Genomic DNA, 144,179 nt, shown 5'->3' with positions numbered 1-144,179 from the left:
TGTTGATAATTCTCTCTGCTAAGCTAAACCTAACACTTATCTAGGAAAAGAACAAACAAAGTCCAAAATTAATAGAAGAAAGTAAATAACAAAGATTAAAGCAGAAATAAATGAAGTTGAGACTATAAAGAGAATAGAGATCAATGAAACTGAGAAGTGATTATTTGTAAAGATAAAATTAGCAAACATTTATTTAGTTAGATTCACCAAGAAAAAGAGAGTACTGATATACAGTTAGAAACAAAAAAAAATAATAATTATAACTGATACCTTAGAAATAGAAACACGGAAACCACTATGAACAATTATATGCTAACAAATTGAACAAACTGAAAGAAATGGGAAAATTTCTGGAAACATACAACCTACCAGGATGAAATTATGGAGAAATGCAAAATCTGAACAGACCACTTACTAGCAAGTAGATTGAGTCTGTAATCAGAAGAAAGCTCCTAACAAACAAAAGTCCAAGACCAGATGCCTTCACTGGTGAATTCTATCAACGATTCAAAGAAGAACTAATGACAATCTTCCTCAAACTCCTCCAAGAAGCAGGAGAGGCAGGAGTTTTTAAAACTCATTTTACAAAGCCAGCCTTACCCTGATACCAAATTCAGACAAGGATATCATAAGAAAAGAAAATTACAGGCCAATATCCCTGATGAACACAGATGCAAAACTCTCAAAGAAGTATTAGCAAACCAAATCAACTTATTAAAAGGACCATACATCATGATCAAGTGGGATTTTTTTCAAAGGATGCAAGGATACTCAACAGCTACAAATCAGTCAATGTGATATACTGCATTAACAAATTGAAGGATGAAAATCATACGATCCCCTCAATACCTGCAGAAAAGGCATCTAACAAAATTGAACATGTCTGATAAAAATTCTTAACAAATGGATATAGAGGGAACATACCTCAAGCACACAGCTAACACCATACTCAATAGTGAAAAGTTGAAATCTTCTCCTCTAACATCAATAATAAGAAAGAGATGCCCTTCCCTCCACTTTTATTCAACATAATATTGGAATTAGGAAAAAAAAAGAAAAATAAAGAAAGAAAAGAAATCCAAATTGCAGAGGAAGAAGTAGTATCACTATTTGTAGATAATATAACATTATATATAGAAAACTCTAAAGACTGCATGAGAAAACTGTTAGAATAAGTCAATTCAGTCAAGTTGCAGGATACTAAAAATCAATACTCAAAAATATGTTGCATTTTTATACACTAATAATGAACTATTGGGAAGAGAGATTACAAAAACAATGCCATTTATATTTCCATCAAAAAGAATAAAATACTTATGAATAAATCTTATCGTGCTCCCTGATTTTCAACTACATTACAAAGTTATAGTAATATAAACAATATGGAATTAGCATACAAACAGACACATAGATCAATGGAACAGAACAGAGTGCCCAGAATTAACCCCCTGCATATATGGTCAATTAATTTATGATCTGTTCGATAAATGGTGCTGGGAAAATTGGAAAGTCACATGCAAAAGAATGAAACTGGACCACTATCTTGTACCATACATAAAATAACATTAAAAATAACTCAAAATTACACAAAAAATGAACCCAAAACAGCTTAAAGACTTGAAAGTAACACCTGAAACCATAAAAATACTAGAATAAATGTAAATGGTAACCTGCTTAGCAAAGATCTTGGTAATGACTCTTTGACACTGACACCAAAAGCAAAAGCAACCAGAGCGCAATTAAATAAGTGGAACCACATTAAACCAAAATCTTCTGAACAACAAAGGAAACCAACAGAATGAAAATGCAACCTACTGCATTGGAGAAGATATTTTTAAATCATGTTTCTGATAGGGAGCTAATACTCAAATTCCATAAAGAACTCATACAACTCATAGCAAAAATACAAATAATCAAATAAAAAAGTCAGAAGATCTCAATAGACATTCTTGCAAAGAGATAGATGTCCAATAGGTACATAAAAGGATGCTCTGCATTACTAATCATCATGGAAATGCAAATCAAAAACACAGTGATAAATCACCTGACACCAGTCAGAATGGCAATTTTCAAAAAGACTAAAGATAATAAGTATTGATAAGGATGTGGCGAAAAGGGAGCCCTTGTGCACTGTTGGTCGGAATGTAAGTTGATGCAACCACCATGGGAAACAATGCAGTTTTCTCAAAAAATTGAAAAAAGAACTACTATGTGATCCAGCAATTCCACTTCTGGGCATGTTCATTGTAGCATTGTTTACAATAGTGAAGGCATGGAAACAATCTGGGTGTACACTGATGGATGAATGGACAAAGAAACTGGTACACAAACACACACACACACACACACACACACACACACACACACAGTGAATACTACTCAGACACCAAAGATTGCAATCTTACCTCGAGCAACAACAAGGGTGTACCTTGAGGGCATTATGCTAAGTAAAATCAGTGAGGCAGAGCTAGACAAATACCATGTCATTGCTCTTGTATGTGGAATCTAAATATATATAAATTTAACATATATGCTCTAAATATACATACAATCAAGCTCATGATACAGACAACAGATCATTTTTTGCCACAGGACAAGATGAGAGGTAGGGGAACTGTCTGATTTTTCTTTTTAACTTAAATGAAATGAATTAAAAAATACTTTTATTTTCAACCTTTCCTAGGAATCTGAGACTGTAAACAAAGTTAAGACATCCGTAGATTCCCAAGCAACTAGTGAGCGAATGCAGAGAACAACTTCAAATGTGGTCATGGAAGTCTCCAGTAAGGAGACAGAGTCACAGGCATGTGGGCCCAGGGCAGTCAGGCAGCCTCACGGAGCTTTGGGGTTGTGAGGACAAGGGTCACCATGGTGGCTGAGGGGGTGTCGAAGGCAGAAGATGGCCAAAGAAAGGTGTCTTGAAAAGTCCCTTCAGTACAGTCAGAAGTCAGAAAGAAATAAATGAAAGAAGGAAAAACTAGTCCGGCATTGGCAAATGCCTCTCCTATCTGTACTGTACCAAATCATCAGCAACATTTCTGAGCTGCTAAAAAATTACAGAGACAGCAATAGAGTGTTGGCTTTCCTCTTGGAAAATGAAAAATCCAAAGTGAGAGAAGCACAGGTTATCCCTTCCCAGATGAGAAAATAATGTTACTGCCTCCCATGTCAGCTGTGTGTGTTGGGGGAAGAACTTACTTCACAGTAGACAGAATAAACTTCTCAGACCCAAGGGCACAATGAGGCCCTCTGGAGGAAACCCCAGCAGTGATGGTACCACCAGGGATTTACTTGTCAAGGTTTTGTGGGGTGCTCTTCAGGAAGCTGGCCTTCCAGGACAAGGAGAATCACCCCCGATAGAGAAGCAAATACCTACTATCCTGAAGAGAGACTTGGATTCGATGTTTCATCTTCTAGTTCAGGTGAAGTTAGGTATACTGAGGATGTCTGAGAACTATATCTGACTGGGGAGCCCAGGTGGCTCAGTTGGTTAAATGTCTTGGTCAGGTCACGATCTCAAGGTTGTGGGATCAAGCCCCGTATCGGGCTCCATGCTGGGCATGGTGGCTGCTTAGGATTCTCTCTTTCACTCTACCTCTGCACGCCCTCTGTGCATGCACTCTTTCTAACAAACAAACAAATAACAACAAAATGTATCTTCCCACCTCAGTGTGAAGGAAGGTCTTATCAATCTACGTAAGGATGCACCACTGGGTGACTTAGAGACAGATCATTTGGCAGAGGAATCTTTTAAATTGGATAAAAATAGATTGCCAGATCTGCTAGGACATATCTACTTCTTGAAAATATAGGACAGATGTTTGTCAGTGGAACAAGAACCAATTTTTTTTTTTTTAAGATTTTATTTACTAGAGAGAGAATGGGGGGAAGAGAGAGAGAGAGAGAGAGAGAGAGAACGAGCCAGGGAGAGGGGCAGAGGGAGAGGGAGAAGCAAACTCCACTGAGCAGGGAGCCCGATGTGGGGCTTGATCCCAGGACCCTGAGATCATGACCTGAGCCGAAGGCAGACACTTAACTAACGGAGCCACCTGGGTGACTGAACAAGGACCAAATTAATCACCAGAGCTAATCCTCACAGGAAGGATTACTAAACCAGGTCATGTTAAAGTCTAACTCTGAACAAACTAAAACTAACCCCAGAGAAGCATAATAAAAGGAAGAAAAGATAACAGAGAAAGGAAATGAAGTTTATATCAAGGCATTAAAGGAGCAAAAGTGAATAAAAATAAAAAAAAACAAATGGTATTTCCAAAAAAAAAAAAAAAAGAAAGAAAAATTGAATGCATGTGTCAGTTCAAGTATTGCTAACAAGTTCAATCTGACAGTGGAATTCATCTCACTCTTCTGAGGCAAAATAAAATTAACAAGCAATCTAAAAAAGAAGAAAGAAACATTGAGTCTGGGATGAGTGACAATGAATCAAGTATTTTGGGAAGTGATTCTGATGACTTCCACTGGCCCTAAAAACACAGACAAGGCAGCCTGGGTGGCCCAACGGTTTAGCACCGCCTTCAGCCCAGGGCCTGATCCTGGAGACCCGGGATCGAGTCCCGTGTCGGGCTCCCTGCATGGAGCCTGCTTCTCCCTCTGCCTGTGTCTCTGCCTCTCTCTCTCTCTCTCTCTCTCTCTCATGAATAAATAAATAAAATCTAAAAAAAAAAAAATCAAAATCTCACACAGCCAATCACACAGGAGCCCAATGGCCAAGCCTTGATCTAAATGAGCATGAAAATGTATCCATTAAAAAAGACTGACTATGGGATATTAGGAGTGACCAGTGGAGCCCTGAACAGTGGCATTTATCAGAAGCTCTCTATCGGATCCTAACGGAATCCTACAGATGACCTATAACCCTGTAAAAAAATAGGCTCCGAGTTCTCTGTGATGTCAGAGTTGAAGGCAAAAATACATAAATCAGAAACAGATACACACAGATTAAAAAGAAATTTAAGTAGGAGAAATTCAAATACTAACTGGTAAATCAGTATTATCTGATGACACTTATCCCTAACGTCCATTCTGCAGGATCCCAATAAATCCCTAGAAACCTTCCCATGGAGATCACCGCACCATTCTGTGCCAAAAGCGTCAGAAATTACTTCAGTATGTCTTATCCAAGATAAGCACTTGCTGCTTTGTTTGGAAAATCCCACAATCTACATACAACCCAATGATTGGATTTTAGCAAATCACTTTAGCTACTTCACTTCCTCCAGTTTATGAAATGTGTTTTTTTGTTTTGTTTTGTTTTTGTTTTTGTTTTTGTTTTTGTTTTGAAATGTGGCATTTAGACTCTCTGAGCCACACACGTATTGAGAAGTTGTTGGGTTGTCCAGGACACGGTCTCATCTCAGTATCCTAGAGAACTGCCTTTATAAAAACAAACAGAGATGGGATATCCCAAACCAAAAAACCCCTACCACCCCACCACCAGACACTCACCAGTTACCTCATCTTTATCTTGAAGCTATCACCCTTGTCACCTTGTCTTCTCTTACTGAAAATCAGAATTTTTTTTTTCCTCTAAAAAAGAAAAAAAGGAAGCCCAGCAGTGTCTTTGCCTAAGAATAGGTCCACCGCCAGCATGAACTATAAGGAAGACGCACCAGCATTGGAACATAGAAAAGGGGATTCTTTTGTAGATTTATATTTCTTGAATTCTATTTTCAAAAAGAAAAAAAAAAAGACTCTAAACAGAGTTCTAAAAAAAAAAAAAAGTACAATGAAGCTTTTTTGTTGGATGCCATTGAAATTCATCCCGCCCACTTCTCATTTCTCAAAGAGATTCTGTGAGAGAGCACAGGTGGGTCATGCTATTGCCATAGGATATTCTCTTGACCAAATTCAACAGCTCATGAACATTACTTCAAAACTATTCTTAAAATTTGATGTTTCATTTTACACCTTTTATAGATTTAGGCTATTTTTCTTTTGAGTAATAAATGCCTTAAACTCTAATCGTTTACATTTCTTGTAATGCTCCAAATCCTTAATTTTAATTGAAACGTATCTTATATGACTGTTTTTAGGAAGTGATAATGATTATTAAAATGAAGATATTTTGATGAGAAGCCTTGGAATCTTTTTTTGTTTTTCCTTAAGTGAGGGAACTAAAGTGAATGATTTGTGATGATAGATTGAAAATCTTTTGAAACTGTACTGTCATGCGAGGGCAAAATGAATTATTGATTTTCATTGTGTGGTATACTCTTTGTGGGCCCCTCATCTCTGTGTGTGAGATTATCCGGGGTGCCATAAGGAAATGCCATGGACTGGGCGGCTTAAACAAGAAAACCCCATTTCTCATGGTTCAGGAGGCTGGGCGTCTAAGACCAGGGAAGACTCTGGTAGGTTGGGTTTCTGGTGAGAGGCCTTTTCCATTTGGCCGTGACCCTGCTCTGGCTTCATGAGGCAATTCCTTGCTGTGTGCTCTCACAGGGCAAGCAGGACACACTCAGAATCTCTTCCCATAAGGACTCTAATCCTATTGGATCAGGGCCCCCCTTTGACCTCATTCAGCCTTAATGACTTCCTTACACCAAATACCACCACACTTGAAGCTAGGCCTTCAGTAAATGCAGTTGTGGAGGTTGGGGAGTGCCGGGGACAGCTCTTCACTCCTTAACAGAGATCCTGGTCAGAGAACTTAGCTGGGCCTTGGGAACTGGAGTACAACCACCTCTGTACCCTAAGATCTAAGTGTCTGTCATTCAAACTGATCCCTCAGCGAAAATTATGAATTCCTGAACCAAGGGTTTTCAAGATACTGCCCTTAGTTAGTAAAAAAAAAAAAATCCAGTATGAAATATTTGAAGGCCCAAGGCCTTCCAGATTTGCTTTATATAAAGTTTTTGATCAAGTAACAAGAGGGTTTCTATTCAATTTAGAAAATTTATAGCCTGCATTTGTGCGTATCTTTTTAAACTTTTAAGCAATTGTAGTCTATCCATTTGTAAAGGGTGATGCAGTTCTGTATGGGATTAAAAACAAACCAAAAAGGGAAAAAAAGAAAAAAAAAAAAAAAGACTCACAACAGAGATCATGCCCCATGGAGAAGTTTGCACCACCTGCCTGTGGAAACTTCCATTGTCGTCTGTTTCTGGACTCTGGTGGCCCAGCTGCACTTCTGAGGCCGCCCACCTTCATCCTGCTTCTTCCTCTGGCTCATTTGGACTTAAACTCCTTCCTCGGACTTGTCACAGGCATTTTCTGGTGTCGTTAGTTCTATGATATATAAATACAGACTCATCTGGAGACTCAAATAATGCATTGTATCCATATGAAAAAGAAACACTTGAAGAGCCTTCTCTCATTCTTCTCCATAGAAGCATGGATAGGTTGGAAGGCCTACCTTTTTTTTTTTTTTTCTTTTTCCTTCTTTTTTAACAACTGGGCATCTTTGAGACCTATGGTGACTCTGAGATTCGGAGATGGGGAGAAGAGAGCTCAATGCAGTCCCATTGCCACCTCCACTCATTACAAAGACGGCTGGCACAACCCACCCATGGGAACAACCCCTAGGATTACTTGTTTGCTCTCAATCTTCAACGTTTAGTGTGGTGCCTGGCCCATATTAAATATTCTATAAGTGTTGAGTAGATAAATAGATGAATGACATTAACCAAACAAAATACCCAGTGGATCCATTTTAGCAAACTGCTTGAAAGATCAAATCAATTATAATTCTAAGCCAAGTAAACCTCCTGTTTGTTTTATTAATAACACTAAGCCAAGGGAGCCTTTAAAAAAATATATAGCAAGCATTATTTTCTGTATTCTTTAGAATAGTACAGATTTTAAATCCTTGAGATTAAGGATTACTCATTACTTTTGCCTCCTCTTCACCTAAATCCCTGCTGATGATGTTGTGAGGTGATCTTAAGAATCTTTTTTTGTTTGTTTGTTTGTTTTTCTGTTTTGTTTTTGTTTTGTTTTGTTTTGTTTTGATCTTAAGAATCTTAAGAGTAATCTTAAGAAGCCAAAAATTTAAATACCAACTTTATTTAATGCAATATTTGTGTGTATTAATTATATTCCTATTAATAGAAAATTTCGCTAATAGAAATGCTTCTAAATAAACTGGGTAAAAATTTCATGTGCTCTTCTTACTAAACAAATAGACAAGACCCCACAAACTTTTGTTAGTATTATACATAGGACTTTTGCTGCACTTATGCCTGCAACTTTGGTTGCAGTCTTTATAAAGTGCATCTAAGAATGAGAATTTCTTATTAAAAAAAAAGAAAGAAGAAAAAGAAAGAAGAAAGAAAGAAAGAAAGAAAAGAAAGAAAGAAAGAAAGAAAGAAAGAAAGAAAGAAAGAAAGAAAGAAAGAAAGAAGAAAGTCTGCACAAGGATGAGATTTCATTGTCTCACATATGCTAATCTATCTCTAGAAAATTGTATAGTTTTTTTATTTTATTTATTTTTTCTCAAGTGTGCTTTTTCATTTAGCTTAATGGCTCTTATCTTTTTTAATATAACTTTTTAAATTGAGATATAATTGACATATAATGTCGCATTTAGTTTTACAACATAATGATTCGATGCTCATAAATATTATAAAATGATTGCCATGATACATTTACTTAACATTCATCACCGCTCCCAGGTTCAAACTATTTCTTTTTTACAATGAGAACTTTTAAGATTTAATCCATTGGCAACTTTCAAACTTACGGTCAGTGTTGTTAACCACAGTCCACGTGCTATAGGTGACACCTCTGCGATTTGGTTATCTTCTAACTAGAAGTTTGTATTTTTTTGACCACCTTAAGGCCTTCTAAAGCATTTGCACGTTCCTTTTTCATTCTTGGAGCTATTTTTTTTTTTTTTACACCGAGATCATAAATATGCATATGTGTGTGGGTGTGTGTTTACACAGAACAACAAAGAGAGAGAAAGGTAGAGAGAAGAGCGAGGAAGAGAAGAGTTTTCATATCTTTATATGGTTCCTGCTGTTCAACAACATGATATGGTGTTTCTAAGAAAATACCTAGAGTTCTCTGTCTTTCCTTTTTTTTTCTTTTTTTTTTTTGTGTGTGTGTGTGTGTGTTTGTCTTTCTTATTATAGCTGCTGCACACTGTGCCCTCCTATGGGCTCACTCTGCTTTCCCTATTGACTGGGACAGTGCATTCAGCTATGTGCTTATTAATCTCTATTATAGACAATCTGGCAATAACCTTATTTTCATGGCCATGCTCTCATTTGCACTTCTGTAAGATAAATCCTTGTACTTTTACAAACACTGCTTTCTGGTCATGACACCCCATGAACACCTCCCTCCCAGAGTGATTCCGATATGGATTCCAAGTGGATTTGGCCTCTCCATCAGCACAGTTGCCAATGTGGCCAGCCTGGCTTGTAAATATGCCAGGCTCGACTGTGCACATGGCATGCATAGGAAGAGACACTTTGCATTATTTAGTGGAAATTCACGTATCTTCTTCAATAAATATCATTATCCTATTGATAATTTTGGCTCATTTGCTATTAGCTTGCTTTTCTCTTCCATTGGTTTCTGGAAGAACTTTTTTTACATCTGATTTTCTTTCCACCTGGTTTTGACTTCGTAGTCCCTCCTTATGCTCACATATCAGGCAGGACATCCAAGAAGAAAAAAACTGGGCTCTAAGGCTGGCATTTCCAGTTCTTCAGCTCAGACACTTCCCAGTTGTGTAACTGGGTAATGGGAATACACACACACAACACATGTATACTGTGCACACATACCAGTCATCTCTTTTTTAAAACATAAATTCAATTAGCCAACATACTGTACATCATTAGTTTTGGATGTAGTTTTCAATAATTCATCACCCACATATAACACCCAGTGCTCATCATATCACTTGCCCTCCTCAATGCCTATCACCCAGTTACCCCATCCCCCCACCCACCTCCCCTCCAGCAACCCTCAGTGTGTTTCCCAGAGTTAAGAGTCTCTAGGGATCCCTGGGTGGCACAGCGGTTTGGCGCCTGCCTTTGGCCCAGGGCGCGATCCTGGAGACCCGGGATCGAATCCCACGTCGGGCTCCCGGTGCATGGAGCCTGCTTCTCCCTCTGCCTATGTCTCTGCCTCTCTCTCTCTCTCTGTGTGTGACTATCATAAATAAATAAAAATTTATAAAAAAAAAAAAGAGTCTCTCATGGTTTGTCTTCCTCTCTGATTTCTTCCCATTCAGTTCTCCCTCCCTTCCTTTATGATTCTTTTTGCTATTTCTTATATTCCACATATGAGTGAAACCATATGATAATTGTCTTTCTCCTACTGACTTATTTCACTCAGCATAACACCCTCCAGTTCCATCGTGTCGATGCAAACAGTAGGTATTCATCCTTTCTGATGGCTGACTAATATTCCATAATATTTAAAGACCACATCTTCTTTATCCACTCATCTGTAGAAGGACATTGTGGCTCCTTCCACAGTTTGACTATTGTGGACATTGCTGCTATGAACACTGGGGTACAGGTGTTTCACTATATCTGTACCTTTGGGGTAAGTACCTAGTTGTGCAATTGCTGGGTTGTACAGTAGTTCCATTTTTAATTTCTTGAAGAACCTCCATACTCTATTCCAGAGTGACTGTACCAGTTTGCATTCCCACCTGCTGTATAAGAGGGTTCCCCTTTCTCTGCATCCTTGCCAACACTTGTTGTTTCCTGTCCTGTTAATTTTAGCCATTCTCACTGGTATAAAGTGGAGTCTCATTGTGGTTTTGATTTGTAGTTCCCTGATGGCAAGTGATGTAGAGCATTTTTCATGTGCCTATTGGCCACTTGTATGTCTGTGATCTCTTAATACAAAATGAATCTCAAGAAACAAATGATCAAAAATGCCTGTGCAAATGCTAGTCAAAGCACCCATACCTCAAGAAACAAGGGAGAGGGAGTTGGTCAGGTTTTGCTTGGTTGAATTTTTGCCTGAGCATTTGATTTTAGACATAACTGGTGTGTACTTTATTAGGAATTTACAAGGTGGTTGGGGGGGGAAGAACACCCTGATATGTATTAATTATAGAAAACAATACAAAACAACTTAACTGCTAATGTGTGGGTTTGAGAATCAAAGGATAGTAATGATAGATTTAATAATATTGAAATCATGAAAAGTTGTAAAATGAATGAAATCACTTATGGAAGGACATTTTGAAACCAACTGGAGTTAATAAAACTTATAAAGAATATGTAAAATTATCTAAAGAATATTATAAAGAATTTGTAAAATTATGTTATCAGTTGATATTACAGATTAAATATAATAGAATTCTCAAAAACCACAGAAACAAACGCCTGAGTCAGAGCCCAGGTGGGACATTCCACACTTAGTCACAGACAAACTGATCTTAAGTGATATTCAAAATTCAAAGACAGATTTGATAAGAATATTTCATAATTTTTGAAAACATAACACATTATACAGAAATCACTGGTAAGAAAAAAATAATTTTCCTTGTACTGCTGTTACAACTGCTTTGAGTCAGAATCTGAAAGTCCTATCATTTCCATTTTAAATAATTTCAAAGAAGGCCAGGAAGCAGAGTGGAAGTAGACTCTCTCTCTATGCTGAGCGATACAAATAGCAAATGGAAAAAGTGATGTTGAAGAACTCTCTCATGCCCATTTATAAAAATCTCACACTGGCATTTTGCAGGTGGGTAGCATTGTATCTCTGATATAGAACTCAGAGGAGGAGGGAAAAAGGAAAAAAGAAAAAAACAGAAAGTCTTCAAAAAAAGAGTCCTGAATATTAAGGGAATCGTTGTATTTGATAAAAAGAAAGAATGATAAAATATTTTAAGATATTCAAGGAACAGAATGGATTAAAGTAACACAGAAATATTTTAAGTTGAAAGAGTTAATAAAAGAAAATGATGAGTCTCTGGATAAAGAAGTAATAGCTCAGGTATTAAAAATGGTTTTACAACAAAGCCTTTTAAAAATTTCAAACTTTCATGTGAGCTTTGCTGTATAAATGCTTCCCTGAATGGCTTCTGTCCGTCCCTGTGGTTGAAAGACATTTTCTACTGTAGGCTGAGCATCATTTGTCTGAACAATGTCCCCTCTTTAGTTACAGCCATTTATCTTGTGAAAGTAAATATTTCTGCCATCTTTGATTTACACACACACTCACATGCACAATTCAACCTATTACCACTCTTAGCATTAATTATCAAAGCATTGCCCGGCATCACTTTTACAAGATTATGTGGGTACAAGCATAATAGGAAGCTCTGACCAAGGAGTTTATAATGGAGTGCCTGCTCTCTGTGGCCTGGGACAGCGTCCCAACCTGAGCATTACGAGTGAAATTAGACAAATGCACAAATAAAGTGAGTTATCTGTTCATGCCTGATTTCCTCTTGTTTCTCACAAAAGACAAACAAATCTGCATCACGTGAGTGCCAGAAACTCCAGATCCGTGAAGGGCAATGACAGGAGTTCCTAAAGTCATATATCCCGAAGCCCAGAAGTGGGACCTCTCAGGGATGATGAACTTAGGAGCCAAGTCCTCATTCCCCTGTTCTTCCATCTGATCTGGGGGTGCCTTCCTCTTTGTTATATTATATAGCAATGCTAAGTATTTCTTATTGGATCACACTGAAAGGTACATAATGTCGGGGGGGGGGTGTGTGAGTTTTTTTTTTTTTTTTCCTGCCATACGTAAAGCTGAGTTTAATCATTTGCTTAGGATGTCAACAGCAGCGTAGGGAATAGATTGTGTAATTTAGCTTCCTAGAACCGTACCGTTTTATAACTCATTTCTTGTTTCTACTTTCTTGTGTTGAATCGTTCTATTCTTCATCCTTAACACTCTCCTCATTTCTTTATCTTTATGGAGCACATACACACATATTCCAAAGTGCTTTGAAGCTTAAAAATACAAACAATAAACTTACTTGGCTGTACACCAGCAGCATTATGTTATCTCTTTCCTTCCTTTTAAAAATAAATGTATTTCTTGAAGAGCAAATTTATATAAAGTCTCCAATGACTCACCACTAATTCACTCAATAAGCCAACGTGATCTGGCTCTGCTATTGCCATCCCACCGACATGCTCCCTCCTCAGAATAAAAGTGTGCCAAATGGAAACCTATTTTGTTGATTTCATTCATTCTATCTGCCATATTTAGAGCTATTAGACACTCCCTTCTTAATACTCTTTCCTCTGTTGGCTTTCGCTCACAATTATCTTTCATTTATTTCTCCAACAATCTTTCTGGCAATCCACTTGTGAAATCATCTTTCCTTTCCTTTCCTAAATGTCTCTAGAAATAGATTATCCCCATTTCAATCCCTAGTGCTCAATTATCTTCATTGTATAGATTTTTATTGGTACCCATAGTGCTTATGGTCATGTGTGTTGTAATGATTTATTCATCTGCACATCGGTGTCGACTCTCTTCTAAAGTCAAGCTCCATGTATCCAAGGGCTATGTAATCAATTGTCCTATGGGTACTTCCACCTTATAACTTATTTTTATATCCTGCTTACGTAAATTTGCATTATTTCGTGAGAAAGATGCCTTGGAGATTTTCCCAAGCATTGATTTAGTCTTTCAAAATAGGTTTTGAAATATATTTTGAAATAAAATATTATGTTATGTTATATTTTATGTAGCATTGACCATGTGATAGTCAATATGTCAGTTCCTAGTGATGCAATGATTTCACTACAGACTCTTCGGAATTCTGCTCTCAGCATCTTGTAGTTTAATGAGTGGATGCTGGTAGCTATTGCCAAGGTCTATCACAGAAGCAGAACTGCTATAGACACAGACATGTGGATATACCTGAAGTGTTTAAATAAGCATATATGAAAATGTATACTTGTATATGTATAGTGGTTCTGCTTCTCTGAGAAATATGCATTATATATGCATGTATGTGTGTAAGCATCATATGTGAATGTGTGTATATACACATTATATATATTTATATGTACATATATACATTATACATATGGAGATACGTTAAAGATATTTGGTCTTGTACAATTTTGGGAGCCAGTTAAGCAGGGTCTCTAAGGCCATTGTCTTCATAGCTGGTGCTGGAGCATGAAACCCATAGGGCAGGTGATTGGGATGGAAGATGGACATAAAGATAAAAAGCAGGGGAAAGAAAGAACTAGCTGGGACTCTTACACTTGAACTGGATTCCAGGAGGATCAACCAAAACTCATGTAAGTTCTTGTGTCCTCTGACATTCGTGTTCTGTCTCCTGAGGACCTTCATTCTGTAATTAAACACATATGATCATCCCAGGGGGAGAAGCTGAAAAAGGAGGCAGGGGGATATGGAGCTTTTGCAGGCCTGGCTCTGACTCACATTGAGATGACAGATCAGTACTGTGTGTGTGAACAAAGCAATATAGGTGCTGTTTTAGTTACACTCTTCAAATGTGGATCAAAAATCTCTGTGTGGCTCATGATAACCAGAAAAATAAAGAGAAAAGAATTGTGTAAACACCACTAATAGAGCTAACACCACTATACCGGTCATTAATTGAAATGCAGTATGATAAGGGCTGTGTTACAAATAAGTGTAAGGGAGCTAGATTTAAGATGTTAGCTAATGCTTTCAGAAGGAAGGATAATAAACATTTTTTCAAAAGCATGAAAAAAAAAACTGTGCAATATTCCATCACGCCTGAGTTTGTAAACTAATATCCTATCATTGAAAGTTTAAATGCATTTCTTGTCAGGTAAGTAAAGAACTCTATTGGTTCCAGGTCTTTCACCATGTTTAAAAAAACAAGCATGAAAACTTTACCTTCTGAGATGTATATAAATATATATATTTATATTAATCATTATTAATTATATTATCATATAATTATTACATTATTTATATTATATCATATTACATAACATATAATATAATAGATATATTAAATACATATATTAAATGTATGTTTAAATACATACATTAAATATTTAATTATATTAAATATTTATATGAAATATATTTACATTTATATTTATATTTAATCTGCATATATATTTATATATATTTTTATCTGCCAAAAATTGCGCCTACTGCATTTTCTTGAAATGTTGTGCACCTGTTTTTAATTACAAACATAACCCATTTCATGCACTCTGTGAAATATTGACTGCTTTTTTAAATCAGTGAAGGAAGACAAGGCTCGGGAAAGTATACAATATTATAATAAAACGTTATACATGGTTGTATTTAAGTTTTGGGGGAAAATAGGTGAAATGTTTCTAGGCACAGTATGAAGAGTTACTTTAAAGCTCTGCTAGTGACTATCACAACCTCTGAGATGTTTCTTGTTACTCTTGAGGGCCACTTCTGGTTTCTTGCTTGTATTGGCTTTCTTTCTTACTTTTGTTTTTTTTAGTTGTTTTTATTGCTGCTTATGATTCTTCATTAATTTACTTGCTTTATTTGTTTCTTCTTGCAACAAACACTTATTAATAATTACTGACAGCTCGATATATGTCAAATCCTGTGTTACTAATAAATGAAAAATGATGACATTATTAGCATCAAATATATTCACATGAACATGTGATCTCAATTAAAATTTACATTAACACAATAAGTTATTCTCAAATTCAATTCACTTGGAGAATTTATTTAACTGAGATAATCAATTATGAAGTTAGAAGTTGAATAGGGGTCTGTTCAATTCCAAAGCACACTGCACCAACTAGCCCGTGCTCTAGAGGCTTGTAAATTAAGAATTCCATTTTTAAGTACTCAGTAGATTCAGTTACAACATTCAAAGAAAGAGTTATCAACTGGCTTTATTCTTTTTTTTTATACTTGTATTTTTCTATTTTATTTTCGGTATGGTTAACATACAGTGCTACATTAGTTTCAGGTGTACAATATGTGATTCAACAATTCTGTACATTACTCAGTGCCGACTGGCTTTATTCTAGGGGAAGGACCTCTAGCTTAGCCTTAATGGATTAACATTTATTAGGAGAATGAAGTTAAAAAGACGAATTCCAGAAGAAAGAGAGTAGTATAAAAACACAAAGTCATCAAAACAAAACACCTCATTTGAAGATCTGTGAACAACTTAGTATGCTGAAGAACATTATTAATACAGGAATATGGGAATAGTTAGGGACGTGGACATAGGAAATACATGTCCTCCAGTCTCTGTATTAATCAGGTCAGGCTTGCAAACAAAATACCAGAGGCTGAACAGCTTAAACAGAAGATTGGTATTTTCTCATAGTTCTGGAGGCTGGGAACCGAAGACCAGGGTTTTCTCTGAGGTCTCTCCTATTGTTTTTTGGGTCACCACCATGTCACTGTGCACAGAGCAGGAGAGAGAACAAGCTCTTGGCACTTTCTTTCTTTCTTTCTTTCTTTCTTTCTTTCTTTCTTTCTTTCTTTCTTTCTTTCTTCTTTCTTTCTTTCTTTCTTTCTTTCTTTCTTTCTTTCTTTCTTTTGAGAGACACAGAGAGAGAGAGAGAGAGAGAGAGAGAGAGAGGCAGAGACACAGGCAGAGGGAGAAGCAGGCTCCATGCAGGAACCTGACGTGGGACTCAATCCCAGGACCCCAGGATCATACCCTGAGCCAAAGCGGAGCTAAACTGCTGAGCCACCTGGGCTGCCCAGCACCTCTTCTTATAAGGATGCTAATCCTATTAAATCAAAGTTTCACCCTTATGACCTCTTTAACCTTAATTACTTCCTTATAGCACCTATTTCCAAATGCAGTCACATGGAGATTAGGTTTGAACACATGAATTTGGGGGGACACATTTCAATCCATAGCATTCCACCCCTGCTCACCCCAAATCATGTCCTTCTCACATTCAAAGTACTTTCATTCCATCCCGAACATCTTAACCCATTCCAGCATCAACTCTAAAGCCCAAAGTCTCATCGAAATGCTATGTAAATCAGATATAGGTGAGACTCATGACGCCAAGTGCACAAGTGACACCCCAATGACAGCGTGGGCTGAGTTTTCGACAAAGAAATGGAGAAAAAAAGAGCAGACATATTTTTGAGGTCTGAAGGGAGTAGAATTCACAAGATTTAGGGGCCAGCTGGATCTGAAGAATCAGAAGAAATGGAAGTCCACTAGGTCATCCAGGTTTCCAGCTTAGATGACTTACTACAGGGAGTAACCATTAATCACACACAATGTGAGAAGAAGAATCGTGGGGAAATAATGGATTTGGTAGAAGGCACATGCAACTGTTGCTTTCACTTTTTCCTATAAATCTCCAAATCTAATGCATAGCTAATAGAGTACATCAATTTACTCCCTGTATTTTATCAGCCCTTTCTGACCCATACTTTCTAGCTGCGAGAATCTCCATCCATATGAGTTCATGACAAACTATGGTCTGAGTCATTGAGAAAATAAATGGCACTATATTGTAAGATCTTGTCTAGGAGTTGAAATCTGGGAATTACTCTATTATCCTCGGTCAGAAATATGCAAGATGAGTTTCTAAAACTTCTTTCATAAGGTAATCCTTAGTTTCCATGTTTGGGACTGGGCTTCAACGCTGGCTCCTGACCTCAAAATAGATGTCCCTAGGCTAATGAGCAGGGCTAGTAGGTGACCTATACCTTCTTTGGGCAGGGGGGTTCACATTTTTCCCTCCCCTCTAGAATACAGGCTGGGTATTCTGTTTTAACCCAGATGTCAATCTCCATTGACCCTCTCAAACACCCGCAGACAGACACACAGATATACACACAGACATATGTGGGTTCTTCTACCAAGACCAGCTCGGCTCAGAACCACCGCCATCCTAGACTCCTGTAAATCCTCCCCCTAGACAGACCCCTTGGCTGAATATATCACCACAACCAACACAGGTTGGTTTCTTTTTTCCTGATTTGACACCATTACCTAAACTGCACTCCTAGGGGACAGCTTTTATTGTTCAATGAGTGCCTGCCATTGACTTTCCTCTAATTTTCTCCCTAAGCCCAACTTAGTCAAGGCAAGTTACACTGATAAATGTTATGGTAAACATTCACTTTAAATAAATCTTTGTTTCTGAGATGTGAGTGTTCTAAGTTTAGAGCTTATTGGTATATTTGTACTTTGCTATCTTGTTAGCCATAAGAAAATTTTGATTCTAGTGAAAAATGTCAAGTGAGTAGATTATATATGAAAAGAAATCTCCATACAGATGATTTCAAATGTTATATGAATAATAAATAATAAATGGTCAAGTATTTTGTTTTTCCTCAGGTTTTTTTTTTTTTGCACCAAGACACCAAGTATTTTATCTAGTTTATTCTGATTTCAGCTTAAATGGTAGTGAATAAACAACTCATAATTGATAGTCTATTACAGATCACCTGGAAAATAAATATATTGAGTTAAATATTTAAAAATAAATACTAGGATATGTACCATTTAGTCCATACGTGGCTCAGCGTTCCACTTGCATTCTGAGTCCTGGTACCCCTGACAGATTTTGTGATGGCAGTAAAACATAAAGCATTAATAAGGGTGATTATCTCATTTGGAAGCATTGGTTTAAAGCAATTAAAATTTTAATAGTTTGTTCTGCTCTTTTGGACTCAGGAATGTATAAAATAGGAATATTAATGAACAAAGATATACCCTCTAGAAAAATTTCCTTTCGAGTCCCAGAATAATAACAGCATTATCAGTGATAGGTACTTTCAGGTTTCGGAATAGGGCTATAATGGGATGTAATTTTATTAAACATTTTTGTTATTTGGTTAAATATTTTGCCTAACAATTTTTATGTGCACCATTTTATTGTCTAATTAGAATGAAAGTGTTTAATTATTGCCATAAAATGTTAGTTCAAAACAAAGTAAGACGGTTATATTAGTAAAAAAAAAAAAAAAAAAAAAAAAGAGGAAAAAAATTAGAAGTTAAAGGCAAAGGCTATACTAATCGTAAAGTAATGATAAATACACTAAATATAGAAACTGGACTTTTATTCATTTTTTTTCTTCTGAAGAACTTTAGAGTCATAGCAAATATGTTTATAAACATATTAGCTTTTAAAATATATTGTTCATAAGCAGCTTACTAGGGCTGTTTCTGTCTGAACGTGTCTTTCCAGGGAAAGTAAACACAAGAGAAAAATTGATGAGCAAGAGAGCTATCATGAAGGAATATTTTTAAGTTTAGCATATTGATCTTTTGTTTGATTCATGATATTCATTATATCCAGGAATACAGAGCAGAGGGCTAGGGAACAGCAGACTCGATGTTTTTCCTGCCTACCACGCATCCTCTGGGCACCGGCACTCACATGCGCCTTTGAGAAGCACCCCTGGAGCTTTCTGCTCGGCCCAGGTCTGATGCCTCATCTGGGCCTGGCTCTCCCCTCCCTGGGGGAAGGATTGGCTGATGGGAATCACTTCAAGATCTAAAGCTTAGCAAAGTGAAAATATTGCACCTTCAAAAACAGTACCCAGAAAATTTGCTTCTGACAAGAGTTCCCCTAAAAGGCTTCCTGGTGGGATTTCCCTGGTTCCTGTTCTCTGTAAGCCTGGATTGGATTTTTATCCACTGTCCATGTCCTTCCAATAAAGCGTTCCCTTACATCAGGCCCAGTTGGATCCTGTTGCATGTAATCCAATAATCGTAAATGCTGCCAAGGAGTACACGGAGTCATTCCATCTGAAATGCTTGAGAATAGATACTGGTTTCCGGAAATGACTGAAGTGGGGTTAACATATGTGCCTCCGCTATAAAACAGGGAAGCATGGGATCCCTGGGTGGCGCAGTGGTTTAGCGCCTGCCTTTGGCCCAGGGCGCGATCCTGGAGACCCGGGATCGAATCCCACGTCAGGCTCCCGGTGCATGGAGCCTGCTTCTCCCTCTGCCTGTGTCTCTGCCTCTCTCTCTCTCTCTCTCTCTCTGTGACTATCATAAATAAATAAAAATTAAAAAAAAATAAAAATAAAAAAATAAAACAGGGAAGCAGACACACAATGAGAAAAGGAACTTCAGGGGAACTAGAATTTGTGCCTATTAGAACCCAAAGTCTGCTCTCTGCTCAAATCTTTCTACACGTGTCACCCTGGATCAATCATGTTACTACATTCCTTACTTTCCCCAGTAGAGTAGCAAAGGGGGGGGCCTTTCCTATGAACATTGTCTTCACAGCGCCTTGTGGTTTGGGCACGTGATTTTTGTCTATAAAGGTTTTTAAAATGACCAAAATTGTAAGAAAACTGAGGTGGTTGTTTGACATCCTCTTATCTGTTTAATGTCCGAACCCCACACCTTATGAACCTTGTTGAGCAAAACAACCCATCAGACCACAATCAACTATAGATTCTGAAAAGGACTGAGATAAGCTTTTAGCAACTTTTTTTATGAACAAGAACAGAGAATGGGAGCCAAGTTCCACCCAATCCCATGTACTCATTGTGGACTATTACTCAGGATGGTGGGCTGCAAAGAGTCAAGAAGCACAAAGGAATGTTCTGTCCAGGCAGAGCTGGTGCAGGAAAAGGGGCACCTCAGGAGAACACAGGGTATGGAAAGGACGGCAGGCGGGTGTGCAGCACATGTTCATCCCAGCATTTGATGTGGTGGTAGGTCCGGTGGTGGCCGCTGGAGTCCCCATTGGATTCTCTGTGTGACCTGGGCCACTGAAGCACTTCATTGGCCCCAAGGCTAACTCTCTGGCCCTCTTGGCATAGTTCTCAAGAGTAAAGGTTTTCAAGGTTCCCTAGATCAGCAGCATCAGCATCACCTGTGATGTTTCAAACTTTGAGAAAACAGTCATAGAAGCACTTGTAAACTGCAAAGAACAATGATGTACCCATTAAACAATTACTGTGAATTCTCCCTCCAGTCTCCAGAAACCCCTCTTCTGCTTTTTCTATGGTTGACTACCTTGGGTATCTCGTACACATGGGATCATAATATTTATTCTTTGTGACTGACTTCTTTATTTAGCTCAGCCTAAAGTCTTCCAGATTTATCCATGTTGTAGCATGTGTTTTCCTTGCTTTCCTTCAAAGCTGAGTAGTATTTCATTGTTCGTGTCTACCATATTTTGTTTATCGACCTGCCCATCACTGTGCATAGGTGGATGCCTTCCATCTTCGGTTACTGTGAATGATGCTGTTATGTGTACAAATAGCTCTTCATGCCCCTGATTTCAATCCTTTTAGCCTAGAAACAGAATTACTGGATTATATTGTAATACTCTTTTTAATTTTTGGAGGAAGTACCCTAATGTTTTCCATAGCTGCTATGTCATTTTGCGTTCCCCGTAACAATGAACAGGAGTTACAATTTCTCCACATTCTTGCCAAAACTTTTTATTTATTTATTTATTTTTATTTATTTATTTATTTATTTATTGTAGCAATCCTAATAAGTGTAAGGTACTAAGTATCTCACTGTGGTTTTGATTTACATTTCCCTAATGATTAGTGATATGAAGCATATTTCCATGCACTTGTTTGCCATGGAATATAATTTTCCATGTTTCACATTCAGCCTGACTGTATGCCTAGATCTAATGTGAGTGTCTTGTGGACAGAACGTGGTTGGATCCTGTTATTTTGTTGTTGTTGTTGTTTTTTGTTTGTTTTGTTTTATTCATTCTCCCAATCTCTCTCTTTTGATTGAGAAGTTAAATGCATTATATTTAAAGTAATTACTGAGAGGGAAAGAAATTTACTATTACCATTTTGATTTCTATTTTCTGTGTATCTTTTAACATTTTAACCCATCATTTCCTTCCTTACTGTCTTCCATTGCATTTAGTTATTTTTTTTGTAGTAATATGGTTTGATTCCTATATTATTTTCTTTTATGTATATTATATATTTTATTTGTGGCTACCCTGCAGCTAACATAAAACATTCTAATGTTATAACGTTTTATTTTAAATATAAAATAAATTAACTTCAAATGCATACAGAAATGCATTAAACACGACTACTCTTTAATATTTCCACCCCTCCACTTAATGTTATTGATGATACAAATTATATCTCTACACATTGTATATTCATAAACATAGATTTATAGTTTATATTTTTGTCTTTTAAATCCCACAAAATAATAAAATAGTGGAGTTTCATATCAAAATTATAATAATACAGGTTTTTATGTTTGCCCATATATTTACCTTCAGTAGAGAATTTCATATTTCTGTATGGCTTTGATTTACTGTGTAGTGACCTTTAGTATCAACAGGAGAGACTCCCACTAGTATTTCTTATAGGGCAAGTCTATCGGTAATGAACTGCTCTGCTTTGTTCATTCGGGAAGGTCTTCATTTCTCTTTCACTTTTGAGCAACACTTTTGTTGGATATAGAATTCTCAGTTAATATATATTTTTAGATTTTATCATTTTGAATATATCTCTCATTACCTTCTGGCTGCCAAGGTTTAGCTGAAAAATTACTTATACTCTTATTGAAGATCCCTCATATGTGATGAGTAAGTAGCTTTTGCTGCTTCTTTGAAGATCTCTTTTTGTCTTAGGCTTTCAACAGTTTGGTTGTAATGTGTCTTAGCATATGTCTTTTTGGATTTATCCTATGGGGCTCATTAAGCTTCCTGTATTTGTAGATGCACATTGTGATGGTTAATTTTATGTGGAAACTTGACTGGTCCATAGTTTTTCCAGATATTTATCAAGCATCATTTTGGATGTTTCTATGAGGAATACTTTGGATGAGGTTAACATTTAAATCCTCTAGTGAGTAAAACAAACTATCTTCCCTAATGTGGAGTTGAAGTCCTGACTTGAGCAAAAAGAATCACTGTCTTCCAAGTAAGAGTATTTCTCATGATTGAATGCCTTTGAGCTGGGGCATTGACTTTTATCTCCCTTGGACTTGAATTGATCTCAGCCAATAACCTGCAAGTGAATTTTGTTCTCTTCCCTTTGTAATCAGAGACTAAGATTTCACAGCCCCACACTGCTGACTGTAAGACTGAGGATACAACAGAGAGGCTGTGGGGCAAAGACAAGTAAGAATGGCATGAAGTCTTCCTAACATCTTCAAGTTGCCCTTTTCCTAGATAACACATTCATTTGGTTGTTGTAAACCTCTGAATATTTTCCAGAGTTCTACAAATAGAAAATTTGTACAAATCAAATTATAATAATACAGGTCAGTTCTGATAATTTCTGTTTGTTTGTTTGTGTGTTTGTTGATGTTTCTGATGCAGGGCAGGCACTTGGAGCTGCACACCCTGTCATTTTGATGATGCCATTTCTTGATCACTTTTTATAGTGATAGTTTGTGCTTATATATGAACGTGCCCTAACACTGGAATCTCTCTTACATTTGCATGTTTTCCAATAGGGCTTAATTTAAATGCCTGTGCTTTGCCTTACTCTGTCAAATGTATGAGAAATTACCACCAAATGTATGTGACAAATCAAATGAATTAACACAATCTACTAAAATAACAATCCATCACCTCAGAGTCAGGTGAGCTCAGAGGATAAGAAATAAAGTCTTTTGTTTCTCTTTTACTTAATCTGTATACCTATATTCAAGAACAAGGTCACTAACACTTAGGTCAGTCATGACTGACCACTCTAGTGACAAAAGGCACCCAACGGTAGGGTTATTCTTCCCTCATTCATCGTTATCACTTCTAGCATCATTTAGTGTCAATTTCTTTGACTATGACTAAGGAGTATTTTATTTCAAATAATTAAAGTAATATACATTTAAGCAGAGATAAATGTTAGAAATTATGTGGAAACTGGGTGTTTAACATTTAAGGTCAATGTTCAGTGATTAACCTGAATCTGTGCCCATGGCAAAGCTAAGCATTTAGATCTTTAAAGCATTTGTCCTGGTCTTTGTTTTAAAATCCTTTGCACTTTCTGAAATGACTTTTCTTTTTCTTCCAATTGCTATGACTTTTTATAATGTAAATGAAGAGAGTTTCAGCCAAGTACTCACAGAAGTAACTAAGTTTGACAGGAATCAAAATCACTGGAGTTGGCCTATATAAGGAAAAGAGAAACAAAAACAAACACTGAATCAAGAACACAGGTAGAAAAGCTGGCTAATAAACAGATGAATGGTATTATGCCAACAGGGAAATTACAAAGTAGTAATTGCAAGAGCCTACAGAGAAAATTAATATGACAGGTGATAATATTGTGTCCTTTGGGATGAAAAGTGAGACAATTAGAGTGGAAAGACTTGAAACAGCTAAAGAAAGAGATTTATTTAAGGAGATACTCAGATATTGAAATATTTTTCCAAAGAGTGTTCATGTATTTTATCCAATATCGAGGATTTCTAAACTGGAAATGGACATGGATTTTGGAGATTATCTCCAGCAATCAATATAGATCACATATGAAGAAAGTGACCCAAGGGTGAAGCTGATTAGTGGAAGAATTAAACTCACAGAGTTGACCTATAGTAGTTTCAGCAGTGCTTTCAAGTATATTTTGGCTTAAATGGGGAGCTACATTCAAAGGCTTTAGATCTACCTTATAATAGCACACCTTTTGTTAAATGCAGAAATATTCAAGGTCATAAAAATTCAATCAGGAATAGCATTCTTAAAAAAAAAAAAGAATAACATTCTGTGATATTCTTATGAATGTCTTATATTTTATTTATTCTCCAAACATACGTTACCTGTTTCACTTACTCGTTTTATACAGTAGAGGCCTTAAATAACATCCCCACAACACAAAGTAGCACTCTTTATGATGCTACTTACCCATCACTCTTTAAATATAATGTTGCCCTAAAGAAGGAAGCACTTACATAGCAGCAGAATTGGACAGCTTAAGCTACAGGCACAGTCCTGTCTTCCCAAGAATAATACCAACAAAATCCTACAAAGAACACACCAGAAAAAAAGTGAACCATAAGTAACAAGCTAATGGAGAAGAGGATTCCATATTTTCAAAATGAAATTAGCTAAAAGAGGAAATTATCTCTGTAAATGTAGAAAGCAGTACTTGGAAAAATAATGATAATATTTTAAGGTAACATTTCTTTCAACTAAAGATAAAACTACATCAAGAAGAACTCCTATAAATGAGATGAGTAGAATCACTAAAAGGATTTACTTTAAAGGTCAATATTCAATTAATGTAATTGCTAAGATACTGACACGGGGCCTGATTTATGGGTATTTGTAGGACTAAAATGCCCTGTTTTTAGAAACCAAAGCAGTTTTCATAGTTTACGTCATATGCTACAATCTCATATATCCAGAATGATTTGGACTGAGAGTGCCTGTGTGATCTAGAAAGGCCAGGCTCCCTTGTGCAATGTATAATGAATTGTACCCAATGCCATGGAGCACTTCTAGCTAAAGCCCAGCGGGGATTATACACTAGGCATGACACTAATAAACAACCCATCAGTCCTCTAATGTGGATTTTACATTCTACCCAAGAATGACTAGGTTTAAGTAAATGCTGACCGAATTGAATGTTGAAAGGTAATACAATTAACAGATCCATAGTGGGAGATGGATGGTTGGAACTAGAAAAAACAGCGATTTTGAGTCTACTGAACATCTAGTGAATCTATAAAAGCATAAAAATAAAAAAATTCTTATTTTTCCAAAACTGATGCTTATTGGCTATGATCCCCAGGTTCTTAGAGTGGTCCAAGGCTCTCCCAATTTCTCAGTGTAACTATATGTTATGGTATTCTCAAGAACAGATTCGAGTCACAGCACTAGGGGGTAGTGCTTTTATTGGCAGTTGGATGACCAGACTATCTGGAACCAACTTTATTTTCATCAGTTCCTTAAAATGCACACACAAATATCCATTGCGCACACACACACACACACACACACACACACACACACACATAAAATATCTCCTCTTTGGATTACAGATGTCAGATCTGGATGATCATGAGCATGTTGTAGAGCTAGAGAAAGGATCTAGGAAGTCTACTTGTAGCCTCGAGACAGGGGAAAATATACCTTTGTTCACATGAAAATTCAGCGTGGCTGGTGACAATAGTAGTCTCCTCAGTAATTGTGAACCAAAGTTCCTATAGCAAGGCTTTTAAAACATATCTACTTGTGAAACAATTTATTCAGGCGACTTGGCAGTCTAATACTTAAAGCAGATAAAATAGAGCTGTTTCAATTAGACATGCTGTACGTCCCAGAACTCTATTCGTTCACTAGCTGACAGTTTGTAAACAATGGGCCTCTAATAATAACAATGTTGTGATTATCCTCAATTCCCTGGAGCCCGGGATTGTGTCAGACAATGGGAAAAATTGTGGGACTATAGATCCTGCATATTTTGTTCATTAGATTTCACTGCCATTCGACGGTGCATCATTAGATAAGCAACAACCTCTCTGATCCTTGCTTTTGGGAAAGTGAATGGATCAAGAACTAATCACTAGCTACATTTTATTTTCCAGTTCTATTTTTATTGGGAAAAGAATCTGACTAATTTAGACAAATTTGGTTTTTAGCCGCTGTCAAGTGAGGAAGTCTACTATAGTGTTTATAAAAATACAGCTTCTTGTCCATTCACCAGTAATTATTGCACTTAGTATGTGCAAATCATCCTGTTCTAGTCCTCATTGCTAAGGATATGGGAAGGTAATTAGGATGCAGCCCTTTTTTAATCTTCAAGGACCTTGCAATAAAGGAGTGAGAAGTATAAATAATAGATAAAACAAGCAAAATCAAACACACACTAAAATATGGGTACAAGCAAAATGCTTTTACAACAGAAAAACAATCCTAATAGACGTTAGTAGCATTGGCTTGGCCGCCAGTGGAAGCGAGGATGAAACTATACATCTGAAACCTCCATAAACTTAATTGCCTTATCTGTGAAATGGGCGAATGATTTCCTACGTCATCTCCCTAACTGTGAAAATCCTCCATGCTTGGTCCACAGCAGGTGCAAACATGGAGGAAGAGAAGAAAATTTAGGATTTGGGGATGTTTATTGTGAAATGTAACAACAAATCCATATGGAACTATCCAGAAGACATTCTTGCATATTCTAAGATAACCATTTTCAAAACTTTATGCCGTCCCTGTTTTTTATTCTGGTTTGTGTTCCCATAGCCCATTCTGTCTCCACTCCTGCCTGAGATACTGAGTGTGGTGAAGGGGGGAGGGGGGTTGGCAAAATCATGCATGTCTAGATATACAGAAATTCCGATTCTAACTGATTTCACTCACTACTCTGTGAGTTTCTTATCTGTATCTTGTTGATTCTTTCTGCTCATGCATATTTAATTAATACCCTTTTTCTGCCAAATTCCTATTATCTCTCCCCAGACTCTTTAGTTTTTCTTGCTCTGCTGGCATTCTCTCTTGCGTATACAGATTTTCACAAATATTATCAGTTTAATTTAGCGTGCAATTACTGAATATCTATATACTAGACACTGTGAATGAATCTGAGGACACAAAGATAAAATAAGATATAACTTTGGGCATTAAAAAATCTACTGAGCACACTTTTGATATTTGTGAGCTATTTCCTCACTTTTCCTACCAAAAATTCTATACCAATTTTTTCTTCCTCTTGCTAACTGATTTCCACAAATGTACCTTTAATGACATCTCAGTACATGTTAGGTGGATGGAGCCTCCTTCTTTGGGCTTTGTTGCTAGGAACTGACTGTGACATCAATATGTGCCCTAAAACTGGAGGGAAGGCTGACCAGTGCCTGATGGAGGGGTCCTGGTCACTTTGCAGATACAGAAGGATTAATCAGTAACACAAGGTGCTACCATCTGTGCCTTCGTGGATTTGCTTGATACCCTTGGAGGCCCTCCTTCCACAGCCCCAAGAGCACAGCAGGCCCTAGCAATGCTGAGAACAGCAAAAGGCAAAAGGAATGGGTGGAAAGCAGAAAGAAGTTCACCACCATGAGAGCATCGTGGTGCTGAGGCCTGCAAGCAAGCTGGAACACGAAGAATTCAGAGCTTGAGGATGGAGAATGTGGTGACCAAGGCACAGCCAGGGTGTGAGGACAGCCACCTCCCAGGCACAGCAGAGAGTCAAAGGTGAATCAGATTCATCCCTCAGGCTGACACCTCCTTGCCTATTCCCTCCCCCAGTCCCACATTCTGGATTCTACTTGCATTTAATAAAGTAGGGTTTTTTCCTCTCTCATATCTAATGCTTTTTAGAGGTTTGGGGATCTTAGAAGCTACTTCTAAATATTGTAAAGATTGAGGTTAACAGACTAACGGTGCTTAAATCAAAGTATCAAGATAATTGCCCCTTGAAAATTGAGAAACTGAGTTTGGGAATATCTAATTCAGGATTAAGTACTAAAAAGAACTTCTTTTAATCATTGCAGAGGCATAAATAAAATAAAGCATGACTCACCCAAAGCTTTGAATGATTAAATCTGTAGAAAATGAGTGCGCTTACATATCTTCCATCAATTACGCTGCAGATATAAATGTGTGCTGAATCCGATTCCCACTTAAGTCCCAGACAAATCCTTGCTTCTCGACAGCTCCCTCAAAGGCCATCAGTCAGAAAAGACCATTTCCTCCTCCTTCTAATCCTGGGAATGTTTGTCCAATTATTGTATCTCATGTGGAAGAGAGATTAAGTCTTAAAAGTCAGACAGTGTTAATCAAATTCTGGCTGCAACACTTCCTAGTTTTGTGGGCATGAGGAAATGGTTTCCTTAGACCTCAAGTCCTCTTCATCAGAAAAATGGGAATAATAAGGACTCATGTATTATCCAGTCTCATATTCAGGAATGTCAGCTGGGGGGACACATAGGACAGGTCTGCCTGAGGGTCCCTGTGTCTATCCATCCACTCACTCATGCAAGTTGAGCACTGGAGCTGCTGGCATGGGGTGGAAATGTGTCCAGATTTTAATCTTCTGATTGGCAGTGCTCCTGCCTTATGAGCTGTTAGATATTTTAAATACCACCCTCGCCTCTTGGAATTATTAAATGGACTACTGTTTCCACAGTACTGAGCACACCGTGTGGTACATTGGAAGGTAGTTTTTGTCGTTAGTAACAAAATATGATTTGTAATCTATGATGAGTGTCTAAGTCTACCCACTTCTGTTTTTGTTCGGTTTTAAGATAGAGAGAGAGATATAGGGAGAGAGCAGGAAGGGGCAGAGGTAGAAGAAGAGAATCTTTCAAGGAGTCTCCACACTCAGCACAGAGCTACACATGGGGCTCCATCTCACGACCCTGAGATCTGACCCGAGCCAAAATCAAGAGTCAGATGCCTAACTGAGCCATGTAGGTGGCCCTATCGACTTCTGTTTTATTATGACTTCTTTTCTTTTATTTTTTAAAGATAGATAGATTTATTTATTCATTCATTCATTCATTCATTCATTCATTCATAAAAGACACAGAGAGAAAGACAGAGAGAGACATAGGCAGAGGGAGAAGCAGGCTCCTTGTGGGACTCCAACCCAGGACCTTGAGATCATGATGCTGAGTCACCCAGGTGTCCCTATTATGACTGCTTTTAGAGGCATATTATGTTTAATCATCTCAGTGACAGTATTTTGCACAAAGAAGGTAGACAATAAGTATGAACTTAAAAAAAGAAAAATTATCTAATTATCGAGTATCTGGATATTGCAGTTCTATAGATAAATCACATTTTCAATCAACTGTTTTCTTCAAATATGTGACTTTCCCACAACAATGGCCTCATTATCTATAGGGGGTGGGGAATTATATGGTGTCATACATGATAGAATCCTTGTAGAAACCAGTGGTAAAATCATAGCTGTCTTGACTCTGCCATTAAAAATGATATGATTGTTCATTTTGGGTTAAGGACTGTGAAATAAAGACATTTAAAAAAGTGACAGCAACACTGTTTTATCCTGAGATGGGTCTTGGATTTGAGTCGGGTTGGTAACATCAAAATACATCCATGTAGGCTTAACCTTGTAGAAACTCATGATTGCCACACAGCCAGATGTAATATTTCTACTGTAGATCAATGGCCACAAACCAGAGGCTGAAATATCAACTGTAGTGTCAACATATCATATACAAAACACTATATAATTAGCAAGCAGTTTGGATAATTACTTTCCATGACTGAAATATACTGTCTAGCAAATCAATATGGGGAACCAACAATCAGTAGCTGAAGAAACATGAGCAGCATTATGATAGAGAACATAGGGGATCAGTTTTAGCGACTCCAACAATCACAATGGCTACCAATGTGAAGTCAAAGATGTCACTGCAGTGTTTTCTTCTGAACCTCTTTCAGCCAACGATGCATTAAATCCTTCCCATCATGAGTGGCTGGATTCCAGAACACAGCATAAAAGAGAAATATTGCTTGCACTTTATGGAAGTTATCATTACCACCTTTACCTGAATCATCCCTTGAACCCAATGCTGAATCTAAAGGATCTCTACTCCTTCTGTCTCCCAGACCCAACACTGGCATGGCTCTCCTCTTTGTTATAGCTTTAATCGGGACTCTGCAAATGTTCCTTCCCCATAGCCTCCCACCTGTCATTCCATGGGTAAAGCCTGAGGGTTTCCCCATGTGTGTGTGGGGAAGGGCCCACCCTCACACTCAGCATCCTTGTATTGATCTGTGTCTGAGCCTGATAACCAGAAGTCCTCACTTTTTCATTGCTTCCTTCCAAGCTTCCCCACCTAGAGCCAGGACTGATCCTATATTTTACTGAAAATTTTCATGCCAGAATTATACCCATCATCCTGGTAAGCACAATTATTACAATTAGTCTATGGTAAGACAATTTTGGTTACAAAATTTTTTCTTTTTTTTAAGATTTTACTTATTTAAGAAAGAAAGAACATAGATGGAGAGTAAGAGGGAGAAGCAGACTTTTTTGCTGAGCAGAGAGCCTGATGCGGGGCTTGATCCCAGGATTCTGAGATCATGGCCAGAGCCAAAGGCAGACGCTTAACCAACTGAGCCACTCAAATGCCTACTTTTGTCTTTTGATGTTGTTATTTGTATTGTATCTTAAGCAGAAATTAAATGTCAAAGTTCTTATTTATGATAAAAAAATTTCCTTTTATAAACATACTTTTCCTGTCATTTAAAACATTAAAAAAAAAAGATTTTATTTATTTATCCATGAGAGACACATAGAGAGAGAGGCAGAGGGAGAAGCAAGTTATCTGCAGGGAGCTTGATCGGACTTGATCCCAGGACCCCAGAATCACAACCTGAATCAAAAGCAGACATTCAACCACTGAGCCATCCAGGTGCCCCCATTTAAAGCATTTTAAAACTGCTTTATTTTATTTTTAAGATTTTATTTATTTATTCATGAGATACACAGAGAGACAGAGAGAGAGAGGTAGAGACACAGACAGAGGGAGAAGTAGGCTCCATGCAGGGAGCCAGATGTGGGACTCGATCCCATGACCAGGATCACACTCTGAGCCAAAGGCAGATGCTCAACCGCTGAGCCCCCCAGGTGTCCCTAAAACTGCTTTATTTCACAAACTAAAGATGGTAACTTCAGTGTAACAGAGACTATGCATAGGTCCCCAACATGCATAGTAAATGTTTAATCAGAACACTAACACAGGGGCACCTAGGTGGCTCAGTGGGGTAAGCACCTGCCTTAGGCTCAGGTCATGATCTCAGGGTCCTGGAAGGGAGTCCCTCATTGGGCTCCTTGCTCAATGGGGAGTCTGCTTCTTCCTCTGCCTCTCCTTCTACACATGCTTTCTCTCTTTCTTACTTGCTCACTCTTTCTTTCAAATAAATAAATAAAATCTTTAAAAAAACATTAATTTTTAAAACATATGTGTGAGGTGATTATTATGACATCAAAAATTCACACCTTATTAAGTTAATATTTTCCATTATCTTCTATTTCATTTTCTTTGTTATCCATCAATTGATTTTTAAATTGAATAATCTATGATTTTAAATAGATTTTGCTGTATTATCATTTATTAAATAACATTTTTTTAAAATTACTACTTCAGGATGCCTGGGTGGCTCAACAGTTAAGCATCTGCCTTCGTTCGGTTCAGGTCGTGATCCCGGGGTCCTGGGATCGAGTCCCTAATCATGCTCTCTGCGGGGAGCCTTTCTCCCTCTGTCTGTGTCTCTGCCTCTCTCTGTGTCTCTCATGGATAAATAAATAAATAAAATATTTAAAAAAATTTAAAAATGCTGCTTGCATATCTACTTGAAACACAATCTCATAGTTGTTTAAGACTCTTTCTTTCTTTCATTCTTTCTTTCTTTCTTTCTTTCTTTCTTTTTTTTTTTTTTTTGGATAAATATACATGTCACAGATGTTGTAATAAGAGTGTGTCAGTGCTAACTAGACTTACCACAGCTGGCACATTTCTTAAGTCATTTTTGCTGCCCACATTTTTCTTGCTACATGAAACCTACTTTTTGAAAACTGCTGATTGCCATAATCTACTAAACTATTCTGACATCCACCTGTATCCATTTCCTGCTTACCAGCCAAACTCTAGGATTTCTGGTTTTCATTACTCATGAGTGTTGATTCCTCCTTAATATTCTCTTCATGATTCTCTCCAAATATTGAAATAAAAAATTTTGTCCCAAAGAAAATATTCTTGACACCCACATGTTATTAACCACCCCCCTAAAAAAATCTAAGAAGAGATCAGCTTCAACCTAGTGTTTAAATCTGTCTAAGCTCTTCATTTAAATCACTAAAGTTATGAAGGCAAATGCTTGCATTTGAGCTAAAAAATCAGCCATGGATGCCATCATGTGACATACATTTTGCTTAGGGTTTACGAAAAGCATTTCAGGCTCTATAAAGTCAGAATAAGATAATGCAAGGAAGGACCTGTAGAAGCTCAAAGTCTCTCTGTCTCACTTAAGACAATTAAAGAAAGAATTTGACCAGAATTCTTTTTTTTTTTTTTTGACCAGAATTCTGATCCAGCCAGGGTGTTTCGTCTTTATCAAAAGTGACACTTATACCACTGAAATCTAAAGGATGAATTAGTATTGTAGAATTTCATCATCAAAAAAAAAAAAAAAAGAAAAGAAAAAGAATTTCATCAAAAGGGATATTTAATATCATGCAAATTAAATATGAGACCAGCCAATTGTATCTTTTTTGAAGAAAACTGTTTCACATTTTTCTAACAGCTGTTCAAAGTTATACTGCTATTGGGTTTGTGTGCATGTGTGTGTGTATATGTATATGTGTGGTGTGGTGTATAATGATTTTCCACTCTAAGGAAATGAAACATGAAATATACACATGAAATAAACACACGTAGACAGTAAGATTTTGGACAAAGACATTAAACTCACCATAGCAATTTCCAGTCAAAGACTGCCACGGGGAAGAAATAGAAATTTGTGCCAAGTCTGGATGAGCCTAACTGTTTTGTTTTACACAGGGGGATGGAGAGAGGAAGATTGAGAAGCAGCATTTCTAGGATCTTTATTTTGTTTGGAGATATCCAGTATTTCCATAGGCTTCTACACTCCCTCATGTTTAGCCTTTACTTTGGCTCAAGCTATTTTTTGTATTATGTATCTTTTTTTGTATTTGTATCTTTTTTTTTTTTAAGTGCAGTTTCAGTACAAGATGACCACAGATCTATAAAGGTTATAAAGTGGGTTCAACATGCTTTCACATCTGCTGTGATACTCTTCAAAATAGAATATGAGCATAAACCAGGGCAAGAAAGCTTTGATGTGGCTTGTGTATGTGTGTGTGCGCCTGTGTGTGTGTTTCTGATTCTAAGTTTCCAATTCTTTTCAAGAGAGAAGAGGCTTCTTCTAGTGTAAACTTCCCACAAAAAGAAAATGATCACCAAACACAGCTTTGAGTTAAAACTAAAAGTGGATCAGGCATTCTCCGCCATCTTCATTGTCCGCCCCCATCGCTCATGACCACATACTGTCCACACTGCTCTTTCCTGGTAGACAAGGAGGTCAAGAAATGGTCACTGCATGAACCAACCCTGTTGATGCTCCTTTGATGGTTATTACTTAGATAAATTTGTAAACTTGTCTCCGTTGAATAATTAACAAGACTTTATCACAATATTCACAAAATCCATCATAAATTTCCCTTCAAAGTAAACAAAAGAGAAATTTCAGTTTAATAGCACATCACTTGACAGAAACTTGAAAGACCAGTGATAGTATTTTCACAAATCTAGTTACATAAACCTTCACAAGAAAAGTTCCTCCGGGCCATGGAGATACTGTTTAAAATGCCTGCCTGGTGTTTGCCTCAGAAAGAAAGTAGATGCTTTTACTAAATATTTTTCTGTTCTACTCTTCTTCTGTCTTCTTGTAGGTCTCTGGTTATCAATATTTTCTCTCAATATTTGTCATTTCCTGCCTTATTGTTTAAACCACATTGTCTGGATATTAGGGGCATGTCTCTCAGGATAGCATTTTCATCATGACAGTCTAGTGTCTGCTACCTTGAGCCTAGTGATTAAAATTACGTTTTTCCCCTAGGAAATTACTTCTTCACACATTACTTTCCCCCAATAACATGTGTGCAAGATTCCATTATTTCATATATTAGAACATATTTACACAAATCATCATTGTTCTAGATTGTTTTGAAAAAAAAAAGACATCTATTTTAGAACAGATTTTTATCTAAATTCAAAGAAGCTACATTGTCCTAGAGTCCTTTCAATATTTCAAAATAAGAATGGGGAACTAGTTCTTGAAAAAGAATAGATGGTAATGGAAACAATTAAAAAGAAAATTAGGCCTATTTTTGTTGTAAACATAATTCTGAAAAATAAAAACTATTGAATAAAAATAAATTTGATAAATACATTTAAATTTCAACATTGAATAACTGCAATTAAGAGGTAGAAAAAAAAGGAAAAATACAGTAATGCCAGTTTTTTATTAACTTTGCCTTTAGAAAAGTTAATGAACATGTTTTTTTTTTTCTTGACTAGGAAATAGCTTTATTATTTCTTTGATAAAAAAATAATAAATAGGGGATCCCTGAGTGGCTCAGCGGTTGAGCTTCTGCCTTCAGCTCAGGGTGTGATCCCAGAGTCCCAGGATCGAGTCCCACATGGGGCACCCTACATGGAGCCTGCTTCTCCCTCTGCCTGTCTCTCTCTCTCTCTTTCATGAATAAATAAATAAAATCTTTTAAAAAAATAAAATAAAATAATAAATATCTATAAAATACCACAAAATGATCTATACAGTCACCTGTAAGCATAAAACCAGATGTTTTGGTAAGTTTCTTTCTGTGTCTGTCTCTTTCTGTTTCTACACACAGACACAGGCACACATACATGCACACACACACACACACACACACTGGCATATAATTTTAAATAGGCCCATACATGCAGCTTATATATGTAGAAATACACATCCACTACCTTGGATGTATTTGCATATAAAAATATATACACCTATGAGATACATTTCAGGACTTGCAAAGAATTCCATAGATTGGATATATGCTAATTCCTGAAATAGAAATCAATGAAATGACATTGAAATTGCTTAAAAATTTTATACATTCAAATTATTGAACAACTTCACATATGCATCTTTGTGAAGTTACCTAAGTACCCTTTTAATTAAATTCAAAGAAATAAAATGTCTTGAGCAAAATAATATGCGCTTAATATTTTGATATAAACTACTGTTTTCTTTTGAAACCCATACAGATATAGGCACTGATTTTTAACAAAGGAGAAAGTCAATTCAACGCAGAGAAATGATACTTTTCAATAAGCAATGCTAGGACAATTGAGAGTCCATATACAAAAACTCAGCCTAGACAGAGTCACATCTTACACAAAAAAGTAACTCAAACTGGATTATAGATCTGAATGTAAAATGCAAAACTATAAAACTTCTAGGAGAAATTGTCACCTTGGATTCACTTATGAGACTTAGATAAAATGTCAGAAGCATGATTCATGAAAGGAAAAACAGACAAGTTGGACTTTTTTTAATATTAAAAAAAAAGAAAAAGAAAACTTCTAGGTGAAAGGGACTCTTAAGAGAATGGAGATGGTCTACAGACTAAGAGAAAATGCTTGCAAAATACCTATCTGATGAAAAGGTTATATCTAAAATATTCACAATGAAGAACATTTTAGACTCAAAAATTTAAAAATACGACAACAAATAATTTAAAAGAGGCAAAAATCTAAACACATATCTCACCAAATAAAATCTGCAGGTGGCAAATAAGCATTTGGAAGATGATCAACACTATTTGTTGTGAAGGAAATGCAGATTAAAGCAATGGGTTACTATTATACCCACTAGAGTGGCTGAAATCCAGTTGACAATAGAGTTGTTGATGCAGGCTGCAGAGCAATAGAAATTTCCACTCAACACTGCTATTCATGCAAAGTCTGCTCAAGGATCTGCACACAAATGCTTATAGTTCTAATATAATTGGAAGCAACCAGGATATCCTTCAGTAGGTGAATGGATAAACCAACTATGATGCATCAAAAGAAAAAGTAGTAAATGGTAAAAGGGATTGAGGCTATCAAAACAGGCAAAATCATGGCTGAATCTTAAACACATAAAGCTAAATCAAAGAAGCTATCTGAAAAAACCATATGATGTCATTTATATGACATTCTGGAAAAGGTAAAATAGTAAAAAGATCAATGATTGCCATGGGTTTGCAAAGGTGAATAGGTGAAGCTGGGTATACTGATGTCCTTCAAAAGAGCAAGATGTGGAAAGGCTAAAAAGGGTCACTTTACAATAGAAAAGTCTGACACTGTCTCAGCCCACTGACCAAGGTCGACATCAACAGTAATAAGCCATGTTGGTGGCATGTACCATTGATATGATATGATGTGAAGGCTACTTTCCTTCTGTGGTCTTCCTCCCCCAAACACCTGCCTAATCACTTTTCCATAATGAGAAAAGTGGAATATAAACCCCAGTTGAGGGCCATTCTGCAAAATACCTGAACAACACTGCTCAAAAATGTCAAAATCATCAATAACAGGGACAGTCTGAAGACCGGCCCCAGTCTGGAGGTGCTTCTAGACATGGAGACTAAATATTGAAGAGGCATTTGGATGAGCCCATCAGGTGAACATTGAGGAAATCTAAAATGCCGGAGACTTCTTAACAATAATACATTAAAATTGGTTCATTATCTGTTACAAATGACCATGCAAACATAAGGTCTTAATAACAAGGAAAACTGAGAGTGCCTGAGTGGCTCAGTTGTTCAAGCATCCAACTCTTGATTTTGGCTCAGGTCATAAATCGAGCTCTGTATGGGGCTCTGCACTGAGCACCAAGCCTATTGAAGAATCTCTCTCTCCCTTTGCCCCTCCTGTCCCCTCTCCCTAAAACAAACATATAAATAAAAAATAACAATAAGGAAACCTGGGTGTAGGCTCTATGGAAACACTCTGCACTATCTTTAAAATTGCTCTGTAAATCTAAAATTAATCTAAAATAAAAAGTATATTAAATTATGAAAAGCAAGGGGATGATGAATACGGGATTTAGGACAATGACGTTTTCAGATAGGATAGTACTGGGATAGGACAACACTTCATTATGAAAACATCAGTTCTTGTTATGGTGGTTTCATGGATGGGTAAAATATGAAAAGTAGTCATATCAAAATATAATTTAAAATAAATTATGGCGCACCTGTATAACTAAATACTATGTAATCTTCAAAAATGTTTTTTTTTGCAAAATATATCCCTTTGCATTCTAGGAGGTTGACAACCCAATAATCTAGTTGGGTGTGTGTGTATGTGTGTGTGTTACTGTGACCTTTGAATTCTCCATGCCTGGTGCTGGGTTTAGCATTGAAGACAATACGGAGAAAAAGATGCATTGATCATGTGCTGTATTTTGTTCTGAGGAAGCAAATGGTTTTCACAAGCCACCTTCCTCAAATAATATAAAACGGAAGTACACAGTGATATGACAATTTAAACAATTTTGAAACCACACTTGAGCTTTTCAAATAATACTTCCTTGAGGAGGTGTCATTTGACTAGAGGTATAAAAGCAAAACAGGATTTAAGTGTTGAATAAAAGGAAGACAATTTTCAGCTGTAGAAATGACAGGTCTATGGAGGAAAACAATATGGACTGTTTGAAAAATGGAAAGAAGGAAGGAAGGAAGGAAGGAAGGAGGGAAAGGGAGGAGAAAAGGAGAAGAAGGAGGGAGGGAAGAAGGAAGGAGAAGGGGGAAGAAAAGGGAAAATGTGGATGGAACACAGAATAAGTTGGAAAGTGGTAAATCGTGAAGCTGACAAGAAAAAAAAAAAGAGTTGCCATTCCTGTCTTGTAGGACACGTTATCGGATTTTTCTTTTTCCTGTTACTGATGGGAAAGCAGTGAAAGATTTTAAAAATAATAAAATAGGATCAAACTTGAACTTATAAGTGATAACTCAGGCCAAAGTGTGGAGAAAGGGTGTGAAGGACAAGAAAGAATGTGGAGATCCCGTGAAGAGGCCTAACTGAAAAAACAAATCCCTTCCTTCTGCTTTAAGCAGAGAAAAGATTTGGGGATAGCTTACAGATATTTGGGATGGACATGGGATCAGGACGTATGATCCTGTAGGGCTCTAGCATGATGCTCTGCAAGTTCTGTGTGCTGAAAGATACCCAGATATACTTCTGGAGAAAAAATGTGTATGTATATAAATATGTAGACTCCTGTACATCAGTAAGGAGCCCATGCTTTTAATAAAACACAATTAAATAATTCCTAGAAAACAGAGTATGAAAAACACAGAAAGCACAAGTTTAAAGTCTTCACTATTAGATTCACAGACATAAATTGTATTTCAGCAAATATAATAAAAAATATAGCACACAGGAACAAGAAAAAATTCAAAACTTATACACATGTTTTATTGGTGCTGTGCATATAAATGATTAATGTAGAGAATCATTTCTTCTAAGTTTTCACCAGCATAATCTAACAAAAAGTTTTGAAGAAAGTAGTGGTCACCGTATCAAACACACATCTTGGCACACATCTTGGAGGAACGCCATGCGCATCAATATTTAAGGCTTCAAGGTAATGAATCATCTTGCTTCTCACTTTTTAATATTATTACTTTAGGTTGGCTGATGACACTGCTCCTCTCTAGGAGTAAGATACATAGGAAAGGTGCTGTGCTCTCATTTAATAAAGATGATAGTAGAGAAATCAGTGTCTCACTGAGACCTATTGGGATGCAAGAAGAGATTTTAAAGCAATTTGGGCAAATGCGAAATATTTATGTATTGAGTTGATCAGCACTAGAGGCAAGGGATGCTGGTTTTCAAAGTGCACCTCGAATCCTCTATGGGTTGCCAATGTGAACAACTTCATCTGTAAAGTCATAGTCCAGTGGAAGAACTTGATTTCAAATCCACAGAACATGGCACATACCAGCTCAGCTGGACATCTGGTTCTCCTGTCCCCCATTGTTGTCTCTGACAATGGCAAGTCCATCTGTCCTCCTGGGGCAGAAGTGATCCCATGACAGGGCTTGGCCTTCACATCTTTTACTTTTGAAAGGAAATCTCACTCTGGTTTGCATCTCGTTGTCAGAGCCCAGCTCACAACCGTGTATCCCAGCTGCAAATCTTCGGAAAACCTAGTTCCTGAGTTTCCCTACATGGGAGAAGGATTTATATAGCGAAGAAACTAGAAATAGGGGGATGGTTTTCAAAGGGTACCATGTAATCAAAAGTGGGGAATGGATCCTTACTGCAGAAGCTACAGAAGGAATCCAGGGAGGTGAGGTTGAAATGGAGAGAGGCAACAAGAATACACAACGACCGGAGGAATATGGGTAACTAAACAGAGTCAGCAGGGGTGAGAGGTCAGGGAACCGCTGAGGACAATGCCATGCTCCTGGTTTGTCCACCTGCATGTGTGATGGTGCCAGCCGGAGGGAACTGAGGAAGAAGGGAAGGGTTAGTGCTCTTTCTCTTCTGGGTCTTATCAGCATATGCTGAGGATTGTGGAGAGGGCTGGCTTCAACTGGAGCAGAATAATCAGTGAGGAAGACTATGCTCTAGTTAAAAATCTGGCTCTAAGTTTTACATTGGCGTTGGACTGGTCACACTTTTTGTTGTTGTTAGTTTTATTGCCTATAGGTTTTTGCCTTCTCAGTAAATCCTCCAGAATGTCCTTCAGGACACAAGTTAGTTTTGCTCACTGCTTTATCACCCAGTTCATTGTAGACTCTCAACCAATTCATATTTTAATAAATTATTTTTCTGGGCAGCCCAAGTGGGTCAGCAGTTTAGCGCCACCTTCAGTCCAGGTCATGACCCTGGAGACCCAGGATCGAGTCCCACGTTGGGCTCCCTGCGTGGAGCCTGCCTCTCCCACTGCCTGTGTCTCTGCCTCTCTCTCTCTCTCTCTCTCTGTGTCTCTCATGAATAAATAAATAAAATCTTAAAAAATTAAATTATTTTTCTACCTACATCCTGCAACAAATTCCAGACTATATTTAAACTCAAAGTCTTCAAAAACTTCTCTTGAATCTATGTTTCAGTGCATACAAAGAATAGATATCTTATTAATCTAAATCATGCCCAGTGAAAAAAGTGGTTTCTTGCCACAATAGATTAGACTAGTAGTTCCTAGAAACCAAAAATAAAATAGGTATTTAGCTTTGATTCAATTTCATCAATACAGAAAGCCAGTTTAGGGGTTGACATTCATCCCCGTCGACAGAATGGAGAGCAGATGGGGGACGAGAGGACATAGTAGGTGAGCTTGAGTGCATTGATGCTTTTTCTTCCATTTGGCAACATCAGCCATGCAAATTAAACATAGGTTTATTTATATGGTATGGAGATATATATTCAAAGTACAGTTTCCAATCAAGTGATTTTCTTTAATGTAGATATCTATGCATTTTACTCTCACCTTTACTTTACATTTAATTCGATTTTCTCTTAGGCCTGACCAGATCACCATTTGCACATTAATCAAAAGAGGAACAGATTACCCTGATTGTTTTAGTTGCAGGGCTGCCAGACAAGACGTTTGTCCAAATCTTTTCTCTGATTTATTAAATTGCCTTAAAAAAAAAAAAAAGACAAAGCCTTGTGTATTATAGAGAGTAGGTCTTAAACTAGGGGCAAATATCATTTGAATGTAAAATCTACTGAAGTCTCTAGAAGGAGCTTTTACCCAATCAAAGGAAGAGAAACCCTGGCTTCTCATAAAAAAATAAATAATAAAATAATAATAAAATAAAATAAAATAAAATAAAATAAAATAAAATAAAATAAATAAATAAAAAAGGGAAAGGAAAATCATTTGCAGGAAGTAGTGAAGCTTTGCCCACTTCTCCATAGTGGCTGGCTCACACTCTCTACCAAGTTTTTCTTCCTTCAACAGAGCTTACATTATAGCTTCTAGAGGAAGCAAAGAAAAAGTAAGCATGAAAACTCCTGTTTGGTCCTTCCCCAAATAGTGAAAATCAGAGTGCAATTTGTTGCTGTATTTTATTCTAAGCTCATTTACCTCTCTTCCCTTCTCTTAGTAACTCTCAAACCTTGATTTGCTGCTGCTTTCCTGAGTGGTGAGAGGAAACAACAGGCCTCTTTGCCTCCCAGGCTCCAATGCCAGCTCTAAAAATAAACCTGCCTTAATTAAATTGCAAATGTAATCATCAGGGTCTGATTCAATAAAAATGACATGTGTTGGCATTCTGTAAAGTCCTTCTGAACCTGTATGAGGGCCCAAGAAGCATCCCTTGCCAACCCGTCCGTTGGGTCTGGGGAACAAAGGCAAACAGGTGGGTGTGTGCAGGACAGGTGCAGGCCTCCCTGAATTTAGAGTCTTCCTTTTTACAACTGAGGGGGAATACATATGCAGTCCAGCACCAGGTCTGTTTGCAGTGCTTCCAAAAAAAAAAAAAAAAATTACTTGTAACTTCTAGAGAAAACTTTGCAAATGCCAGTGATCCCTGAGAGCCCACCCCAGCCATTCCAAGGCGTCTCCCAACCGCCGAGGCTCTGGCTGCAGCCCTGAGTGGTCATGCTCACAGCATAATGCGTAGTGAAACAGGTTGTTGATGGAAGTTAGTAATAAAAACACCAGCGAGCCCTTGCCTGAGGCTCTCAACAAATAAAACTCCTGAAAGAGGCAATAAGAGATCAGGGTGGCGAATGTTCATTTTGCGTCCCTGCGAGTTGCGACGGGTGATGTCTCATCCTGCAATTTGGTTAAGCACGTCCTGTCCTCACATATTTTAAAAGTGAAAACGTACTTGTTGTAAGAGTCTCTTGACTTGCATCTAGACTGCGAAGCCCATCAGCTTACGGGAGAATTGGAATAGTGAAGCCAGGCTCCCTGCAATAGTAAAACCAGGCAGTAGAAGGAATCGAAATGACACTTCACTATTTTAAATGGAAATAAAGCAGATACTGGTTGTGTCACCACACAAAATGTGCACAATGAGACCCATCTGGCCTTCCAGTTGGGATATTAAAAGAGGAAGGAGGTGACCATCTTTGCTGCACATACATATCATGGAAAATCATGAGTGGGCCTGAAACAGAAATTCTAAGAGCTTGCAGGAAAGGTTTTTTTTTTTTTTTTTTTTTTTTTAATAAAGATGAAGATCTATTTATGATCTAGCATAGTTGAGTTTTTACATTGTCAAACTCAAAAAGCTATAAAAAATGCACGAGGATCCACGTATGCTTAAGCACATTGCTAAATAAAATGGACATCGCGGTGGAGCAGAATTTATATTTGGTTCACGCACTCCCTAATTTCTCTGCTGTGTGCTGGTCTTGTCTGATCCATGTTCGGGTCTGGGTCAGTGCCAATGGAAGCACACAAGAAGGCAGAGGAAAGAGTAAAACAGGAATCAGATCCAGGCTGCAAGTCAGAGATTTCTAAAAAACCCAGGAGTTTATTATAAAGGGGCTGGGAGAGGAGAGGCTCTTCAAGTATGTGATTGCTCTCTTTGAGCTCAGGAAGGTAGAAAGTGATTGAGGTGCTTTGGGGTGAATCCAATGGGCAGACCAAAGAAGAGAGTTGTGAAGAGGTTCACTCTTTTATTCATTTTCAAGAAATAATCATGGACTATTGATAATTTTGCCCGGCATGTTTCCAGACTCTGGGGATACAAAAGTAAACAACAACAACAAAAAAGAAAAAAAAAAAAAGAAAAAAAATCCTATCATCATGGAACTGACATAACAATGGGGAGAACAAAACATAAGTGAAACCCATGGTCTGCCAGACGGAGCACAGTGGGGCCCCCCTAGCCCAAGGGTGGCGGAGTGAGGTGGGTAACCACTTCTGATCTCCAGCTTCCACACAAGGCTGTCCCACCCACCATCACCCCAACCCCTGCCCTGCTATAAATGCCTCTTCTGTACCAACGTGAAAGCTGGACCAGCTAATTCTGAAAAACTTAGAGAATGTTGTTAATAGATCTTGATGTAGACACTGCCTATTGGAGCATGAAGAATTATACCTGCGGTATCCTCAGTATCTAATGTCACTTTTAGTTAAATATGCTCTAATTTCTCTGGGTGTCAACTTTCCCCCTCAGTTTACCTATCATTAATCATTCTACACATACTTCTACCTACCCATTTCTTTTGCATTTCCCTGATTTGCCATTCCTACCCTGTTGCATTATCTTTGAGTATTTACTTGTTTCACTCTAGCCTTTTGCACCGTTTATAGTTGCTACTTTTATTATTTTAGAGAGAAATGGGGCAGAAGGAGAGAAAGAATCTCAGGCAGGCTCCACACCCAGCACAGAGCCTAACACGGCACTTGATCTCATGACCCGAGATCATGACCTGAGCTGAAATCAAGAGTCAGACGTTTAACAGACTGAGCCACCCAGGGGCCCCTAGTTGGTACTTTTAAACTTGTCCTAGGAGTGTGTCTTTTGTAGGAGAATGCAGCCTCTTTTTTTCCTATCACCTTGGTCCATGTTTTTTTACGTGTGTTTCTTTTGCTTTGTGGTTTCACGTTTCCTGATATATAAACCTTGTATATGTATTTTGTGTGAGTCTCTGTGTGTGTAATACTGGATGGAAGTTTATTTTCTAATCATCAACATTAGATTTAGAGAGTATCTCTAGACTCCATTATCCTGTAGTAAAATAAATAAACAACAACAAAAAGAAGGTGACATTCACCAGTGTTACTGTTGGGCCAACCTCCTTTGGCTCAACTTTTGGATAGTTTACATACCCTGGGACGTTAGACAGTATTTATAAGAATTTAATTCCTGTATTTGTTTGGTATTGGTCCACATGTAAGAGAAGTCATCTAAATTACGTGTGAATTACCAACAGGAATTCCGTGTCCCTGCAGAATCCTGGGATGGGAAAGGTTGGAAAGAAGCCTACGTGGTACTGTTTTGGTAAGAGAGGGAGTGACTCAAGAGGCTGGAGGACTGGTGGAGATCTTAACTGTGCATATTTCCTCTAATTTTATTAAGGGTGGAATAAAGCAAATGTGATCAAATAGTACTTCAGCTTAATACACTTATATTTTCAGTGTTATTCCTTTTGTTTTAGAATTTTTTTCAAAATCCCATACTGGATGTGATTATTTATTCATTCATTTCTGTTTAGTCATTTTTGCCAGATGGAGGGTTGCTTCTCATGAACAGATTGAGACATTGCCCGCACTTTCTCACTGCCTTACTCCTGCCGTCAGTATGCTCTCACTTGGAAGGCTGGTAACTATAATTTCACATGGTTCCTTCCTCATCTAGGCAACCCGAAGGGAGAAAAGAAATGTGGGTCATCCCAGCAGAACAGCTTCATCTCTGTCATCTTTCTTGTCTGTGCATAAAATGACTGTTCTAGTGGCTAAAATCTTTCTGTTTTGTTTTGTTTTTATTTAATTCAGCATTTCCTTTGCTCGGTACCCATGGAAAGAGTATAGTGTGGCGATGTCTAGTCTTCACTAATATGTTGACTCGTACTCTAACAACAACAACAACAACAACAACAACAACAACAAAGAATCCTATTCTGCCTAGAACAGATTATTGCATGTAGAAGAGAAATAGCTCTTCTACATCCGGGCTGTAAAATCTTCATGGTTTTCTGAGAAGCACCAACAATTTCCCAGGTGGCTACTTTTAATTGTTAGAGATTGTAATTACTAAAGCAATTTGTAATTTTTTTTCCCCTTAGTATCTTACATAACTCTTAAGCTCCTCAAATTCTAGGATCTTGGGGCTCTTGGGTGGCTCAATCAGTTAGGTGTCCTACTCTTGATTTGAGCTCAGGTCATGATCTCAGGGTCATGAGATCTAGTCCCAAGTTGGACTCCATGTTGGGCTGAGCATGGAGCCTACTTAAGATTCTATCTCTCTGTCTCCCTCTGCCACCCCACCCCCCATCACTTGTGCACATGTGCTCTCTCTCTGTCTAAAACAAAAATATCAGGGTCTTATCTCGATTCCAGTAAGCAATGTCTTTCCAGCCACTGGACAAAGAGAATCTGCAAGTAAAAGCTCAGTATTCTTCTGAAAGTTCTAAATACATTATTTTCACACTTAAGTGAGCAAGAATTATTAGCCATTACTTTCATTTTTATTCCATCAGCCTGGCCCAGATGCCTCTCTCAGAATTCTTTCCCTTTTCTTGCCCACGAATGGTACTGTTGTCCAGTTTGGAGATTACAGTTATATCTGGGATCTCCGATAGAAGAGGAAGTGAAAGCCTATAGGCCTCTGCTTAAGCTGCCATCATAACTAGAATGGATTGTTAAGTGGGGTGTTGGGTAGTTTATTTTAGGAGCCCGTACTGGTTAAAAAGTAACAGATTCTGCAGGGAAAAGAAAATTTCATTAAAAAAAAAGAATAATATTGGTAGAATGCAACAATGCTGCTGGATACATAGGTTATATTGATTTTTAGCAAATAATCATTCAATTTTGTTAGTGTTGTATAACCCACATAGAGACATGCAAACTAAAAATAATGTTGCTAATTCTATGACTAATAGCTACTAGTAAGAAAAAAATTGAGAATTGTTAAGAAGTATGCTTTGGAGTTCTATCCTTGGCTTATACTGGAAAGATATATTTATTTTCACTTGCATACAACTGAAATTGCAAAAAAAAAAATGGATGAGATTACTATCTGAGAATGAATCTGTAATGATGGATAGTTTAGGATTTTAAATTAGAGAAACAGTTGAAGAAAAGAGCAATATCCTTAAAAATATTTTTAATAACAATAAACACAAATCATTACATTTGGCTTCTGGGGAAAAAACTTACAGTAAATGAAGAAAATATCATTCACTCATTAATCTCAGAAAACAATTTTCTTCTCTGATCTGTCAGATACTGCATGAGATGCTGAGAAAACATATGTTATGTTTATGCCTTGAAGGATTTCACAATTAGTGAAAGAGATGGATTTATATTTAATACAAGACCTTAGAGTGGAAAATATGATACATTTCTGCAGAGTGAGTCAGAAGGGAAGAGAAAGGAGGGAACACCTGTGTCAGGAAGGGGGTGGTCGGAGAAGGAGTCCCTTTTGGAGCATAGTTGTTTTGACTGGATTGCCTCCTAACATCCCTACTAGGCTTGTTATTTATGAATCTACTGATGGAAATAAGGAATGAGTAACATTGATGAGACTGCCTGTATTGATAATTCAATAATTATTAAGGATAGTTACCACTATTGATAATAGGTGAGCACTGAATGGATGTTTTCGATTTACAATCCCATCTATGATCGACATTTTGAAATCTAGTTTACACCGGTATCCTAACTCATTTATTCTTGTGTTCCCCTGGAGAGCAACGTCCCACTCTATTTCCAAACTTGCAGCACTTCTCGTCAGTCTCAGAAAATGGATGTTCTTTCTATTTATTTGAGATAACCAAGGCCATCAGAAGAAAACACTACACAGTTTCACCACCTCGTCCACCCACTTAGCAGCGTGGGAGGCAGGGCTTTCCATCTCCGAGGCCACAAAGCTAAGCTCTCTAGATTCCTTTTGGACCCAATTGTCCCACTTACTTTTCAGAAGCACCCCCCCCACACACACACACACACACTCAGCTACATTGCCCTAGGACTTCTAACTTTTTCTCTCCTGGAATAATACACATTTCTCTTTCTAGTAGAGTATTTTTAACACATGGACATGTTGTTTAAAAAAAATAAAACTCTTCAATCCCAGATACTATCCTATTTTTGTCTACCTTTTTGTTTTTGTTTGTTTTTTTTTTTTTTTTTAAAGTTTTTTTTTTTTTTAATTTTTTTTTATTTATTTATGATAGGCACACAGTGAGAGAGAGAGAGGCAGAGACACAGGCAGAGGGAGAAGCAGGCTCCATGCACCGGGAGCCCGATGTGGGATTTGATCCCGGGTCTCCAGGATCGCGCCCTGGGCCAAAGGCAGGCGCCAAACTGCTGCGCCACCCAGGGATCCCTGTCTACCTTTTTGAAGAAGAATTCCTCAAATTATTTTTTTTAATTCCTCAAATTAATTGCTTGTTCTCTATTTCCAAATTCTCTCCTCTTATTTTATCTTCAATTCATACCAGTCACACTTTTATCTCTTCATTTCATTGCAAATGCCCAGGTCGCTGATAATTGATAACTGATAGTCTTGCTGCTACCTTTATTTGAGCTTACTTAATGGATTTGGAGCCTTTGGAACAGGTGGTTATTTCATTTTCTTCAAATGGAAACCCCAGTCTCTGGGTTTCCTCCCATCCTACCTCTCTGGTCATTGGCTACTCTTTTTCAATCATCTTTCAGCTCCCTTCTGTTCTCCTACCTTTGAATATTCTTGGTCCTTGGAAACACCTGAAGGCGGTATCTAAAGCCACTAGACTTTATGAGCACCAAGGTGGTGAGTGTATTCTTCTATTCCTTTCTCTTTTTTTATTTTTTAATTTTTTTAAAGATTTTATTTATTTATTCATGAGAGACAGAGAGAGAGAGAGAGAGAGAGAGAGAGAGAGAGACAAGCAGAGGGAGAAGCAGGCTCCATGCAGGGAGGCTTATGCGGAACTCAATCCTGGGACTCCAGGACACAAGGATTTGTGTCCACACGCCCTGGGCACAAGGCAGGCACCAAACCACCCAGGAATCCCCTCTATTCCTTTCTCTATTCCAAACTCTGGATTCATACATCCAACTATAAACTTGACATCTCTACTTAGTTGTCTCCAAATGTTCTAGAGATGTGGTGAATCTCTATTACTATTTCCTTTAAAGTACTATTTAATTATCCAGTTCTAGTCTAGATTCTATTAAAGGAGACTGACAATGGTAATGATGATAATGGTGATGATCATGGTGGCAGTCCTCATTATGTTGTTGATGGTGATAATGATGATACTTTTTTTTCCATTTAAATACATATACTCATCCTGAGGAGAACAATATTATTATCATTTTTCAAATGAATAAATTGAATCAGAGCAGCTAAGTAACTTCAAGATCATACACCTAGTAAGGTACAGGAAAGACTGTGAACTGAAATCTGTGATTTTACAGTTATTTTGAAATTACTCTCACTAAATGACTGATTACTATTTATTTACCAATTACAACTTTATCTTCCTTCTGTTTACCCTTCCAAAGGAAAGGTTTACTAGATACTCAGTCATTAAATTGCTCTGTCTTCCTGACAGTATCATTCTGGAGTAAGTCCTCACTTTCTTAGATTCCCCTCTAATCCAAACTTAAATCCTGTAATGCGTTCTTGCTAACACCCTCCTATATTTATACTCCATTGTCTCCCATAATACTCACTGCAACAAATACTATTATCTGTTCTTCAACTGCAGGTGTGTTTCTTTGGCTAGAGGACATTGACATCTGGGAATGCTATGGCATTGCAAAGTAGGGGATGGACATCCTTTCCATTTTTTTAAATCCCACACCTTGGTTTCAAAGTCTTATCCCAATACCTTGGCACAATATCATGGGCTCACTATTCTTCACACTCCTCTTGAGCCTACCCAAATAGCAAATATTGATTTGTTGTAGACACTGAAATGGAATTGAGGGTGTGGCTGCCACCAAACCGTTCACATAGTTCAAAATATATAATATTCTTCTTGTTAGATTTTTGTTATTGTGTCAATATGCCAGGGTTATTTGTTTCTGAAATTGTAATAATCTTACACTTTACTGATGGACTTTAATCTAATTATTATGGCTCTGGTATTTTAAGAAATTATTGCGTTCAACAAAGCAAAAGACAGAGCCTTGTAGCACTCTTGAGAGGCTACTTCTACCCCATAGATTCTCATTTTATGTGAGAGAATACAAAGTAACTTGGTCAAACAGTTCATTAAGTCCATGTAAGCCCATAACTTGAAAATGCTTTTGAGGAAGAGATTGATTTCATCTGTCTGAAAATGTCTTAACTATATTAAGTACTTTGGATTTCATATGAAATTAAATATATATGTATACATATTTCTTCTGATATATATATATATATATTTGGTATGAAGTTTGATATATATATATTTGGTATGAAATTAAATATATATACATACATATTTCTTCTGATATATGTATATATATATCAGAAGAAATTGAAGCACTCAAATGGAAACAGTGAATAATTAGGATAATGTCAAATCAGGACTTAAGAAGAATGCCAAGAAACATCAGGAGATAGAGATCATAGAACTTAAAGAGAATGCAAGTTCTCAGAAGCCAACATTTACTTTTAGCCCATCCATTCCTATACCAGGCACCCAAGGGAAATATAAGAACTGGGGCAGAGCCAAGAAAGGACACACTCTTTAATATGAGTTAGGATATTTGCCTTAAGCTCCAGAAGACTCTCTCACTCAATTATGCTGGATTAAGTGGAGAAATGCTTCCCATAACCATCTCTCCTTGCATAGACTAAGATATCCTGAAGATTTCTTTCATCTTTCTTCTTAAATTGAAACCATTTTGTAGGTAAAAATGAGGCCAAGGAAAAGAAGAGCAAATAAGAACAGAATGTAGAGAGCTCTTTTGTATCAGTTGCAGAAACAGGGAATTTGAATGATGTCTTCAGTTAATTTGAGGGGATAGATTCTCCTTACTATCATGTCTGCTAACCACAGCCTTGGGCCTGAGTAGGAAAAACAGAGATTGGAAGCTGACTTCCCATAGGTAGCAGTCAGAAGAAAAAAAGAATATGAATTTTTAGAATTGAGTTGGAATTGTAAATATCTGAAACTATCAGCTAGGAATTGTTAATTAAAATTTGGGCATTAACCAAGCTGGATAAAGAAAGCTTTCTCACATGGTTATAGAGCCCTCAGGTAGACCGAATTCCAAATCTGTGAAGGATCTAAGGAGATGAGACGTGTATGCTCGAAATTTCCAAGTAAGCCAGTCGTAGTCTTCTGGCTGACACCGAAAAAGATGAACAGACGTCCAGCAAGATTCTTTCATCCACTATTTTGCTCTTCGTGTCCATTGCTGCTGTTAATATGTTGCTGACCTCTTTCATAGTTGGCTCTAAAGAATAAATAAAAAAAAAAAATTGGGCATTAAAAAAGTTTTCCATAAACCCTGGTATGCCAGTATACCCAGTTACCCTGGTCCCTCCGTAGAGCTGGTGGGTGATGAACTTGCATGTACCCAGCACAGCACTTGGCATATAGTTTGCTATGTCAAAATAAATAAATAAATAAATAAATAAATAAATAAATAAATAAATGGTAAAAGAAATTCCATTTTAACTAGATAACATAGAGGATATTAGTAAAGATAAGCTGAGTCTTGCAACAAACTCCCAATTATCAAGAACAAAATACAATTATACTTTTCATTACAGACATATATTTATTTAGGTTGGTCAGGAGGCTCAGTTCCCCTGCAGTTATTCAGGGACTGAGCCTGAGAGACATTTTACCACCTTTATTTAACCAAATATGGCCACTGATGGATGTAGAGAAGAAAGAAGTTACGGGGAAGGCACACCTGCCTTTAACTGTCTGAGCTTCCTAACTGATGTTTGACATATATACTCTGATTCTATTGTTGAGTTCTAGTCACAGTCCCATCAAGTTGCAAGGGAGGCTGGGAAACGTGGTTCATCTGTGTCCCAGGAAGAGCAAATGAGCCTGCTAAGTGTCTAGCCAGTCTTTGCTGTGGAGCATATGTTCTAGAAACCTTACAAAAGTTTTCCTTGCACAGTATTTGCAGAGCTGCATCCTGACCTGTGCTTGCTAGACCCTTTGTAATACCAGCCGTAATGATGGTGATCTACTGACACCATCATAATTAACCCCTCTCAATTATTTCTTAACTTTAGATACTTGTGCTGGCCCAAGAGCCAGATTTTCTTTTGATCGAGTATTTAGAAGTCTAGTATTTAGAATCCTAACTTATCAATTTAATAATTATGTGCACCAGCCAGTATTCTAGGCCGTGAAGACATAGCATTGAAGGAAGTAGAAAATAATCTTTGCCCTCATGGAACTTTCATTCTTATTTTGATTCATGCTCTCATAGATGAGACACTAATATGTTTATGAGGAAATGTAAAGAGGAAAGTAGAGGAAAAATAAGGTCCCATATAAAAGTACATAAATATAATCTGATATACCACTTGAATTTGCCATTGGAAAAGGGGAAAATTTGATCCTTCTCTAAGTGGACAGATTTTTTTTTTCAGATCTTCTTCAAGTTGATGTGCAGTATACCAAGGGCACCACGACTAAGTGATCAAGGTGAGGGGTGCCTTCATCTTCAGCACAGGAAGCAACATCTATCTTGTTCATCATCTGTGTGGTAAACACTCTTTCCAGAAAGTCCTCGGGTATGAGCCCTAAGCACTTGTATAGATGGCCACAAAATTGGCTCTAATATTCAGTAGCCAATAAAGAGGGAAACAAAAGAAAAGAAAACAAAAAATACAAGGAAAAGTAGTTTTTGAAAAATAATCATTTCTAGACAAGTCTTACAATTCTTCAGAGCCATACCGGAAACGAATGTTCGTGCAGCATTCTCCAATAATTAAAACGTCTCATTCCTATACAAAAGCCGTGTGTTTACACCCTTCCCAGGCCTTACATCTGTTACTCTATTTAGTTTTCACACAATCTTATGAAATACCAAAATTATACCCAATATATGTATGAAGGAGTGGAGACTGAGATGAAATAATTTACCCAAGATTTTACAGTTATGAAAAGGGAGATCAGATTTGAATCTAAGTCTTATTGAGTCTGTACATGTAAGCACTCTACAAACAGTCCCTCTCCACATTCATTCAAAATAATTCTAAAACTAGGGGAAAAAAAAAAAAAAAAGAATGTCAGTACCTTTGGCCTTCACACATAGATGTCTCCTGATCGGTGTTTGCTGTACTGGTCTTGGTGGCATACTGAAACCCTAACAACTTCCATCATCCTAACTCTCTGGTTCATGTTCCAGAATGTCAGTCCCCTCTGCCCCGGTACGGGGAGGGATCCTCAGGTGACTGGAGGTAATTAATACCGTGGAATTAAACCATTTTACGGCCCTATCTAAATGCATCCTGCAGCAATTTTGACGAGACAGGCAAATAATCTATGCCTCAGTCTCAATTTCTGCACATTGGGAAAAATAGTACCTGATTTGTGGGATTGTTGTTTGGACACAAGGAAGTAATCAATATAAAACCCTAAGAAATACTCTTAGCATATTATAAATATATCAAAATCATGAGATATTGTGGAGAGGTTTTTAGTCTCAACCATTTATAAGAAACTTACAGTGAATGAATAATCACTCAGGGTTACAGCATCTACAAACCTGTTCTCATTTCTTCTTTATCTTTTCCTGTGTTTACCTCGCTTACTGGTGTGCGGGAATATGTGTGTCACATGCTCCTGAATAAAGGGTCCAATGAGAAATCTAAGAGGAAAATACGCTCATCTCAAGGAGATGCAGGTGTAGTGACTGAACAAGAGGGAAATGTTGCTGCTCCCTGCTCCCCGCAGCCCACAGCCCAGCACACACCCGTGATCCTCACTCAAAACTCACAACCGACAGGCCCTGCTTCAGCCCATGCAGCCTTTGAGCATGAGCTTCATAATTAATGTGTATATAACAAAAGAGCCCCTTGTTTACAGTAATATTTTTATTCAATTCATCTTCCCAATCTAAAAAAGTATTTAATTCCCCTTAATGATATTAGCCTCCCCAGTCTTTATTGCAACATAGGACGTAATTACCCTGCTTTAACTTAATTTATAGACCTCATTAACACCCTTGCCTTTCTACCATGATTACAAATCTCCTAGGAATCGAGAACTCTCTGAACAGTGGGAGAATTATTGTGATTTATGGTGCACCCAGGCAGTCCCGAGCACAGACTGATTTATTGTTGTGGATTCCCACTGGGGCGAGCAGAATTTGGGGGGGGATGTAGGGCTTCTGGGGAAGTGAGCTTACCCCCCCCCAACTCAGAGTCACGGGTTAACACAGGGACTGTCGCTTACTGCACAGAAGCATGAAGGAATCTCAGGAGAACAAAACCTCTAGCAATAACCAGCTTGAGAATGTCACTTCTGCCACTGGGAAAGTAATTGTATCCCTTTATTGGAAATGAGAAGCTAGGGCAAGTCTTAAATATTCCAGCTGCTATTCATTTTCCCCCCTCCACGGGGACATTTTTCACCCATGGCCTGAACAATCCAGCAGTTATGAAGAACAGGATTGCATTAGTAGCTTCCATTCTTTTTCTGACACAAGATCACGTCTCCACATTTTCCCAGGAATAATGCTTATTTGCTATATGATTCTTAGCTAGAAGATCAAAAGTACTGGCATCACAATTGCCCTTAAGGTCCAGGAAAGGGAACTGTGAATTCCAGAGCTCACGTAATCGTTAATGGTGAATGCTTACAGCTGTCACACAGTGCATGGTATTATATTGTCATCTCATTTTCACAAGAGGTTGACAGTGTGAACTTGGATGGTGATGAAAGGAGACGGAAGATTTTCTTTCTTTTTCTTTTTTATTTTTTTAAGCAAAATTAGAGTTAACTTCTGCCCAAACCAGGACAGTCTCTAGAAGGAGAGTGACACGTTGGAGTTCTTTTGATTCTTTGAAAAGAATCATGGCATCTGGTTGTAGAACACACACTACTGTCCTGCTCAGCTCCCGTGAAAGAAACCAGGTTATTTTACCAAAAAATCTACCCGAAGACTTAGAGGAAGCAAGTCATAAGTCGCGTCGTATTTTTTCCCTAAATTCATTTTGATCTGCTTTAGTACCACTGTTGGGGTGGGGGAAACCTCAATTTAATATATGAATCATTACTGACATTTATAAATTAAGAAAAAGAATTTGAGACACTTAATTGTTTAATGACTTTTTATTAGTCTTCAGATGCCCAAAGCTCAGAAAGAGGAAGAAAGGAAAGATTCTTGTTCTTGTTACCCCTTCTTTTTATACCAAGGCAAAGTAGTCATGACTCATTCTGAGCAAAGAGTTAATGGAGTATGTGCTAATTGAGAATGAATCTTGCACCCACCAGGGCTGGAGGCTTGCTCCTGACACTCCTAGAAGCTTTGTACCTTGTTTCCAAAGCTCTTTACAAATCATCATAAAAGAGAAATGATCTCAGAAGCACTTAAAGCTTTTTCTACACCCACTTTTCCAATAAATATCAAACACATCTTTCATTTTGATCACAGAAATGCAAATTTTCTGACAGGCAAACTAGAGCATGACTAAGTCCAAATGGAGTACAGTACATTTATTCAAGTGGAGAGAATAATGCAATGAAACATAATGCAATTCACTCAGCTTCAACTTCAAAACCATGCGTGCTTTACATTATCGGCTTATTGTTCAGTTGTGTTTTTTTTTTCCACATATTGTTTTGGAATGATTAAACCAGTGAGAAAGAAAAATACTGTTCATACACTGCAGGTAACTTAAGGTGCCTGTTTCTCCTTAACTGAATTTTTATATTTTTTTTCTATAATTTTCATTCATATGAAAGTTAGGTCTGATAATAGTAAAATAATTTCAGACTAATCAGAGCTATAAGTGCTAATTTTATTAGGCTGGATCTCGTAATAGGTACAGAGATGGAAATGTGTGGTCTAGCCTCTCCTCAGTGTGCAGGGTACTGGTTGCTAGGCAGCCTCCTGTTTGTGGAGGAAAGAAAGAATTTCTTTATCTGCAGACGTCTTCGACAATGCCTCTTCCTTGGTATTTCCATCAAATTTATGCAGTGGGAGAGGACTTACTGAGCTGCAGTGACTTTGTGTGCAGGGTATCTCCGCACTGTTTGTGAGGGCCGCATTGCCAAACGAGGGTCAAAGTGCAAACACAAGTGGGCATTACTGAAACAGATGTCTGTTACCTGGAGAAGCCCGCCTGATAATATCTAAGAGGCTTAAAAGCCGCATTATGACTATTTTAATTGAATTTTATGTTATCAAAGCAATATACGTACAATGGCTTAAAAAGTTGAATAGCAAACCAGATGGATTATAACTGAAGGGCTCTCTGCTGCACTACTTCCCTCTCTTACATCTTCCTGTCTGAAAGCAACCGCTTTTAGGTGTTTATTCTCCATGATTATGAATGCTATGAATCGATTGCTGTCATTGGATTCATTCACTTTCGATGCCGCCTACTGACTCCTGGTTGGGATAGATGAGGATTTAGTTCTCTTATGTTGACAACACTTTTGTCTGCCTCCCCCATTCTCCTATCATAATTCCAGTAAAACTGGGGGTTAAAGAAGTGTTCATTGTTTATATTATTAAAAAATAGCATTGCATCATGACGGGATAGCATTTACCTTTTTTTTTTTTCCAATCTGTCCTGAAGTTAAATATTCCTCACTTGTTTGTTTAGTTTTATTTGCTTAGAATTATTTGTCCATATTGTAGCATCTTCTAGCAACTTCTATTATCCTCTCAGTGCAGTTTTCCAAAAAGTAAAAAAAAAAAAAAATTGGAAACCGTGAATGCCAAACTTTCCCTGGAGTTGTTACTTGTTACCTCTGGAGCCTTTTTTTCTGCATTTTTTAGGGAAGCTCCCAGGCCCCTACCTTGGAATTCCCTTCACGCCATCCTGGATCACATATCTTATTTCTTGTATGTCAAGTTTTCTTCTTTCCTGGTTTATGCTGCTGTTGGGTGGAGTATAACCTCCAGTAGTTTCAAGTTAAAAAGACTGTCCGAGGACAGAGGTAGGGTCAAGACAACCCCCATCCTGTCTCAAGAATTAACTGCTCCAAACTGGACTGCATGTCCTCGATGTCTGGTGCATACGTGTCTCCTTAGGCTGCCTTTTCACGATCTTCCTGGACATTCCCTTTGCATATTTCCTGTGTTAAGACTCTTGTTTTCTGTGTAAGCAGGTTTTTCCCTGGTTACATTCCCTCATCCGTGGGAAAACATCTCAAGTACCATTCCAGAAAAGGAAGCAAGGTGGGAAATTTTTTGAGAACTTAAGTATCAGAAAATGTCCTTATGTTGGGTCACACACACCTGAGTCCGGCTGGGGATCTAAGCTAGAAATCATTTTCTGTATTTTCTAAATTTGAAGGCACTGCTCCATTGCTTCCAGCCTCCAAGGTTCTGTTATGTGTCTGAGGCATTCTGTTCCCTGAGCCTTTTGTTTGATATTCCTTCTCCCTGGAACTTATATCATCTTTTTAACTTCAGTGTTCTGAAAAAATGCCATGCAATATTAATATGTTTCTATTTTCTCAGATGTTTTACTAGTCCTTGGCCATCTCAAAACTCATGATTTAGCAGATTAATGTGGGATATGGGCAGCCTCGTTTGTTTAACTCTCTAGATAAATGTGAAGAGAAGCAAGGTTCAGAAATATTAGGTCTTGAACAAAGGGTGAAGTAGTAGAACAAAGACCTTTGACTCCCTTGATACTCTCTATAAACTCTATGCCCCCTTTTCTTTTCTCTGCCTTCTACTAGGTATACAGACACCATGTTGTCTCATTTTTGTTTCCTTCTTCCTTATACTAAGCTATGCCTCGAGAATGATATGATTTTTCCCCATAGTTTTCAGAATTTCAGATCCCTTTATTTTAATAGGAACCAACAAGACATCATCAATTAAGCACCTATAGATCTGTTCAAAGAGATAAAGTAACATGAAAGTTCGCTCAGTAAAGTAGGGGTAAAGGCAAAGCACATACTTGGCCTCATCTTATTTCAACATCTTCTTTTCTTACCATCTTTCTTTAAATATATATATATATATATATATTTGCTTAGAATTCTTTTTCTAGAAAGTAAATATATATATATTTACTTTCTAGAAAACTGTAAATGTATATGCAATGTGTTCAAATCACAGGATGAAAAACATCATGACATGTTTATCAAGTCCATGAATGACATATATTTTATAATGTTAGTTTGTATATTCAGTACTATAATCTAGATAGAAGTCATGTTAGAAGAGTTTGCTCAGATCAATGGGATTAGGTTTAATGTGGGTAACAGGATCCTCCACCATTAGTTTGTCTAACATCTACTTTTGTATCAGCTTCAGGGGGTGCTTCCTTATAATTCTGCCACAAATATCTACTAGACATATAGTTGAAATATTTGAAGCATTGCTGAAACACCATCCTCTCTCAGCTTAAGTCTATATATTGCTTAGCTTTAGAGTATTTTTTGTGGCTTTTAATCTCCGAATCATGATCTTTCATGCACTCAAGTCAATTCTTATTCTGGTGGGAAAGTTGCCTTAGTAATAATTTACATTCTGTAGGCAACGGTGGAGGAGGTGCTTCTGCTAAAAGGAATAACATTTGTTATCACTCTTAACTGTTTTGCAAGAAAAAGAACTTGGTATAAAAATAAGTCGATCCATTACTAAAAGAGTAATGCTTGGAAATATGCCTTAGACAATAAATCACCTGTTGGAGACAGAGGAAAACAAAACAAAACTCTGTACACGTTGGTGTGTGACCATTCTGCTGCTCATCCTGGAGCCTTGTGTGCAGAGGCAGAGAGATAGATGCTTAGCCTCTGAAACACCTTTCTAAAAATACTTACACAAGAATCCTCTTCTCAGCCTCTTCTAAAATGAAATCAAGATCAAGAAGTTATATCATGATGTTGAGCTTTATAAAATGAAATCAGAAGCAATTATATCAACTGAGACCATAGATGTGAGGATGGGCTTCAAGTGAAATGTAAAGCATGTGCAATTTAAGAAAGGATTATTCCTTTTTTAGAACCTGATACTTCAAAACCAAAGGAGAAGAAAAATCCGTTTACTTGATGCTACATCTATACATTTCTTATAAGATGCCCGTAAAATAAATGCTAAAGTTGCATTTTGTATATAATCTTAAGTAAGGATAAGAAAATGTCGATGCTTTAATTTTAAATGTAGTGATAAGAATTCCAAAAAAATACCCTTTCTTTGAGATTTTTTTTTAAGAATATTTTTTTTAATTTATTTTTTTATTGGTGTTCAATTTACTATCATACAGAATAACACCCAGTGCCCGTCACCCATTCACTCCCACCCCCCGCCCTCCTCCCCTTCCACCACCCCTAGTTCGTTTCCCAGAGTTAGCAGTCTTTACGTTCTGTCTCCCTTTCTGATATTTCCCACACATTTCTTCTCCCTTCCCTTATTTTCCCTTTCACTATTATTTATATTCCCCAAATGAATGAGAACATATAATGTTTGTCCTTCTCCGACTGACTTACTTCACTCAGCATAATACCCTCCAGTTCCATCCACGTTGAAGCAAATGGTGGGTATTTGTCATTTCTAATAGCTGAGTAATATTCCATTGTATACATAAACCACATCTTCTTTATCCATTCATCTTTCGTTGGACACCGAGGCTCCTTCCACAGTTTGGCTATCGTGGCCATTGCTGCTAGAAACATCGGGGTGCAGGTGTCCCGGCGTTTCATTGCATTTGTATCTTTGGGGTAAATCCCCAACAGTGCAATTGCTGGGTCGTAGGGCAGGTATATTTTTAACTGTTTGAGGAACCTCCACACAGTTTTCCAGAGTGGCTGCACCAGTTCACATTCCCACCAACAGTGTAAGAGGGTTCCCTTTTCTCCGCATCCTCTCCAACATTTGTTGTTTCCTGCCTTGTTAATTTTCCCCATTCTCACTGGTGTGAGGTGGTATCTCATTGTAGTTTTGATTTGTATTTCCCTGATGGCAAGTGATGCAGAGCATTTTCTCATATGCATGTTGGCCATGTCTATGTCTTCCTCTGTGAGATTTCCGTTCATGTCCTTTGCCCATTTCATGATTGGATTGTTTGTTTCTTTGGTGTTGAGTTTAATAAGTTCTTTATAGATCTTGGAAACTATCCCTTTATCTGATATGTCATTTGCAAATATCTTCTCCCATTCTGTAGGTTGTCTTTTAGTTTTGTTGACTGTATCCTTTGCTGTGCAAAAGCTTCTTATCTTGATGAAGTCCCAATAGTTCATTTTTGCTTTTGTTTCTTTTGCCTTCGTGGATGTATCTTGCAAGAAGTTACTATGGCCGAGTTCAAAAAGGGTGTTGCCTGTGTTCTTCTCTAGGATTTTGATGGAATCTTGTCTCACATTTAGATCTTTCATCCATTTTGAGTTTATCTTTGTGTATGGTGAAAGAGAGTGGTCTAGTTTCATTCTTCTGCATGTGGATGTCCAATTTTCCCAGCACCATTTATTGAAGAGACTGTCTTTCTTCCAATGGATAGTCTTTCCTCCTTTATCGAATATTAGTTGCTCATAAAGTTCAGGGTCCACTTCTGGATTCTCTATTCTGTTCCATTGATCTATGTGTCTGTTTTTGTGCCAGTACCACACTGTCTTGATGACCACAGCTTTGTAGTACAACCTGAAATCTGGCATTGTGATGCCCCCAGATATGGTTTTCTTTTTTAAAATTCCCCTGGCTATTCGGGGTCTTTTCTGATTCCACACAAATCTTAAAATAATTTGTTCTAACTCTCTGAAGAAAGTCCATGGTATTTTGATAGGGATTGCATTAAACGTGTATATTGCCCTGGGTAACATTGACATTTTCACAATATTAATTCTGCCAATCCATGAGCATGGAATATTTTTCCATCTCTTTGTGTCTTCCTCAATTTCTTTCAGAAGTGTTCTATAGTTTTGAGGGTATAGATCCTTTACATCTTTGGTGAGGTTTATTCCTAGGTATCTTATGCTTTTGGGTGCAATTGTAAATGGGATTGACTCCTTAATTTCTCTTTCTTCAGTCTCATTGTTAGTGTATAGAAATGCCACTGACTTCTGGGCATTGATTTTGTATCCTGCCATGCTACCGAATTGCTGTATGAGTTCTAGCAATCTTGGGGTGGAGACTTTTGGGTTTTCTATGTAGAGTATCATGTCATCGGCGAAGAGGGAGAGTTTGACTTCTTCTTTGCCAATTTGAATGCCTTTAATGTCTTTTTGTTGTCTGATTGCTGAGGCTAGGACTTCCAGTACTATGTTGAATAGCAGTGGTGAGAGTGGACATCCCTGTCTTGTTCCTGATCTTAGGGGAAAGGCTCCCAGTGCTTCCCCATTGAGAATGATATTTGCTGTGGGCTTTTCGTAGATGGCTTTTAAGATGTCGAGGAATGTTCCCTCTATCCCTACACTCTGAAGAGTTTTGATCAGGAATGGATGCTGTATTTTGTCAAATGCTTTCTCTGCATCCAATGAGAGGATCATATGGCTCTTGGTTTTTCTCTTGCTGATATGATGAATCACATTGATTGTTTTACGGGTGTTGAACCAGCCTTGTGTCCCAGGGATAAATCCTACTTGGTCATGGTGAATAATTTTCTTAATGTACTGTTGGATCCTATTGGCCAGTATCTTGTTGAGAATTTTTGCATCCATGTTCATCAGGGATATTGGTCTGTAATTCTCCTTTTTGGCGGGGTCTTTGTCTGGCTTTGGAATTAAGGTGATGCTGGCTTCATAGAACGAATTTGGAAGTACTCCATCTCTTTCTATCTTTCCAAACAGCTTTAGGAGAATAGGTATGATTTCTTCTTTAAACGTTTGATAAAATTCTCCTGGGAAGCCATCTGGCCCTGGACTCTTTTGTCTTGGGAGGTTTTTGATGACTGCTTCAATTTCCTCCCTGGTTATTGGCCTGTTCAGGTTTTCTATTTCTTCCTGTTCCAGTTTTGGTAGTTTGTGGCTTTCCAGGAATGCGTCCATTTCTTCTAGATTGCTTAATTTATTGGCGTATAGCTGTTCATAATATGTTTTTAAAATCGTTTGTATTTCCTTGGTGTTGGTAGTGATCTCTCCTTTCTCATTCATGATTTTATTAATTTGAGTCTTCTCTCTCTTCTTTTTAATAAGGCTGGCTAAGGATTTATCTATCTTATTAATTCTTTCAAAGAACCAACTCCTGGTTCTGTTGATCTGTTCCACAGTTCTTCTGGTCTCGATTTCGTTGAGTTCTGCTCGAATCTTTATTAACTCCCTTCTTCTCTTGCGTGTAGGATCTATTTGCTGTTTTTTCTCTAGCTCCTTTATGTGTAAGGTTAGCTTTTGTATTTGAGTTCTTTCCAGTTTTTGAATGGATGCTTGTATTGCGATGTATTTCCCCCTTAGGACTGCTTTTGCTGCATCCCAAAGATTTTGAACGGTTGTATCTTCATTCTCATTAGTTTCCATGAATCTTTTTAATTCTTCCTTAATTTCCTGGTTGACCCTTTTATCTTTTAGCAGGATGGTCCTTAACCTCCATGTGTTTGAGGTCCTTCCAAACTTCTTGTTGTGATTTAGTTCTAATTTCAAGGCATTATGGTCCGAGAATATGCAGGGGACAATCCCAATCTTTTGGTATCGGTTCAGACCCGATTTGTGACCCAATATGTGGTCTATTCTGGAGAAAGTTCCATGTGCGCTTGAGAAGAATGTGTATTCAGTTGAGTTTGGATGTAAAGTTCTGTAGATATCTGTGAAATCCATCTGGTCCAGTGTATCATTTAAAGCTCTCGTTTCTTTGGAGATGTGCTTAGAAGACCTATCGAGTATAGAAAGAGCTAGATTGAAGTCACCAAGTATAAGTGTATTATTATCTAAGTATTTCTTCACTTTGGTTAATAATTGATTTATATATTTGGCAGCTCCCACATTTGGAGCATATATATTGAGGATTGTTAAGTCCTCTTGTTGAATAGATCCTTTAAGTATGATATAGTGTCCCTCTTCATCTCTCACTACAGTCTTTGGGGTAAATTTTAGTTTATCTGATATAAGGATGGCTACCCCTGCTTTCTTTTGAGGACCATTCGAATGGTAAATGGTTCTCCAACCTTTTATTTTCAGGCTGTAGGTGTCCTTCTGTCTAAAATGAGTCTCTTGTAGACAGCAAATAGATGGGTCCTGCTTTTTTATCCAGTCTGAAACCCTGCGCCTTTTGATGGGGTCATTAAGCCCGTTCACATTCAGAGTTACTATTGAGAGATATGAGTTTAGTGTCATCATGATATCTATTCAGTCTTTGTTTTTGTGGACTGTTCCACTGAACTTCTTCTTAAAGGGGAATTTTAAGAGGCCCCCTTAAAATTTCTTGCAGAGCTGGTTTGGAGGTCACATATTCTTTCAGTTGCTGCCTGTCTTGGAAGCTCTTTATCTCTCCTTCCATTTTGAATGAGAGCCTTGCTGGATAAAGTATTCTTGGTTGCATGTTCTTCTCATTTAGGACCCTGAATATATCCTGCCAGCCCTTTCTGGCCTGCCAGGTCTCTGTGGAGAGGTCTGCTGTTACCCTAATACTCCTCCCCATAAAAGTCAGGGATTTCTTGTCTCTTGCTGCTTTAAGGATCTTCTCCTTATCTTTGAAATTTGCAAGCTTCACAATTAAATGTCGAGGTGTTGAACGGTTTTTATTGATTTTAGGGGGGGATCTCTCTATTTCCTGGATCTGAATGCCTGTTTCCCTTCCCAGATTAGGAAAGTTTTCAGCTAGAATTTGTTCAAATACATATTCTGGCCCTCTGTCCCTTTCGGTGCCCTTGGGAACCCCAATTAAACGTAGGTTTTTCTTCCTCAGGCTGTCGTTTATTTCCCTTAATCTATCTTCATGGTCTTTTAATTGTTTGTCTCTTTTTTCCTCAGTTTCCCTCTTTGCTATCAACTTGTCTTCTATGTCACTCACTCGTTCTTCCACCTCGTTAACCCTCGTCGTTAGGACTTCTAGTTTGGATTGCATCTCATTCAATTGATTTTTAATGTCTGCCTGATTAGCTCTAAATTCTGCAGTCATGAAGTCTCTTGAGTCCTTTATGCTTTTTTCTAGAGCCACCAGTAGCTGTATAATAGTGCTTCTGAATTGGCTTTCTGACATTGAATTGTAATCCAGATTTTGTAACTCTGTGGGAGAGAGGACTGTTTCTGATTCTTTCTTTTGAGGTGAGGTTTTCCTTCTAGTCATTTTGCTCAGTGCAGAGTGGCCAAAAGCAAATTGTATTGGGAAAAGAGAAAAAGAGAGGAGAGAAAGAAGGAAAGAAAAGAGAAAGAGAAAAAAAAAGGGAAGAAAAGAAAAAAAAACGAGAAAAAAGAAAAAAAAAAGAAGAAAAAGAGAACGAAAAAGAAAGGAGAAAAAAAGGGGGTGGGGGAAGGAAACAAATCAAAAAGCAAAGCAAAACAAAAACAAAAACAAACAAACAAAAAAAAGAACCACAGGGGAGTATCTTCTGATTCTGTGTTCTTTAAGTCCCTTGGCTTCTCCTGGAGGTTGTCCGTCTAGCTGGTGTTCTGGGGAAGGGGCCTGCTGTGCTGATTTTCAGGTGTTCGCAGTTGGGGGAGCTGCTGTGCCCCTGCCTGGTGCAGGGCTCAGTGGGGGTTGTTTACCCCGTGAGGCCGCAGGAGGAACAGCCCCAGTGGCGGGGCAGCTCTGGGAACCTGGATTCAGCCCCCGCAGGAACTACTCCGTCTGCAGGGCCTGGAGGCTCCGGGGCGGGGCCGCTGATGTGCTCAGCTGGGGCAGGAGCGTCCTCGCTGTCCTGGGCCCTCCCGGCCTCTGCCTGTCCCGGGGGAGGCCGGATCCTGGGCTGTGTCCCGGCGCCCTGTGCTCCGGAGCCTGCGCTGGTGGATTCGCGCTCCCGGGCCGCGCAGCCCCCTCCGCGGAGCCGCCGCCCAAGTCCCTCCGAGCTGCTCCTGGAACCGCGCAGCCCCCTCCGCACGGAGCCTCTTCCTCTGCCCGAGCCCCTCCGAGCTGCTCCCGGGGCTGCGCAGCCCCCTCCGCGGAGCCGCCGCCCAAGTCCCTCCGAGCTGCTCCTGGAACCGCGCAGCCCCCTCCGCACGGAGCCTCTTCCTCTGCCCGAGCCCCTCCGAGCTGCTCCCGGGGCCGCGCAGCCCCCTCCGCGGAGCCGCCGCCCGAGCCCCTCCGAGCTGCTCCTGGAACCGCGCAGCCCCCTCCGCACGGAGCCTCTTCCTCTGCCCGAGCCCCTCCGAGCTGCTCCCGGGGCCGCGCAGCCCCCTCCGCGGAGCCGCCGCCCGAGCCCCTTCAGCTGCTCCGGGTCCCGCCGGGTCCCGCCGTGCGCGCTGCAGCCCTTGGGGAGCTCGGCGCACTCTCCGGGGCGCGCAGTTGCTGTTACTGTCCCCGGGAGCCCGAGGGCATCCCCGCCCTCCTGGGTCCTGCTCCACCTCCCCGCGAGCCCCTTTCTCCCGGGAAGGTCGGTGCAGCTCCTGCGTCTCCGGGACGGGGCTCTCCTGTCCTGGGGACCCTCGCCCCGGCCTCAGCCCGGCTCCTCGCGGGCCCCTCCCCCTTGGAGGCCTTTGTTCCTTTATTTCTTTTTCCCCGTCTTCCTACCTTGATAGAAGCGCGAACTCTTCTCACTGGAGCATTCCAGCTGGTCTCTCTTTAAATCTCAGGCCGAATTCATAGATTTTCAGGATAATTTGAAGGTTTTCTAGGTAGTTTGGTGGAGACAGGTGATTTGGGGACCCTGCTCTTCCGCCATCTTGCTCCTCCCCCCCTTTTTTTAAGAATATTCTTGATCCAACTTTGTCTCTACTGCAGTATGAACTGAATTTTGTTTGGATATCATGATGACATTCTGGGACTTATGGAATAATTTTCTATTTTCATTTCTCTTTTTTTTAATTTTTTTTTTTTATTTATGATAGTCACAGAGAGAGAGAGAGAGAGAGAGAGAGAGAGAGGCAGAGACACAGGCAGAGGGAGAAGCAGGCTCCATGCACCGGGAGCCCGACGTGGGATTCGATCCCGGGTCTCCAGGATCACGCCCTGGGCCAAAGGCAGGCGCCAAACCGCTGCGCCACCCAGGGATCCCTCATTTCTTTTTTTTATTAGAGTTCTCAAACAGTCATTTGTCATTTGAATTGCTCTTTCCTCCTCTCTTTCAGCCAATCAGAATTTACCTAGAACACTCCGACTTATACTGAGTTCTGGTTCTTTCTTTCTTTTTTTTTTTTTTAGATTTTATTTATTTATTCATGAGAGACAGACACAGAGAGGCAGAGACAGAGACAGAGACAGAGGGAGAAGCAGGATCCCTGTGGGGAGCCTGATGTGAGACACGATCCCAGTCTGGGATCATGCCCTGAGCCAAAGGCAGACGCTCAACCACTGAGCCACTCAGGTGCCCCCTGAGTTCTGGTTCTAATATAAATACCAGTGAAAACTTACAGAAGTCACAGATCTCCAGAAGATAGGAAGTCGTGTCTTCCTCTTTATAATGATTTGTCTGCATCAGTGGTTGTCAATCCTACCGGCATGTTAGAATCACTTGAGAAGCTTAAAATCAGGGTTTTTTAAATCCAATTCTTACTAATCCTTCTCCCTCCATTCCGCCTCATGTAGATCTTGCATGGAGCCCCCAAAATAGTCATTTGTTAGAATTATTAAAATATTCCACTATTTTGAAAAGAATTTAACTGCACATAAATCCCCTGGGGAATCTTATAAAATCAGACTCTCTTAGCCAGCCTGGGGAAGGGGCTGACATTTTGTATTTCTAACCAGTTCCCAAAAAATACTTGTGCTGCAGTTCCCTAGTGTCACTCTAATTAGGATCTAAATGCTCTTTAAAACTACTTTAAAAGAAAAAAAAAAAAGATAGAGGATAGGAAGGAAGGAAGGAAGGAAGGAAGGAAGGAAGGAAGGAAGGAAAGAAGGAAGGAAGGGAGGGAGGAAGAAAGGGAGGAAGACAGAGACAAAGAGAAAGAAAGAGAAAGGAAACCTATCTCATATAAATAATACATTTTTATGGATTATAAAGTACCACCCGACACACAGTTTAAATAATGAGAAATTATTTAATATTGTTTTTGATAAAAATCCACTAGAAAGCTTGAAATTATATATAAAATATTTAATTCTACTGTAATAAAGCTTCCCAAATCCCTAAAATTTAGCATAATGTTTGCCTATTATTATGGTTAAGTTCATATGTAAACTTGTGGGGTATTTTGGATGAGATTAACATTTAAATCAATAAATGCTGAGTAAAGTAGATTGCCTTTTTAACGTGGGTGAGCTCCATTCAATCAGTTCAGGTCTAAATAGGACAAGAAGACCAGCGGCCATAATTATGTGAGCCAATGTCTTATAATCTCTCAATCTCTCTGTCTCTCTGTCTCTGTCTCTTTCTATATTTGGTTCTGTTTCTCTGGAGAACTTTTTTTTTTTTTAATATTTTCTTTCTTTATTTGACAGAGAGACAGAGAGAGTGAGAAAGAGAGAGAACACAAGCCAGAGGAGAGGCAGAGGGAGAAGCAGTCTCCCAACTGAGCAGGGACCCCACATAGGACTCTCTTAGAACCCTGGGATCATGACCTGAGCCAAAGGCAGATGCTCAACCAACTGAGCCACCCATGTGCCCCTGTTTCTCTGGATAACTTTTACTGTTATAGATTTTGGTACCAAACTAGGGTGTAAGAAGTCAAGATCTCCTAATGTGAAGGGTAAATTTTAGTTTTAAAAGGTCCTTACAGAAGCCAGAAAAAGAAGCATAACGCCTTGGGGGTTTCTTTGCAAGGAGGCACCACATGACCCGTTTGAGTGTATTACTCCAACTCATTGACCAAGGGACCCAAAAAACTGTTAGGTTTCAGTGTGGCCAGAACAAGATAAGGCATCAAATCCAGGCTGCTGTGCAAGTGCTCTCTCACATGGGCCGTATGACACAGAATTATCCAAAGGTGCTTGAAGTGACAGAGGGGATGCTGTTTGGAGGCTTTGTCCCCTGCAGGTGTATCATGGTACAGTCCCAGAGGATTTTGGAGCAAAGACCTGCCATTCTCCACAAATGACTGCCCTACTTCTGAGACAGTTTGGGCTCTGCTCTTGCGCCTCCATAGAGACTAAATGCTTAGCCATGGGCCTCCAAATTAGATCATCCAAGCTGTCCACGGGCTGGAAGTTATCTGACTCAAAAAAATCACAAATTGTGGGATGCCTGGGTGGCTCCACGGTTTAGCATCTGTCTTTGGCCCGGGGTGTGATCCTGGAGTCCTGGGATCGAGTTCCACATCGGGCTCCCTGCATGGAGTCTGCTTCTCCCTCTGCTTGTGTCTCTGCCTCTCTCCCTCTCTCTGTGTGTCTCTCATGAATAAATAAATACAATCTTTTTTAAAAAAAATCACAAATTTGGGTGTGTACAGCAGCATTCCACCATCAAATACAAGTAGGATATATGATATCAGGTATGGGCAGACCCTGAAGGCACAAATAAGTCATGTGAAGAAACGACCCAATGGCCCTTAGTCCCTATTCCTGCTACACTACCTTGTTTCCTAGCCTGCACCCATGGTCTCATGGGGAGTTCCCTGTGATCAGTTGACAGGGGAAAAGAAGACTTCAAAATCTGGTTTATAAACAGTTCCCAATTTGCAGACATCACCCAAAGGTGAAGAGCAGCACACCGTAGCTGTTGTCTGGGATGCCCTTGAAAGACACGGTGAAGAGAAATCTTCCCAGTGGGCAGGACTTTAAGCGCTCCACCTGATTTCCATTTTGCTCCAAGGGAAAAGTGGACAGATATGAATTGATATTCTGATTCATGGACTATAGCCAATGGTTTGGCTGGTTGGCCTGGGAAACATCCATGGAAAGAACGTGATTGGAAAATTAGTGACAAAGAAGTCTGAGAAAGAGGTGTATGAGCTGATCTCCCTGTACAGGCAAAAACTGTGAAGATATTTAGATTCTATGTCAGTGCTAATGAAGGGATAACTGTAGCAAAGGAGGATGTTAATACTCAAGTGTGTAGGATGACCCATTCTTTGAACATCAGTCAGCCTTTTTTCCCAGCCACTCGTCATTACCTAATGGGTTCATGAACAAAATGGCCACAGCGGCAGGGGTGGAGGTGACCACTCATAGTCCCAGCAGTGTAGACTTCCACTCACCAAGCCTGGTCAGACTGCTGCCAAGGGCCCAATCTTCCAGCAATAGAGAACAACGCTGACTCCCCAAGATGGCACGATTCCCCAGGGTAATCAGCCAGCTTCCTGGTGGCAGGTTGATTAGACTGGACCGTTTCCATCATAGAATGGGTGGCATTTTGTTCGTGTGAATTTACCTTTCCCGAGCATAAGGCTTCTGCAAAAACTACCATCTGTGGACTTACAGAATGCCTTATCTGCCATCATGATACTCCATGCAGCATTGTTTCTGATCAGGAAACTAACTTCATGGAAATGAGTTGCAGCTCTAGGCCTCTGCTCCTGGAATTCACTGGTTTTATCATTTTTCCCACTCTCCTGAAGTAGCTGGCTTACCAGAGCAGGGAAGTGACCTTTTGAAGACGTTATTTATAATCCCAGCTAGTGGAAATACCTAGCAGAGATGGGGCAAGTTTCTCCAGGAAACTGTGATCTGAAATCAGGATCTGATATATGGTATTGTTCTCCAATCACCAGGATTCATGGGTCCAGGACAGGAAAATTGGAAATGGAGTCGTACCACTCTCTGGTACTCCTGGTGACCCACTTGCAAAATTTTTGCTTCCTATCCCCATTAACTTTTTTTTTTTTTTAAGATTTTATTTATTTATTCATAAAAGACAGAGAGAGAGGGAGAGAGGCAGAGACACAGGCAGAGGGAGAAGCAGGCTCCATGCAGGGAGCCTGAACGTGGGATCCAATCCCGGGTCTCCAGGATCAGGCCCTGGGCTGAAGGCTGTACTAAACCGCTGAGCCCCCAAGGCTGCCCCCTATCTCCATTAGCTTATACTCTGTTGGCCTAGAGTTCTTAATTCCATGGAGACAGGAGACACGATAATGATTCAAATGAACTGGAAGTTAAGACTTCCCTCTAACCACTTTGGACTCTTGATGCTTGTGAATCAACAGGCCCGGAAGGCTGTGCTGTGCTGTTGTCCTGTGCTGACTGCAATGATGGACCCTGACTACCAAATGGAATTGGTCTGCTGTTCCACAGTGGAGCTAAGGAAGAGCTTGTCTAGAAGACAGAAGATCCTGTAGGATGTCTCTTAGTATTGCCATGACCTGTGATTAAGGTCAATGGAAAACTATAACAACCCAATCCAGAAAGGATTACCAATGACCCGAACCTTCATTCAAAGGGTAAGCATAACCAGAGGAGATGCTTGTTGAAGGTAATGAAATACAGAATGAATGGAGATGATAGTTTTAAATACTAGCTACAACCACATGACCAATTACAAGAGTGAAGACTGTAGTTGTCATGAATATCACTTCTTTATTTGGTTATAACTTGTATGTGTGTGTGTGTGCATTTGTGTGTTAAGCAAGTATCTTTGTTTCTTCCTTCTTTATCCCTTTATCATGTAACATAAGATATTTGGACTTTGTATCAGAGCATTTAATTATTGTGTGATTTACATCCCAGTATTTTAGTTAACAGGATACAAAGGAGCGGGGCAAACTTCAAGCAAGGACATTGCATCCTCTTCTGGGGAAAGGGTTGGTGCATTTTCAGGTGTACACAGGTAGTTGTATCATGTTAGGTGAAAGTATGACTTTATTGTTGCCTTTATTTAGAGATTAAGCATTAAGGAGATGTGTATGGTGCCGAGGTGACAGAGTATACATTTGTGATGGTTAATTTTACGCACCAACTTGGGGGGGGGCTGTTTTTGGATAATATTAGCATTTAAATTGGTAGAATTTGAGTAAGCTGATTATTCCCCATCAAGTATGTGCGAATCATCTAACCAACTGAAGGTCTGAACAGAATAAAAAGACTGATGTCCCCAAGCAAGAGGCAGTTCTCCAGCAGACTGTCTTCAGACATCATCTGTTCCAGAGTCTCTCCTGGGTCTCTAGTCTGCTGGTCCACACTGCAGATTTGAATTTGTTCATCTCCATAGTCACTCAAGCCAATTTATTATAAATAATGTCTCTCTCTCCTCTCTGTACACACATACACACACACACACACACACACGTGCACGCACGCTCTATAGGTTTGTTTTTCTGGAAAACCCTAATACAACTATTTATATCCATAGGAAGTAGCAGTCTTTGTTAAGTCCCTTCCTTCACAGCTACTCCCCATGGGTCTTACGTACAGTACAGACCACCAGGAGTTCAGTCTCCCGTATTAGCTGGCTCACACATCCAAAACTGGAAGCACATCTCCTCCCTTATGTGCTCACCTTCCAGCCCTCCCATAGCCATAAGCTGTAACCACTCTTCGTGTGTCTTTTAATTCATTTTCCAAATCTCAGCCAGAATGGAATTTCCAGATTATTAGTGTTCTTGTCAAAACACGTAGACGGCATATGGTTTTCCTCAAGCTCAGTTCTGAGCATGGCTCATGAGATTCAATGAGATGGGACCTCCTGCACCTGTGGCCACTCCTCTAACCACATTCATAGGCATGGAACCACTTGCTGCTGATATAGTCAGTGTCCAGCAGCCCTTCAATGATGGCTCTCCTTTGGGGGTGTACTGATCAGGGTTCTCGTGAGAAACCATATCAAGGGAACATATGTAGATATTAAAAAGGCATTTATTATGACGGATTGACTCACGTTATTATGGATGCTGAGAAGTCCCACAGTCTTCCCTCTCTAAGCTCAATAATTCAGTAATTACTAAATCTTAATAATTCAATTATTGATTCAATAAATTCAATTAATCAACAGTTCCTCTCCCAATTTGAAGGCTGAGAATCAGGGGATCCAATGATGTAAGCCCCAGGGCAAGTGCCTGTCCAAAGGCCCAAGAACGAGGAACAACAGTGTCAGTGCAGGAGAAGATGGATGCTCTGGCTCACGCAGAGAACAGAGTTGACCTTCCTCTGCTCTTTTGTTCTATTCAGGCCCTGGATGGATTCGATGTTGCTCACCTGCATTGGTGAGGGAGACCTTCCTTACCCAGTCTATTGATTAAAATGCTAATATGCCTGGAAACACTCTCACAGACATCCTTGGTAATAATGTTACACTGGCCATCTGGCCAAACCTTAGCCCAGTCAAGCTGACACATAAAATTAACCATCACAGAGGGAATGTGGCAGTCCTCGATTTTACTCACACCTCGTTTCCTGAACATTTCTCAAAGCTCCTTCCACTATGCCTAAACATGTGCCTTCTTAGCACACCCTGGCAAAGAATGTCCTTCATTTAACTTTAAACTTCATAGTCCATAGTCCCTGGCATTTAGGCAGTGTTAACAAAGTTGTGTTTATTGAATAAGAGAATTTGATGTTTTCCTCTATGAGTAGCAAAAGAAAAAGTCTACCGCAGTCAAATGGATGCTTCTTTTTTCTCCAAATATTGAGCATGAGATGTTCAGATGACATAAAGAAAACATTAGGACTCCTGGGTGGCTCAGTCAGTGAAGCATCTGGCTTTAGCTTAGGTCATGATCCTGGGGTCCTGGGACCCAGTCCTGTGTCAGGCTCCAACTCACTGCTACTTCCTATGGGCGGCTCCCTCCTCCTGCTCCTGCTTCTCCTTCTCCAACTGTCCCTCCCTTGCTTTTGCTTTTTCTCTCATTCTCTCTCAAATCAATAAACAAAACCTTTTTTTTCTTTAAAAAAAAAAAAGGAAACATTCAGTTTGGGATTCAGAAAACAGATATTTATAGTATGTTAAAGAAGTCCTTAAGTCTTGGGTGTTTTTTTTGTTTTTTTTTGTTTTTTTTGTTTTACTTCTGTTAATATGAGAAACTTTCAAATGTAATTCTTCCCTTCCTGTTCTACTAGGTTGACATGCTAAGGAAAATGGCCTGAGTTTTGTGTCTGATTTTTGTTCTTTTATTTTTTTTTTTCTTCGTGCCAAGGAGATTTAGGACACATAAATCATTAATGCGTGTTTTTATATATCCTGGTGGTCAGTGATGAGAGAGTTTAAGGTAACATAAATCCATTTTGTGGGTGTTTATGGGAGATACTTTCAGAGTATAGAATTCAGTAGGAGTCCTATGGACGACCTTCAAACGAGAGCATGGTTTGAGCCTGGGCATCCAGAAACGAACAGAATTCCTTTTTACTGCCGACTTTTAGGAGAGGGCATCATCTAAAGCTGTAACTCTTCCATTTCACTTTTACAAGACTTGTTATTTTCCTAGTTAGAGAAGGAACAAAAAAAAAAAAAGTGCCATCTGCCGTCACTGACATCAAGCACAGAACTAAGTACTACAGTAAACATTTTAAGATAATTTTGTTCAGAAATAGAATTAAAACTTTAGCTTCATCTATTTTAAAAAATGCTGAATTCCTATGTAAACAAAACTGATAGAAATCTGCTATTACTTGACATAGTAGTCTAATTGTTCATCATATCCAATGATAAGATATTCCTCCTTTAGGTCCATGAGCTACCGTACTACTTGAAGGTAGAAAAGTATATTTCCTTTAAAATGTATAAAATGAGACTTTTCACTTATTTGATTGCTTATCATTGCTCTGTATAGTATGTTCACTGGCTCTTAATGTAGCAATCCCAAGACATATACTCAAATAGTCATGATAATATGAAACATCTAAAAAGGAAAAAAAAAACCCACAACTATACCATTGTGATAATTCCAGAAAAGTAATTCCATTCTGTAGAAAGGAGGTGATAAGCTTAATGCCTTAAAATATCTCTATTTTGTTTCAATATGATCACCTAAAAATGTCCTGACAGCAATACATAATTCTAGTGTCATTAAAAATTGAACCATACTTTTTACACTTTAATAGGAAATCAATACAAATCCACCTTTTACATGACAAATATATCTGTGTGGTAATAATGCCAATAGTTCCTATGTGAAATCTCTCTCTCTCCCTCCCTCCCCATTCTTTGTTGCCTTATTGAACTAAAGAAACTCTAATAAAAAGTGAGATGGTGTGATTGATTAGCCTAAAGAATACTGTTTGGCATGTCAAACAGCTCAAGTCACGAGCACGCGTATTTGTTTATGGTGACTATTTGCTCAAAAACTGTCCTATGTGCCACTCTAGAAATTAGGTATATCTATGTGCATATCATTTTCTTAAGTAGTCACAGAAGTTGGCCTTCTAGTGTGACCTAATTTTTATACTAATCTCAATTCAGATCTTCTGTGGAAAAAAATGTAACAGTCATCCCATCTTCATGAGGGTCATACAGCTGCTAAAAAGAAACCAGCAAGCAAGTATAAACTAGCTCTTAAAAAATGCAATGATTTTATTATTGATTATTATTTTCCATTATTTTGGGTAAAACATGGCTATGTTTCCTTTCTATTGGTGTAAGTGGTGTGAATTTCTGATGTCTCTTAAAATCTGTTGTTATAAGTTGCTTGAGACAAGCAAAAAAAAAAAGATGAATAAACAAAAGAAAGAAAGAAAGAAAGAAAGAAAGAAAGAAAGAAAGAAAGAAAGAAAAAGAAGCAACCACCGAGCAGTGAAGTTGTTAGGGTGTTGGGGTGGCCTCTGAGTTAGATGACCCGGGCTCCAGTCTCAGTTCTGTTCTTTGTAGCTGTTGGGCAACACGTGAACCTGCCCTGATCCACAGACATCGGAGCTGTCAAGTGAGGATCTTGCCTCTCCCCTCACTTTGTGTCTGTGAAATGGAGATTCAATAAAAAGCACTTAGAACATCTCTAGCTCACAATATGTGCTCAATAACGGTTATCCATAAATGTCAACATTAATATTATTAGTGTTTTACTTGCTTTGTCTGGTTGGATATTGTGCTTTTTATTGCTCTCATGGAAGGAATTGTCCTTTTTCAATTTCTTGGAAGAAGGTCGTACAATGTTGGAACAATCTGTTCCTTAAAAGTTGGTGAAACTCAGTTATGGAACATTTGGTGTTTTCTTTATGGAGTGATTTGTAGTTATTGATACAGCTTGGGTAATGGTTATATGACTTCTAGGATGTTATGTTTTTCTGGAAATCTTCCTGCTTTGTCAAAGTTGTCAACTCTGTGGACATATGTTTTCTTATTAAAGTGTTAATATCTGATAGACCTATGTGATTTCCCATTTTGCATTCACCATACTAGTTACTATTGGCCACGTTTTTTTCTTCCTCCTCCTGCTTCCCCGCCACCCCTTCCTCTTTCTTCAGTTCCTCTTCTTCCTCTTCCCTCTCCTCCCCCACTCCCTCCTCTCCTTCTCTTCTTGTCCTTTCTCTCCCTCCTCCTGTTCATCCTCCTTTTCCTCCTACTTCTCTTTTTCTTCTTCATCTCTTCCTTCATTTCCATCAACCTTGGTAGAGGCTCCTCTACTCTACAAACCTTTGTTTTCTTAATTTCCCTTGTTCCCATGATGAGTTTTCTATTTAGATAATTAATAACCTCTATTTTCTCCTTCAATTGGCTATTTTGAGGTATAATCTTATTTTTTAACCTTAAATTTATGCTTAGCACATGAACATCCCCTCATCCTTTTTCTTTATATAGTATCTCATGCTGCTGCCCCCGTTTATGCATGACTTAGCTGGGCTCCACAAGCATTGGTGTATTGGACTGTGATGATTTTTTAGTTATAATTTTGTTTTTACATCCTCATTGTAATTTCTCCTTTTGTCTATGCCTTATTTAAAAGCGTGGTTTTCTCCTTTGCTATACAGAGATTTTCCATTTATTCTTTCTTTAATAAAATTCTAATTTGATTATATTATGAAATCATTAATATAAAATCCTTGAGGTGTTTGTGTGTGTGTGTGTGTGTGTGTGTGTGTGTGTTTTGGTGCCACTTGGCATATTGCCTAGTAAGAAGTTAAATTTTGTTAATGTCACGTGGGGCAGGGTTCCATCTCCATTCTTTTTTTTTAAATTTTTATTTATTTATGATAGTCACACAGAGAGAGAGAGAGAGGGAGAGGCAGAGACACAGGCAGAGGGAGAAGCAGGCTCCATGCACCGGGAGCCTGACGTGGGACTCGATCCCGGGTCTCCAGGATCGCGCCCTGGGCCAAAGGCAGGCGCTAAACTGCTGAGCCACCCAGGGATACCCCCATCTCCATTCTAATAAATCAAGACTTTTTAATTTTGTTAGATAAAGTATCTCTTTCCTAACTAAAGTTTAGTTACCTTGAACTTTCAATAATTTAAAGATATGTTGAAAGCTTCCAATTCGATAGTAGATTTTTCAGTTCCATTTGCCACTTACACATTGCTTTATATTTACAATATTGCATTTTTTAGATTCTTAATGCCTTTATCCCATAATAATGTCTTTATCTTCAGTCTTTCTTTATCTACAATTAATGCAGTATATATCTGATATTAATAAACACATGAGGTTTTCTGTTTTTTTTTTTTGTGATTACACACACACAGACACTGTTTTTTTAAGCTTTCATATAGCTTTTTAAAATGTCTTATTGAAGTATAACAGATATATAATCGGATCTAAAACTTAATATTTTTTTTTTTTTACAAACTGAACACACTCATTAAACACCATCAATCATAAAAACAAATGAACAGAACAATACCGGCATCCCAGATGTTCATTCTTTGTCCCATTTTAATTACTACCCAAACTCCAAGTTACTTTATTTTAGCCAGCAATTGAAATGTATATAAATTGAATCACAAAATGTATAGTCTTCTGAACCTGATTTATTTAACTCAGTGCCGGCTTTGTGTGTTCCTCAGTACTATTGTATTTGTTCACCTTTTATGGATGGATAGTATTTCATTTTGTGAAAATACCTGAATTTATTTACCTATTCTAAGGAAATGAGAATTTTTGCAGCTCCTATTCTGGAGCTATTTAACATGGTATCGCTATGACTATTTCTGTACATAGCATTTGGTGATCCATGTCCTCATGATTCATGGATATCACTTAAAAATATTATCTAGCTACATTTTTCCTGTATCTTATCCAAAAATCTGCTTTTAACTTCAAGTTTAGACTGTTTATATTTTCACTCAATATAAAGAAAAAAGAAAATTATATATTTATTGTCATTTTTTGCCTTTTTAAAATCAATTTAATTTTGTTTTCTTATTACATCTCTTCCCTCAATAGATTTGGAAGTAATTTACACCATTTCTCATTTCTGTTGTTCTAGTGGAAAATTTTGAAATTTTGTGTTTACTTAAAATATTTTAAGTCCTCACCCCTTACATGTTGACCAGTATTAATTTTGTTATTTTAATTCTACCCTAAATGTTATCATTCCAAATATTACTTCATATACAGTATCTGTTTAAAATTACCATTTTTTTTACCCATCTTGAAGGATCATTTTCTTCTTCCTTAAGTTCAAGCTCTAAATTTGTAAAAAAAAAAAAAAAAAAAAAATTTACTTGTATTATTCTGAGTATATTTTTATTCCACTTTATCTCTTGAGAAGTTGATTTGCTAGCTATGCAATTCCAAGTTCACAGCTATTACCTACCTGTCTCTTGAAGGTGTCACTCAACCACCCCTAGCTTCTAGTATTGCTGTTGTGAATCTGTTACTCATCCAATGACATTTCTTTGTAAGCGATCCATGATTTTTGTCTGCTTTAACTAACTTTGCTTTTTCTTTGATATTGTTTATAGTTTCTCTAAAATATGTCCTTTTTTTAAAAATATGTCCTTAAGATAATCTTCCTTCCTCCTCTTTTTTGTCTTATAGTGTACATTGTATTTGTGAATTTGTATTTTTAAATCATCTCTAGAACAGTCTTATTCATCTAATCAATTATTGCCTGAACTCCTTTCTCTTACTTTCCCTCTTTCTCCGACACTCCTACTTAGATATCAATTTGACTTCATTTATTTTACATCTGAACTTCTATCTATGTTGTATGTCTGTCCTTTCTTTTTTTTTTTTTTAAATTACATTCTAGATCACTTCCTTACCTATATCTGCCAATCCATTATTTTCCTCATGACTTCTGTATCAAATGTAAATTTTAGTTTGGGGTTTTGTAAATTTACATCTTCTATGTTTTGATTGTTTTTAGTTATACCTATTTTATATTCTGTATCTGGTAACTATGTTATTTATGTTGATTCTCATGGTAGTTTCTTCTTCTGTGTGTTTGGGACTTTTTTTTTTTCTATCATACTTGGTTGAAATTAGTTTTGGAAATCCAGACCTACAAATTGTGGCTGTTTTCTTCCAGAAGAATTTGTATTTGCTTCTATCTGGAATCAGAGACTTTTATCAAATTAGGACCACTTTAGCCAACTTTCAGAATTTCTAATTTATTCTAAAAATACCAAGTTCTCTCCCAGCTTGCTGCTGACCCAAAGCTTAATCTCTTGTTTAGAAGTTTCATATTGACATTTGCTTTTAGTTTTAATTCAGATAATTTTTATGGGATTTCTCCTACTTTGTGTAAGCCTATAAATAAAATCAAATGTGCATTACATGAAGCAGCTAGCTGTTTTCCAGGATGAAGGGACTTCTGAGTATATTGATACCTTGTTTTCTATATTTGAAATGGAAGATGCCAGTTTAGTGCTTTGGAGTGCAATATAATTTTTATTAAGTGTTTCACTGTGTCATAGGATGATATCATAAGGATTTTTTTTTTACTAAAGATTCTAATTTTAAAAAGATCGTATGCATAAGTATACTATTAAACTAAAGCAAGCATTATTCTTTTTGGAGGAAATGAAAAAATAATTACATAAGAATAGGTATAAATTCTCCTAATGTGTAATTCTTATATGATGCATAAATAAAAGTAGTATTCATTGTCCCTGTTGCAAAGACAGGTGCTGACCCAGCCTTATATGTGTTCTCACACATTTCCTTGTCCTATTTTGTTGCGTAGGACCATGTGACACATTAACACCAATGGGTTATGAAAGAAAGTAACACATACTCTGTTCAGGAAAACACATGAGAGAGCTGAATAGAAACCTACCGTTATTTTTTCTTCTCCCTCAGTGACAATACACACCTTGGGCTGACCTTCTGCAGCCAAAATGTTAAAGAAGCTTAGATTGCTGAGTCACCTCACTAAGCAGCAAATTTTCACCTCAGTGGGATTAGATATTGAGATCTGAGACTTTTATAATTTGAGGGCAACATAATACATCCATACAACAAAGAAAGAAAAAAACAATGAAGGGAGGAAGAAAAGAAGGAAGTTAAGGCTTAGAGAGGAATGTTATTCTTTCTCAGACATATGTTCGTGGAAATAGAGAAAAAACAAATTTAAAGCAAAGTTAATTAAAGCAGACCACATGAAATGATACATCACCTACTGAGATATGTCAACTTGATGAGCAACAAATGTATAACAATAGAAGCAAAAAGTCATTGGACAACATCTTCAAGAGGCAATGAGCTAATGGCTGTGAGATACTGATATAGCAAAACCTAGCCTCACCTGAGCAGTATGGTAATGCATGCAGTGAGGAATTCCCGATAGACTTTCTCATTCTTTACAGAAGAGATTATGGAAACTTTTTTTTTTTTTTTTGAAATTTGTTATGTTCACAACCAAGTTCTTCATCCTCCCTCCCTATGCCCCTCTGCATGCATCCAGTGCAGTAAACCTTATGCAGGAGTCCCTGTGGCCAGTGGGCTGCTAGTCATCCATGGGGCCCAAGGCAAGCTACTTCAGCACTCCTATCGTGGGCTTTGTCTTCTGGCATTGGCAGTAAGACGAGAATGTGCGGCTGAAAATGGTGATTATATAAGGCACACATCAGAGTGTCCAGCATGAAATATTTTTAGAAGAAAATGACAATCGGTATTACCCAGATGTTAGTTGTTTCCACGCACACACTTTATATTTGTCCTGGAATAGATTTTCTTTGAAGAATAAATGCATTTCACCTTCACCAGTAAAATGTGAAGCTCTCACTGAAGAGAAGATGGGAGGGTTAACAGCAGGATGAAAACACTTCACAGGGAAAGTCCTGATGAAACTGCTTTCACCATGGTTCCTCTTCCACCGGGACTTGAAAGCAAGGCCACCCCTCTCCTTGGAGGTGTTGAATGTCCCTCAGCTCAGGTACCTCTTTATTGAGTCTTCTCACTAGGGCTCTCCCTCTCTCTCTTGCCAGGTTTTTCCATCTGATATTCCTACATTCTGAGTTCAGTATATAAAAAATCAGCAAACAAAAACAAGAACAGAAACTTTCCAGATTTCTAGTTTGAGCTCCAAAATGTAGAAACATGGATGTGTCACCCCTGCGCTTTCATATAACAAAACACCAAAAAAAAAAAAAAAAAAAAAGGTGAAAAATATTTTTTTCCTAACTTCTACAGAGAACTTAGGTCACAGAACAAATCATCCTGAATCTGTAGAGACAGGCTAATCCAGGGAACCACAGACGAACTCTGCTTACTTAGAACCATAAACTTAAGGAAACCCTTATATCATCTATTACTGAAGGCTTAGTGTAGACTATCGTGAGTGAGAAACTTCTGGGTGATAGAGTCATTAACAGCTCCCCATGATTTATTGGATTTTGACTCTAGAAACTTCAGGTGGGTCATGCAGTGAAGGTTATGCAGAGCCTAGATTCTCTCATGGCTCTGGCAAGATGAAGCAACTGGTAACCAATGAGAAATTTTTTAGAATGTTTCCTTTGGCAAAGGCCTAGTCTGGATGGGAGAAACTTCTATATGAGCCTTACTAATCTGAAAGAAGGATATTTCACCATTTTGTCCCGTGTAGCTTTCTTACATCATGTAAGTGTTGGGGCAGAAGAAGAAGGGAAGCAGAAAAAAAAAAACATATAAAAATCACAGTGCAGAGCATAGGTCCACTTAAGGACTCAGATTTAAAAAGATGATAAAATGCTTCATTCCCCTAAATGTTATCATTATACCCTCAGACACAGGTGTAACAGTAGATTACTGTTGAAAGAACCACACAAGAAAGACTCTAAAATATGCAGCAGCATTCTTAGGGAAGTCCTAAGATAGTGCCACAGGGACATTGGAGGAATTAAAACATCTGGCACCTGCAGACATAGAAAATATTGGACAGAACCCTAGCAGAGCCAGGTTATACAGATCTCACACCAAAGAATCTCTGCCTCTATTTTTCTAGACTGTTTCTATTACTGATACTTCATGTCTATCTGTCAACAAAAAAATTGCAAGGCATATTAAAAGACGGAAAAAAAAAAAAAACACCACACAGTATGAAGGAACAAAGCAAGCATCTAAATCAGATTCAGGCATGATACAATTTTTGGAATAAAAAGTCATGTAATATCAAATAATTATGTTTAATATCGTAAAGGCTCTATTGGGAAAAGTAGATGATATGAAAGAAGAAAGGGAAAATGTTAAGAGAGGGAAAAGGGAAACTCTAGTAAAGAGTTAAAAATGCTAGAAAAAAAAAAAAGCTGTACCATAAGTAAAGGGAAAATGTTAAGAGGGGAAAAAAAAGAAATTCTAGTAAAGAGCTAAAAAGAAATGCGAGGGGAAAAAAAAAAAAAAAGGAAAGCTGTACCATAAGTAAAGAATAACTCAAATGAGCTCATCAGATACTGGAAACACAAAGGGAAGTGTTGGTGAGCTTGATGGTAGGCAATAGAAACTTCTCTAAATGAAATACAGAAAGGAAAAGAGTGAAAATGCAAGAACAGAATGTCTGAGAAATTTTAGAAAATTGTCAATGTTTATGTGTATTTAAAATACCAGAAGCAGGAGAAAAGGGGAACAGGGCAGAGGAAATATTTGAAATAATAATAGCTGAGAAAAGTCTAAAATTAATTTTGGTTATAAAACCAGTTATAAGACTCCCAGAGGACACCTAGCAGAATAAACACCAAAAAGATTTCTATTTAGGTATATTATATTCAAACTACAGAAAGTTAAGGACAAAGAAAAATTATTGAAAGAAATCACATGAAAAAAGTATCTTGCCTATGCAAAAATGATGTAAATTACATGGCTTTTTATTAGAAATCATGCAAGCAAAAATAAAATAGAATAAAATATTTAAAAAAGCAAGTCAAAACCCCCAAAAATACCAGCACAAAATTTTCTATCAGCAAAATAATATCCATCAAAAGTGAAGAGGGAAGCCTGGGTGGTGTAATCAGTTAAATGGCCAACTCTTGATTTTGGCTCAGGTCATGATCTCAGGGTCATGAGATCAAGCCCCACGTCAGACTCTGTGCTGAGTGTGGAACCTATTTAAGATTTTCCCCTTCTCTCTTCCGCTGCACTCCTGCCAACTCCAGTGCACAATCTCTCTCTCTCTCTCTCAAATAAGTAAATAATTTTAAAAAAATTGCAATAAAAAACTGAAGAAATTATTGCCAGGTGACCTGGAGTACTAATAATATTGAAATAGTTTCTTCAGGGAGAAGGAAAACAATATTGTTCATAAATTTAGATCTTCAAAAAGAGAGAAAAAGAGAAAGAATAAATAAAGGTATTTTAATTTTTTTTCTTATTCTTAACTCACACAAGGAACATAAGATTATCTGTTAGGCTTATATTGATTAAAGAACTTAAATTAATAACTGATAATTCTCCAGATAGGAAAGTAACAGTCATATATGATAAATTTTACCAAAGTTTTTAGGAAGACATGATGCCAATTATCTGTAATCTCTTCCAGAAAATAAAAGCAGAGGAAATATTTCTTAATTAATTCTAACAGGACAATATGACTCTATACTAAAACTAGGCAGAGGCATTATAAAATGGAAGCACCACAGACAAATGTATCTCATGAACTGAGATGCGAACATCCCAAACAAAATTTGTCAAATCAAATCCAAAAATATGAAAAAGTACTATACACTAAGAAAAGGGAGATTTATAACACACAAGCAGAAATAGGTATAAAATTAAAAATAGATGTAATTATTCACATCAATCATCTATATTGATTCTAAGATATATATGGAAAGGCAGAAATGCAAAAAGGAACACAGTACAGATGTAAAGGTGAAGAAGAGGAAGGAGGAGAAGGAGGAGGAGGAGGAAGAGGAAGAAAAGGAGGAGGAAGAAAAGAGGGAGGAGAAAGGAGAAGGAGAAGAAGGAGCAGAAGGAAGAAGAGAAGGAGGAGAAGGTGAAGGAGAGGGAGGAGAAGGGTTGGGGAAGGGGAGGGAGGGGTAAGAGATGGAGAGGGAAGAAGAGGGGAGCAATGAGGGAGGGAAGGAGAATGGAGGGAGGGGTGAAGAAAATTGTGAAAGTAACTGGAAGGTTCAATGATTATGCATTGTTGTATTGGCAAAAGAATAAAAACATAAGAGACCCATTATATAATCAGCTGATTTTTGACAAAAGAATAAGGGGAATTCAATGAGAAAGAATGCTCTTTTTAACAAATGTTTCTGTGAAGCAAGTAGAAAACCACTTGCCAAAAAATGAACCTTAACACAGACCCTCTTTAAACCTCTCATAAATTGTTAACTCCAAGTAGACCACAGACCTAAATGTGGAACACAATCTCTAAAAGTTTTAGGGAAAAAACAAAAAAAAAACAAAAACAAAACAAAAAACAAACAAAAAACAAACACAGGAGAAAAATCTAGGTGACCTTGAATCGGGCAATGCCTTTTTAAGATATACACAAGAAAGAAATTTAAAAAAAATTGATCATTTGGACTTCATTAAAATTAAAAATATTTGTTCTACAAAAGATGCTGTTAAGAGAATGAAAAAAAGAAAACAAAAAGCTATTTTGTCTGGGAGAAAATAATTGCAGAATAAGGTATTGCTATAGGACATATATCCAAAACATATTAACTGGAAACATTCTTAAAATTCAGTAATAAGAAACCAAAGCCCAATTAAAAAATGAAATAGGCCAACCAGTACCTCACCAAAAACAATATACAGAGAAAATATGCATATGGAAACAAGCCATTAGGAAATTGCAAATTAAAATAACAATGAGACACCTCCAAACATCTATTAGAATATCTAAAATCAATACTCAGCGTGATGGTTAATTTTTGTGCTGACTTGAGTAGGTCATGGGGCCCAGTTGTTTGGCCAAACTGGAGGCCAGAAGATTCCATTAAGGTATTTTTAGATGTGATTAACATTTAAATCAGTAGACATCAAGTAAAGCAGATTAGTCTCCAAGAATTGGATTTGCCTCATCCAATCAGTTCAAGGCCTTAGGAGCAAAGACTGCAGTTTCCTGAAGATGGAATTTAGCCTGAAGACTGCCGTACAGAAACCCTGCCTCAATTTCTGGCCTGCTAGGCCTGCCCTGCAAATCTGACTCAAGATGACAACAGTGACTCTTGCTTGTAATTGCAGCCTGCCTGCTTGCCCTATGGATTTCAGCCCCCACAATTATGTGAGAAAACTCCTTAAAATAAGTCCTCTCACTCATACATCTTATATATAAAAATTATATATATATATGTGTGTATGTAGATAGATAGTTAATGGAAAATATATACATGTAAAACATCGGTTAATGTATATATACATTTTTTTTTCTATATTTTATTGGTTCTCTTTCTCTGGAGAACTGTGACTGATACTCTTGGCTGAACCGATGGATAACAAGGTCACGAGGTAACAGGAACTCTCATTTATTTTTGGTGGGGATTCAAAAATGCTTCAACTACTTTGGAAGACAACATGGCAGTTTCTGAAAGACCTAATGTAGTCTTACCCCGTGATCCAGGAATTATACTCACAAGTGTTTACCAAACTGATTTGAAAACATATGTCTTCACAGAAACCTCTACCCAAATGTGTGGAGCAGCTTTATGGATAATTACTGGAAACTGACACTCAAATGTCCTTTAATAGATGAATAGTGAGCCAACTGTGGTTCATCTGGACATAGACCCTTCCTCCGTAGTAAGAATCGTGCCATCAAAAGATATAAATGATTTTAAATGTGGATGGCTAAATGAAAGAAGTCTTTCTGAGAAGATTATATACTGTATGATTACATGTTCAAGTCAAAACTACAGCAACAGAAGGAGATTCACATCTGTCAGGGCAGCTTGTGGATCTCCGCTGACCTGCTCCCAGTTCAACTGGTGAGAGTATAAAAATCAACCATTTAAAGCCTCTGGAAATAATCCTAAAGACAAGCAGCAAACGAAGAAATACCAATCCTAAAAAACCTATGCTATGTCAGCAAATGAAGTGAGAGTCTGGTATTGGAGTGAAGCCACGCTCTTGGTCTTGAGGCGCTGGCCGACCAAGCAGGGACGTCCCTCCGGATGGCTGCGGCAAGAGCAGAGAGCTCCCAGGACCCTCAGGTTTCTTCTTCATGGAGGACCCACAACTTCTGTGTTTCCAATCCTGCTCACGGCAACCTGTTCTTGAGGGGAGGTCCCAGGTAAGTGTCGTCATCAAGAAATGAGAATCTCTTTTGCCCACCTCCTACTTGTGCGAAAAAGTCTCCATATTGAAGTGGGGTAGAGATGGGAGTGGATGGCAAAGCAGATAGCTTGCTTTTCCTTCCCAAAGAAATGAACTTTATTTGCAAATCTATGCAAACACATCCAAACCTAAGAGTAATCTCGAGAATAGTGGAGGTCGGAGTGCAAGGCAACTGGGGGAAGTTCCTGATTTTAGTGAAGATACAGTCTGGATTCTAGACTATGGTCTGAGGGAGACAACTGGGTAGAGCAGCTGGGAGAAGCCCTTTCAGGTGTCAGAAGGAACGTGAAGATTAGACCTCAGAAATAATTGCTATATAGAAGCCACAGTTTGATTAGATTAGTTTGTGGGACAATGTAGGTCCCAGGGCATTGGAAGAAATCAGCCAAAAATATTGGCAGATGGGTGTAGTGAGGGAAAGAGAGAGAGAGCCCCACCAATAGCACTGCCCTGCCAGGAAAACTGTTGGCAAACCCAATGCCGGGCCTCCCTGAGGAGCAATATCAGGGGTTTAACACAAGGATTGAGGCAGGAGGGCAAGGGGAACGGGGCAGGAATTAGGATTGGGAGATAGACCCCATTAAAATAATCCAGCCAGTTAGTAGAAAATAAACAAACCAATAGCAATCACAATCTCCTGGGATGAGGAGGGAACCGGGAACCAGAGTTGATACAATATGTTATCAAAAATGCCCAGTTTCTTAAAAAATAATAATAAAATAAAAATCAATAAAATAAAAGTCTCAAAATAGCCTTCATAGATGTGTTCACAGAACTAAAGGAATGCAAAGCACGATTATATAAATGAAGTGTGAAGACACCATTGTATTGAAGAGTGGAGGACAACCATAAAGAGACGGATTATGAAAAGAAACCAAATGGAAAATCTGGATGTAGGATAAATTTAAAAAGTCCGGTAAATCTCTGGAACTTATTTCATCTTTCAAAGCTGAGACTCTTCACCCGTTAAACAACCCTTTTCCGCATACCCCTGGCCCCTGGCCACCACCATTTGCCTGTCACTATGTTTTTGATAGTCTGAAAACTCACATAAGTGGAATCATACAGTATTTGGTTTTATTTTTTTTTGGGGGGGGAGGGTTTTTTTTTCACTGAGCATATCAGAATTCTTTTCCTCATTAGCACTTGATATTATGCCATCGTACACAAGCACCACATTTTGCTTACCTTTCGTACATTGATAGACACAGGGTTGCTTCCAGGTTTCAGTGATTGTCAATCCTGCTGCTATGAACATAGATATGCAAATACCTCTTTGAGAACCTGTTTTCAGTTCTTTTGGGGTATATACCCAGCAGTGGAATTAATGGATCTTGTGGAAATTTGATTTTTTTAAATTTTTCAAAGAACTGCCTGTTGTTTTCCTAGGCAAGGGTATCATTTTATTATTTATTTGTTTGTTTGTTTGTTTGTTTATGTTTGTTTATTTATTTATTTATTTATTTATCTATCATTTTAAATTCCCAACAGTGGTGAATGGTGCCAATGTCTCCACATTTTTGCCAACACTTGTAATTTCTTGTTTTGTTTTTTTGTTTTTCTTGGTTGTCTGCTTTCATAGTACCCATTTCAATGTGTCTGAGGTGGAGTCTCATTGCAGTTTTGGTTTGCATTTTCCTAATGATTAGTGATGTTGAGCATCTTTTCATGTAATTGCTGGGGATTTGTGTATTTTCTTCTTCAGTTCTGCTTCGGATTGTTTAATGTTAGTGCACAGAAATGCAAATGATTGGTGCGTATTATCTTTGCATCTTGCTACTTTGCTAAATATGTTTATTAGTCCTAATAATGTGTGAGTGTGTACATGTGTGGGTGTGGGTGTGGAATCCTTAGGGTTTTCTAAGTACAGGTCATATCATCTGTGAATAGAGTTGATTTTATTTTAAAGCTTTTATATTTTGTTACTATTTATTATTATTATTTTTTAAATATTTTATCTATTTATTCATGAGAGACACAGAGAGGGGGCAGAGACACAGGCAGAGAAGAAGCAGGCCCCATGCAGGAAGCCAATGTGGGACTCATCCCAGGATCCCAGGATCGCACCCTGAGCCAAACAAGGGCAGATGCTCAACCGCTGAGCCACCCAGGCATCCCAAAATATAGAGATAAGTTCACTTTTAAAATTTCCAAAATTATTCTCTAGATTTTTGTTTGTTTTTCAATTCTCATGGACCCTGTTTTGATGAGAATGTAGCCATAGAGTCATTATCTAAAAGACAACTCTGATCACCCCTTTCCTTTCTTATAAACCTCTAATGCCACCCACTGACTAGAGATTCAGTTTCAAACTCCTGCCAGTTTGGATCATTTCCTCCAACTTCTTTCCCTAGATTCACCTCTAGACTCTCAAATCGTGTGTCTGAGGTCACCATCAGCCCGTATTTCTTACTTCTTCTGCCCCCATTTCACATTCTATGACACTGTTATACTTTTCACAGACATCACCTTTTCCTGGTACTTGTTTTGTTTATTTGTTTTGTTCGTTTTGTTTTGTTTTACTGGGGAAACTATACGTTGTCCTTCAAGATGCAGTTAGAAGGCAATCTAATCAGTAAACATTTCTAACTAACCAGAGAGAATCAGTGGCTTTTTTTATCTGAATTTACATAGCAGGGTGTGCGGACCAGTAAAAGAACAGCACTTAAGTTTTAATCTAAGTGTCCCTTATTTTCTGAAAGAAGAAAAGAAAAAAATAAGGTTTAAGATGAAGAAACTGAGTGAGGAAAATTTGCCTGTTTTTAATAAAGGTGCATTCTGGAATTTTTATTTATATTTCGAATTACTCAGCCACATTATTTTATTTCCTACCAAATTATATAGGCTCACATTAATGTAACATTCATTCAACGAATAGATGATGCTTTACAGGTAATTTTCTGGAGCTCAATTTACAAAGAGTGTCTTAGAAATGAACATTATTATTAGAAAATATTTAATAATACAATAGTTCATAATAAAATATTCCATTTATTGAGTATACTTATTAAAAGCCACTCTGATGCTTTGTGTATACTTAAATTGCAGAGCCACATTTTCAAATTGTCCTCATTAACCCCACATTTTAAATGCAAACTTGAGAATGAGACAACTAAATAATCTGCCATTCATGCTGATTTTTTGTCAGCCTCTGGAACCTGAAGTCTTTACCAATGGGTGCTACTTAAAATTCGATGAACTGAAATCCTTGGTGCATGTGTTTTGCTGCAACATTCTTTATAAAAATAACTTTTAAAAATAATAAGACATGTTGGGAAGCCAGGGTGGCTCAGTGGGTTAGCTCCGCCTTCAGCCCAGGGTGTGACCCCGGGGTCCCAGGATCGAGTCCCACGTTGGGCTCCCTGCATGGAGCCTGCTTCTCCCTCTGCCTGCATCTCTGCTTCTCTCTCTCTGTGTCTCTCATGAATAAATAAATAAAATCTTAAAAAAATAATAAAACATAAAAATAATAAGACATGAATAATCCTTATCCTATAATTACCTTTAAAATACTTAGAGGTGGTAAAAAAAAAAAAAAAAGTTGCTAGAGTTCAAAGGAAGAAAGGTACAAACTAGAACCTTCCTGGCACCTTCAGGATGTTGACCTTGGGAAACTTCTCTCCCATTCGCCTTCACTTGTGTGGTCAGCTTACTATTGCCCCCTGCTAATGGCATTCTCCAGAAATCAGAGTATATGTCCATTGGTAGACCTGGGAACACATTGTCCAAGCTTAGATATCTCATGGAGGAAACACATGCTTTCTTTTCTTTTTTCTTTTCTTTGTTTCTTTTCTTTCTTTTCTTTTCTTTTCTTTTCTTTTCTTTTCTTTTCTTTTCTTTTCTTTTTTTCTTTTCTTCTTTTTTTTTTTTTTTTTTTTTTTAATTTAAGACTGAGCCTCCTGGGTGCCCTACAAACTTATAGTTTCTAACTTGTTTTCATTCATATGATGAGGGTCTATTTTCCAAAGCCCTCAGTGAGTTTGCTCCTCGTCCCGCTGACTATCCTCCACCACTAAATGGTGCATTTGTGGTTTCTTTTACATGTGCTTTTCCCAGCTCACCACCTGCCACCCTTTTAATCCTTCATTTTATCTTTCTTCCTCTAATCACATTAACCCAAACCTAAATATCATTGAACCCACTTGTGATTGGAAATAAATTTTAAGAGAAAGAGAGAGAGAAAAAAAAAAGAAAACTATTATAGTCGGATCTGCTTAAACATGTTATGTTTTTAGTGGAAATAATCTTATAGAACAGTAAAAAGGTAATTGAATGATCATTTAAGATTATGTAATAACATGGTAGATTGATGCCTTCAAGAACCACTATGCTTTTTAGCCACAATGAGTTAAGAAATTGGGCTACACTTTACTTTGGATTTGTAATCTGCACAAGACTGTTTTCTCTGAAGCAGAAGCCCCCTGAGCCCTGCAGGACCAGGCTAGAGCCCTGGGAATAAAGCCTGGGAAGGACTGACCTGCTGCACATTTAGGTAAAACACTGGTAAAAGGTAAACTGCTTTGGGAGTTTTATGAGGGCTCCATTTACAAAGTCTTAGGCTCTTTTATTTTTAGGGTTTAGTTTTGTGGAACTTGTCTGTGCTAATAACATGGAAGGAGAGCCCTTGTAAATTATTTTTATTCTCACTTCCTCAAATTTCCTAATCGCTTGTTCTACAGGACAGATGCTCAATTATTTTGCCAAGAAGAAAGAATTTTCATGACTAACACTCGGTCTCTTACACATGAATTATTCTAAATTGTGACTTCAAGTTTTCGTTCTAGAGATACCAGTTAGAACACACTGTCACTTCTTTCTTTTGAATGACTCATCATCTAGGCAGTAGTGTGTAGAATTTACCAAAGATTCAAGAACTTCTTTCTTGTCATCTTCCATGTGCTACCCAACCCTAGAACTTCCATCTTTCTGCTTTTTGACAAAGAAATAAGGTCTATTTTTACTGCTGGTAACCAGTAGACGTAATGTGGCAGCACCAGTACCAGCATGGGGTAAGGTGTGGTGAGAACACCTGAAGAGGCATAAGAAGTAGTCAATTAAAATTTGATTCCTAGAAAAAAAAAATGATTCCTGGGACGCCTTAGGGCTCAGTAGTTGAGCATCTGCCTTTGGCTCAGGGCATGCTCCTGGGGTCCCGGGATCGAGTCCCACATCCAGCTCCTTGTTGGGAGCCTGCTTCTCCCTCTGCCTGTGTCTCTGCCTCTCTCTCTCTCTCTCTCTCTCTATTTCTCATGAATAAATAAATAAAATCTTTATTTTTTTGATCCTAAAGTAAACAGACTGATGAACCACCTTAAAATTGCTTTGCCAAGTTTTTAAAGGTTTGACTTTGAAAGTAAATTTGCTGCTGGCGTATTCTATGTGCCATGGATGGAAATATTGAAATGCTTAACATTTCCTAGCAAAATGGCTTAGAACTGGGTGTTATTATTTAACTCAAGCTTCTCCCCTTTCTACTTGCTTAGCATGTACTTAGTATTCACTATATATGAATATATGTATATATAGTCGTTGCGTAGATATGAAGGATAGAGAATGCTCACGTGAGTGAATTCTCACAAACATTCCCCCTTCGCTCTGGTGAAAATCTTGGAATTAATAGATATGTAGTTACAAATTCTCATCAAGTCCCAGGGAATATTGATCAGTTTGTTTAATAAATAACCTCTCTAAATCTATACAAGGTCCCTCATGACCCCTCTCCTGTTCCTTCCCTTCCATTTTCTTACAAAATGATAATGACACAAAATGGCTTGCCAAAAAGAAAGTAATTGAGGCAAAGAGAACTATTCCAAATTTGGAAATAAGATTAAAAAAAAGAAAAAGAAAAAGTGCAATATGCCATTGTCAAACTGGAGCCGTGTTTAATAAGCCCAATCAGGGATTATTTTATCTCTGTTTGACTGTGTTATTTTCTATTTGGAGACATTCTAGACACTGTGAAGTTACATATTAGTTTGTAGATTTTTATTGTGTAAAAATGGTAGCACTCAGGACCCCTGGGTGGCTCAGTGGTTGAGCATCTGCCTTCGGCCCAGGGCGTGACCCCGGGGTCCTGGGATCGAATCCCACGTCAGGCTCCCTGCATGGAGCCTGCTTCTCCCTCTGCCTGTGTCTCTGTCTCTGTCTCTCTCTCTCTGTGTGTCTCTCATGGATAAATAAACAAAGTCTTGAAAAAAAAATGGTAACACTGGAGGTTATGAGTTTACTGCCTTGTAAGGCCATAATCTATCATCTGTATCTAGCTAAGGAAGCAATCTTATTCTATTATAATTTTAAAGACAAAAACAAACAAAAAATCCCACCAGTTCCTTGGATACTATACTCATTCTCTATTTGTAGAAGGGAAATGCTTTTAACTATTTTGAAACTTAACTTTGTGATTACAGTTGTTCAAAGTGATCTCCCAGGGTCAGCGATAAGGACTTGGCTCTCTGTGGCCATAGGGATGGAATTAAAGTTGGCTGTGCTGTCGGGGTATTAGCTGCAGCAGGGTGGTTGCCATCAAACTATGCGAGGCTGGCCCTCTCTATTTGTCCTGAGGGAACCCAATAATACCTTGTATAAAGAGACTTCAGCCTCCCACCTCCTCTTCCAGTGAACAGATATCATGTGCCTACCATGAAATGAACACCACATACAATTTTGAAGAAAACAAGGCAACAATGAATAATAAGAGATCTCCAGGAATTATCTTACGAGTTCATTTTTTAGATGCACTCATCTGTTTGCCCCAATCACCACCCTTTTTAACACACATACACATCCATGCCACCTTCCCCCCCCCTTTCCACTATTTAAAAAGAGAATAAACATGTATTTCTTACTACTCTAAAGGTGATTTTACCTTCTCTAACATGCCTCTGTATTTTATTGTCTGTAAGAGAATGTGCTAGGACACATTTGCCTAATCCTGACTCTAATTAAACCCACTTGACTAACACAAGCCTGGCTTGGGATTCAAGGAAGAAGTGTATTTCCTGATTGCATAGAGAGTAGTATCTAGAAATGGGGACAAAAGTCATCTCAGTGTCCATCTTGGTTTTCCTTGGAAAGTCAGACAATATTGAATAATTTTTGTTTCAGTATTTTCTGCTTTTTTTTTTTAATTTATGTGAATTTATCCTTGCAAACCACTGCTGGTTATTCAGAGTTCTGACTTGATTTGTCTGTGACTTTTGGTTCTGGTGGACCCTCCAGGGACACACCCTCTGACAGGTAGAGAGAACTGAAAATCCAAATGTCCTACATCAGAAACATACTTGCTAGGTTTTGAGAAAGAGGAAGGTTCATACATTGAAGAGTAGTAATTGAAGGGAAAATGCCAGGGGCTGGTTTTAGAGATCATATCACATAGGATCTTTGTAAATGATGAATTTTCAATTAATGGTGAATTTATTCTAAGTTCAATGAGAAGACCAAAAGATTTTTAAAAAGTGCATGGGATAATCTGTTTTTTGTGAAGATAAATATATACTTAGTCTGCTTTAGTGTTTGGCAGGTTTAGCAAATATTTGCCAGGTTTAGCAAATAAAAATACAGAACACTTATCCCATATGATATTTGGGACATATTTATACTTAAAATATATTCTTTGTTCATCTGTTTCACATTTAATGCATCGCCTTATGTTTTATCTGGCAAATCTCTACTGGTTCTGTGTGGAATATACCCTAGAGGCACAAGGGTGAAATCAAGAAAAGTTTGAAGACTAGGATAATAATCCCATGTGAGAAATGGCAGCAAAAATGATGTTGGCTTAGTTGATTTGGGCGGATATGGAGAGACGGGATGGCAGGGATCTTTTGCCACAGAGCTGACGGTGTGAGAGCAGGCAGGTATTTAGGTTCTAATAGGACACCTGGAGGGCAGCCACGAGGAAGCCATGGCCAGCCGTGGAAGGAGGCTGAGGCCTGCTAGCAGAGCTCCCCAAGAGGCTGGGCCCTAGGAAACAAGCCCAGTATGGGGGGCGCCAAGACAGGAACCCCAGACCAAATCAGGAAGACGAAGCACAAAACTCTGCTTCCGTTCTGCAGGTAATGAATAGTCAATCCCTCAGTTAACAACTGCCAATAAAAGATAGAATCCTAACCTCAGGGATGCAGCTTACTCTCTTTGTCTCTGCCTCTGTCTCTCTCTGTCTCTCTGTTTCTCTCTCTTTGTGTCTCTCTCAGTTGCTTGCTCTCCCCTCTTGAGAGTGAGTGTACTTTTCAATTTAGTAAACTTTACCACGTGTATTGCTCATCCCTGTGTTGCATGTCCATCCTTGAATTCTTTCTTTTTTTTTTTTAAGATTTTATTTATTTATTCATGACAGACAGACAGACACAGACACACACACACACACGCACACACACACACCAGAGGCAGAGGGAGAAGCAGGCTCCGTGAAGGGAGTCTGATGTGGGACTTGATCCTGGGTCTCCAGGATCATACCCCGGGCCGAAGGCAGCTCTAAACTGCTGGGCCACCAGGGCTGCTCCCTTGAATTCTTTCTTATGACAAGACCAAGAACCTTTGGCAATTCCTTCAGGATGGGTTGGGTTGAGGCCTCAGGGGCCTGGGTCTCCCCAGTTTACCCAGCAACATGAGACTTACTGATAAATATATCTAGAGAAGATTCATAATGGGATAAAAAATGGAAATGAGAATTCCACGGCTCAATCTTGATAAACTGTATGTGAATGTTGTTCTACATACCTTTGATTATTTCAACATCTTTCTCAGGGCCTCTTTGTTCACAGAATGCACAATTGATCCATTGAGATTTTAATCTATTGCATTAGGTACTGATCCAATGTTGATGGTGTTTTCAATAAAAGAATAATGCCTAGTCCATAGTGGAATTTATATGCAGGATAACAGAATGCTGAAGGGTAGCCCCAATTTTACAGAGAAGAAGGAAAGTCAGGTCGACAGTGACAGCGCTGCATGCAGAGAGGGTCGATAGATATTCCCTGTTAGTCTCTGGAAGCTGGTGGTGTTGGGGGGTCCTGGGCCATGGAATTCAGGGCACCAGAGACCAACAAGAACATAGAGCTCTGAGGAGGTCGAAATCAGATTCAGTGAGCCCTTCTAGTGGGCCATAGAAGCAGAAACCAGAAGACCTGCCCTCAAAAAAGGGGTTCTTCAAGAACTGCAGAATCTAAGGTAACCTCAGATTTAAAGAAAAGTTTCAGGGTTCGTGCTGGAGCAATAAAGAGAGCCAAGTTGGAGCACAGGTGACCAAGGCCAGGGGTAGCATGTGCCTCACTTTCATGTGGAGAAGGACCACCCCTGTACTGTTGTGTGTTTTCATATCAATATAAATCATGCAAACACACCAATAAACAAAATATGTTCTATCAATATGGTCACCAGAAATACATTCTTGGTGAAAAAAATTAAATAATGTCTGTTAAGCTAGTTTTTCATGAATGAAAATGGGTGAAATATTAAGAGGATAGCTGGAATATTGCCTGGGCCTTGATCTTGAAATGAGCTGACAATGATTGAATGAGTAATAATTAAATTAAAGACATTCATAAATCATATTATTTTATCTTCATTCCACAAGATTTATTTTTTATCCTCATTTCAACAAATTTCACCAATTATGTAATTACAATCAAAATGTTCACATCATTTCTGTGATACTGTCATTAGTGAGCCAAAGAATTTAAAATCTAAGTGTAATTGTATTTAAAGTGAAAATAGAATATAATTCAATGCAAATAGAATTAAATGGAAAAATAAGAAGTTAAAAATATTTTCGCATTATCCCAGTAATATTTCTTCTAAAATATTCATAACTGTCTACTAAAATTAAAATTCAAGTTTTGCCTCTTGTCTAAGATGAATTAACAAGGACTGGATAAACCTTCCTACCTGAAGCAAAAAATATACATTAAAAATTGGTTTTTTAGATACTGGACCGGAGGTAGATCAAGAGTAGTGATTCTGGAGAGGTGAAAAACAGGAGGTGATGCTGCACTTGCCCCAGCCTACTGCCAGGAGAGACGCTGGGAGGAGGATGTGGGGCTGGGCAGGGTACCAGGGGAGGAGGGTCGAGTGTCAAGGAGAACAAGGCAGCAAAATTCTCACCTTATAGGGCTTTAGAGATGGCAGTGTCACAGACAGAGATGCCCAGCGATGCTTCTCCTTCATTTAGCTCAAATGTGAGGAAGCTACGTGAGTCTCAGAAAGGAATCATCCAAAAAAAGGATGAAAGGTAATAGATCCTGGTATTCACACGTGCCTGAGAACAGTGCTTTTTCCCAACAACCAAAAAAGAAAACCTCAAGGCTGTGGGACACTGGGTGTGGGGAATCTGTTTCCTACAGGGAACTTTCCTTTTTTTTTTTTTTTTTTTTTAAGATTTTATTTTATTTATTCATGAGACACAGAGAGAGAGAGAGAGAGAGAGAGAGAGGCAGAGACACAGGCAGAGGGAAAAGCAGGCTCCATGCAGGGAACCCGATGTGGGTCTCAAGCCCAGGACCCTGGGATGATGCTCTGAGCTGAAAGCAGACCCTCAACCACTGAGCCAACCAGGTGTCCTCCACAGGGAAACTTTTGAAGGTGATAAGTCCATTCTTGATAATGGTGATGGTTTCATGAATATATAGATGTATATCTTTCAAAACTTTTCAGGTCGTAGAACTTAAATACATGCACCTATTGTATGTCAATTGTACCTCAGTTTGCCTTGAGATTTACAAAGTCATTAATGCAAATTATTATCAATCAGCATCTGAGTTTTAATTTAAGCTGGAATTAATTATGTTTTAGAAGAATAAAGCTTTTGTATCTATGTCATGGTCAGTGAGAGGCATCAGTTTCATGTTTCATGTATGGCATTGAAGCTCACCTATACATATGCGTTAGGAGAAAACGTAATGGTTTCATCTTACAAAAAGCCCTATGCTAACTCCATACTATGTTACCAGTTACCTACAGAACTATAAACTGGAACAGAAAAGAAGCAGAAGATGGATTCCCCACAGGTCTGGGAAAAGACGGCCCATTATGCAAGGATCCTTGGCATCCCTGCTTTCTGAGAAGGAGCTTTGGCAAGGTCACTAGCTGGTCTCTATAGGTCCTGTGGCCACCCAGACGCCCCTCGTTTGGAGTCAGTATCCTACTTCTACATCAGAGGCTCCCTGGTCTTTGGCTGCCATCAGCTGCTATTTCAAAGCCCTGGGGCTAGTCACTTGGAGAAGCATCCCTATGTCCATAACAGTATTAGTTAGAAGATAGAAGTGCCCAGAGGGGCAGTTCTCCTGTGCTAGTGCCCAAAGCAAGACCCCAGGGAAGGACAGGCATTCAGTTCTCTAATAAACTTATTTGAGGTATGTTTATGATAAGCAGGAGCATCTAAGGCACAAAGCTCTGGGCATGGTCCCTCTTGCTGGGTTAGATGGACATGCAGGCCAGAAGGGCTGGCTGTACTCAGTGCTGAGTCATGTAAGCTCGTCCCTTTCTTTCTTTCTCTCTCTCTTTCTTTCTTTCTCTCTCTCTCTCTTTCTTTCTTTCTTTCTTTTCTTTCTTTCTTTCTTTCTTTCTTTCTTTCTTTCTTTCTTTCTTCTTTCTTTCTTCTTTCTTTCTTTCTTTCTTCTTTCTTTTTTCTTTCTTACTTCTTTCCTTCCTTTTTTAAAGCTATTTCACATAAAAGACTCTCCAAATTTCCCCTGGTTAATGGCCAGGACCTAGGATGAAACTATATTGGATAGAAACAAGTAAATCCTCTTGAGAATAATGAATATTTCCAATGAAAAAATGAGATGGAAGGAGGAAAAGCAGATATTTTTCTGAGTAGTGCATTAACATGGTCTGCATAGAACATTCCTGGTCTCAGTAAGAAGATGATTATATTTTAGCTCATTGCTTAAAATTACCAAAATAATGTGTTTTTCTTTTAAAAAGAGATTTCACAGAGGGTACCAGTTTACGCGGTACCACTAACAGAGATCCTGAGAGATACTCCCTGATTAAAGAAATCCCTGGACCCTCAAAGGAAGGCAATTATGCAGATTTATGTAAATGAAATGCAAATCACCTTGTAAATAAAGTGTGCAAGGGGTGAGAGCAATGCTCCCAAGCTGTGACTTGTCAGTCTAAAGCTGTTTAGTGGAAAAGGATGCAAACCCCGATTCAAACAAAAGCTGAATTATGGAGGCTAAACCTTACCTCCTACATCTCTTTTGGAAATAATTGGATTTGGGTTGGATAAGTAGTTATTCTGGCTAACAAGATCGAAACGTCTCTGGTTAACTTGAATACTAAGCGGTATAGATTGCTTAGCATGGCATTATGTTTTTAGGCATAGCTTTGGAATGGTGGTAATGAGTCTCCAATCCCTTTTCTGCCAGTCATTGGCTGTCAACCCTGCAATTTTTCTTGTCCTTCCTTGGGGCTCAGATTTCCTGTTTATATTATTGTAGAGACGATGAAATGGTTCATCTGTGAAGCAGCAAGCCCGGGCCTTGTGCCACACCAAGTGCTCTATTCTTGGTCACAGCTCTTACTTATTTACTTCTTTTTAAAATAAATGTATTCAAAACAATCTATTGACTGTATCTGTTGGTTGTACAACTATACATAAGAAATAAAAACTGTAAATAAAAGTAAAAGGCGCTTACAGACCATCAGAACCTCTGAAGAAATCTTCACAAATACAAAACAGAGAGAATTGGGTTCCAAAACCAGAAGGAGGCAGAAAAAAAACAGAGCTGCAAACCCAGAAGCAAGTGGCTCCCAAACAGCAAACATACAAAATCACACATAAATCAGTTGAGCCCATCATATTGTTTATTTCTCCTCCTCAATTGGCTCTTCTTGATTCCTGTGCTTCCTCCAGATGAAACTATGGACATGAAAGGTGGGTGGCCAACCTGGGTGTGTGATGAGTGACATCTCCTGAGAACCAGGGCTTCAGGTGGCTCCACTCTTCTATCACACCTGAGGAGTAAGCACCATAAAAAAGACTCTGTTAAGCAAAGACATACTTTCTTGAGTCCAGAGTCACCCATCCTTTGTTCCAACTGCAGCTTGTCAGGAAAAAAGATGGTCCCATTATAGAAGCAACACGCACAGCTCCTTTCCCTCCAGTAAGCTAATTAGTATTCCATTTACAAATATGAATCAACAGTCAAGGACCAGCAGGCATAAGAAGAAAGCAAAGAGCCTGGAGAAATGGGCCAACAGACCCTAGAGGAAACAAAGATAATTAAAGTTTCTAAGAGAGTTTAAGCATATTTTAATTAGTGTCCTAAAAAATACTCAGTTTATAAGATATCCATAACAATGGATTGACCAGAGTGATTCTGGTCCCACTGCTCCCTATGTCAAGAGACAGGAGGCAATGTCTGAGGCCCTTTATTCCTATCGATCTCTAGCAGCTAGAAGCCAGTAATGCAGGACAGCCATAGGTATGTAATGAAGGATGGAAAGGTAAACATTTTGATTACATGGAACTAAAGGCCAAGCCAGTGATAGTGATTCTGATAATAAAAACAAAGTAAATCTCTAATAATGCAGATTTGAAGAATGAAGATATTAAAAATAGGAGAAGGAAAAATGCTGTCATTCATGAAAGCAAGATCCAAGGACCTAATGGATCCAAGCAAGATCCATTAATGGGTCTCAGATCCATTAATAAGTACACGAGCATCAACCACTGAGGAGAACCATTGCTTTCCAGAGTTTACATTTGAAGTTTACATTTGAAGTGTGTCTAGCTTAGTTGATAAATACAACTCGTATTTACAAAAATCCTTCTGAAACTAAAAATCTATTATGATGTTGAAAAAAAGAAAATCCCCAAAGGAGCCAAATGTGGAGGAGATAGCACAGGGTTAGGTGCACTTGACTTTCCCAGAAATTCAAACAAAAAGGATGTCAGACAAAGGGCGATGCTTTTAAAACTATGAGAGAAAATTAGAACTACATTCAGTAATCAACCTAATAAATTCTGAGGACAAATTAAATCTTAGACATGCAAGATAGAAAAGTTATTACATAGAAAGCAAATATATTTTTTGAATAATAACTAAAATTGTCTTTCTAAAATCTGAAAATATAAATATCACAAAATACTGAAAATAACATTTTTTTATTAATTAACAATTAGGTAATATTTTTCCTACAGTTTTTGGATGCATACTAAATGATTGGCTTGTTTCTATTAAGACTTAATATGGGGCACTCCAGGTGGCTCAGCAATTTAGCGCCATCTTCAGCCCAGGGCGTGATCCTGGAGACCTGGGATGGAGTCCTACGTTGGGCTCCCTGCATGGAGCCTGCTTTTTCCTCTGCCTGTGTCTCTGCCTCTCTCTCTCTCCCAATCTCTCTAATAAATAAATAAAATATTAAAAAAAAGACTTATTATGAAGCTGAGTATTTAAAATTGAGTCAAGACAGATAGATTAGGCAATTTAAGAGCCATAGAACCCAAAAGTAGATTTGCATGTAGACACTTGATGTATGCGGGTGGCACTGCAGAGCAGAGAGAAATAGACCATCTTCTCAGTAAATGATTGGGATCAGCTAGCTAGCTATAGAAAAGATAAATCTTAACCTCTCCTTCATGCATATTTAAAAACTAAAGTATAGGTGCCTTCAGGATTTAAAGGTAAAAGATGAAATAATAAAAGCGTTTTGAAAATAGATCTTTATAACTTGAGGATAGGGAAAGTTTTCTTAAACAAGTCCCCAGAAACACTAACCACAAAAAAGAAAGAGTGGACAAATAGAAGTCTTCTTAAAATTAATGTTTTCTATTCATTAAAAAGAAATACAAAAACAAATGAAAAAATAAGCCACAAAGTGGGAAAAGTGTTGGCAACACATATAACAATAGAAGGCTCATAATCAGAATGCAAAATTACCTCCTAGTACTCTCGAAGAAAATGTCAGTGTCCAAGAGAAGAAAATTGAATAGGTGATTCCTAAGAGACTATTTGAAGGGCTAATCAGCATACACAAAGGCACTACATTTCATTAATATACAAGGAATGCTAACTAAAATTTAAAATGCAAAAAGAAAAAAAAAGTTGCAAAAAGATGCCAGTGCAAACCCTTCAGAGTATTTGAAACTAAAGATTAAAAACACTCAGTGCAAAAAAAAAAACACTCAGTGCTGGTGACAATATGGGGTGACTTCATGCACTACTGGTGGGAACATTAATTGGAAAATTAGTTTATATTCTAAAGGTAAAAGTAAATACATCTATGTGCCAGAAATTTCACTTCCAATTCTGCACACAATGGAAATGCTCCCACAGCAAGACACACGAATGAAGTTCATAGCAACCTTATTCACATGGCCAAAAATTGAAATCAAAACAATTCCTTCCAAAAATAGATTCAGCCAATACACTTTTATTATTAAAATATGTACAATTGAATACAATCTTTCATTCCAAAAATTTTAGATCAATATTTTTTTATCCTTTGCAGATTTTTTTTACCGGGTCTTCAACAGTTACCGGGAACAATTTATTTCTCTCACTTGGAATATAATTTATCTGACCCTACATTTGGCTTCCTTCTGAAAGACCCTAAAATCTTTGACCCACTGCTCATGATGTCTTTTCTGGGGTTCTTTCATCCCTGTGACTTGCGCTGAATGTTAAGTAGAAAGCTATGTTCTCAGGTCTTTAGCATTTGTTGCCATCCTCCATTCTACTTTTCTAAGTTGTTCTCGTGCATTGAATTTGTGAGAATGCAAATAATTTCAGGGTGCCTGGGTGGCTCAGTTTGTTAAGCAGCCAACTTGATTTTGGCTCAGGTCATGATCTCAGGGTCATGAGATTGAGCCCCATGTCAGGCTTCAGGCTGGTTATGGAGCCTGCCTAAGGTCTTCCTCTCCCTTTCTCTCTCAAAAAAAAAAAAAAAAAGAGAGAGAGAGAGAGAAAGGAAAAAGGAAAAAAAAAAGAATGCAAATAATTTCTTCTCTTTCTTGATTATCTTGATTATTTCTTGTAATCTTTTTTACTATTTTTTTTTTTAAGGCTGATTTGGGATCAACATATGCTTTTTTAAAAAAAGGTTTTCACTTATTTCCTAACTTATATCTTTTAAGCTAGATATTCAGAATATCACTTTTGAAAGCCTCCTAGTGTTTTGACACATACACAACTGAAAATTGTAAGATTGTTTTTGTTTTCTAAGACTTTTTGAAAGCTGTCTCCTTGAAGTGTGAGGGGAGGGTCACAGGCTTCCTTCCAGACTACTCTGCATTTCCCCCTAATTCTGTCCACTTCCAGCTCTTTTTTTTTTTTTTTTGTCCTGCCTCTACATTTCCAGTAAAGAAACTGCTGCTGCTATTGCTGCTTCTCCTTCTGCTTTTGTTAGTAAACAGAAAAATAGAATGTGTTAGCTTCTGAACAACAGATTTCCAGTAGCTGCCCCCACTCCCAGTTCTTTCCGTGGTAAGTTAAAGCCCTCTCCTGCTTGCCATGCATCTAGTTTTGTAAAGAAACTCAATCATTGTTCAAAAGCAGGTGACCTTTTGAAGCTATGCTCTATCGTAAAAGACAACGTGTGTTAACCTTTTGAGGTTCCTGAATTAGGAAATGTGGACAGATTTGTCAGTTATGAAAAGCTGAGCCATGGGAAGTCAAGTCCACATACAAGGTAAAGTTAAGATTTGGGATGGTTGTCTTTCCTTTCTATGCAAAGCAAACCGACATGGGTAGCTCCCATGACACCTTCCTTCCAATCATAATGAGGTTTGGCAAAAGAGTCGTGAATTTTAGTACTCATCTTTACGTCTTTTCTCCTGTTCTCTCCTGCTCCTTCTCCCTACCCACTCTGTCACTGTGTTCCAATAACAACTCCTGCCTTTCCCTTCAGATCTGAGAGGAGGAGGAGTAATGGGCCAGAGTTGTTAATGATCCATTATACAAATGTTCTCTCATGATTTTCCTATGGCCTGCCACAACTATGTTACTGAACTTCTCTTTAGACACCCATTGCGAGTGCCAGTTTGAGGGCCATCTGCTTCCTCTTGGATCCTGACTTATTTTATGAGGGGAAACAGAAAAAATAAAGTATACGGACTGCTAAAGTTAGTGACTATCATGAAGTAAAATAACAAAACTAGAGAGTGCTGATCTTGACAGATTATGTTGTCTCCCTAAAAGACACACAAATCATGTTAATATTCTTCCTTTAAAAATAACCCTTATATGTTACTTGGCTAATTAATGGCATTGTCAGGCCTAGAAATCAAATCTACTGATTTGGCTCACAGCTTTTTAAATTTATGTATATATATAAAATTTTACATATATGTATATATGCATATATATATGCAAATACATATGCTTTATCTTCTTTTTGAGATACCTCACCTAAGTCACTTGAGATTTTTCACAATATATATGTGCAATGCAATGGGCATATCCAGATACTTGTCATTTTCCTACGGACTAGAGCTTCTCTTTAGAAGTTGCATAGGAGAATAGGAGATTTTCCTTTTTTTTTTTTAAGATTATTTATTTATTTATTTATTTATTTATTTATTTATTTATTTATGATAGACATAGAGATAGAGAGAGACAGAGACACAAGAGGAGGGAGAGCATAGGAGATTTTCAAGCACCTTTATTCTGTTCAATTATTCAGATGATGCCACTATTCCAAATATGAGAACAGTAGACATGTAAAATTCTGTAGAATTCTGAGAGTCCAAAAACCTGTGTTAGCTATCAGGTAAGTAAAAATAGCTTAAAAATCATGGTACTTCTAAACCATTTCAAATTTAACAGAATTCCCCAACTCTTATGGACACCTGCCAAGTTATTAAATTATTTTCTAAACCATGTCTAATCTAGGGTTCCTTGTGAAGGAAAAACCAAGACTCAATTCCTTTCATTAGAAATATCCACTTTGCACCCTTGTGAACAATGGGTTTTACTCTTCAGATGTAGCAGACATGTTTGCTTGACTCTCCAAGATTGTTTTATGCTAACATCAGTTTTTATTTAATATAAAAATATGTTCCATGTGAAACATAAAATAAGTCAATCCAACAATAGCTTTGGCTGACACATGCTATAAAACATAGTTGATGACATACAGTCATGTCTTGTGTCATAAAGCAGGTTTTATAGCATTATCTCTCACTAGCACCCGTGTAAAGAAGAAAAATGATAGCCAAATAGAAGAGAAGCTAACTTTTTTTTTTTTTTTTAATGTACAAATCTAGTTGTTTCTATAAATCCAACTTTGGAATGTGTCCCCTAAGTATTGAAGCAATAAGTTTATCTGCAGACACTTTTGCTGTAGTGGTTTAAATAAATTTGCTCAGTAAATTATATTGTTACTGGCGTAAGAACACCCTACTAGTCCTACTACTGTTGTTCTTATCATATACTATGACATCACCCCCATCGACATCACTACATGATTGTGTTCTTTATGTCTGTCTTAGGTATCATTTTTCATTCTCCTATTTTTCATTTTTTATTATTTCATTAGGATAGCAATATCCTATTGAAATAATCATATCCTAATCCTCTTGGACTCTTGAGTGAAAATTAATGATAACGGAATAACTTTGGAAAGCATTAATGAATATAGTCTTATTTGTAATTTTATTTCGTTAAGTCTCTAGCAAAGTTCAGAATAATGTTTAGAAAGAAGAAAAGCATATCTCTCTGACCTCCTGTATCAATATTCAATTGATCATTGGCTACATTAGAGCATTTCATTGGTGAGACAACCAACTTTGTGGTAATAATAAAGATCTAAGTCAAATCATTTTTTCCTTTAAAAAATTGTTTAAAATAATAGGATAACCCTATTAAATTCCTGCGATAATGACATTCATTTTTTAAAGAAAGGTCCATATCTATCTTCTATCATCTATCTATCTTTATCTCCATTTTTTAAAATATTTTATTTATTTGAGAGAGAAAGAGAGCATGAGGAGGGGAAGGGGAAGAGGAAAAGCAAGCTCCTCATTGAGCAGGGAGCCCCACATGGGGCTCAGTTTCACAAACCTGGGATTATGACCTGAGCTGAAGGCAGATGCTTAACTGGCTGAGCCACCCAGGTGTCCTATCTTGATTTTTTTTTTTTAAGCTTAACATTCAACATTCTTTTCAGTGTTTGAAATAGAACCAACCAGAAAGAGCACAATTTATTGAGATGTATCTTATATTCTACAACATGAGAATCAAGATTCTATATAAATAGGATTATGTAAATTTCTTGATAAGAATTTTGATAAACTGCAATTTGAGAAATTCTGGTAAAATTGACCTACTTAGAAAACTATTGAAGATCAACAAAAAAATTATCAGGGATTTCCACAGAAAAGAATTGAGAAGAAGTTCAGGAGCTGTGATCAAGATTAGCAATGTCCATCAATTACTGAAAGTAAATATATTTTTAAATGTTAAAATATCTCATGTTTCATAAGACTATGTGAGTATTTTTACAATATAAAGACATAAAAAAGATATAACTTGTTCAGAAACGTCACTCCAATAAAAAACATGAGCCAGAGGGGCTTCTGACTGGCTCAGCTGGTAGAGCATGTAAATCTTGATCTCGGGGTCGTGAGCTCAAGCCCCATGTTGGGCATGTAGCATACTTAAAACAAAACCCACAAATCACAAAATTTTATATCAAAATCTATGTACATATATGGAAATGTGAGACCTAATGAGTGTAAAAAGGCAGTCTAGCTGCTGGGGGTGGGCACCTATGTCAGCAGGGAGCTTGGAAAACACAAATCACTTCCCCAACCCTGGGTCTCTGATTCAATAGTCTTGAAGAGGACACACTAAATGCTGTCACCATATAAAAGCCAACTTGGTTGGTCTGCACCTAACTTTCTTGGTTCTAATTTTCACAAGTGGGATCACTTACACTTTCTTGGCTACTCAGTGCTGCTTGAGGGCCTGGAACCAATTTTACTTTATATATAACATGACAGGGTGTGTGGATATTTATGGCTGTGGTTAAACACAGTGGCTTGAACTCATGTTTATGTCTGTGAACTCCCAGAACTTCACTGGAAGGAATAAAAGTGTTAAACCTTGAAGGAAAAGAAATACCTATGAAGATTACAGCCCAGACATCAATGCAATTTGGAGGACAGTAAAGTGGATGGAAGATAGCAATCATCTTAGAAAATATAGGAAAGTGAAACCTAAGGGCAGGTCATGGGGAAAGGCAGCAGGGAGCTCACTTGCAGAGTGTCAGCAAACCTCACGAAAGGGAGGAGCCAAATACATGTAAAGGTTGAGGTTGCTGATTTATCCCTTACTAAAGGCATATTGTCTGCGGGAGGGAATGTTAGGTTCCCTGACAGTTCATAAGCAGCCAGATATCCTTCCTCTCTCCACACTGATGGAAAAGGGGACAGGACTTTGCTGGGAATTTGAATTAGGTTGGGTCTTGAGCACACCAGACACAAAGGCAATTAAGAACAAAGGTGAGCTTCTGCATAATAAATGATGATAACTCCAGCCTTCCTCGTACTTGTCTCTTAGGATAGTGGAAGCCAGAACTACAGTCTCCAGAAAGCATCATGGAAGATTCTTCTCTAGTTAAGTAATTGTTTCAAAAGAAATTTCTTAAAAATACTAATAATTTTTAGTTTCCTCTACATAACAACTTTGGCTATTCCTCACCACACTATGGTGAGGACTAGTGTTTGGCCAATCCAGCTATGCACACACTTCCCTGTGTGCTTCTTAGCATTTTTTCCCACAACATCAAAGAACACGCAGTGATCATCACAGTAGGAAAACACTTCTTCTATAAAGACAGGGGCCAAAATAAACAACGTGAACACAAAGCACCCAGGGCAAGCAGAAAAAAGCAAAAAGCTTTAAAAAAAGAAAAGAAAAAGAACTATTAAAACCATCAGTAACATATTTCATCCATAAAACAAGATGTCATTAAAAGAAAATATAAAAGAAATCCCATATAATATAAAAAGAGAGATTGATAATCAAAAATATGACTGCAGGAATTAAAAATGTGCTGGAAAGAAAACTAAAGAAAATCTAATAGAATTTGACCATGAAAAAGATAGAAAGCCAACTAAAGATGTGAGATAAACTCTATTCAGGAGATTAAATATCTAATGATGTGAGTGCTGTAAGAGAGAGGAAGCAAAAAGAGCAAGAAGGAAGCTGTCAAAGAAATAATAGAGGAAAACTGATTGTGACCGAAAAATAAGAGTATAGATTGATGGGATCAATCATGTTTCATATAAATAATAAGGAAAGGACAAATCAAGGAATTACAGGAAGAGGAAAAGAAACCATCTTCTCCAGAAAAAGCAAAGTAAGATTCCTGGGCGGCCTCAAGCAGCCATTAGAGATTAGTGAGCCCAACAATCCTCAGCTGCTCACAGGCAGATGCTGCGCAACAGGAGGAATGGGGCTATTGTGCCCTGGACTTATCACAGGAAGTCACAGAATAAAAAAAAAAAAAAAAAAAAAAGGCAAGAATACTGAAGAGGTTTAGGAAATCATGAAGTTGTGTACAGAAGATTATTATTTCAGAAAGGCATTAGGAGGTACTGAATGAAGCTCAGGAAGGTAAGGCCTGAAATGGTGAAGATTTTGGGGAGCAAATGTGCCTGATATGATGACCTGAGAATGGTTGCAAGACTAGCATATCTTTTAGAAAATTTTATTTAAAAATAAACAAATAAAAAAGCAGCATTCACACTGCACCACAGCACAATGAATTTCAGGGCATCAGGATTTTGTTTTAATCCTAAAATCTTCTAGAGAGAAGAAAAAAGAAAAATCCAATAGAGAAGGTAGCTAATTTGATTGACATTAGGTTTTTTTGATGGAAATGCTGGAAGCCAGAAAACCATGGAGTGAAGCCCTCAAAATAATGAGGAAAAATGAATTCCAATTAAGATATCCATTACTGTCTAAACTTTATACTGAATGAAGACATTGCAGACCTACACAGATCTCCAAATGTGAATCTCATGAACAATTTTTCAGAAGCCAGTCAAGGATGCTTACCTTCACTCTCCAGACTTATACCCCTGAAGGTCTCTTTTGTCAGGAGAGAAAGAGAAGGAATCTAATTGAGGAGACTTGGAGTCCCGGAGCAGAATGATGGGAATGGGAAGTTTTAGGAGAACAGCAGGGCAGTAGATTAGGGAGTGCTCAGGGAAGCCTAATATAAATGGATGGTTGGTTCCAGGAAAAAAAAAAAAAAAAATCAGCCAATTGATTGCTTAAATTATTTGAAAATATTTAAATGCATTCACTGTTTCTTCACTGCTAATATAAGAACATAATAATTTAAGTAATGGAAAAATATGGCAGTATTAGCTTCCGGTCAGGAATATACAAAAAGGAAATGTAATTATGGCGAATTATTTGGCATAGCTGCAAAAAATATTAAGATAGTCATAATATAACCACTGACTGAGCAGCAGCAACACAAATATCATATGATTCTGTAGGAGTAGAGGGAAAGAAACTGTGTTGTAGGTTTGCATGTGTATAAAAGAGTTTAAAACTTTAACTTCCCTATCAGAAAGACAATGGAACACATTAAAACTTAAAGAAAAAAGTGGTTCTAGAGTTATAGAGAAATACAGACATACATAGCCAAAAAAAAAAAAAAAAAAAGTTTAAAGTAACTGGAAAAGATTACCTCTAGTGAGCAGAAAATAATATTAAGAAGGAAAAGGACAGGGAACAAAGTTTTTTAGGAAACATAGTATAATTTGACATTGCAGATTTGTCTATTTAGTATATTAAATTTTATATCTGATTTATATTTTTATCCTAAAATAAATTAGGGACAAAATAAAGGACAGCTGAATTATAATGAAAATCATTTAACCCTTCTTTATAATAATTTTATGTGAAATTTAAATGAATCAAACTTATTTCGGGGCTCTTTCCCAAACCATTAACGTCATTTCCAGAGTAAAAGAGAGTGAAATATAATTCCTTTAACTTTCTAGAAATGTAAATCCACCTAAAACCTAAGTATGTTAAATGGCCATGTCATTACAACAAGGAAGCTTGTTATTAATCATAAGACCGGGCTTCTGCAGTTATGAGAAATGAACTCGTTCTCCATGAGCAATTATTAACTGTTAAATCCTGGATGGCAGCTGCAAGACAGACAATGTGGGTGCCGTAAATAGAACAATTCTATGATTTTTCATTTAACCTCTGAGCAGCTTATCTCCTGTGATCAACTGCCTATGGAAAAGACCAGGCTAAGAATTTCATTTAAAATAAATGGCATCTTACCAGATGGCTTTCATTGCAAATAATCTAACAGCAAGACACAGAATTCATTAGTGTTGAGAAAAAAGTCATGATGAAGAAAAAACAGAGAAAAGATGGGCAAACTAAATGACGTAAAGTCACATGAATAAAGATAAATATTTTTAAACTATTATACCTTAATTTCTCCCATATTTTCTTATTGCTCTTGCAAAGATTTAATACCAGGAGAGGAGAAAAAAAAGGGGTCGTGCAGAAAATGGCTAAAGATAGAGATAATTTTATACATGGTATGACTTATCTTTGTATTTTGGACATTCAAGCATTCATCTGAAAAATTTTCTAATACATACTATAGATGACCATCAGTAATAAGATTATGCAGTCAGGAGAAGTTTTATTTATTTTTATTTATTTATTTTTTTTCAGGAGAAGTTTTAATAGAATATTTGGTAAATTAGATGCAATTATTTTCATATTTTTTAATTTGTAACTTGAAAGTATTTCATATTTTCAATATTGCCTACTCAAGGTCGATTAATTGTAATTATCCATATGTGGGCAGAGTATTTTGATGTGTCTCTATACCAGTGAAATCTCTGTACAAAATTACAGGGAATATTACTAAATTCGTTTCTCTATCGTTAGATTTAGCTCGATCAAATGTATTCATAAAGGTATAAATCTATGCTTTTTTTCTCTTTTAAAAAAAAATAGATATGGCTTTCTGTGTATAATTCAAACCTAGATTTCTGGGTCTAATCCACAAAGTAACATACCAAAAAAAAAAAAAAAAAAACGCAAACAGAAATACCCTGAATCGTGGGAGGTGGTAATAGTTAGGGAAGCCTAATGAAGTCGTATTGTTTTAATAGCATCCTGGGGAATGTATAGATTTAATAAGCAAGGAGGAAGGGGGTTATTTGAGGTAGACAGGCAAAAAGATGTGAATCCGGAAATTCACATTTAGATCAGGAAAACATGAGTTTTGTTGAGAACATGAATGGACTTAGATGTGTTGGAGGAAATGATTACTACTGGGAATAAATACATCTGAAAAAGAAAGAGGGATGTTGAAGGGGCCCTGAAGATTTTCTAGCAGATGCTCTCACAGAGAAATGGAATCTACACTCGGACTTCGTCTTGTGAGGCCGATCCCTCCTTCATCTTTCCCCTCTGAGCACTTGGTCAGCAAGTACAAATATTCCTTGAGTATCTTTCTTTTAATTATATAAACATCTTATTTTAATCTAACAGTTTAAGGAAAAAGAGGATTAGGGGCACCTGGGTGGCTCAGTCAGTTAAGCATCTGCCTTCCGCTCAGGTCATGATCCCCGGTCCTGGGATCGAGCCCCACGTTGGGCTCCCTGCTCAGTGGGCCTCTGCATCTCCCTCTGCCTCTGCCCCTCCCCCTGCCTGTGCTCTCTCTCTCTCTCTCTCTCTCATTCTCCCTTGTCTATAATAGATAAAAGAAGTAAAAGAATAAAAGAAGATTAATTGACAAGAATAGAATACATAACAAGTGCACTTAATAAAATGGAAATCTTCAGGATACGGATGTGGATCCACAGCCTCAGAAATAATGCTATGAACAGTAGCCTTAACTATCCCATCTTTTTTGTTTGTTTGTTTTGTTTTGTTTTTACTGAAATATGGATGACATTTTCAGATATCTGTGTCGTTTTATCATCCCTGATATGTATTACTTTCTGTTTGGCTTCAAAATTCTGCACAGGCTTTTTTTTTTTTTTTTTCAACTGGCCACATATTTACTAAAGACCAATTATTTCAATTTCTGAGGGTTTTCAAACTTTGTTTTAAGACATTCTCAAAGGTCAGATTTTATAATATAGAAAACTTTAAGGGATGCCTGGGTGGCTCAGGGGTTGAGTGTCTGCCTTCAGCTCAGGGCATGATCCCCGGGGTCCTGGGATTGAGTCCCACATTGGGCTCCCTGCGTGGAGCCTGCTTCTCCCTCTGCCTATGTCTCTGCCTCTTCCTCTGTGTTTCTCAAGAATTAATAAATACAATCTTAAAAAAAATTAGGTTTTCTTCGTAGTTTTATTGAAGTATAATTAAACTAAAATTACATATATTTAAAGTACACAATATGATGGTTTGATATATACATAATTCAGTGTCACTGTGATTAAACTAATTAATGTATCCATCACCTCACATACCTGTTAACTTTTCTTTTTTTTTCCTTTTGGTGTGGTGGGACCATATACTTTCTGGCAAATTTCAAATATATAATATAGCATTACTAGCTATAGTCACCAGGCTATACATTAGACCTTAGGTCATATTCATCTGAAAGGTTTGTAATCTTTGGCCATCATGGTCTAGCGTATGGTACTTGTCTTTCTCTGTATGATTTATTTCACTTAAAATAATATCTTTCAGGCTCTTACATGTTTTCACAAATGTTAGGATTGCCCACTTTTTTATGGCTGAATAGTAATATATATATATAATAGTCACCATAATATTATGTATTATAGTCACCATATAATATATATATATTATAGTCACCACAATATCACTAAATATATACTGTATATATATATAAATATATAATAAATTTATATTCCACATTTTCTTTATCCATTCGCAGACACTTAGATGGTTTCCATATTTTGGCTATTGTGAATACTGCTACGGTGAACGTGAGGATAATGTTTCTTAGAATACCAATTTTACTTCCTTTAGCTATATGCTCATTAGTGGGATTGCTGAGTCACCTGGTAGTTCTGTCTTTAATTTTTTGAGAAACCTCCACACTATTTTCCAAAATGACTGTACTAATTTACACTTTCACCAACAGTGTACAGTTTCCAATAGTGTCCCTTTTCTTCATACTCTCACCAAAATTTGTTGTCTCTCGTCTTTTTTTATAAGAACTATTGTAAGAGGTGTGAGGTGATACTTCACTGGGGTTTTGATTTGCATTTCCATGATGATGAGTGATGTTGAGCAATGTTTCATTTACCGGTTGGTCATTTGTATGTTTTCTTTGCATAAATGTCCTTTCAGGTCCTTTGCCCATTTTTTAATTAGGCGGTTATCATTATTGTTGTTGTTGTTTGCTAGCAAGTGATATCCTTGAATATTTGAAAATTGACCTCCTATTGGATATGTGGTTTGCAAATATTTTTGCTCAACCACAGGTTGCCATTTCATTTTGTTGATGGCCTCCCTTGATTACAGAAGCTTTTCGATGTACTCCACTTGTTTATTGTTGCTTTTGTTGCTTGCTCTTTTTGTATCATACTCAAAATAATTGGTAAGACCTAAGTCAAGGACATTTTACCCTTATTTTCCTTAAAGGAACTTTATAATTTCAGGTGTTAAGTTTAATTCTTTAAGTCTTCAAATTATTTGAAATTTATTTATTTATTTAGTTAGTTAGTTAGTTAGTTTATTTTTTTATTTTAATTTTTTTAAAAATTTTTATTTATTTATGATAGTCACAGATTGAGAGAGAGAGAGAGAGGCAGAGACATAGGCAGAGGGAGAAGCAGGCTCCATGCACCGGGAGCCCGATGTGGGATTCAATCCCGGGTCTCCAGGATCGCGCCCTGGGCCAAAGGCAGGTGCCAAACCGCTGCGCCACCCAGGGATCCGGAAATTGATTTTTGTTTTTTAAATTGATTTTTGTATATTGTGTAAGAGTCCAACTTATGCATGTGGGTATCCAGTTTTCCCAAAACACCATTTATTAAAGAGATTGTCCTTTTTGCATTGTGTATTCTCTGCATCCTGCCGTAGATTAGTTGATTGTATGTGCAAGGGTTTATTCTGGGCCCTCTATTCTATTCTTTTGATCTGTCTGTTTTTTTGCCAATACCATACTGTTTAATTACTATAGCTTTGCAGTATAGCATGAAATCAGGAACTGTGATACCTGCAGTTTTGCTCTTCTTTCTCTAGATTGTTTTGGCTATTTGAAGTCTTTTGTAATTCCATATGAAATATGTGATTGTTTCTGAATTAAATTTTGCTTCTGTGCATAATGTCTTTGGAATTTTGACAAGGATTGCAATCAGTCTGTTGATTGCCTTGAGTAGTATGGACATTTAGATAATATTAGTCCTTCCAATGCAAGAACATGAAGTGTCTTTCCATTTACTTGTGACTTCAATTTCTTTTTTGAAAGATTTAATTAATTAATTTATTTATTTGAGAAAGAGAGTGAGAGGGAGAGTGTGTGCAAGAGCACACTAGTTGAAGAAGAGGCAGAGGAAGGGAGAGAAGCAGACTCCCCACTGAGCAGGGAGGCCTGAGGCAGGGCTCCCAGGGCCCTGAGATCATGACCTGAGTAGAACACAGATGCTTAACTGACTGAGCCACCCAAGTGCCATTTCAATTTCTTTCACTAATGTCTTACAGCTTTTGGTATATAGATCTTTCACCTCCTTGGTGAAATATATATATATATATATATTTTTTTATTTTATTTTTTTAAGTATGTTATTGTTTTTGATGATATTGTAAATGGGATTATTTTCTTAATTTCTTTTTCTAATAGTTTATTGTTCGTGTATAGAAATGCAACATTTGTACATACATTTTATATCCAGCAAATTTAATGAATCTGTTAATTATTTCTAATAGCTTCTTGGTGGTCTTTAGTTTCCTATATATAAGATCATTACATGTGCAACAATTTAACTTCTTAATTTCCAGTTTGAACATCCCTTATTTCTTTTTCTTGCCTAATTGCTCTGGCTAGTACTATGTTAAATAAAAGTGGCAAGAGTGAGTACCCTTGTCTTTTTCCTGATATTAGAAGAGGAGCTTTCAGCTGTTTTCCACTGCATATGATGTAAGCTATGGGCTTGTCATATATGGCCATTATTCTGTTGACCTTTTTTTTAAGATTTTATTTATTTATTCATGAGAGACAGAGAGAGAGAGAGGCAGAGACACAGGCAGAGGGAGAAGCAGGCTCTATGAAGAAGCCCTGCATGGGACTTGATCCTGGGACTCAAGGATCATACTCTGGGCCAAAGGCAGGTGCTAAACTACTAACCCACCCAGGGATTCCCCATGTTGACTTTTTATACCTAATTTATTGAGAGTTTCTATAATGAAAAGATGCTGAATTTCTCAAGTACTTTTTCCTTGTATATTGGGATGATTATTATAATGTGGCTCAGAGTCATCTTTGAGTTCATTATTTTCTGGGGATTTTGAGCTTTCTACACCTGGATGTTCATATCTCTCCCAAGATTTGGAAAGTTTTCCACTATTATTTCTTTAAATATACTTTCTGCCTATTTTTTACTCCTTCTGGGGTTCCCATAATTAGAATGTTCATTCACTTGATGGTGCCTTATAATTTATAATTATAAAATGTTCATTCACTTGATGGTGCCCTATAATTTATGTTGGCTTTTTCCCCCTTTTTCATTATTTTTGTTGTTGTTCCTCTGATTAATTTCAAATTATCTATATTAGAGTACACTGATTCTTTCTTCTGCATAATTAAATCTGCCTTTGAAGCTTTCTAATGTGTTTTTCACTCTTGTGGTTGTATTCTTCAGCTCCAAGATTTGTGTTGTTATTATTATGGCTTCTATTTCTTTATTAAAGTTTTTGTTTTGTTCCTGTATTGTTTTGCTGATTTCATTTAGTTGTCTATTTATGTTCTCTGACATTTCATTGAGTTTCTTTAAGATGATTATTTCAAATGATTTGTCAGATAATTTGTAGATTTCCTTTTCTTTGGGACCAGTTTCTTGAGCTTTATGTTTCTGGTTGTGTCATATTTGCCTCATTCTTTGTGATCCACATGGTCTTGTATTGCTGTCTGTGCATTTGAAGGGACAAACCCCTAGTCTTTACAGATTGTTTTTGGCAGCTAAAGACCTTCACCTGTTGGTTCTATAAGCTGATAGAATTACCTATGGAAGTGCAATCATGCTGGATTGTCATGCTGAATTGTGAGGCTTTTGCTTGGTCTGCTGTGTGGTTTGTGCCTGGCAGCCTGTTTCCAAGGGCTTGTGTGGGTGCAGATCTTATCTGATCTCTGGCTTGATAAGCCTGCCTCCAGGACTTTATTCAGTAGGAAGATGTTGAGACAAGGGCTTGCTTTGGGATACACAGTTGAATGTGCAGTTGGTGGACCTGTTACCAAGTACATAAACAGGGGTGGTTCCTAGGTCCCTGGGAGAAATTCTGCTGGGTCACTAAGGGGGTTCTTGGATTCTGGTCCCTGAACATGGCTGAGAAGTTGGAGAACTGAGTCCCAGGGGCCAATTTCAAGACTAAGGTCTGTAGATATAGATAGGTTTGTCATCCATCAGGCCCATAGTAGGCAGGATTACTCCCTGACTGTGGCTAGGCTAGAAGGACTGGAGCCAAGTTACAAGGCCATGTAGGATAGAAACCTTCTACCTGCCAACTTCACAGCTATTTTTACATATCCTCCTCCCTCTCAGTTTTGTCATGAAGGTGCATACATTTTACTCGATGATGAATGTAGGATGAGTGCCACAGGAATACACGCAGAATTTTGGCAGCTACCTCAAGACCAACCTCTCTGAGAGTTTCCTGCTGATGGAGATCTGATACATCCCCATCTTGCTAACACTCTGATTCATCAAGGTTACACGTGTTCTAAAAAATCTGAAAAGATTCGCAGCAGCCATGCTCCAGTTTTGAAGTGGAAAAAAAAAAAAAGAACACTGTATTGATATTATAAAAATCTAATAGAAACAGAAAGAAGAAAAAAGAAATCTATGCATAGATGAGGGCAATAGTAAGCAGTAAAGGAGACTAAGAGTTACATCAAATCGGGTACTTACAACATCCTACTTTATTAGCTTGGGAAGTCCTGTGGAGACAGCTAGGCTGAGATCCCCACTGAGAGGCCTGGGCACAATGTCCTCCCCTCGGGTGAGACTTCCAACTGACCATCCCCATTTGCTATTTAAATGGCAAATGACAGGGTCTGAAGCTAAACATCTGTTTGCCTACATGCAGTTCGGAGTGAGCTGTATTACTGTTATCACTTCTTTACCTATTAATGGAGCCTGACTAGGTGTGCTTGCCTCCCCTCCCAGATTCCATTCTGGGGAGCCAGCTCAGCTCAGAGCCAGAGGGGATACAAGGCAAAATTTATAGCTCTTGTCATCCAGATCAGAAGAGCCAATTCTGACCTGGAGGCTAATGTCAACTAATCAGGCTCCCAAGGTCACTTATGCAGCAGAAATCTCACAAACAACATTCTTTGGCCTGCCTGTATACATGCAGGTCGGGTAATGGGGTCTGCAGAACACATTACGGAAACCTCCAAACACACAATACACCACGTCCTCCTCATCTGGTCTCATATCAGGACTCCTGCTTCCTCCCTTATGATCTCTTTCTAACTATCTTTCAGTCTAGAGAAATTACCTCTTTCATGTCAGTTTCTTGACCTCCACTCAGCCATACCATAATTTTCCTCTCAGGCTTCACTTTTTTTGTTTGACCCTTTATTGAACAAAAATACTTACTTGATGTTATATGGCAGCCTCTATTTCTTCCAACTCCTTGCTACGGACATCTCTAAGTTTTAGTTTCAGATGCCGGCTGTAACTACACTTGCATTCTCACCACTTAGTGATCTCCACCTGAGAGGTAGGATGTTATCAACTATCATACAAATCTATGTCAATCATGAAAATTGGGGAAATGGGAATCTCCCCCAATGTGAATGTTATTTACTAACCTGTCTGTCTGTGAATAATCTTCTCAAATACCTTTTTCCTGTGTTGTTCTATTGGAAAAGATCTTTATATATCATTATCTTTCGACTTTAAACATTTCACGGATTCTCTGGTGTCTTCACTTTGGTGTGTATGTGGTTGCATGTATCGTCACTGTATTTATGTGACATGTTAACTTTAAAAAAATAGGATATATTTACCATCTTGTTCAAACTTTGAATTACTTTTTTCATCATTTCATAAAACGATGTGGATAAATAAACAAATTTATTTTATAATAAAATTCACAGACCCAGTAACATCTTTAAGGGTTGTCATCTGGGCATTTGTTTCCTTGGTCATTTAAAAGTCACTGATTTACTGATATCTCTTTTTATTGATCATATGTTCTAAATTACACTTTTCAAGAGACTTTTGTTTGGTACATGTATAGTATGGTGTGTGGGGATATATATATATATATCTGATTAATAAAAGTGATCTTTCTTAATTATTTGTTTTTCTCTGTATAAAACATTGTCAATATATCTCTGAGGAAGACAATGCTGAAGTTGTATTTACAATCATATTCATCTCAACTCCAGAACTTTTCACTATATTCAGATATGGCTCTTTGTAAACAAGAAATCTATTTATTAAAAATTAAATCAACTTCCCTCCATAGACACTATGCAGTTATGAAACATGAACAAAAAAGCACAATTTAACTCTTATTTATAAGAGAATGAGAAACAGCAGTGATCATGATTCCGTACTAGTCACTACATTTTTCTGGGCAGAAATAGTAAAGTGTCACTTCCTGGTATAGACAGAATATTGAAGTGCCCAATGCACAGCAAAATTGTGATTTTTTTTTTAATTTATTTATGATAGTCACACAGAGAGAGAGAGAGAGAGAGAGGCAGAGACACAGGCAGAGGGATAGGCAGGCTCCATGCACCGAGAGCCCGATGTGGGATTTGATCCCGGGTCTCCAGGATCGCGCCCTGGGCCAAAGGCAGGCGCCAAACTACTGTGCCACCCAGGGATCCCAAAATTGTGATTTTTTAGAATGATTTTATTTATTTATTTGAGAGAGAGCACATATTAAGTGTGTGTGTTGGGGGATCAGGATGAGGGACAAGGGGGCAGGGAGGCGAGCAGGGGGGCACAGAAGGAGAAGTAGACGTCCCACTGAGCAGGGAGCCTGACTTGGGGCTCAATCCCAAGATCCCGGGATCATGACCTGAGCCAACGGCAGATGCTTAATGCACTGAGCCACCCTGGTGCCCCCAAATTGTGATTTTTCCCCTACCATTTCCCAACCTGCTAAGAGGTAAAGCGAGGAACAATTTTACCAATTATTTTGCCACTATAAGGATGGCTTAAAAAGATACTAGAGGTTATTTCTCTGCTTATTTCTCTCTCACATAAAGGCACAGAATTATATACTTCAGAACTATGTTGTATCTTTGCTCTATGAATTCTTAAAGAGCCAAGTTTCTTCCAGCTTTCCAGTCTGACATCCTGAGAACATTGTGTTCATTGCCCAGCATAAATCTGTGACATTCACGTTGTGAGCAGCAGGAAGAAAATGGGGAGAAGAAGGAACAAAAGTTGTGAAGCAGTTCTTGATAAAGAAAATGTCCAGAAAAATGCCCAATCCCATTTTCCTTTGTATTGATGAAATAATCATCATCACACCTGGCTTCAAGTAAGTGTGGAAAATAGAGGGAAGCCAGGTGTCCACTTAAAAATTGAAGACTTCCTTATGCTCTCCTATCACTGTATAAAGCTTACAGCAGCTTACATGTGTTATGGGAGTCCATGATTTCTGGCTTTCATTCTTCTTCAAATATCAAACTCACTTTCACCATAATGTTTATCACTTGCTGTTTTCTCTTCCTTAAACACCTACTTCCTCTCTTACCCCTCCATATAGTAGACTATTTGTCTCTAATCATTTTTTTTGTCTCTAATCCTATCTCATATCCAATCACACTAATAAAAACTTTCTTAAAATTATCTCTATTTGTTTCCTATGAAATATCTGAATTTTAATTTTATTTCTGTGTTTGTTTTGTAGCCTGTCTTATTAACTATTTTTCAAGTTCAACAGAAAATAGCAAAAAAATGATAATTCTGGGCTATATGGGTGGTTGAGTGGGTTAAATGATCAATTCTTGATTTCATCTCTGGTCTTGGTCTTGGGGTCATGGGATCGAGCCCAGCTTCAGGTTCTGTGCTCAGGACAGAGTCTGCTTGTCCCTCTCTCTCCCTCTCAACCCCTCCCCCTGCTCATGTGCTTGCTGTCCCTCTCTCTCATAAATAAATAAATAAATAAATAAATAAATAGATAAATAAATAAATACCAGTTTAAAAGTAAAAAGCACAGGACCAGACACATAATTATTGCTCAAAATTATTTGTTGAAGAAACAAATTAAGTGATGTATAAAAACAAGTAAAACAGAAGGGTAATGAAGTGTTTTGTTTACCTCGCTACAAAAAAGTTCCCAAAGACATGGAACTTGGCTGTTTTGTTCATTGTTACATTTCATGTTCTATGATAGTGTCTTGTACATATTAGTGCTCAATAAATAATTAAACCAGAAATAAGTGTGATGCCATTTTGTCTTCTTTTAAGTATATCAAACAATTTTGGTAACATTTTCTCTCACCCTAAAGATGTGACACCTTTAGAAGGACTTGGGTTCTCAGATGAAATTTGCTTTATATTTGATGTGTGTGTATGTTGTGTGTGTGTGTGTGTGTGTGTGCTCTCACTGCAGCCACTAGTTTGAGTGATCTATACTCATATTTACTAACAGACAGCATTTGTAGATGAGATTTCGCTAAATCTGAGGATCAGATTACAGGTAGAGAGCACCTTTATGTACTAGCTCCTTGACCATCCACAGTGTGGAGACAATAGTTAATTGGCCTCTTTTTTTCTGGTTTTCCATATAGTGGCAATTACTTTCTTAGTGTAAAATGGCATAGTTCTAGGGGGATGCAAGTCCTACTTTTCCTCTGACTAGCTAGTTTCTTATGAAGATTACACCTTCTAGGTAATAATATGCTTTGATATGCCCTCTTTAATCTCTCTTCCAGGTTATTTTTGACGTTTATCTCTCATTTAGAAAAATGAGAGAAATGAGGAAATCATTTGAAAATGATCTTAAACCATTCCCTACTCAGTAGAGAACACCTGCCTGGTTTTCTGGTTTCATTTAACTCAATGCATATTAAGAAAATCCGAAAAGCATGGAATCTGTTTTGTAAAAGGAAGAGGAAGTAGGTTCTAACCTGTTCCCTGGTGAACAACTGCAAATTCTTCTGAGTTTCTGGCAGCAATATTTCCTTTAGTGTTAATTTTAGACGCCTTGTCAGTTTTCATCTTTTGATGATTATGGATTTTAGTGGGAAATTGGCAGTGACTGTATCAGAGGCTGTTATCTAGATGCCATTTTTTCTTAAAAATGTCATGGTAATCCAGTCAGTGCTAGCAGAGTCTGAGACATAACTATTAACATTGTTAGCTCAGTTTTGATTTTTTAATTTTTAAAAAAATTTTTCTTAGTAATACAAAACTTTAAGAAGTAATTACTATGTGCCTGACATTGTCCTAAGTGCTTTACAAATATTAACTCATTTCATTCTTATAATACTACTATGACTATTGTTGACTTGTTTCTTTTTAAAGATGAGAAAATTGAAGCACAGAACAGTTGGGTTATTGGCTTCAGAATCTGAGCTTGTAGCCCCGTCATATACTGCTTCTCCCTGCTGTTCCTCAGGCACAGCTCTGCACATCACCAGCAGCAATGCCATCTAACAACTTTCACATCGTCAGCTACATAGCGTCTTCTTATACGTTGCTATATGTTTCTAGACAAAGAGTTAAAATTGAAAAAGCATGAGGCAATTCTTGCTTCTAGAAAATTATTCACTATTTTATTTATTTTTTATTGAATTTGCCACTCCTTAGGAGCCTGAAGTGATGGACACCATCTAATTTTATTTTAAAAACTGAATCAATTTCCATATTGTCATTACATAGGACGAATTTAGCCCTGCAGAACATGAGATGGAAAGCTTCTCTTGATTTCGGTGACATAGAGGAGACACTTCAGTTTTAATATGGGAGATATGGTTTCACAGAAGCATTTTTAGTTATGTGTCAAATACTATAAATGATGAATTATATTTGCAATTTATGGGCCACCTGGGTGACTCAGATGGTTAAGCATCTGCCTTTGGCTCAGGGCATGATCTCCAGGTCCTGGGGTGGAGCCCCACGTCAGACTCCTTGCTCAGCAGGGAACCTGCTTCTCCCACTCCCTCTGCTGTTGCCCCTGCTTGTGCTCTCTCTCTCTCTCTGCCTCAAATGAATAAATAAAATCTTTAAAAAAATAAAAAATAAATTTGCAATTTAAAAACACAACGAAGGTAAATACAATGTAGATATTTTGTGTTAATGAATATTTATTTTCATAAAATGACATAAGAATGCCATTTTCATAAAAAAAAACTTCAACTTGTCACTTATTAATAAGGAAGTTATATGAGTGAAAGAGAAACTTATTTAGCATAGTAGGCACCTATCATAGTTTTATCTTTTTTATATATTTTTTTTATTTATTTATGAGAGACACAGAGAGAGGCAGACATACAAGCAGAGGGAAAACAGGCTTCTCAAGGGAAACCTGATGCTGGACTCGATCCCAGCACCCCAGGGTCATGCCCTGAGACAAAGACAGATGCTCAACCACTGAGCCACCCAGGTGCCCCTGTATTACTTTTAAAACATAATTTGTTCCATGTCTGTGTATTCATCTAGGTATTTAAATATGTTAATTGTTTCCTAAATGGTATGGACTGCTTCAATATGTATCAGTGTATATTTAATCTACATAACTCAAATTGAAATAATTAATCTAAAACTATATATTAAAAAAATAAAAATAAATAAATAAAACTATATATTATCTGATTTATAAATAACCCAAACTCTTTGTCATGACTTAGTTTATTCTAACCTGTTCATGTTCCTTGACTGCTGCCTTCCCATTTTTCTCGTTATTTCTCTTTTAATTTTGTCTGTTTGCCACAATCCTAAAATGAAAACTGTTTGCCACCTGAGATTCTTATACTTCCTTCCTTGTGATCTCCTGGCATCATCTTCCTTTTTATGTCCTTCAAGTGTGAATGGCGAAGCAGGTTTCTATTTTAAAATAAATGTATTTAGTTCAATAAATGTTACTCAAAAATAAAATTTAGAAAAAATAAAAATGAAATAAAATTTAGATAAATAAAAAGGCTGTGCTTGCACTTGCTCCCTGAGGGCACACAGAGAGATTTGTGCCAGTTGCAGACTCACTGGGCCACTACTGATGCGGACCTATGTCTGGAGTGATGGAAGGCTCAGCACCAAATCCAGTGAAGTCACACCCCACAGAGCTCATCATTTATTTAAAAGGAAAACAGAAGGAGATATATAAATTCTTGTGACATAATTTGCAACTGAGACATATCATTAGAAATAATTTCTTGAGCACTCGGAGGAACGACAATTAATTTCTGAGAACAGAGAATTATACTGGAAATAAAAATGGAATAAATTCTAAGAGGACTAGTGGTTGTTTGTGCTGGATTCAGGCACCAAAAGGTCAAAAAAAGAGAAGATGATCAGTATAAACCTATAGATTCTGGAAAGTCCAGGGCATAAGAAGGGACCATTCTAGGCAAGCAATGGTAAGGTGGGCTACTGAAAATTTTAGATGAGATTTCAAAGCAAAGCTTGAAAGACAGGCTAAGAATCACACTTCATTTGGCATAAAGTGGGGGGCAAGCAGTGGTCTTTGAGCAGTGGAGTGACGAGCAGGGTTGTGTTTAGAGCACTTAATAGGCTATGGTTGGGAACTGGTCTTGACTAGCTGTGAGTTCAAAAGCTGTGTGTGATAAAACTGCTACAGGCGCTATCATAATAACCTCAAGTGAAGTAATAAGGGAGCACAACAGCACAATGGCAAAGGGTTGGGAGAAAAGCTAAACATTTTTTTTTTTTTTTTACCCTTCAAACTTTTTATTTTCATATCATTTTTACTTATCTTTCAAGAGGACATTTTCTTACTAAGCTTGTTTTTGCTGACTCAATAAAATTGAAGAACCTCAACAACAATTCTGAACCAAGCCTGAATTCATTAATTTAAGTGCTTTTTCTTTTTTTTTTTCTTTTTCTGGATCAGGTTTTTCATGATTTCTGCTCTTGAGGTTTTTAATCCTCAATCATTAAGAATCACAGAGTGTTATACACAGAGTGTTATCTCATTTTGCGTGATTCTTTCAATGCGAACCTTTTCCTGACACATAGAACCACTGTGGATATAATTTCATGCATTTGAAAATATATTCACATTATAGTGAACTTCTGCAAATAGTGTGAAATTGCAGCAATGCCTTGTAATATATTCCCACAGTTCAAGCAACGTTTTTCTAGTTTACTATTTCCATGTTCTATATTTGCCTCTCCTTTAAATGTTTGCTACATCTTTTTTGTGTGTAAATGTATTCAAATGCTGGACTAAATGATAAGAAAATTGTCCATGGCAGTCTAAAGCTATGAAATTTGCATAAATTACCTAAACTAAGTTCCTTCAAAGAGCTCAGTGAATTAGAACGCTATAATCTCTGTCCCTGTAAACTCATTAAGTTTGCACCATGCTAAAAAACAAAGAGGATTCTGACATCTATTGGCCACTTAAACATCTTAGAACTATGGGGAACACAATTAAGTTAACAGTTTGTGACTGGATCAGTGAAAATTTGTCTTTACTGATAAAGAAACAATCTCATGTCCTTTTGGAGTCTGCCTAGGGATTTACATTCATATATGAATGAATATAAGTACACAGGATACATTAGGAAGAATTTTTTCAAGTGAATCTACATTTAAAAACATAGATTTTATTTATTTATTTGAGAGAAAGAGAGAGAGAGAGAGAGAGAGAGAACACAAGCTGTAGGGGTGAGGGGCAGAGGGAGAGAGAGAAGCAGACTCCCCACTGAGCAAGGAGCCCGATGAGGCCCTGACCCCAGGACGCTGGGATCATGACCTGAGCTGAAGGCATACATTTAATCAACTGAGCCACCCAGGTGTCCCTCAAGTGAATCTAAATTTAATAAAACTATGTCCAAGAAGAAGCAGTCTTTATTAGATAGCAGTCTTTATTAGATTATTCATTAATCTCCTCTTCCTAATTTTGATTACGTTGAAAACAAACGTAATTATAACTTCTAATTTAAAAGGTAGCTTCTGAATATTTCTTGAAAGTATGGAGGAAGATGAAAATACATGTGTGAAAAACCAAGAAAAATAAATAAGTTATGCCCACCTATACAGTATATTTCAGCTAAAATTTAAATTAAATAAATTATTTCACAAAGTTTTTAAGCCAATATTTGAATTGCCAAGATAGATACAAATGAAGAGTTTCAGAAACTTGGGTGGTATTGACACTAAATCATGGTCTTCCCTCCTTCTTTAATTCACTTGGACTAGCTTCCCTTCTATTGTACATGGTGTCCTTGGATTCCACCTGTAATACACAACCACACTATTGGCTGGTGACTCTGTTTGTTGTTTTGTTGTTTTTGTTTCTGTACACAGCAACATTAAAAAGGTTTAGAGATTTCCCATACGCTCTTGCCCTACACATGCTTAACCTCCCCCACTACCAACATCACTCACCAAATGGCATATGTGCTGCATTTGGTGAACCTGAATTAACATATACTTATCTCCCAAAGTCCATCATTTGTATAAGGGTAGACTCTTGGTGTCATATATCTTAGGGATTTCAACAAATATATGATGACATGTATCCATCATTATAGTATCATAGAGTATTTTCACTGCCTTAAAAATTCTGTGTGGTAATCCTCCTTCCTTCCCTTCTAGCCCCTGGAAACCACATATTTTTCACCTCCATGGTTTTGCCTTTTCCAAAGTGTCCTATAGTGGAAATCACACAAGGTGGGCTTTGAAGATTGGCTTCTTTCCCTTAACAATATGCATTTAAAATTCTCCCATGCCTTTCCATAGATTGATTGCTTCTTCGTGTGTGTGTGTGTGTGTGTGTGCGTGTGCACCAAAGAATATTTCATTTCCTGGATATACCACAGTTTATTTAACCATTCACCAAATGAAGGATATCTTGGTTGCTTCTAAGTCTTGACAATTATGAATAAAGCTGCTATAACACAAGTTGTGCTGGGTTTCTTGTTTGTTTTTTTTTTTTAATTTTTATTTATTTATGATAGTCACACACACAGAGAGAGAGAGAGGCAGAGACATAGGCAGAGGGAGAAGCAGGTCCATGTACCGGGAGCCCGACGTGGGATTCGATCCCGGGTCTCTAGGATCGCGCCCTGGGCCAAAGGCAGGCGCCAAACCACTGCGCCACCCAGGGATCCCCTGTGCTGGGTTTCTTGTGGATATATGTTTTCAGCATCTTTGGTTAAATCCTAAGGAGCCTCATTGCTGGATCATATGGTAAGAATAAGTTTAGTTTTGTAAGAACGTGCTAAATTGGCTTCCAAAGCGGCCCTTCCACTTTGTATTTCCCCCAGCAATGGATGAGAGTGCCTGCTGCTTTTTTTTTAAATGCATTTTCCCCAGCATTTGCTGTTGACAGTTTGGGATTTTCAACATTTTAACAAGTGCGTAGTGATCTTGCTGTTTTAATTTCCTTGTTTTAATTTCAGTGATGACATACGATGTGGGGCATCTGCCCATGTGATTATTTGCCATCAGTGTATATTTTTTGGTTGAGATGTCTGTTAAGTTTTTTTTTTTTTAATTTTTTTATTTCTATTTATGATAGTCACAGACAGAGAGAGAGAGAGAGGCAGAGACACAGGCAGAGGGAGAAGCAGGCTCCATGCACCGGGAGCCCGACGTGGGATTCGATCCCGGGTCTCCAGGATCACGCCCTGGGCCAAAGGCCCACGCCAAACCGCTGCGCCACCCAGGGATCCCAAGGTTTTTGACCCATTTTTAATCAGGTTGTTTGTTTTTTTATTATTCCTTTCCTATTTTGGATAGCAGTCCTTTATTAGATGTGTCTTTTGCAAACATTTTCTCCCAGTCCCTGGCTTGTCTTCTCATTCTCTTGAAAGATTGTTTTTTGTTGTTGTTGTTTGTTTGTTTGTTTCATTTTGTTTCAAGCTTGTCCTTTGTCTGGATATTCAGGTTTAGCTTCTTCCCACTTTAGCTTCATCTGAGGAATATTGTCTACTTTGCTAGATCCAATTTTGAGATTGGGTCAACTGATTGTTAGCCCATCCCAAACAAACTTTGTCCCTATGAATTTTGGATGAGAAGTAACATTATCCCAAAGCTAGTTGTTAGATAGTTTTGTCTTCTTGGTGTCATAAATGAAACTAAGCCTACTGCATTTGCTTTATACATTAAAAAAATTAAAATTCTGCATAACAAACATGCCTATGCTCAACATGAGAAGATATTTAAACTAATAAAATATAAGTAAGTTGTAAAACAAAAGATTTCCAGGTAAATGTGGTATGTACTCCTCACAGAAGCAAAATGCAGTGCTGATCATTCAGTAGTCTGTACATTCTTAGTGGATGATAAATCAATTAATATAATTCATCTTTTCTCAGATTTATGTCCTTAGACAAACAAACAGATTTATTTGGGCATCAGTATTGCCACCATATCCTGTAACCTACATGACATACAAGAGAGCATAAATATGGACTTTCTTAATATTCCTCTGGTCCCAATTCCCCATGATTTCTTATCCTAATATTTGTCACTGAAAAGCCTATCCCTGCTTTTTTAAATTAAAAAAAAAAAAGATTTTATTTATTTATTCATGAGAGCCACTTAGAGAGAAGCAGAGACATAGGCAGAGGGAGAAGCAGGCTTCTTGCAGGGAGCCCAATGTGGGACTGGATCCCCAGACCAGGGATCATGCCCCGGGACAAAAGCAGATGTTCAGCCACTGAGCCATCCAGGCGTCCCAAGCCTATCCTTGCTTAAGAAAAGTTTTTAATATCTACTTACCTTTGAAATCTCTCTTAAAAGTTGCATTTATTTCTACTTCCTACCTTTTACTTTCATTTGTGTTCTCCCCTGGATTTATCAGAAAATATTCTAAAAGGGAATTAGATTTGTTAGACCCTGGTAATGATATTAACACAAATTGGTTATGTAACTTCAGAAAAGATACATCATATTTAGACCACTAGCCTCCTTCCAAATAAACCAAAACTATGAAACAAACAAACAAAGCCCTAGTTTACACAGAAGATCTCTAAGTTCCTGATTGTCTTGGAAACTGTAAGCTAAGAACTAAATATGATATACAGTTACATAACTTGAACCTAATTTTGAATTTTCAGAATACTATGATTGTAATTAATTATGCCACAGTGATTAACTCATTTTAGATTTTTCAATTGTAGTTTACAAAAAAACTCAAAGATGCACAAATGAATTTTTTTAGTGACAAAGATTTACTTCATTTTAAAATATAGTATCATCGAAATGAATTAAAAGACAGAATTTAAGGTCAATATGAAGGCATATTATTTTGAAAGATAAATGTTCACTTCATTGCCCTTATTTTTTATGTAATCTCTGATGCCTTTGAAGAATAACTAGTGTACTGTTCTCTTTCCTATCATGAATAAAGGTGATATTGCTTAAATGGCACAGAAAGAATGGTATAATGAATTGGCCTTTCGTATAGCTATTATTTGCTTTCATGATGAGTACTGGGCAGAGAAAGAAGAACCAAACTCAGAGAATAGTCCTAAAATTGGAAAGAAACCAATTATATCATATGCCAGAAAAGGAAATCCAGCTATGTGTGGATAGTCTTCCCTTCTCTGCTATTTTTATTTTGGGTAATTCAATCACTAATGATTATTTTTAATTAGATCTGCAATTTTTTTTTTCCAAATCACAGAAATCTTAGCATTTGACTGAAACAACATTGAAGTAAAAGAGATATATAAAAGCTGACAAAGGAGAAAAAGAAAATAAGAAATTCTAACAAAACGTATCAAATATACTCCCTTCTTTTTTTTATTTCCTAAAAAAAGGTATCTGAAAATTTTGTAAAATTGTTTTTAGAAACTGTTATAAATTACCCTTTATATTTTGAAGTACTTATTGTTGACATCAAGAGAAACAAGTCAGAAATTCATTTTTCCCTCTTCCTTGTTTTTTAAGATTGTCTTAGATTCACTCCTCTACTATGCTTTGTTGATCTCTCTCTATACGAACATACTGAGGTAAGCAGAATTTTAAAGTGACTCTCAATGACTTATAACCTTGTATCATCCACTCCCCCTGAGCATGTGGGAGTTTAGTGACTACACTGTGATGTTGCTTGGAGATTGTTCTACTTTTTATAACAATGGTAAGAGGAAAACTTTGCAGACATAAGACACCTAATCAGCTTTTGAGATAGCCAAAAGGAGATTTTCCTGGACGGACCTCTTGGGGAAAGTCATCAAGATGTGACCACCAGTTGACCAGAGAACTGAACCTAGGCAATCAGAAGCCTCTCCACCCGTCCCCCCCCCATCTTAGAATGTGGATCCCACTTGACTTCCCCATCCTAGAAGTTGCCCCAAAGACACAGCCCTGAGACGGTGATGTGGTCTTGAGACCATCTAGGCGGTGCATGTCACTGAACACACTGAAGGCCTCTATAGAAACTGGTAATATTTGTGACCGGGGGCAGAGTTCTCCTCCTTGGACTGTGCCCAAGATAAGCCTGCATGTAAGGCTGTTGGCTTATTAAAACCGCCGTTTAGGGACCAGGAACTGCCCGTTCCTTCAGTTTCTCTCTGCCCTCTGCATAGGGGCTGGTTTCAGGTCTCATGGGGGAAGCTGCCAGGGAGCTGGTGAGTATACAGTGTAGTGAGCAAGGCAGGAACCTGAGCCAAGGGGCCTTGGGAAAGAGGAGTCCTTGAAAAAATCTTGGGTTCATTGGCAACCACTGTGTGGGGAGGCATGGCCCGTGAGTCAGATGCTTATGGACCCCCACGGGAATATAAGATGCCCAGAAAATGCCGGCTGCTTTAATGTGCTTGTAGGAGGAACTCCGCACAGCACACAGAGGCAGGGAAGGGAAGCACAGAGCTGCACACTGGGCTGAGGCCGCTGATGCCCAACCAGGGGCTAAAGCTCTAGGTAGGAAATCAGAGAGAAGAATGTGTAGGCACCCCCTATTTTTGGAGCTTCTGGGCCAGCAGACAAGGTGGCAAAGCAGGATAAACCCCTGCAGACTTTAGCTGGCAGGTAAAGCACAGGGCACTGGTGACAAAGCCTGATCAGGGCTTTGAGGTAGAATCCCTGGGAGAGTAGTAGGAGAAGGAAGTTGTGGACATTGTCCAGGAAACAGATAAAATGCCCCCCAGTTCTGACCCTCTAATAAAAAAGAAACATTTAAATAAATAACAATTACCACAAAAGTCCTAGAAGAAAACTAGCATTCTTTCTCTGTTCCTTGACCTGTAAATCTTATTATGTCTTTGAAATGTAAACACCCTAGTTGATGATCAAAACTGCCCACAGGGATGGAAGAAAAAACAAGAGGGTAAGGGAGGAGAAAAGTTTATCATGCACTGCCACTAAAGTTTTCTTGCCCCAAATCGAGACCACACCCTCCATAAGATTACAAGTATCAGAAACAAGCATTAGATGTAAGAGCAGGTCCCTGATTCATGGCTAGAGTTTTTGAAAACTTAATGGTCAGGAAGTTACAGGTTTGTGGAAAAGGAATAATGAGAAAGACATTTCATATGTAATCAAGATAAGATTGGAATTGATTTATGGAAGTTAAAAAGAAAAAAAAAGAGTTCAAAAATCAAGAGTACCCTGGCGCAAAATAAAATTTGTTTTCCTTTCTGTTCAGAGGACCAACTTTTCTTCGATTATTGGCCAGTTCCTTATAAGACATTATAAACAAAGGTTTTCCTTTACCATTAATGTATTCTGCGTAGAAAATGAAGGCTCTGTGTTTTGTCTTTACAGGTCTTTGATTTATCAGGTCTTTGATTACATGGGAAACAGCCTTTTTCATTAAAAGAGCTGCATTTTTTTTCAACTATGGAGATTTTGTGTATGCTAACTGTCATGGGAGGTGATGTAGGAAATGGTTGGGGAAAAAAAAAGGAAATGATTGGGGTTCAGAGTAACCAAAAAAGAATTCCTGAGACATGTTCTGTGCAAAAAGGGGAAAGAGCTGCCTGGGGTCATGAAGAGTCACCCATGATATACTTTCAAGTTGGAAGTGGGCTAGGGAATAGCATAGGTCTCTAAGGAAGTTTGGAAGCCAGGCTTCCAAGACTGAGGGTCCTAGCAATTGTTAGGTAAAGTCAGTTATTACTGTCTAATAAAACCTTCAGGCGTATATGGGTGGGTTATATGTTCAGGGGGCAATTGTCAACATGTGTCTTGAGGAGGGTTAGGGAGAGATAAAGGCAGTTTCCAAAGGAATTTTTATATGCTAAAGTAGACTTACAGGGTCCTGGGGGTCAATGTAACATTAAGCTGATTGCCTTTTGCCCTTAGCAACATATTAGCATGGAGGTGACTGAGTCCCGAGAGGAATGTCACTCTGCCCCTTTCAAAGATGCCTCAATGGGCTGTAAGTAATAAGGGAATTTATTTATTTATTTGTTTGTTTGTTTATTTATTTATTTATTTTTTGCCTTTGTTTCCCACATCAGGAAGCACTGTCAAATAAAAAGTGATGCTAAACACTTTTAGTGTATATTTGTGTGACATTCCTAAAATCTGCTATGTACTGGAATAGTGACATCAGTCAAGATTTTAAAGTGTGATTTTAATTTTAAAAGGGATTTAAATTAGTTTCAAAATTTTTAAAATTTCAAAATTCCCTTGGCACATTTATCACGATGGAATCTCATTGGATCTTTAACCACAGGCATTTTTAAAGCTTTTGTCCGACGGTCATTGTTTTACTTGGATGCTTTGGCAAAAAGGGTTGCTGCAAAAATGCTTCATCTTCAAGACATTCATGGAAAAGACTGAGAAGTTTCTGATAACTAAGATCAATTTGCCTGCACGTAGGAGGGACAACAATGGACTTTCAAGTGCTCCCCAGAGGTTACCTGCACAGACGCACAATATGTCATGGGATCGTGGCCAGGGACCTGTCCCTGTTCTCTTTCCCTTCATCAGTAAAATGGGACCATCGCCTTGATAATGTAATGTTAACACATGAAGATGTCCCTCTGCTGTAGGACTTTGCTGGAACATCCCCGAGGGAGAGGATGTGCAGTGAACTCATAGAAAATTCAAGGCCCAGGCACCATTTTAAGGTTTGAGGTCATCTGATTATGCAAGAAACACATTGTCCCAAAAGCTATGGTTGATAGGGTGCATGTTTATCCAACCCTTAGGAATGTAAAAGAGGTGCAAGCCTTTGTAGAGATTTTGGGGTTTGGAGAACTTTTATTCCCTACCTGGCACAATGTCTCATCCCTTGTAAGACAAGGAAACTGAAGGGACCCATGAAAGTCTGCTCTTTTGCTGCTTTTAATCTTGCTTGGGACTTACACGTGCCTTAATGTATGTATGCACCTTAATGAACACACACACCTGCCTTACACATACCTTGATGTAGGTCCTTCTTGTAAAGGTCAAGGAGTTAGTGATTTCTTTGGAGACTCTCAGTATGATAGATCACCTCAAAGGAGTAGCCAGGTGAGGTCGCTATCTACATTTTACAAGACTGCTGACTCCAGGCACCTTGACACCAAGACCTCCTGGCTCCAGGTCATAAGCAACTTATAGAGGACATCTGAGCACTTGTCCTGGTTTTGAGCACTCGTCCAGTTCCTGGATGCCTGAGAGGACACATACACAAGACCACCATCCTCAAAGAAAACCTCAGACCACAAGCAAAGATAAGACTCATGCTCCTTAGCCTTTCCAAGTTTCCCAGGTGCTGTCTGTATCTGCTGTCTCTATGTCTTCAGTAACTCAGTTCTGACTTCCTCCCGGCTCATGTTTGATATCTATCCTACATGAAGTCAAGGACCTGGTTAATCCCGTGGGACCCACTCCGGGTCCTTGGACAAAGCCTGCCTGCATCACTTATACTGCTTGATAAAAAGGGGCACACATGAGGTTGGGGATCATAGCAACAAGCTGCCTTTGAGAAAGCAGAAATATTATTGAAGTAGATTAAAGCCCTGTAATCTCCAAAGCAGGAATACCTTTTGAGTTAGATATGTCCATGACTCCAGAAGGTATAGGTCAGGCTCTGTGGCAGAGACATCAGAAGGAGAGAGTGCCCCTAATATTTTGGCACTAGCTCTGGAAAGAGGCAAAAGCCTTACATGCCCCCATAGGGAAACAGCTCCTAGTAGTTTACACAGCACTTCTCCAAGTGGAGCCTCTCAGGAAGGAATAAATCTTAGCAACCATGGGATGAACTCAGTGTTTTGACTGGTGACCACTCAAGAGCGCTGGCCATTAACACTTTCCACTGACAGTTGGGCCTTTCTAAAGAGATTAACCCTATGACTCTGACAAAGGAAACTCGAGGAATGGGGAATCATAAACGAACCCTGGTGGATCAGAATACATGGGGGAATTGATGGGGGCATGTGGGTCCTCCTGCAAGAGCCTGAGGCAGTCCTCACCATCTTCCGTGTCTCAGCTCATAAGGCATTGACACCTCCTGGTAATCAGGACGCTGATGCCTAACTCAGGTATAAGTCCTAGCAACTGACCTTTCAGTAGATATAGAAGATGAGGTGCATAGAGAGAGGGGTGACCATTGCACCAAGTGGGATGATATGTTGCCAAGGATGTCAAATTGCCCTTGAATTACAGTAACCTGGCTAATGCGGTAGTAGCACGTCTTGTGTGTTATAAACAATATCCAGAACTACTGCTAAAAGAATCCAAGGGCATTCACCAGAGTTCATACCCAGTGAAGAATTGGCAAATTGATTATACTGGCCCCATCCTTTTGAGTGAGGATTACAAATATGCCTTAGTTTATACAAATACTTCCTCTGGTCTAATCCAAGGTTTCCCCTGTTGTTGTGCAAACCAGGCTGCCGCTATTAGGGGATTGGAACAGCTAAGTACCACATGGACACCCCTCCCCCCTGTCAAGTAAACAGTGATCAAGGGTCACATTTCAAAGAACGTGATGTTGAATTAAGATTCCATCTTCCCTATAACCCACAAGTAGCAGGGTTGATAGAAAGGGAAATATTAAATTATAAACAGTTAAAACTTGGATTAGGTGAACTACCATACTGCCCCAGGCTTTAATGTATTTGCATGACCAACCCCTAGGAACCACTGCCCATGGGTCCAGATGGGACCCCTGCCCAACACCTAGTCCTGAAAAGGTATGGAAGTCACAAGAAACAGCCATTGCCCCAACTTTCACCATGAATCAATGTGCTATGCTGCTGAGAACACCAAGTTCCATCACACCTGGGAAAGCTGTCATCAATTGGAATTGCAATGGGATATCCTTCTAGGATGGGTGAGTTACTTTTCACCCCCAGAACAGGGAAACTACTCAATCTCCAGTGAGATTCTTTTGTCCTGCCACAAACCAGACCTGTTGAAATGTACTATGCCTCATGGAACACATTCAACTGAAAGGGGGTGGAAGGTGGGGGGCCTCGTCTGGCATATCACACCCCCAGTCCATCTTTTCATACCTGACAGTGCTGCCTCCCCAGCCAGCAAGTATGGTGTATGCACAACATCATTAATTTTTAAGGCTACAGCCTCGTTAATATCTAAAGATCAAGCCATAAGTATATTTCTCATAGAAGGAGAAGACCTTCCCATACAAGTTTCTCCTAAGTATCTGTCTTTTTGACTTTAGACTTCTGCTGCTCCTGTGGTCATGGATGAGTACCTGATGGAAATGCCTTTCTGCAGTGGGTTCATTTGCATCCCTGACAAAGAAATCAATCCAAGTGTTGGGTGTGTAGGCAGGTAACCCTATGGAGCTCATCAGAGTAGCCATAATGGGGATAGCTCCTCCAGGAAAGGGGCTCAAAAGCCCTAAAGCACTACATTAAAGAACAAGCTAGGATTGGTATTCTTAATTTATCTGATATTACCAATACTGATCCACAAACCTGGCCCGTAGCATGCATTATCAATAATACTGGGTATGAGTATTCTTTTTTGTGTGTGTCAAAAAAAATCCAAAAAAAATATATAAAGGCACCCCATCAAGTTGCTGATCATAAAAGTCCTGGAAATACCACCATCCCAGTCATGGGTAGCTAAGCTCAGATTTAGGATGCCTGTACATGGTTATGGGCATTTGAGCACCCGGGCATCCCTATATTGGGAGCAGAAAAATCACTCTGAACAGAACCAACCCAATTTTACTAGAAACATGCAATGGATACCATTGTAGCTGTGTTGTCATTCTATCATATTAAAGGATGGTGATTGGTTTGTCACTGATTAGTTGGAGTACCCAGATATTTATTGGGCAGCACAACATGGAACCCACTGACTATGTGGTACAAGTCTTTGGTTATGGCTTCTACCTGAATGGTTGAGCCATTGTACCCTGGTCTGTCCTTGGGCACAGGGGAGAGCCCACCTCAAGGTAACAATAGCTATCAGTCTCCCTTTCCTAACAGCCAGATGGACACATTCTGTCTTCCATTGACACAAACATTTGGCTACCATATTTATTCCTCTGCTAACACACTTAGAATTATAGCACACTTAGAACCCCTTACTAAATCCACCTGGCACTACTTAAATGATATCCAGCAAAACCTGCCCTTACTAAATGCTGAGATATCTCTGATGAAAAAAGATGGCCTCCCAAATAGAATGGCTTTGGACATTATTACTGTCTTTCAAGGAGGGACCTGTGCCATCATCCAAACAGAATGTTCCGTGTTCCTACCTGATGAGTCTGCTAATGTATCATCTTCATTAAAATACATAAGGACTCAAGTGAACACCCTGATTGAGTCTACCCTCAGCTTAGAGGACTTGATAAATCGGTGGTTTGGATCATGAGTTCTTGTGGCAAAAGCTCTCAATGATTTGGGGAATTGGTATCTTAATCATTTTTCTCTTGAATGTGCCTATATTGTTGCTGTGGCATCTGCTTCCAATGCAGCCAGATAGCTGTCAGAGGAGCGCCTCCATGCTAGTGACACCTCTTGCTGACTGCTCAGGTCACACTGTGGAAGAGGAGTTGTAAGAGCTAGTCATGAGGGGAGAAGGGCATTGGTGAAGGTCATCAAGAGGACATGACCCCAGTTGAAACATGAGCTGGACCCCAACATTTGGAGGCTATTTACCCCTTTCCCTGTTCTTGGAATGTGGGTTCCACTTGCCTTTCCCACTGCCAGAGGCTATACCAGGAACATAGCCTTGAGATAGTGATGTGGTATTGGGGACATCTTCACGGTACATATGACTGAACCCTGTCAACCCCTTTATATAAACTTTTAAGATTTTGCAGCTGAGTGTGGAGATCTACTTGCCCTGGTGCCACATAAGCAAGCTGAATATATAAGTCCCTTTGCTTATTACAACTGACCACCTACTAATGTGGAGTGGCCTGCTTTTTTCTCCTGTCTCTCCCTGCCCTCTATATACAGGAGCCAGTCTCCAATCTCACCCAGGAAGCTTCCAAGGAGGTTGCAAACCAACTCAGCCTGACATAGTTAGATGAGAATTTTAAAAGAGAGCTTACTTCTCTCTTGAAATGGTCTGATGATATGTTTCTCTTGTCATTCACCATATTGTTCGCATTTGAGATTTTTCTGCCCAAAAATATATTCTTTTTTACTTCTATTTTTTTAAAAGATTTTATTTATTTATTCATGAGAGAGAGAGAGAGAGAGAGAGATGATAGATGGGATCACGCCCTGGGCCAAAGGAAGATGCTCAACCACTGAGCCACCCACTGAGCTCAGTGGCCACCCTTTTTACTTCTAATTTTATCTTTTTGAAATGTAGACCTATACAGCATGATATCAGCATCTAGCACATTCTTTGTTCCCATTTGGAGAAGGCTTCTTGCTTGGAAAGCAGTAACAGAAAGAGTAATTTGCTGCAGAGAAGAGCTGGGTTTGAGTCCTACAGGGTTTGACACTCACCTAATTGTCTGTCTCTGGCCGTTTACTTGAGTTGCTCAAAGTCTCAGTTTCCTCATCTCTAGAGTACAGGTAATATGGCTGTGAGCATAAGAAAGCTTTGGTATAAAGACATTTCTAGATTTTGATATAAAATGCAATTGGCTGGATGATCCCCAGTTCCAAGATCTATTTCTTGTCTGTGACTCTTTAAGCAAAGCACTGCCAAGGACTCAGTGGTTAGCAGGTGAGTAAATGGAGAGATTTGTAATCTTAACTGTTCCACAGGCTCCTCTCTTCTCTTCTTAATGACAGGAGCTTCCATAGCCCTATCATCTTGCAATCCACATGTCTTTTTCTGGCCATAGTTTTTTAGATTATTTGTTTGATTTCTCCCTCATCATATCCATAACCCAGCTCAGGATGCCTGAAGTTGCTGCCTGAAGGTATGCAGCCTGCAGGTCCAGTGCCACCCCCACCCCCACCTCCACCCCCACCCCCAGGCACTACTCCTTTGCCATGTCCTACTTGGAATGCAGCAGGGGTGCAATAATTTCAACGTCTTCTGTTATCATCATTTTCTGTAGATACAGCTTAGAATTCTTCACTTCTTTCAATAACTATTTCCATCTTCTTGCCTTTAATCACTAGGCTGTTTGGCACTAGAATACATATCCCATAAATGAGCAGTAGTTTAATAGAAGGGCATATCTAATAATTGTATGTAGGACCTTAAAGAATGTGCTTGTGTTTCAGTGATCTTTTTATTGGATTTTCAACAGTCCAACACACTGCCATACTCCTCAAACATTTACATTTTTTATATTTATACAAGTTAAAGATTTACATATTTAATTTTTCCAGTTTTTTAATTTGAAAAATTATTGTCATTTTCACCCACATCTTATCTCTCTCCTTTATCAAACATTTTAATGTCTCCCTAATCTTTGTTTTCCAGGCATCATTAGCTCTATCCCAATGAAAGCCTCTGTGACTCTGTGTCTTTTCTATTATCTGCAATATTTCACTACACTTGTTATACCCTAAGAGAAAGCTTATAGTTTTCTATAATGACCAGGTAAATATCATCTCCCTATAAAGTCCTTCCCAATACTCATGACCACATCTGAATATTCTTTTGTGTTCTACTAATATGCTTCTCATGTCTCAATTATTACGCTTAATCTACCTAATCATATATGATGCATTTTGAAAAATATACGTAAGTATAAAATCTAATTAGATACTGAGAATCATGCGTTAAGATGGAGGCAGCTATATTTCTAAATTTACTGCTATCAAGTCTTTCTTACAAAGCAATTAATGTCTAAACTAATGGCTTTCAAACTTTACCATCATGTTTAAACCCCACTCAAGTGCTAATAAATATATATTGAAGGGAATTGAACACATTCAATTTGCTTTAAATATATCTATGTTCTCATGCAAAGATTTGAAGTACATACAGACTATTAGCTCAATACTTTTCAACCTATTTGGTTGATAATTGAGTGAGCAGACATTCTGTTATAGCTAAAATGTCCTCATTTTGGTAACCTGGTCTGTGTAGGTCACTGTTTTTGATAAGTCACAAGATACCTGTGACTTGGAATGAGGTCACCACCACCTGCAGTAGATATTATCAGTAAGAGACATGGCTTATTGCACAGAAAGCCCCCCTCCATTTTTAATGTGTGACTGCTGACAGGTTTTAAGGCTCATCTCTTCTTACTTCCCTTCTGCCTTACATCTGAGCAGATCTAGGAAAGTCGGGGCGTTTCTAACTTTGTTGCCAGTCGGGATTTTACATAAAATGCACATGAAAACTCTCCCCTGGCCCCATCCCCCAGTCAAGATAAAAATCCTAACACAAGCTCTCGTGCCCCTACTCTTTCAATCCCTTCTCAGGCCAGCTTGGGAGCCCTGACATGCTCTCCTCAAAAATCCTCATTATATAATTAGTGAGATTTTTTTTTTTTTTTAATTTCCTCTTGGTTTGTATATATGCTGTCATCAATCCCAACATCTGAACCAAATTTTGGGCAGGAGTCCATTCTATTTCTGTGTGGTAATTACAGCATTTATAAACAATTTAAATTGCTGATCGTGACAGTTAAACACACAAAAAAAAATTCTTACAATGATGTTCTAGCACTTATTACATGCAAGATGTTTTGGAAGGCATTGAAAACAGCATATATTTGAAGTTTAGACAAAGCCCTAAATAAAACTGATTAATTAAAAATATAATTTATAGTAATGGAATAATTGGCAACCAAGATGAAAGAAATGTTAAATAACAAGGAATCACAGAAACCTTAATAATATGTTTACAATCCTATGGATATTGCCTTTTCCTCTTGGTTTACTCAGAGTTTTATGTCTCTCATTTGCTATCCACATATGACAGTCAAGGTTCTTCAGATTCCACCAAACTTGTGTGTTCTTTAGAATTAAGACTATGGACTGCTCTGAAGCTCCATCTGCATCAGATGCATTCTTTGCTACTGCAGAGGAAATCATTCCAATGTCCCAAAGAACAAAAGCACTGGTGGATTTTGGCTCACTTCACCCATGAGAAAGAAGCTTCTCTCTTGGCTATATTTATAGAAACCTGAGGAGGGAATCTAGTTAACCTTCATCAGTTCATGTTCTCTCTTCATGGGCTGATCACTGCAGCAAGTTACCAAGGCTGGCTCATATTTGGTTAGCTGTACTTGTCCGTGGCCAGGGATGCTAAGAATCCATCCATCATAAGAGAACTGGAGCAGAGAGAGCAGGAAGTGTTAGCATAAATGTGGGCTCTGGGAGAGTCATGGTGGGACCCATTTCTATCACAAATTAGGGTACCGCTCTCATAAAATCCACTCATTCTTCTACAACAAAATATATAGTATTTTTCTCATATTAAAGTAAGGAAACTAGGACTCAGAGAGATTTAAAGAACCTCTCTTTCATGGTTAATAAGTACTAAGCAAAAATTTATTTCTAGGCTTTTATGATTCCAGGATTGTAATTATCCTGATATACAACGTCCACAGTGCCTTTTAGAAATCAACTACCTGTCCAAGGAATGAAGAAATCCCCCATCCTGGCTAATGTATGAGATAAACTACATGCCTAGAACAAGAATATATATTTGTCCACAATTTCAACTTTGGATCACAGCCAGGCAGATATAAAAATGTAAAACTTGATTCTTTATCTACCTTTTTCTGCATGTCTCATAGTTCTTGATCTACAATTCATTAAGTAAACATATTAGGAGTCACATATTTAAAAAATAATTATGCCTTCCTAATGCATATACTTTTAGAAGAGTTAAAATTATCATTTAATTCACTGAGTTTGACCTACACAAAAGATAAGTTGACTTACACAAAATTGCTGATACACTCTAATTCTCTAAGATGGAACAAAGTAGGATATGAGAAAGAATTACTCTGACATTTAGAAATAATGAGACTGACGAGTCATTTTTTACTAAAGTGAAGTGTGTGTGTGTGTGTGTGTGTGCGTGTAGCTATTGCAAAGAAAGACAAAGGCAAATGAATGTTAAATGTAATTAAAATCGAAACAAAAATCATTACAAAAGGCAATAAGAATCTTTTTTTCTTTGTTTTTTGCTGCATGCCTTTTTAAGAATTGCCAATACTCTTTCTCACAAAGAAATGTTAAGGACTTTGCAGTTTTCAAGACACTTATTCTCTATACTTCTCTTCATTACTATTCTAGAGATTCACGACAAGCCATGCGCAGCTGATGAATGCTTTTGTTGAACTTTGGTAGTTCAGATGTGCCTTGTTTAGCGGAATGCATGTCGCATGATTTGAATATTGCCACTTTCTTCTACTGACACCTGCCAATGTGGGCCTGTCTTGGTAGATTTAGTGATTGATTTTAATGTTTTGTCCCGAATATTGTTTTGTACATAAAATCAGGTTGAATGTATATAACTTTAGATAAAACTGAAATTATTAATGGCTGCTAATTTGAATGCAAGTGTTTTGCCCAAGTCATTATCATAGTAAAGTAAGGAGACTTTAGAGGATTTATTTATTTAAATATAATAGACATACAATAAAGTGCACATATTTGAAGTGTATGAGTTTATCGATGAAGCCATGATCACAATGAAAAGAAAGAACATATGCATAATCCCAAAACATTTTCCCATGTCACTTGGAAATAACTCTTGCTCCTCCATACCATTTATTTTTATTTATTTATTTTGTTGTGGGGTAGGGGCAGAGGGAGAGATAGATAATCTTAAACCGGCTCTCTGCTCAGCATGTAGCCTAAAATGGGGGGGGATCTCATGACCCTGTAATCATGACCTGAGCCAAAATCAAGACTCCATCGCTTACCTGACTGAGCCACCCAGGAACTCCACACCATTTATTGAAAAGTATATAATTTTCCCACTGAATTCTTTTGTACCATTGATGGAAATCTGTTTTCATCAATGTGTGTGTGTGTGTGTGTGTGTGTGTGTGTGTGTGTGTATCAAGTTTTAGGACTTTCTTTTCTGTTCCATTGCTCTCTTTCTCAACTTTTATGATAATATCACACTCCCTCAATAACTATATTACATTAAATTTTGAAATCATATGATATTCCTTTTAAGTTTTTTTTTTAATATGGTCTGTTACATTAATTTATTTCGCAATGTTAAACCAAGATTATAAGCTTGAAATAAACCTCCAGCTCTGTTTTTTCTCAAGACTGCTTTGGCCGTCTAGGGTATATGCTAATATTTTTAATATGTCAAGCCTCATTTTTATTCACTTAAAATATCTCCTAATTTCCCTTTTATTTTTAACTTGTGGATTATTTATAAATGTTTTATATTGCATCCAAATGTCTAAATTTTTTTTGGATTTTTGTATTAGCAACTTCCAGTGTAATTCCATTATTATCATAGAATATACATTATGTGACTTGAATCTCTTTTATTCTTTTTTAAAATTTGAACCCTATTAAATACATTTGGAGATTTTTGTTTGATGTTTGCTTGGTTGTTTGTTTGGTTTCTTTCCCCAGATGGGAGGTCAAAATTGAGTTCCTTGTTCTTAATCTTTGCAAGAAGTGGAAGTCTTAGCAGAATTTTAAAACAAATAATAAAAAAAAATAAAACAAATAATAAGATAATACAGGCTGAACAAATGTTTATTGTCTATAAGATCTTCAGGATATACAAGCATTTTTTATTAATAATTGTTTCTTTTTAAATAAAATGTGGGGTTTGGAAGATTCAGTAAGAGTAACCAAATTATATAGCCTTCTTTATGCGAATAAGAGGAAATATAAAAATATTTTATTTCATTGCCATTGTGTTTATTACTCCCAGATAAATACTGTTTTAAAAAGCTATTGTTTTCTTTATCTTGCAGTGAAACATTTGAAGTTTGCTACTATTTTTGATTCCAGTTAAAGAATCTGGTCATTACCTAATGTGATCATTTCACTGCTGAGCGGAAGCATTTCAGTGAGCATGAGAGCCTGTGGCAGGAGTATATATGTTTCTGTTTGTGTGAACAAAATCTTTACACTTTTTGGTTTGGCAATATTCACGAAAAAATGTCAGCAAAACCAAGGACAGAGCCATGTCTGGATTTTGAATCTCAAATGTGGGGAGGGCTATGTTGAAGGCCTTGATGAGTCATCTTTTAGAGCTTTGATTCAATAAAGCACTAAGCAAGCTAAAATGATCTAAATTGTAGTTAAATAATACAAGCATAACATAGATCTTTTGAACCCCAGACGCAATGACACTGGGGAATATGGTACATTGTTATCCAAAGTCTTTTAATATCTTGAGCTGAGATATTCATTCAACATGGTCACAATCTACTTCGTCTAAGAACATGCCAATGATAGCATCTTATGTACATTTTATTCAGTGTGATGAGTCTGCTCACCAGGGGGTTTAAAACCTATTCCATTCTTTATAGTTTCCTCAGCTGGAAACTGGGCATTGTTACTCCCGCCTCACTGGGCTGTTGGAGGATGTTGTGACATAGAATATGAAAGGCCTCTAAGTCACAGGGGTATCCAATCAGTGCACCTTATAGTTCATTCCTGGAAAGAGAATCACTCCAGTTCAGCAATGAACTTGGCCTCTTTCAGTTAGCTAAAGCAAAAGCTAGTTTCTCCATTTAAATTCCAGGCACAACATTTAGATACTGCCAAGTATAAAATAATCTTAAAAAAAAGAGAGAAAGAAAAAATAAAGTAAGAAAAGCACCATAAATACTGTGGGGAAAGATTGGTTGTTGCCATCATGGAAAGCAGAAAATAAGCACCCTATATAGTTCATAAACAAAAACTAACATCCAAGGTCTTGAGTATTTCAGGCTTTGATTTGTGTGTACCTGGTGCCACAATTCAGAAGAGCATGGACACTGCCACTCCGGTTTTCATTATTCTTTGCTTCTTGGTCATGTCACTGCCTCCTGTTTTATAAATACAAACAAATAAAAGCCTTGGAAACATTAATTGTTTGTATTCCAAGATAAATTAAAAGGAAAAAAAAATGTTTTCATTGATGTATGTAGACTATAAGGCCCTTACTCTTTAATTTTGAATGTTTAAAGATAGTTATCATTTTATCATGTGTTATGACTATGCTGATGTATAGGTATTTTTAGCAGCTAGTTTTTATTTACATTTAAGAAATTTACATAAAAAATAAAAATAAAAAATAAATTTACATAAAAAACTAAATATTAACTTAAAGCTCCAGTTATTTGCATTTTTCTCTTAACTTCTTTTCAATGCATATAAACATCTCATATATTCCTGTTATTACTTAGCACCTCAATGTTAACATTATTCACCATGAAAAAATTTAAAGCATAGAATTTACTTTATTTTTACCTTGCTCCAGTGTAAGGGAATTTGAAAAGCCATCCATTGTTTTCAAAAGCACTTGCCATAAAAAATCTTTGAACATTTTTTTTTCCTTTGGCCAAACTGTTTTCTTTCCTTTTAAACATGTCATTTGCTATTACAAGAAACAATAGATACATAAATTTGGATTTATCATGTTTCTTATTGAAAACCTGCTTTCCAGAAAATGTAAAACAACAGTATGTATGTATGTATGTATGTATGTATGTATTTTTTAACAACAGTGTTTACATACGTTGGCTTAAGCCTATCAACATTAAATTACATCTGTTTTCTTTATTTTTGCCAATATAACAGATTCATGTTGGAACATAAATGTTATTTAGCAGTATTGAGGGATAGATTTTATTTTTATTTCTTAAAAAGTTTCCTTCTAGTTATCAAAAATGTTATTTTATGACAAGAAACCTTAAAAATGAATAAGTACAAAAATATGCTCGTAATCTCATCTCCAAACTATAGAAATAAAATAAATATAGAGAGATGCTGTAATGAATATAATACTATATTAAGTACAGTATATGTAGACATGAATAGATTTACAGGCATGTGCACATATTTCTTATTGCATGATATGGTTGTACTACTTTGAGTGTGATAATACATTTTGAATGTTGCCTGCTGTCAGTGCATATCCTCACTCAATACTATTTAATGACTATATCATATTCCATCTTATGGAGTGTCTCCAATTGCTCTGCTATTCTCTCATCATTTAATATGAAGTACAAATTTTAAGTAGTATAAACTATGTTTTAGTGAAAATTAGTATCTGTATATGTTAGTATATATCCTTGGTAATTTCCTAGGATACATTAAGTATGAAACTGCTAAATGCTGTTAAATTTTGCCAGGGGTGGGGGAAACAATTTTTTACTCCTTTGTTTAAATATCTGTCATCAGAGGGGCACAATATTTATAACATGTATTCTAAGAAAACTTCAGTGACATGTTATTTGAAAAATAGTAGGCAGAAAAAAAAATGGAGGGAACATCCTTGCCCTTGCTTCCTAGATTTGTATAAAGTGGAACCAGATGCATCTATTTAGTATGGTATGTATTAGTTAACTCAAGTTGCTATAACAAAATAGTATAAACTGGGTGACTTAAATAATGGAAGCTTATATTCTTCCAAGATCAAGGTCTACAGGATTCAGGTCTAGTGAAAGTTTCTTTCCTGGTTTGTAGACAAATGTCTTTCTTTTTTTTCAGATTTTATTTATTTATTCATGAGAAACAGAGAGAGAGACAGAGACATAGTCAGAGGGAGAAGAAGGCTTGAGCAGGGAACACAATGTGGGACTTGATCCCAGGACTCTGGGATCAAGGCCTGACACGAAGGCAGATGCTCAATCACTGAGCCACACAGGCATCACAGACAACTGTCTTCTTGCTGTGTCCTCACATGGCAGAGAGAGACAGAGAGAGAGAAGAGCAAGTTCTTATGGCATTCATTACCTACTAAAGATGCTATCTAATCTCCAGATACAGTTACACAGAGGGAAAGAGCTTCAGCATATGGATGTGATGGGAAAGAGGGAAGCATATAATATGTGTTGGTTAAGTTGAACTTCTTTGAGTTCTTAATGACTTTTCTGTGCCAAAGAGGCATCAAGGATATTCAAATATTGCTCCTATCACTTTCTGTCAACAGGGCATGACCAATTATAAAGTCTCTATACAGCTTGATTATGTTTTTTGAAAACAATATTAAAATGCCTACATTATTAGAGACTGGAAATGATGGTGGAATAAGATGACCCTACTCTCACCTCACCCCATGAGTACAACTAGAAAACACTCAAATCAATGTAAATAACCCAGAAAATGCCCCAAACACTAGCAGAACAAACTGCACAATTCAGGGTAGAAAGAGGCCATTTCAAAGAGGGTAGAAAGGATAGAAAGGACAGAGACATTGTGGGGAGCTAAAAGGGCCCCAGCCATCTTTGGTAGGAGATAGCCATAGGTGTGGAGAGGAGACTGAAACAGACCCCCACATCAGGTAGCTTGCACAGAGGAGACAAATTCCCTTAACATTTGGCTTTGAAAACTACACAGACTGAATTTCAGGAGTCTTTACAACCAGAAGGACATAAAGTCTGGGATTTTAGAAATCAGCAGGCTTGGCTCTGGGACAACCCAGAGGAGGAAGGGAGCTAGATTTCCACCCTTAAAGAGATAGCACAATAATAGTCCCCAGAGATACAACAGAGAAACATCAGTTTGAAAAATGCCTGGGGCATGCAGGAGGGAATTATTTACCAGTTTCAGAGCCCGTCCAGGAGATACAGAGATCTCTGGGAGACTACTCCAGGAACAAAGGAGTTGGTAGGTGCTAATTTTCTTCCCCACTACCCACCATAAATCCATGGCCACCTGTGGGTACTGGCACAGCACTACCACTCACTATCTATCTTGCCTACACCAAACCCTGCCTATGGCACAGCTATGATCTGTCCTTTTCCAATAAGGCTTACCTCAGTCCCAATGTTTCAGGCTTCCTTCCAGAGACGACCACACAAACCTTGGCATCACCATGTCTCCCACCCCATGCACTTTGTTGGGCCTTGATCCTGGTGTTGGCATCAGT

The sequence above is a fragment of the Canis lupus genome, chromosome 18 (assembly GCF_011100685.1).
Source record: "Canis lupus familiaris isolate Mischka breed German Shepherd chromosome 18, alternate assembly UU_Cfam_GSD_1.0, whole genome shotgun sequence".
NCBI classification, from domain to species: domain Eukaryota; kingdom Metazoa; phylum Chordata; class Mammalia; order Carnivora; family Canidae; genus Canis; species Canis lupus.
This window is presented reverse-complemented; position numbering follows the sequence as displayed.